This window comes from Tiliqua scincoides, chromosome 3, assembly GCF_035046505.1.
Source record: "Tiliqua scincoides isolate rTilSci1 chromosome 3, rTilSci1.hap2, whole genome shotgun sequence".
Taxonomy (NCBI): Eukaryota; Metazoa; Chordata; class Lepidosauria; order Squamata; family Scincidae; genus Tiliqua; species Tiliqua scincoides.
The window spans coordinates 213,308,929-213,453,107 of NC_089823.1; the positions used below are offsets into that span (position 1 = coordinate 213,308,929).

At 43.8% G+C, this 144,179-nt stretch overlaps 1 protein-coding gene, 1 long non-coding RNA gene and 2 pseudogenes across 3 annotated transcripts; 3 read left to right on the plus strand and 1 right to left on the minus strand.

The window, feature by feature from the left end:
• Positions 1-15,621: 15,621 nt before the first annotated feature.
• LOC136643923 (uncharacterized) lies at positions 15,622-44,175 on the minus strand. Its single transcript, XR_010794070.1, has 3 exons — positions 44,079-44,175; positions 20,782-20,850; positions 15,622-15,800 (listed from the first exon to the last, which is right to left on the minus strand). It is a non-coding gene; the product is annotated as an uncharacterized lncRNA (long non-coding RNA).
• Positions 43,673-109,231, plus strand: AGTR1 (angiotensin II receptor type 1). 2 transcript variants are annotated; one of them, XM_066619348.1, is made up of 3 exons: positions 43,673-44,112; positions 100,023-101,182; positions 103,200-109,231. In XM_066619348.1, the coding sequence occupies exon 2, from the start codon at positions 100,072-100,074 to the stop codon at positions 101,146-101,148; it is 1,077 nt and encodes a 358-aa protein (XP_066475445.1). In that variant the 5' UTR covers positions 43,673-44,112; positions 100,023-100,071; the 3' UTR covers positions 101,149-101,182; positions 103,200-109,231. The 2 variants fall into 2 exon arrangements, with proteins under 2 accessions (XP_066475445.1, XP_066475444.1); XM_066619347.1 differs by having other exon boundaries at positions 100,023-109,231.
• An 18,111-nt stretch (positions 109,232-127,342) lies between these two features.
• LOC136646425 (5S ribosomal RNA) lies at positions 127,343-127,463 on the plus strand (annotated as a pseudogene).
• Positions 127,464-132,535: 5,072 nt separating this feature from the next.
• Positions 132,536-132,649, plus strand: LOC136646214 (5S ribosomal RNA; annotated as a pseudogene).
• The last annotated feature ends 11,530 nt before the right edge of the window (positions 132,650-144,179 follow it).

Genomic DNA, 144,179 nt, shown 5'->3' on the forward strand with positions numbered 1-144,179 from the left:
TTGTTACCTTACCTTGGGACTGCATTGCAGCTGGAAAATTGCTGGAAAATTGGATAGGATTGGACCCTAAATAAGCCCTGCTTCCAATTAAACTATCTTTCTTCCTCCTCCTCAGCCTTGTGTAGTAAATAAAAATGTTCACATTTCAATGCATCAACACAGCAATTCTCAACCACTGTGCTGTGGTTGCACATTGGTGTGCAGTAAATGGTCCACAGGTGTACCTCTGGCGATTGGGGGAGCATCATTTATTAGTAGGGCCATTTTGGGAGTTTGAGGGAGGGCAGAACCAGTGTCATTCTTCAGTCAGCTGTTGTTCAGATCTGTGTAAGCTTGTGCTAATGCATTATGTTTGTTATTTCTTTACCTCAGTGGTTCTTACACATTTAGCACAGGACCCACTTTTTAGAATGAGAATCCATCAGGACCCACTGGAAGTGATGTCATGACCAGAAGTGACATCATCAAGCAGGAACATTTTTAACAACCCTAGGCTGCAGTCCTACCCATACTTACCCAGGAGTAAGTCCCATTGACTATCACTGTTAAAAGAACATAGTAGCTTGTTAAAAGTACAGGTCTGTAACATTTCCCCAAATGTAGTCACATACCATGGTAACATCAAGTCTAATATATTAGAAATAAAATATTGAAATGAATGGGGACCCACCTGAAATTGGCTCGCAACCCACCTAGTGAGTCCCAACCCACAGTTTGAGACACATTGCTATACCTTAACACTCTTTTTTTTTTTAATGATAAAACATATCCTTAAAAACAGATGGTGTGCCTTGTCAGTGTACTGTGAGATGATAAAGGTTGAAAATGGCTGCATTAACATGTTGCATTAATTTAGCAAATGACTGCTTTTCTGGTTAATGAAGATTAACCAGATAAATCAGAATTTCCCCCTTCTTGTTGTCCCTCTTTTTCCTTATTTGCCCCAAGCAACATAACACCTGGGTGTTGAATTATCTACCCATAGGCCATTTTCATCTATCAAAGAACTAAATTCAGGTTCTCTGGTAGTAAATAACTCTGTTATTCTAAGAAGAAAAAGACTAGATTGATGTTTCATGTCTGCAGCAGTCTAAAGGTTCTTCTAGAGATCTGGTAACAATAGCAGGTTTGAATGAAACTTATTGATGACATTAATGATGCATGACATTAGCAGCTTTCCATATGTGTTGCCTCAGATGCATCCTCGGCATCACCTGGCAGGACAAAGTTCCAAACAACACAGTCCTGGAACGAGCTGGAATCCCTAGCATGTATGCACTGCTGAAACAGAGACTCCTGTGTTGGCTCGGTCATGTCGTGAGAATGGATGATGGCCGGATCCCAAAGGATCTCCTCTATGGTGAACTTGTGCAAGGAAAGTGCCCTACAGGTAGACCATAGCTGTGATACAAGGACATCTGCAAGAGGGATCTGAAGGCGTTAGGAGTGGCCCTCAACAGGTGGGAAACCCTGGCCTCTGAGCGGCCCACTTGGAGGCAGGCTGTGCAGCATGGCCTTTCCCAGTTTGAAGAGACACTTGGCCAACAGTCTGAGGCTAAGAGGCAAAGAAGGAAGGCCCATAGCCAGGGAGACAGACCAGGGACAGACTGCACTTGCTCCCGGTGTGGAAGGGATTGTCACGCCCGAATCGGCCTTTTTAGCCACACTAGACGCTGTTCCAGAACCACCATTCAGAGCACGTTACCATAGTCTTTCGAGACTGAAGGTTGCCAACAGTTGTTGACATTAGCAGCATCAAACAGCAAATTATCATAATAGTTTCTGGCATTTCACACTATCTAGTCAAGTGTGAAACTCAGAGGAAGGAATTATGTCATCAGTTCCATGGCAGCAAACAACAGATTTCCAAAGAAAGGCTCTTGTCTGGCAGCCTTTATGCTTATTTTATATATGCGACACACATATACACATGTATGTGCTGCTGGGTGCCTGCCAGGAAACCATGACCCAGGCCAATAATGTGGTTTTGGAGCTAGACTAATGGTAGGAGACTTCAGATCTCATAGGCCATGAAGAAGGCCAGACATTTGATTTCTAACTGACTGCTTCCATCATTTCTCAGCCTTATGCTCTTCTCTCCCACTTCCTTTCCCTGAATGCAACTAAAAGCCATTGTGCCAGTCTGGACTGGACAGCTATCCTTTGTGTGCCACCTTGCAACACATCCCATCTCCTTGGAAAGCAGCTTCAGCCTTCCATAGGAGGCTGCGGGGGTGGGGGGGTGGCAACAGGTGGCAAATTCACCATCCCCTCACCTGAGCCTGCTGACATCTGAGGCTGATGCAAAACACATCAGTTTGCTTCATGACTGTGTTGGCAGTGTGACTACCCAAGAAATACTACTGATGATGTCAACAATACTTATAATAATACTTCAGTGCCAGTTCTATGAGCTTTTACTGTTCTCTATGTTACATATTGTATTTATATTGTGTTTGTATCCTCTTTGGAAAAATGATCTGGTCTATAGTTTACATTACACATATTCATGGTACTGGCTCCTGAACTGAGACCCCCATCTTTATCCATCTAAACTATTCCACTGACCTTTAATGCTTATGGGAGATGAAAAAGGAAGTTGTCCATCATCTCTCTGTAACTCAGAGATTCCTTTAACAGTAAAGAAAGAAAAATGTCAACTATTTTTTCAAATATAAAAAATAACTTCCAACGTTAAGAACATATTTCCTATTCTTTGTGGGAAATGTAATTATAGGTGATGCATTAACCTTGGTTTATTTCCATTTACTATTTATCGTTAAAAACAGTTTTATATTTTTGTTCCTGCCAACTGAAAATTTTGAGCAAAAGTTCTCCTCTTGAAAAGAAGATAACCTGCTATGGTAGGGATGTCAAACTTGTTTCATACAGAGGGCCAAAGTTAGCATTCATGGCACCTGCTGAGAGCCAGAAGTGACATCATTAAGCAGAAAGTGACATTATTAAGCAGATGAAGGCCAGAAATAAGCACTTTGTTTTCGCACAGAAACTCATTAGCTGCAAATGACTGACGAGAAAATGTGCAAATCTTGTTCATATTTTCAAGACATGAGAGAGCCCAATTATCATGGAGGCTGGATAAACTGCTTCCAGGGGTCGCATTCGGCCCATGGGCCTTATGTTTGACACCCCTGTGCTACGGCATATTAGTTTCCCTATTTCTAGAAACAGATTTTTTTTCTTTCCTTTGAAACAAATATCAGGATATTATGGCTGTTTACTTTGTATACTGTACTTCTGTTTAGCTCTTTAATTATCTAATGATCTGTGATCACAATTCCCATGCAAGTTGACAACCCTAGCTATCCATGGTAGCAGGAGCCGAGTATAAGTTTCTGAAATGAGGAAGCAAAAACATGGGATGGAATGGGAGCTGCAAGAGGGTTAAAGGGTTATTTAATCAGAGGGAACATATGGTGGGGCTGCTGAAACTACATTCCCAACAGCCTCTTCACTGTGATCCAGGAAAACTAGTCTTCCTCCCTGAGTGGAGGACCCTAGGAAAAGAAGGGAAATGCAGAGAATGACTGACGAAGAGGACTGCAGCCTGGGAATGAGTCTGCAAGGAAGACTCAGAATTGGAGTAGTTATTATTGGCACACTGAAACTAAAAGGAGCTTTGGTGCTGTTGCACAAATTGTTCTAGGAGAGAAGGCCTTTGTATACTGCTGAGATGAGCCTGAGCAAGCAGACTACCAAACCAACAGCCACAGATACCTGGTTCCTTGCATTGTGCCTTAAAGAATGCAGTTCCAAAGTAGCTGTGAGCCTTCTGTTTTACCTGTCCTAATAACTACCCGTTGCCTATCAGACATGTGTCATTGTGTGACAGCAGGAAACCACTAGGGTTAATACAGAGATTGTGCTGAAAATGGAATACCTACAGCACTTGTAATCAATCCACCAGGCTATACAGGTTTATATTCTTATGACATGTGTAAAGGAAAGACGAAGAAGAAAGAGGCCCTAGTCTGCTAGGATACTTTAAAGCAATGAAGGCTGCAATCCTATTCTTACTTTCCTGGGAGTAAGTTCCATTGAATTTAATGGATTTACTTCTAAACAGACATAGCTAGGCTTGCTCTGGAAGTCAATGAAGAGGGAAGACCAGAAAGGTAAATTTTCAAATCTGCTGCACAGGAAGCGATCCAGTCAGGTTCAATTTGCACACAAGTCTCATCCAGACCTATCCAGATCTTCCTCCATAGCTAGATGTATTCAGCTGTATTACAGTCCAAAGGAGACTGTGGAATGGGCAAAACTGAGATTGTTATGATCAGAGAAACTGTGACATGCAAGGCATAATATCAAGAAGCAAACAAAAAAAGCATATAGTCAAAATTGGAGGGTATAGCTGCTCACGTTCAAAGGGTGGATGATGGCAGTCATCATCACTATTTGTCTACAGTGTCAGCTTGGGAAACAACCCATTTAAACAAGAAAAGTGTTTCCACAGAGACAGAATCCGCTCTCTCATTTTCTGAAGTAATTGACTAGGACATGTGTTTGAAGAAGTACATTAAAGACTTGTTGTGTCTGGAAGGGCTGACATCTAGGAATTAAGCTATTAGTTACTTCCTTCTCCTTCTACCCAAGAAGCTCAGTCATGCCACTGTGTCAGGAACCGTTTAGTGGTGTTATCCTCAAGAGTATGCAAGAAGGAAACACAAAACAGAACAATAACCACCCTGCTGTTCTATATTCAATGTTTTTATATATGATTAATTAAAGGTCTCGCGCCGACCTTGTTTGGGATTTTCTTCACTGTCCTGCTGAAGCAGGCCTTTGGAACTGCAACAGAAGGCATCTATCTCCAGACCAGATCAGACGGAAAGCTCTTCAACCTCTCCAGATGGAAAGCAAAGTCCAAAGTCCAGCTGAAATGTCTGCATGACTTCCTCTTTGCAGCTGTCACCGCCCACTCTGCCAAAGATCTCCAGCAGCTCATCAACTGTTTTAGCAAGGCCTGCCAAGACTATGGACTGACAATCAGCCTGAAGAAAACACAGGTCATGGTACAGGATGTAGATTAACCTCCCTGCATTGCAATCTCTGCGCATGAGCTGGAGGATGTCCATGACTTTGTGTACCTTGGCTCAATGATCTCTGACACTCTTTCTCTGGATACCAAGCTTAACAAACACATCGGTAAAGCAGCTACCACATTTTCCAGACTCACAAAGAGAGCCTGGTCCAACAAGAAGCTGACGGAACATACCAAGATCCAGGTCTACAGAGCTTGCGTCTTGAGTACACTTCTGTACTCATGGACTCTTCGCTCACAACAGGAGAAGCTGAACGCTTTCCACATGCGATGGGAAACCTTGGTCTCTGAGCGTTCTGCTTGGAGGCAGGCTGGCAGCATGGCCTTTCCCAGTTTGAAGAGACACTTTGCCAACAGACTGAGGGAAAGAAGGAAGGCCCGTAGCCAGGGAGACAGACCAGGGATACACTATACTTGCTCCCAGTGTGGAAGGGATTGTCACTCCCGAATCGGCCATTTCAGCCACACTAGACGCTGTGCCAGAACCACCATTCAGAACGCGATACCACAGTCTTTCGAGATTGAAGGTTGCCAACAATGCTGTAAAAACTGGTAACTCCCTTTTGCAATTTTAATGCAGCTCTGTTCAGAAGGAACAGCTTGCAGCAGTTACAAAGCTGTTTACATCCTCATTACCCCGAGGTAGCTCTAGGCTCCAGAAATTAAGCTTCTGTTCACCTTTGCTTATGCTTTTCCAATCCCAGGAAAGCTACAAGGCTGCATGCATTCCCAGGCAGCTATAACTGGGAATTGGAGGCTAGGCTCCAGTTTATCTTTCCCAGCAAAATTGCCCCTACTGAATAAAGCATCACAGTAGCATCATCTTTTATTATTCTGAATATGTTCATAGGCTGCTGCAGATCAAAAGATGCTGAATGCAACTTTGAATTGATCACCATCCTTTTTGGTTGGCAAAAAAGGCAACCCTGGCTACTTAGGCAACTTGACAACAAGTTAATGATTTTTAATACAAGTGTTTAGACGTACTATGGATTGTAAAGTAGTGGTACTCTAGGAGTGATATTCTCCTTTCGCTCTGGAAGGAGTGCCTCTTCTAAAATGGTGCCCACTGGGACGTATAAGAGTCCCAAGAGTCTTTGATCTAAAATCAAAGAAAGTACAATTCTTTCTTCAAAATGACTTTTGCAGTCCTATATAGACGGATGCCTTTGTACTCAATCCATTAAAACTTATGTAATCAATTGAGATAGATTTATGTCTTTCCTAATTAAGTTCAGATGCATATAAAACAATAAAAATGAAATTAATGAAGTCCAGCTAATAGTGAAACTCTACTTAATTTTGCTTATCCACAATCACTCAAAATTGTACATAATTTCTGCAAGATGCTCTCGCTCTGATTTGGGCATATCTCCAGAGAAGGGAATTTGGCCCAGTTGCAGTGCAACCACGACAAACATTGGTCAGTTGGATACAACCACATGCAATACACTTCTTCCGTTTGGTCAGTGTACTAACATGATGGTTTTGAGAAGCCACTGACAATTTCTCTGATCAATTGATATCTCTTAACAATCATTGTCAATGGTTTTAGAAATTATGTCATAATGAGTAATAGTCATTAGCAACCTTCTCTCCTGTTAAAAGCTGGGCAGCACAAATTATCTTTGCATAAATTATCAGGCAGTGATATAGCAGCGCCAGCACAGCCAATGTTGCTTCCTGCACAGGAATTTTGGCTGCCAGAGGTCACCTGGTGGTAAGGGAACATTTGTCCCCTTGCCCCAGGATAAATCCCAGGAGCCTCAATGAGTCAACTCAGGTCTGTACAAGCTCAATCACTGATGTCAGTCCACATTGCCCTGTGTCAGCGGATCAGGTCTGGGATACAGTGTGCGCCAGCACTGCCGATACCACCTCCCCCCTGGGACCAACCCATCCATTCCTCCTCCCATCACTGCCTTCCCCTCACTTTGTTCCACCCTTCCCCCTCCATTCCTTCTCCAGGGCATGCTGCTCCTTCTGCCAGAGTACATGGGCACATGGTCTTCACACCAGCAGCAACAACTGCTTTACAGCATTTTTGCCCTGGCAAGCACCAGTGAAGCATGCACTGTGTCAGCACACAGACCGGTCAGGATTGTGCCAAGAGTTTTCCAATTACAGCTGATTTTAGGTTGTATAACATGTTGCCCCCTAAATGTCTCACTGTGCGTAAACCATTTTCAAGAACTTGCATGCCATTATGTAGACAAATAGCATGGATTTAAAAAAAATAAAGGCACAGGTCTATTATATGTATATATTAAACGCTATCAACTGACAGTCCCATTTTGACTAAACTATAACAGGACTCTACATGGTAACTACAGCAGACAGTCATGCTTGCATTGCCAGTATTTATTCAGCAAGGGCTTGACTTGCTCATGAAAACCACATTTACTGTGTTACTATAGCACAGGGTACATTTCTATCACTAAATGCCTCATCAAATGTGCAGCATCAACAATCATTTTAAACCCAGTATGATTCATTCTCTTTGTGCCATGTAAACTTCCTTTCCTTTAATTTGCAGATGGAAATGTGATGTCACAATGTCACAAGGCGGCACTTTGGAAATGAGAGCAAACATTGTAAAGTGTAAATAAATGTAGCAAAAGATGGCAAAAGCTCCTGCATGCCTAATGGTTGCTTGGAAGTAAAAAAGTATGTGTGTGTGTAACTGTAAATACACTATTTTATCCTCAGAGATTCATGTGAAACCTCCTATCCACACCCAAGAAACACTGCAGTGTTTGCCTGATGAACTCACACAATGATCTCCACTCACCTGTGGTCTGCTAAGAAAGGCCACAGGAAAATGCCTTCCTAAAAAAGAACAAGGCACTGTGTGCATGCAATACTACATGGATAGGATCTTCCTGTTTGCTTGGCATCATATCTAAATCAAGCCTAATAATATCCCCCATTCGCAACAGCAGGAGGAGCATCCCATCACTGCAATAGGTCCAGTGCCTTTGCAGAAGGTACGCAGGACACGCCATGGCTGGGCAGGTCTGAGCCACCACCACAAAGTGGCAGTAGCTCCAGAGCCATGCTGCTGTGGACCACAGGTGCATCAGCCTTGGTAAGACTGTGGCAGGGGTGTGTCATGAGCAGACCAACAAGAGAGGGCTGTATCTTGACAGCATTGGCTAGCGCAAGGATCCAACCCCCTCTTTTTTGACTGGTCCTTCCCTTTTTACTCTTCTTGGACTTATATCCACTGTATAGCTGGCATAGTTCCAAGAAGATTCATAGGCCATCAAGAGGCCAACAGAGCAGCAAGGGAAAAATGTTTTTCCTTTCAACTCCCAGGTCTCCTAATCCACTTAACCACAGCATGCACAGTGAGCATCTCCATGGCCCACGGCAGGGGATATGATTGGGCTCTAAGTCTTGTTGTTTCAGACATTTTCTATACAAGAAGTCTTCTCCAACTTACAGACTATAAAGGGTTAACAAACTTAACCAATTTGATATAATGGCCTTGATTTAAGAAGTGGAAGGAAAAGCAGGTTTGGACACTAGGATGTTATATGCAGGGATAAATAAAAGTATAGGTGGTAAAGGATTCCCTTCAATGTCAGGATGGAAAAACTGTATACCTTTGCTACCAAGATTCCGAGCTATACCAAGAGGGAGATTCACCCTCTCCCTCCCCTCTCCTCTCCCTACCCTGGAACACTCCCATCCAATCTTACCTATACCAAAGGGGCCACTTGGAGCCACTGGCACACATACCACTCTTAGGCCATTTGTGGTAGTCTTCTGGAAACACACAAGGGTGCCCAGCTTTTGCAGCACTACTTGCACTACTTGCAACCAGAGCATGAGTTCCAGCAGTACAAGGCACAGATAGAATTGGGCCATAAGCAAATCAACACAATCAACACAATCATTCAAGCACTGGGAAACAATAGCACAAAGGCGCTATTATTCAAGCACTGTCTGAAACATAATCTGGAGCACAAAGTAACAGGAGGCTCTGATCTCAAACAAGCTGCTACTTGAGGGGAAACACTGCTGCCCAATCACCATTATAAACACACCCGTTGGCATTTATAAATGAGGGAGCAGCCTCTAAGGCCTCTAAAGTTTGAGAACCACTGCTGTAGCTTAATCCAGCCCTGGTTTCAGGATGGGTTCAAACACCCTGGTTTTACCCATTGCTTGGTAAAATATATACTATACCTGTGGTAGTTGGCTTGGTTGTTTCAGCAACTGCACTCAAGATCAACAGCCTGAAAGGAACCAGCAGAAACCCAAGACTGGTAGTGCAATCTGGATCCAGTGTTTCATATGGAATAGTCAATGTCCTGATACAGTACTGTTAAAAAGTAATTAGAGTCTCTACTGAGTTATTTCCAGAATGCATTTTCGGCCACAAGCCAAACTTGGACTACATTCCAACCCACCCCCATCCACTGTGGCTTTAAATTACTAAATAATTCCTATTTAGTGGATTAAAGTCATCCTTCAGGGGTTTTGTTTGTTTGTGTCATTCTTCTAAGAGCAATGTTTCAGGGTAAAACAGAGATTTTAAAAAAATTGCAAATTCCCATATTGGTCAGAAAACAGCAGTGGTTCAGTTGGACAGAAATAGCCAGGGTATATGTGAATAAGCACTAAACCACTTTTGAAGTTCCACCTGAATCAGAATAGCTGATTAGGCTTTGGCTTTGATCCTCAGGGCATCCCACTCTTAAGCCAGGAATTCTCTCCAGCTTGTTTTTTTCTCCAAATGTCAAGGAAAACTCATTCAGTGGTTGTCTTCCTGGCTACCTGTTAACGAAGCAAAAGATATTAACAGAAGCACCAGCGTTAGTTTCCCGGGATTATTCATACTAGAGGTCACTTATAAATGAATTAAAGAATACAGCAAATTATGAAGGGCTGATGCGTCTGTTTTGCTTTGCCTTTCTTTCCACTAATGAGGCATAATCTAATAGCCAACTCCACCCTCACAAAAGTCTAATCCATTTAAGAACTAACTGTCATATTAATAATACTTTGGGAAAAAATGCATTATCGTTCAATTTTGCAAACACACACAAGTACAAACATTTGTTACCTAGGTATAAAAGTTCAGATACTGGTTGCTTTTGCACTCGTGCACACACACACACACTTCACTACCCTTCACATTTTCTGCCCAGTGTGGGGTCTGAGTAAACACTTTTCCCAGAGCTAATTTGCATGCAGCTTCTGGAGGATCTGGCTACAGTATATCCATTATTTCATAAGAAAACATTTGATTAACACCACAAAACATAATGTACAGCACATGTCCCATGCTGAAGTGCTTGGAAAACATGAAAGAAATACCTGTCAATATATGCTGTAGTGTTCGCTGGAATCGTTGCACACAAATGGAGTACCTACAGATAAGCATGTCATTTTCTGATATGCTTAGCTTTAAAACAACAAAAAGGATCAATATGCTAGTCCAGTGATTTTCAACTGGAAAATCCACAAGTGGTCTCAAGGTGTGCCACGGGAGTGTCATTTATTAGAACAGCCACTGGAAGCATGGTGCATCTTGTCAATTGTCAAAAAACCAATGGTGTGCCTTGACTATTTTTTATTATTATTATTTATTTGATTTATACTCCGCCTTTCTCCCCAAAGAGCACCCAAGACAACTAACAATCAATACATTAAAATACAAGATAATATTTTAGCACCTTATCAGTGTGCCATGAGATGAAAAAAATGGAAAATCTCTGTTCTAGCCCTTACAGTGTCAAATATTTTGAAAATGGATTGGCCAAGAACATTTCCAAAGCAGATCTTTGGGCCACTTTTTAAAATCATCTGCCATGAACAAGATGAGAGCTCCTAATATCTTAGTATATTTCACTATTTATTTACCACTTTTTCTAAAACTCAAAGTGGTGTACAACAGAAAATAAACATACAAAAGAGGTTTCGACTTAACATTTTAGAGCAGGGGTGCCCAAACCCTAGCCCTGGAACCACTTGCAGCCCTCGAGGACTTCCAATGTGGCCCTCAGAGAGCCCCCAGTCTCCAATGAACCTCTGGCTCTCCAGAGATTTGTTGGAGCCCACACTGGCCCGATGCAACTGCTCTCAGTGCAAGGGCAACTGTTTGATCTCTTGAATGAGCTGTGGGATGAGAGCTCCCTCCATTGCTTGCTGTTTCACATCTGTGATGTAGTAGTGGCAGCAAAGGAAAGGCCAGCCTTGCTTTGTGCAATGACTTTTATAGGCCTTGAGCTATTGCAAGACCTTCATTCATTCATATAAGTTCATCTCTAATATTTTATGTAATAAATTTATGTAAATTTATTCAAATTTTAAATGTAAATTAATTCTTTTTTTCCCCAGCCCCTGACACAGTGGCAGAGAGACAGTGTGCCCCTCCTGCAAAAAACTTTGGACACCCCTGTTTTAGAGTAATAATTTTAATTATTGATATAATTAATATTAAACATCAATATTTTAACATTTACTGTTTTAACTGCTGATGGACAGGACATTCAATTTTGGGTTTTAAAAAAAATCATTTTCCCAAAGCAAGTTCTACTTGACTGGCTAAATGCATGCAAATAACTCTCCTACAAATCATAAACAATGTTTGCACTGGCCTGGTTTGCACTTGAATAAATCAGGAACTGCAGGTGCTCAAAATCCAGGAATTGATGAAAATGCAGATTGGTTACAATAATGTTTTCCTCTCTTTGCCCAGCCCTTCTCTGTATCATCTGATTCACCCCAAGGGGAGTAGGTGCTTTCATTTTTTACCTACACTCAGGACCCCTGGAGTGAAGATAGCTGGGGAAAAAGGGAGCAGATTAGAGCGGAGCTGAATCATGTTTTCGCCTCTCCACTCCTGCTATTGCTCTGCTCACTCAGGGCTTGTGATAATACAGCTCCACTTTGGAGCCTGGATTCATGGTTGAGGAGAGAAAATGAACCCTTCAAAGAGTACAACCCTTTGATGCGTCATGAGGACTGAGTGGAGAAGGAAACCCTGCTCAGACCCACTTTTTCGTTTTCCCAGCCTTATCCATTTGTTCCTCAGGGGCAAGCTGTAGAAGAGTTCTGCTGGATCCAACCAAGGATCTGGATCAAGCTCTGTCTAATTCAGCATTTTGTACTGGCTGTGTTCTTCCTCTCCAACCTGCAACTATGCCAGTTAACAGATTTTCACCATGATACAAGAAGTTTCCAATGTTCTAGGAAACAGACCCTAGAAAGGCTGAGCCCAACTTGTCATTGCTTGGAGAATGGGGAGAAAATTTTCAAGGTTTACCTAGGTGAGCAGAGGTGTACCTAGGGGGTCCTTGGTGCAAGTGACTCTAAGCAGCATGGCTAGGGGTTTCTCACTTTTCTGCAACGCTGCTTTATTCCCACCAACAGCCCCACCTTCATCTCCTGGATGGATTGCTTGGTTGTCCTGGGGGTTTTCTTGTTCAGCCCTTGCTCAGCTCTACCTAGAGACTACTTTGGTTTTCTCAGAACACTTTACTAGTATACTCCAGCTCTTCCCAAAGTTTCTGGGACTGTGACGCCCTCAGAACAGGAAGTAAGTGGCAGTGGCATCATGCAATGACATCACCAGTGACTCATTTCCAGGTTCGGAGATTGTTGCAAGCTTCCAAAGAGCAGTAAGAGGGCCAGGAGAGCTTTATGCAGTGCACAGTTTTCTGCCCACCCCTGCTGAGCTTCCTGGCATTACTTAAGGCTCATGCCTCAGGCTCCCTGCCAGGGCGGCCTGCAACACCCCAACATTGCCCTCCAGTTACTTTGCTATGTCTAGTTATAGATCCGTGAGAGCTTAGATCTTGTCTTTGTACCTGCCACGTGCAGGATCTAAACAGCAAGGAAGAGAATGTATAGGGTCTTAAGCTATTTCTTGAAAATGCATCTGTTACCTGTCTTTTGACTCTTGAGCTTAATTTTCTCCTACTTGTTTAGCCTGTGACCATGATGTCCTCCTCTGTTCCTGTTCCATTACCTAATTGCCTAGCTGTGACTCTTTTCCTGATCAGAAAGACATTTTTTTAACATTACATTATCCATATGTTGGTCACCTTTGCAACCCAGTGCCAGAGGTTCTAGCATGAATGTAAATGGAAGGATCACCTATAGACAACAGATTACACATTTTTATTTTTATTTTTAATAAGCATTTTGGGTTTTCCAGAAAGTATATTATTTACAGTGAACTCTAAAATTTAATTTGGAGAAGAGGGAAGAGAGGCTGAGGTCAAAAAGAGTTGGCCTAATTACTGTAAGCAATGTTTTTGCTATGTTTACAAAACAGCTTGCAAACAGTGGTGGGTCTCAATACATTACAGCTGTGAGAAGCAAAAAAACATGATGTAATATTAATAAAGCAGTTTGCGTTTTTTTTTAAAGTATTTCCAAGGAATGGATCTGTAACTCAGGAAAGCTGTCTGGAGCATGGGAGAAAGGACCCACTCACACTGTATCTTTTGATAAGAAAAAAACGCCAAAGGTATACATACATTTATCTTAAAATTTGTGACAACGAGACTCGGTCATAATTTGCTTTAACTTCTGTATTACTTTCTTCTGATGTTCTTCATCTTTCTGACTGAATAAATCTCCATCATCTGCCCTAATGACTCTTGTGGGTCTCTTAGTTCTTCCATGCTTCCTTTCCTATCCATCATCTCCCATCCCCAATCCAACTTTCTCCTTCCAGCCAAAGCAACCTTCCTTCTTTTGGTTCATGGACTCTTCCCTGCCCAAGCTCTTTGTGCTTCTCCTCACCTCAGTTAAGGGGGGGGGGGGGGTGGTCAATCCTGGCAAGGAAAGCCTCCATCACAGTGGCCTGCCTCTCCAGGCAGGTGGTCAGTATTCATGCCCCCCACTACTCTGGCCAGCCTCCCACTGTACTGCAGCCCACCAGCCTGGAGGAGTATGAGAGCTTGGTCCTGGTTGCCTTTTCCAGTCACACGTCCCACGCCTGGAACAAGGATTAGCATGATGAGTTTCCCACTCATCTCCCAGTTCCAGTCCCCGAGGAGCTCCTGGGAGTTCTGAATTGCTACTTCTGTCTGGTCCTCAGGTGCCACATCCTTTCTGAAGCAGACACCCGAGTCCTCTGCAAAGAAAAAATTGCTTTGAATAACTGACTATAAAGTCCCTGACTTTGTCTTGTTTGCTGCCAAGGGTGAGAAAGGCATCTCTCCCTTAGCTGTTAGCTGTTTGGTGGCGCTTGCCAGACACCCAAAAGGCCATCCATCATCATACTATTCTAAGATCAACATTTTAAAAAGAAAAAAAGTGGAAAGAAAATGGCTTTTTTCCATTCATCATCTCTGAAGACGCGTTTCTAAAAACATGCTCATTGTTTTAGCAATGGTAAAAACTGCCCTTCATTCAAAGGGAGACGATCTAATGGTGTTGAATAATATGTCATTTCACTCACAGAACTGTTAAATTAAAATGCCACTGAGAGCTTATTTTCTATTGTTTACCCTCAAGCCCTTGACTTACACTGCACATTCAAAAGTAATTGGCAAAGACATCTCCTTCAGGCTGAACAATAGAATTTGAACAAGTTTGGGAGTGAGGGTGCCTGCATTTAATAACACTTTATGAGTAAAAATGAAACATACCCAAAGCTGCCAAATTCTGCCTGACATCAGTGCTATGTGTTCCTCCAGGTACTCACCTTCTATGAGTACTGTTAATTTCTATAAACAAGTTATGATACAATTGCCACAGTCACATATAAACATACTAGAACTTTGTATCACATGGTGGTGCAGTGGACAGTGGACTCAGGATCACGGCCCCCTTCTAGGAGAAAGCATAGCTTAGTGCCTTGGGCTGCCAAGTCAGAAGGACCCCCAACTCTGTGGTTTGGGAGGCAGGTCCTTGTGACATCATAAAGCAGGGCATGGTGATGTCACATAGATACACATTATTGACTTACCAATGGACTTTTTACTGATCCATTGACTGGAGCCCCACCACAGAGGGATAGGAACAAGGAAATAGAACCCATGAGAAAAAGTTTAACATTTTCAGAGGAACCAGTAGCATAGTCGGGAAGGGGGCAAAACAGTAAGAAGTGTAGGTGCCAGAATGACCCATGTAAGCAGCTCCTCCCACTGGCTGCCAGAGACATTTCGGGCAGCAACAGCAATGTGCAGGAGATGCCATGTGGTTCGGTGAATGCCTTCATGTTGCCATCACTGCCCGAAATGGCTCTGATAGTGAATGGGAAGGGCCACTTACACAGCACATTCCAGGAACTGCACTACTTACCATTCTCCCTCTCTAGCTACAGTACTGAGAGGAACATTCCCTTTTTTTCCCCTCAGACTGATGAGTGATTGGTTGGTAACCTTCAATCTCGAAAGACTATGGTATAAGCCTACAGCACCTGGTATTCCCAAGCGGTCTCCCATCCAAGTACTAACCAGGCCTGACCCTGCTTAGCTTCCAAGATCAGATGAGATCAGGCATGTGCAGGGATGAGTGAAATAACTTCTTAAAGCATGGTTTTAAAATATTATTGCAGCAAATTACATTACTGCAGAACTCCAGCTGCATCATCCCATCTCCTCCTCATCCTCCCGCTGTCCTTTCAGGGATGTTCTTCCAGGAAATGGAGTAGCAGGCCGGCAGGCCACGTGTTGAATGAAAGGGGCGGGATTCAGGCTAAAGCTGCTTCCTATGTCCCAAACCACACAGAACCACACATTTCGAAAAGACACTGTAGCAGGACCTGTGAATAAAAATATGTAGCTCATCTTCAGTGACTCACTGTAGGAAATACTTTAAACAAGACAACATACTAATCAAAACAATGACCACCAACCAAGAATAGAAAAGCATCCCAAGATCTTACTGTGCTTTACCAAAGTTATAAAACGTGAAGAATTTTGGGCAAAACTTGTTTCAGCTATGAACGCAAAATTTATCTGTGACTGTCCGATTTTTTTAACTTATGTTGTTGGCCTAGCTGATACTCCTCTATCTATGACTTAAGGCTTTTGCAAGAAACTCCTACCTCATAACTGAAAGCTGTAGAGAGAGGCGGGACCAATGGAGCCATTCTCCACCATATCCTATCTTCCTTGTCAGGCTGCAAAGCCTGACATGGAGGCTCTTATGTCTGTGCTGGCAAAATAACCTGCATAGACTTGAGAAGCCCCATTGTAGGGTCTGGGCTTTCCCCGGGGGAAGGGGACAAAAATCTCCTTCCCCCAGGGAGACCTCCAGTGGCCTTGGCATTGCTGCTGGATACAGCAGTAGCCATTTTGGCGCCACCGCACCAACATGTCACCCCCATTGCGGACCTCCTCCCATGCAGTGTGCGGGACAACACCTCAGGTGGTTGGCATGGCAATGCCCCATTGCCCTGCCCCGCTGGTTTTTTGGAGATAACTTTTGATAGAATGAATAGCAATATTTCTGTTTGTTTCATTGCATTCTGCATTAAATTACCCATCAAAATGATATTAACATGATGGCATTATTAAAAAATATCAAGATTTTAAAACATTTTAACCAAGTAGTCATGACAACCCCCCTGTCTGCATCATCCAGTGTGGCCCTCATCCTGCAACTCCCTTAGCAACACCACTGTATAATTATGTTCTTACATGTTTTAAACCAACCCCCCAATGTTTTAAACCATGTTTTAACATGTTTTAAACATGTTAATTATGTTTACATAAGAACAATTATGTTCTTACATGTTTTAAACCAACCCCCCCCCCAAATTAGGAGTAATGCATGAAGGCGTCAACACCATTCAGCAAGCCACTGCAGCTTCTGTTAAAATATTCTGGTTCCACCCAGATTATTAGGGTCCTTCTGGTGAATTTGCCTGAGATTGGGAGGTGGGGGGGGATTTCCTGCACCTCTAAACATGTTTAATTTTGTTCAAGCCTTCTACAAAGTCTGTGTGGCCCTGCCTAGTAAGTATCTAAATACCATGTCCATATAAATAAGATATAGATTGGGGAGGTTTGGATAATTGGGGATTTATGTGCTCTTTAAAAGTGCAAGGAAGACCAAAATAATTGCTTTCGCCCTCATGGGCTCTGCATTAAGGTAACTGACTAAAGGCATCTTTAGCTGAAAATATCTAAATCAATTATTTCCTAGTATAGCCTGCCTCAAAGGGATCATTTTAATTAGGGTACCAGCATTAGTGGAGATTGCAGATTTATTTCAAGTGAACTTTCTCACTTTACAAATCCCTTTTGGATATTATGCTTATTTTGCATTCTCATTCTTCCTTCCAATTTGTGTTTTTGATATGAAAATGTACAGTATTCAACACTGATTACAGCATGTATAATTCGCCCACAATGTCAAACTTAATGAAGGACATCTGTTGAAAATGTTTAAGTACATTAATTGTGTTTGCCACGAGGACTATACATATTCATTCAAAACCATTTCAAGGCTGTTCTCTACACAGAATGAAGGATTGTGAAGATCTAAAGTTAACTGACACAAACATATAATATTTGGTTTGAACAAAAAGTAATGCACTTAAATAAAGAGCAAATAATACTATCTGTTGGGGAAGAAGCCAACAGAGAGTCCAAGATGACGAGCAGCACATGGACAGGTCACTCTTATTGTACAATGAAGTCATCCTTACTATATTATGAGGTTATTCTTGGATATTACTTAGGTCAGTATTTCATAAGGGATAGCACTTTTGTGTAGCATGCTCCTTTCTTAGCATCCGCTAAACAGGCAGGAGTTGTGGTCTGGAAAAAAAACGTCCTGATGACTACCAGAAGCTAAGTAAGTTCAATCCTGAGTCATTGATAAACTGTTGTGACCTTCAGTGGCAGAGAGGAGGTCACTGTTAAGCTGTTACTTGCCATGGTGGAATAGCAGTTTGGAATGTGGAGAATCTTGGCGAGAGGAAGGATAACACCTGGAAAATCTCTTGCTGATGTGATTTGTGTGGCTTGCCTGTGGAAGGCTCTGAGTGTTCCTTCAGTGTTCCTGTCCACTGAAGGATAACAGCTGCTGGAGTTTGAAGGGTTCTATATACACACATATATAACAACATTGTAAGACCCTTACTGGCCTTTACAAAAAAAGGAAAGGGATAGCAACAGAATCCCGATCACCCAATTAAAGAGGTGTTCGGAGTTTGTTTTGCCTGGCCGGGACACGAGAGTCCAGCCCCTCCCCAAGGGGGAGGTGATGGGGGCGGGGTCTGGCAGCTACAACGGACCTTTGAAAGGGGACAAGACCCAGCCCTCTTCCTCCTTGTGCACGTGGGCACCACGGGAATACCCGCCCGCCCTAGAGGCAGTCTGAGTTTAACTGGTCACCATTTGGGGCCGGGTAGGAATTTTTTGCTGCCTGCCAAGATTGGCCGAGGGCAGGCAGTTTTTTCGCCTACCCCAGACTGTTATGGGCCTGGGGGTTACATTCCCCCGTTTGCAAGCTGCCATTGGTCACTTTAAGAGGGCAGGTGGTGCGGGTTAGGAGGCGTGAATGGGACTCTGGCATGCACCTTCAGGTGGCATAGGCAGGGCAGAACCCTATTTCAGTCCTCAGGGGCTTGGCGGCACGAGGACGTAGACGGGGCCCTGGCCGGGACCGCGGGGCACACCTCAGAGGCTCAGCAGCTCGAGGGGTGCAGTCTGCGGTCCAGCTGCCTTCCCCTTAAGGGATAGACATGGATGAGACGCGCTGTCCCAGCAGCGGGGCGCGACTTGGAGTCGGGTGCATGCCCGCCTGGGGGCAGAGGTTTCTGGTACCGCCCAGAGGTCCCTCCCCGCACCACAGGGGCTTTTGCTGCCTCGGATGCTGCAGGTCTCAGCCTCTGCTTCTCTTGGTAGCATGAAATAAAGTTGCCCTTTCTCCCATATCTGTTGTCTCGAGTGTTCATTGGGCAGTGCGGAAACAAAACTAAGGAATTCTGCAGGCCCAAAGTTCAAAATATGGGCAACACTTGTTCCAGGAGCTCAGAATCACAATGCAGAATAATGGTACTACTGATCTTCTCTTGCTAGACACAGGTCAGCCTGAATCCAAACGGTACTTGAATTAGGCACAAATTTTGCTACCCTTCCATCACTACCTTTCATGCACAGTTTAGCCATGATCAGACAGAAGGATCAGCAGACCCCAGAATTTCAGGATGTGATGCAAAAGGAAGTACCATTTCAATAATTGATAGATGTTACCAATCATCCCTCTCCTCTGTGGCAAAAGTAGAAGGAGAGAAGAGTAGACAAATGACACACCCAGGACAGAATGTAATACTGTGTTGGTACTCCAAAGCTACACAACTTGCAGCATAGTCCCCAAGACTGGGCTTGGCAACCACATTAATTGGGTGTATTGTTGACAATACATGTAAGTTGGACATACAGTTACCTCCATGTGATTTTTATGCTTCCAAGAAAGGACATAATGGTGTTTAAGTATTTGCCATCTTTCTATAAACTATAACCAAGGTAAGTAACTTAGGTAAAAAATAGTCAACTAACAATAAAACAGCATTGCTATCATTACGTAAAAGAAGCACTCAAAGGTCAAGCACAGCAGCAGATAGACTTAATTTGAAAGCAGTATCCAGAGTAGACCCATTGTAATAAAACAGGCATCAGATACCAAACAATGGTGAGGCCATTTGGACTACTCCTGGGAGGCTAGTCCAAATTATAAATGAACTGCCTTCATCATTATGCTTGGGAAAATTCAAATTAGGGATTCAGTATTGCTTCAGAGCTGGCTTAAAAACAGAATACAGAACAGACCACACTGTACTAGCAAAGTTGCAGGGGAACCAAGGCTCCTTGCATAAAAGAAAGATGGTGCTCCTGCGCTTATGTGCTCCTGCCACTGATGGGGTCTAATCTTGGCCTGACTGACTCTTGATACGTAAGAGGGGCTGCTCACTGGCCACCAATAAGAGCCAGCTGATAGATCCCCTCTCCTCAGACACTGAGGGAGTTTCTGAGGTTACTGCAAGAGAGAGGTTGTAGGAGTCTAGAAGGGACCAGGTAATCATATGAAAATAGAAAACCACACTGAGAACCCAATCCTATCCCCCACGATGCTATAGCATGCAGCTGCACCAGAAAGGTACATGCCGCATGCTATTGTGGGGAAGGTGACCTGAAGGCAAGTGGAAAGCAAGAAATATTTTTACTTACCTCCATATAAGCCTACAGGCCACCTATAGGTTTCCTCAGACATATGCCAGCCATTTGGTGGCATACGTCCAAGGAGAGAAAAGGGATGGAGAGGTTTAGGAAAGAGGGAATAAGATCTGGCATATGTATTGGCCTCCAGATTCACTCCCTCTCTACCCAAACATGCCCCATCACTCCCTCTCCCCACCCACCAACTGCCTCCTGCGCTGACCTACCTGCCCTAGAGGAGGTTTCTTGCAATGGCAATGTGCACTACTTTGCAGTAGTGGCTCAAAAATGGCTACTGGCAGCATGCCCCGTGTGTCACCCGAGGCCTCTGCTACTGTCCCACCTCTATAAATAAGTTGATATATTTGGGCTGTGAAACTTTCATTTTTCATACCGCAAATATTGCTAACACCTGCCTCAAAGGTCTTTTAACAGCACAATAAAACATTCACAAAGACACTGCCACTGGATAGTTAATCCAGAATTGCTTTCTGGCAGCCCCTTGCCACATTTACTGAAATAAAAGCAAAGGATCCATTTTAGTTCAGCAACTAGCCATTCAGTAATATGTACCCTCAAACTGCTGCCCTGCTATGCATCTGTGGGACTCAGAATGTTCATTCTCCTGTGTCCAGTCAGTATCTGGATATGAGGGGTGACATATGCCATGAAGATCCAAAGGAAACCAACATGGAAAGCTGGATTAGAAATCTGTACACGATCTGCTCCAAGACACATATTCTTATGTGCAGTCATTGCACTTGGTGCTTCCTTAGTAATCTTGCTTGAACTAGGCTCAAGTAGGTACTTCTCCCACTTTGCTTCTAAAATATTGGTATGTGGCTAATGTCAAGGTAGATGAAGCCTACAGTTCCCCACTTGGGCCTGATAAAATCACAACGGCCCTGATACGAGCAGCCTCTGCTCTGCAGCAACTGCCCCTCTCACTGTGATACAGCACAGAGATTACAAGGTAAGACTTTTGCCCAGAGGAGAAATATATATTTTATAATCATTTCATCGTATAAAACAGAATAGTTTAATTTCATTTTGCCTTCCAAATCCAGTGGTTATGTTTGTCACTACTAGGTATCTGGCATCTGAAAACCATAATTACAGTGCAGGATCAGTTAATAGAGCTATTTGTTAATATCCAGAAGCCAGAAGTGTTTAACTGTTTCTTTCAGAAGGCTTTCTTCAGGCAGAAGTTCTTCCCCCAAATAGGGGTATATGTGCATATATCAGGACATTCAGATGTCATAAGAACATAAGAACATAAGAACAGCCCCGCTGGATCAGGCCATAGGCCCATCTAGTCCAGCTTCCTGTATCTCACAGCGGCCCACCAAATGCCCCAGGGAGCACACCAGATAACAAGAGACCTCATCCTGGTGCCCTCCCTTGCATCAAATGGCTGTGGAAGAATGTGCCAGGCAGGTCATTGTTGGCCAACATGAAAGAAAAAAATCATCCAATATTGAATCCAAAATTCAATATCATGACTTTTGACTTCCCATAAATTAAAATCAAACCTCAGATGTCTGTTGGCAATGTGTAACCACCTGTTTGGTTTCCTTAAATAACTTTGGGACATGGACCTTTTGGGACATGGCTGTTTAAATTTTATTGACAAGGAATTTGTTGCCATGCAAGCTAACACAATACAGTTTAACATTGGCTCTGGCAGCACAAATCTATGTGTGTCTACTTAGAAGTAGAAGTGGGCAGGAGGTCTGGTCTAGAGGGTAGAGCCTCCGTCTGCCTGAAGATAACATCCACAAGGTCGCCAGTTCGAGGCCACCGGCACTGTGCGACCTTGAAGCAGCTGACAAGCTGAAGCCGAGCTATTCCATCTGCTCTGAGCGTGGGAGGATGGAGGCCAGAATGTGAAGCCAGATCGGAATGAAACACCTGAATGTGGTGGTTCTTGAAAGAAAGAACCTTCTTTCAAAAATTGTAAAAATCCCTATTTAATAAGGGATTTAAATAAAGCCTGCCTATGTAAACCGCCTTGAATAAAGTCTTGAATAAAGACCAAGAAAGGCGGTATATAAATACCTGTTATTATTATTATTATTATTATTATTATAAGTAAATCGTACTGGTTCAATGGAGCTTACTCCCAGGTAAGAATACACAGCAGTGATTCTCAAACGTTTTAGCACCAGGACTCACTTTTTAGAGTGACACTCTATCAGAATCCACCAGAAGTGACGTCATTTCCAGGTTGATGACATCATCAAGCAGGACAATTTTAACACCTCCCATACAACAGAATCAAATCAATAAATTAAGTCAAGAACCCTCCTAACCCTTCCAAGCAGTTGTTGATCTATTTAAAAAAAATTCCCCAAACATTCCAAAGGCTGCAGACCTATCCATATTTACCTGGGAGTAAGCCCCACTGACTGTTATTGTTAAAGCATATACATAGTCGCCAACAGGCAACAGCCAAAAGTACAAATCTGTAACATTTCCCCAGATTCAGTCACATACCATGGTACTATCAAAGCTATTAAAAATAAAATGCACATTGAGTGGGGAGCCACCTAAAACTGGCCCACAACCCACCTAGTGGGTCCTGACCCACAGTTTGAGAAACACTGGTAGAGTATATGTTTTAGATTTTTGAGCCCTTTTATGATAGGTAGCAATTTAAATATTTTCTTGGTCTGCAAACCACTTTGTAAACTTTTTTGTTGAAAAGCAGTATATAAATCTTGTTGTTGTTGATAATATAGCTTTGCAGCCTAAATTCACGAACTGCTGCTGTTTTGTGGTCAACTTGGAAAAGACAGCTACTCCATCAATTTCAGAACAGTGTAGCAAAATACAAAATATTGCTGTTACCATTAAATTAGCCAACTACAGAACAATGTATAATGGACAACAGAGAAATTGACTTTATTTGCTACATTCTGGAATGATTTATTTCAGGACAACATCTGGTCCTACGTGTGGGTTTTTTTTCCTGTGTTATAATGATTCTTTAAGTGTTATCTGAATCATTTATGGGTATATTTATTCTATGTATATTTCAGTAATTTTCTTAAAGAGCAGCTTGTGTATACTTTAACTGCAGAGTAAACCCATCAAGCTGGGCTAAGCAATCATTTCCATGAGAACTGTTATGACACTAATATTACAGGGGTAGAATGGGGAGGGGGAGACGGGGACTGAATTATTATGCAGCTTTCAGAGAAGCAGCCCAATCTACCAAGAACCAGCAACCACTCATTTGTTTTATACTGCTTTCTGCATGTAATGTGCCCAGAATTCAACAGGAAGCATTTGGCACCATGCTCTACACTTAGGATAATGATCACACAAGAGTAAGACATCTGTCCATATCAAACTGCCAGCATGGAGAGGGATTTCCATGATGTCAAAATCAGCTTGCATCTCAGACTGAGAAGAGCCAATCAGCCTAGAAGCAAGAAGCATTTATTTTGCACCTTTCATCCCATTTCTAGTGAAGAGTTGTCAAAAGTTTCTCAGTTCTGACCTTAAAAATACTATAGCATAAAGATGCCCTATCATTAACACTTTCAGTACTGCAATGATGCACGATGAATCAGACATGTTCTTTTTCCTTTGGAACCACTGCCTCAGTTTTTCTCCCCCTCCCCCACAATGGCTGTGAAGGGGATGGGGAGGGGCTACTTGCATGCCACAGTGAGGCTCTCTGCAAAATTTAGTGCTTTGCTCCCTACACCCCCTCTAGCTATGCCACCAACTCCAGCTATATTTAAGTTTTTATTTGATATGCTGCTTTTTGCACTTCAGGCCCCAGGCCTTCAGCAGAACAGAAGTTCCACTGTTGCAAATGGCCATACGGCAGCATGTACAATGCCACGCCAGCAGCAGTTTTAAAGCTGCCACAGCAAATGCCAACAGTGTCAGCAGCACACTACCATGGCCAGCTACTCCCAGGAGTGCAGGTTAATCAGTGTAGGAGACACACAGTGGAAAGAATAGGGCACGGAGGGGAGGAATGGAGAGGTGGCTGGGTGGGGAGGGGGAATGGAAAGAGGCAGATCAGGAGAAGGAAGGGTGGGTCCTGCCAGCAGTGCCTTGTGCAGGATCCTATCCCCATCTCTTCTCTCTCCCTTACTTTCCTCAGACTTACATCTGCAAAATAGCTGGCACAGATCTGAGAATACTCAGGGGGGAGAGCAGAGGCTTACCACAAGGTAAAGGAATGAAATTTCCCCTAAATGAAAGAAGTCTTTCCTTTGCAGAATGTATTGTACACCCCATTAGAGTAGCTGTATTAACACTGGGAAAGTCAGGATTAGCCTGTAAATGTAACATTAAAGAATAAAATTGAAAACAATTATGCTCATAATTCTGAACTCAGGTGCAAAGATCTTACAACTGCTTTTTCAGTGCATCCAAAGCAATGCCTTCCTATTGAAAAAAAACAACAAAACATTAATATTCTGAATCGAGGCCCCCAGCCTCTTTTGGCATACCCAAGCCAGCCCAGCCATGAGGCAGATTGAAGCAGTTGCTTTGAACAGTGGCCTGAAGGTGGCAGAGAACTGATGAGGGGTGCCCTGCACCCCACATCACCAGCTGTTGCTCTCTGACCCCTGACACAACCAGCCACTTCACCCTGCACTTTGATCCTCTTGTTACTTACTGAGAGGGAATGAAGGGGTTGGACGATTGGGAAAGCAGCATCCACCTCTTCTCCCTACACATCTGCATTCCCCAGCATTTATGGTGGCAGCACTGGAGGAAGGAGGAGGCAGAGCAATTCTACTCTGACTGCTCCTTTTCAGGAGATCTGTCTTGAGCAGGTGAGCAAAAATAAAGCAGAGGCGGAGCAACCCCTCCCACACTCCCTTTACCTTTAGCTGCTCCACCTGCTGCTTCTCACCTTGTATGCCCTCAAGTGCATAGGATGGCTAGAGCATGCTGAGCTCTCTGTATGCACCATCCGCCCAGTATTTGAAGAAGCAGCTGGGCAGGAACCAGCAGACAACTGAACTTAAAGTACGAAAGGCATGACATAGTGCTCCCCTCCCCACTGCTTCTTTCTCCTTTCCTTGCCCAGTCCGCTTTAAACAATCAGGCAGGCAAGCAGGAGACAGTGGAAGAGGTGATGCTCAGGCTGAAACAAAGACAGGGAGCATCCTCAATCTGAATATATGGTCATTCTCCTCTTAAGGGGCAACATGCCCATATAGACTACTGTCATTTCACTCTTATTGGTAGCATAAATGACTATGGGCCCAATCTTATCCAACTTTCCAGCTCTGGTGTACTCACAATGCAACCCCATGGTAAAGGAACACATGTTCCCACTCCTTGAGAAGGCCCCAGTGACTGCCCCTCCACTACAGGATGCAGCACGCACCCCACTGCACCAGAACTGGAAAATTGGATAGGACTGGGCCCTGTGTGAGCACATCACAAACTGCCTTCCCTGTCCAGTGTCCTTTAAAATAGGAAGAAAATTAAAAGAAAAATAACAAAAATAAAGATTTTCCCTTCACTTTTGAATATATGCTATAGTAAGCCCAAACTTTCCCATGCGCCAGTACATAACAAATTATTTTTGAAGATACGCTTTGTAGCTTCTCTAATGAGAAGCTTATCACTTTCCTGGAATGGATTTACTTCAGGACACAAAGTTCTAAGCCCTCCACTGCACTTAAATATGACAGACTGCACAGAAACGTTTCATAAAAGCACAAACATAACTAGCTTCCCATCATTTTCTTTTTGTTCGCTGCATTCACTTCAACATGCATGTAATTAGTGGTTAATAACAGAACCGGCTGTATGTAATGAACCAAATGTCATTCTAGATGGACGAAAAGCATTTAAACTGAGCAACTTAAAATTTGTAGTGGTTGCTTTGTGTCTCAGGCCAAACCAAATGCGCAGCTATTCCTTGGGAAAATACATCTGTGAGTCACATCCATGAGGCATGCCCATGAGTTTCAGCCGAAATGGGATTTGCGACCACACGTTCACTACAATCCAGAACTTTCTTTGCGGCAAGTACCACATAAGTACTATACTTATGTACCACATTAAGTATTGCTTCCTAACACGCACTTATTCCATGGAAAATGCCCTTTGCCACATGAGTATCTATAAGTGTATTGCGGTAACTGTAATTGTATTGCAGGAACTTGGAAGCTTCTGTCAGACTAATAGCAGTGCTATTTCCATACTCATGGTTCCCTACCACTGTTCCCTACCACTGTAGCCTGCCACTGTAGTTCAGTTGCTGTCCAAAACCAGAATCACAGAATGCTGTCCCCAGTCACCCCCCTTGGGGTTACCCTTTGGGGTCTCCCCTTGGTGTCTGAAGGCAGCCTCCCCACTTCTCCAGTGGCCTTCTAAGACCTCTGGAGGGCCTTTAGAGGTCGCTTTTGGTTTTCATCATGATGTTTAATGACCTCCAGAAACCTCAGAAGGCCTCCGCAGGGCTGGAGGAGACTGCACACAGCTGCTCCGACTTTCAGAAAGCTTCCAGATGGCGGCTGAATGCAGTAGGGGGGTGGATGGTGGCAGAGGGTGCCTAGAGATGCTGGCCCTGGAGATGTGGTGTTCTGGGGCATTTGCCCCCCTTGAACCACCCCAGGTATGCCAGTGCTGTGCTTCGTGTTACCTGTGCTTTGTGCCTGCCACTATCACCACATTTTTACATTTTCTTTGTAAATATTCAGTCAGTGATACAAATGACAACTGCATATTTAAAAAAATGTTGGCTTCTGTAGGAGGTATGGCAAGAGGAAAAAGAGGAAGCAGAGAGGAAAGAGGACACCTGGATGCATCCTCCACCTGCTGTAATTTCTTACCCCCATTCCATTCTAATCTATGTATCAGTAACAACTCATCAATGTTAAAGCATTTGTGAGGATCCCACTAACTTCATTCCTACTTCAATAGTAGGTTTACCTCTAATTCAGTGAATAATCCTCCAGAAACATTCCCTCAAATTGGTTCAGGAGGAGTGTATACATAGATGAACAAAAGAGATTTCCCATTTGGTTTTAAGTCCCAAAGGAAGTTACTATATATGTAAGGAAGCATATCCATAAGCTATGTGTAACCAGCAGCAGGACAGAGTTTGCTGAAGGGTAGGATACCTCTGAAATTTCTAAGGGAATCATTAATATGGCTCTCCAGTGCAAGAGAAGAATCAGGGTTCCCTGCAAATTTCTAAAGCATTTTGTAAGCATCTATTTATTTCATGTATTTATCAGCTTTCTCACAGGTCAAAAGACAACATGTTTTCATGGCCACTAAAGAAACCATAGTCACAACCCAAAGACAGTTGAATATGAATCTTGTTCACACTGGTGGCAACTGTTATGCCTGTAAAGATATGACTTGGCTATGAAATCATGATTCATTGCTCTTATAGTGCAGTGGTTCTCAAACTTTTAGCACTGGGACCCACTTTTTAGAATGAGAAACTGTCAGGACTCACAGGAAGTGATGTCATGACTGGAAGTGACAGGAAAATTTCTAACAATCCTAGGCTGCAATCCTACCCACACTTATCCAGGAGTAAGTCCCATTTATTATCATTGTTAAAAGCATATCTGTAGTAGCCTGTTCAAAGTACAGATCTGTCACATGTCCTCAAATGCAGTCACAGACCACGGTAGCATCAAATCTAAAATATTAAAAATAAAATATTGAAATGAATGGGGACCCACCTGAAATTGGTTTGCGACTCACCTAGTGGATCCCGACCCACAGTTTGAGAAACACTGTATAGTGTGATTCAGTCATACCTGTGATCAGTGTACGCTACATGCAAATACAGCATCATGGATTTCATAATAAACCCAATAGTACACTATTTCTTTACAGCAGGGGTGCAATTGCCAATATCAGGCATGTCTGCACATAAAGTAAAGACATATGAGGCCAAGCTGGATGATAATCACATCATCAGTAAGCATATGGGAGCCCCAAGAATGGGGTGCATGTACCCACAGAATTGGACAGGAAAGCACAATTGCTACCAGCTGTGTGAATCAGTCCTTGGTCCATTGAAATCAACAGAACTTATATACATAACTGAACATATTGAAGACCTATTGACTTCAATCACATCTAGGTATGCCTATCTTTTGGCAGATTGATAGTTCAATCTTAGGCATGTCTGCTTGGAAAAATGGCCCATTATAGTCAGTGGGATTTATTCCTAGATAAATGTGGATAGGATTGCAGCCAAACAGCCTCATCTTATGCATGAATACTCAGAAGTGTCCCATTAGAGACAGTGGGGCTTACTCTCAGAAAAGGGTGGATAGGATTGGGCTGAAAGTTCCTTAATAGCAGCTGCATAACTGCAAGCAGTCAATATGTTTATGTGCCAATTTACACTGTACATTTTCAGACTATTCTGCGGTTCTCTAATATTTAGTCAAAAAAGAAGAAAACGTTTTGTTTTTTGGGGGTTGCCTTTGGAAGAAATAGTTACACAATGTAATACTAATAAATCTCACACAGTTGCTATTTTAAAAAATATTTGTTTTTAAAGATGTTCTTCTGCCTCTTTCTCATATTTCATTTTAATGTGTCTTTCCAAGAATTTCACATGACTCAGAATGAGGAAATATGAATCCTCATGCTTCTTCATTTTGCTCTTATTTTCTTCCAGAGTAAAACATGAAGCCTCAAGCTGAAGGTTGGACTAGATAATGCATCAGGTCCATTCAGTATTCCTTCATAGCCCCACTCCCTCCCTCAAGAGCCCAGTGACAGGCACGCACTCAGCTCTGTCTTGCCAGCTGTGGTTGGAAACCGATCTATAACTCAAAGTGGATTAAAGAACTAGATGACCCATCACACATCTCTTGTTCCAAAAGAAAACGAAAAACAAAGAAGGATGAAATGATGAATAAAGGCCTAACCAAACTCCAGCAGCCATTTTTGTCACAGAAGTGACAAAAGTGATTGGGGCAGAGAAGGAATGAGAAAGAAGAGAGATCACCCGCATATTGCTTTTCTGCTCCACAGCCACATTTCTGTGCCCTCTCCCCTGAGTTCCAAAGCTTCGTTCGGTATAGTAAATAGACATTTAGTACCCCTGCTTAGCTTATGCAAGAACCAGCCATTACCAGAAATGGGAGGTATATGTAAATCTCCTAAATCCCCATCCATTCCTTGCTCTACCCTGGTGAAAGTTATCTGGGCTCACTATAATTTTAGAATCTCAGTTCCCAGAATCTCAGTTCCAAAAACTAAATGTGGAACCTCAGTTCATATAATTTAGGGCGCAATCCTAACCAACTTTCCAGCACCGAGGTAAGGGCAATGCAACTCCAAGGTAAGGGAACAAACATTCCCTTACCTTGAGGAGGCCTCCGTGACTGCCCCCCAACTGCAGGATGCAGCACATGCCCCACTGGTACAGCTATGCCAGTGCTGGAAAGTTGGTTAGGATTGTGCCCTGAATTTATATTGTTGTTGTTGTAGTTAACAGTATTTATACTGTTCAACTGCAATGTCACATTAATCATAATATGCATTATCTATTGCTGAACGAAAAAGATATATTAGCTGCTGGTATTCAGTGGCATATAACCTCTAAGCTGGGCAATTCCATTTTGTTGTCTTTGCCATTGACAACCTCTCCATGAATTTATCTACTCAAGCCTTCAAAATCAGTGCCCGCCACCATGTGGCATAGAGTTCCATGAACACACTGTGTTTTGAATGACCAATCCTTCCTTCATGCAGTCTTGATTCTAGTGCCCATTTCTTGCATTAGATTGCCCTAAAAACTAGTATGATGCAAGAGGAAGAAAAAAAGAGCTTTTTATCCACATTCTCCATACCATGCTTATTTTTGCAAATCTCCCTAATCATGCCTCCCTCCTTGGCAATTTTGTCTAAAACTAATAAGGCCCAAATGTTTTAGGATTTTCTGTAGGGATCTTCATGATTATTTTGGTTTCCCTTTTCTGCTACTTTTCTAGCTCTGTGATATCCTTCAGTGTGACAAGGAAAGAAAAGTGTGAGCCAGATATGTAAGGAATGCTCTCTCCATGAGAAGAGTTCAGCAATGGAAAATATTATCAAGGGAAACTGTGGATTTAGCAGCACTTTATGGCTGCAGTTATTTCAGCTGAGAAAAAGCAATGCAATGGTTTGTACTGTACTTTGTTTTCTATTGAAAATGCCTTTTTTTCTCTTGTACAGTTGTACATATCTCAACTTATCTCATGCATTTAACCTCACTGATGCTGAGATGATATTTTGTACTTTTTATCTGCACCATACGTAGGTTAATTATGAAATAATATACTACAAGGAATTAAATCCAAATAATTGTGAGCTGAAGGAGGAAAGAAAGTACGTTTAGAATTTCAGCCTAAGTCAGTGGTTCCCAACCTCCTTTCCCTTTAAGACAGGGTTGGGACCAGACGGAAGACCCATAAGCGACAGTGCCCGTCACTTTCGCCATCACTGACAAATACCCAACAATTAATTAATACCAAATAATTAAGAAGCCCAGTTAAAACCCCTTTGCTATCTCCCTTTAGTCAGTAGCAGGGAGAACCCAAAAGTGATGGGCACCATTGCTTAAGGGCTCCACCAGTTCTCCACCCCACCCCCCTTAAAGGAAAAAGATTTTTTGAATAAGGTACCTGGGGGGCTGTGACCCCCAGGTTGGGGACTGCTGGCCTAAGTGAAAGGATGAGAGGGTTACCTCCTCCTCACTGTCTCCTAATCTCATTTCTTCAAAGGAAGCTAATGGGGAAAACAGATCCTCTCCACCAGCCTTGTTTTGAAGAAGTAGCACTGCAAAAGGATCGTGATTGCTGCCACCTCCTCCTCAGATGCCAGTGCTTATTCCAAGTTCAGGCAGGAAGGATCATAATCACCACTGCCTCCTTAACCCCTTCTCTGCTGGTGCCTCTTCAAAGCTGTCTGGGCAGGGCGAATCCTGTGATCTCCCAGATCCTCCCACCGGGCCAGTTCTAAAAAAGTCATAGGTTGAGAAGAAGATGGCAGTGATGTACACGCAGACGAAAAGGGGGAACAGAACGTGGGTATCACTTATCTTCAGCTGGACCTGTTTATGTCATTCAGTTTTTGCTTATTATAACATTATTACCGAACGTTTTCCAGCCACAAGTAAGCACAAAGTCACATTGGTTTCAATGGGAGAAATGGAAGTTTGTACTTGCCTACTGAATCCAATGGGACCTAGTAGTACTGTACTTTGAGTATAACCCTGTTTGTTGTATATGCCACTGAAATACACTGGAAGGGGAAATATGTGGATGGAAATTTCTGCACAGATTCTGAACATGTGAACAGCCATGGAAGCAGCAAGAACCTTGCTCTTTGGTTACATGTAAAGAGGGCCCTGTGGATATATTCAAAGAGATAATCAACATTAAAAACATATCTTCATGTTATTGCTTCTCAAAAGGGATGTAAGGCCTATTGGGCACAATCCTAACCAGGTCTACTCAGAAGTAAGTCCTATTTTGTTCAATGGGGTTTACTCTCAGGAAAGTGTGGTTAGGATTGCAGCCATTGTTTCCAAAAATCTGTAAGCAGAGCCCTTGCATTGTCTTCAATGGATGCTGAACATATTCATTTAATTTTAAATATCCCCTATGACTAGTGAGGAAAAAATGTAGTATAACAAGTTAATTTTCATCTGATGTCGTATTCTGAACCTGGGCTGTAAGCACTTTCAATATCAGACAGAAAAAAAGACATGTTAATCTAAATAAATTTGGTGCAGGCACTGAGGGCCCAATCCTATTCAATTTTCCAGCATCAATGCAGCCACAATCCAGTCCACAGTTAAGAGAACAAATGTTCCCTTAGTTTGAGGAGGCCTCCAGGACTGCTCCACAACCACAAAATGCAGTGTGCAACCCATTGGCATGGCTGCATCTGCACTGGAAAGTTGGACAGGATTGAGCCCTGAGACTTCACTGCTAGAGATTAGTCTAGCTTCCCTTGACAGAATGACTGTTACTATTTTTTCCTGCCCTTCCTCCAAGGGTCCATATATTGTCCCCCTTTTTGATTTAAAATAATTTTATTCTGCTTGTACATTTATCTTCATATCAACTCTGCAGTTGAGTCTGAAAGATGGTGACTGGCCAAAGTTTCTCTGAAAGCAGTGGGGCTGAACAGGAGTTTGAAATCAGAAGAATTTGATGCTCCTTGCTGCAAATCAGTGACTTTCAACTGGTTTGGCACATTGGCACATGGCACAAAGGTCCACAGGTGTGGAGTGGGAGTTTGGAGCACAACAGATGAAAATCACTGGAAAACTCTTCCAAATTCAGCACCTCTGTTCTAGGGCAAATGTCTAAGGACGGGCAATTTGTTACTATAGACCAGCGATTTTCAACCTTTTTCATCTCACAGCACACTGACTTGGCACTAAAATTGTCAAGGAACAAGACCAGTTTTTTTGACTATTAGCAAGGCACACCATGCTGCCGGCAAGGGGCTCATAACCCCCAATAGCTCTACTAATAAATCATGCTCCTCCAAACTCCCATGGCATACCTGTGGACCATTCACAGAATGTCATTGTGCCACGGCACAGTGGTTGAAAATCACTGCTATAGACAGTTGCCCTAGAAAGAGAGCTGCTCTTCTGGAAGAGTCTTCTGGAAGCTGGAAGTGACATGACAAGAGGTGAAGACCGTAGAGGTCAGTGTACCATGAGAAGTCATTGAAAATTGCTGCTCTAATTCCAGTATTCTAGCCAATGCGCAATACTAATTCTCAAGTGACAACAGCTAGCCAAGCAGTTTTACAGTTTGAAAATAAAGAAAGACTAGTGGATATATATAAATGTTGTCCATCATCATCCAATCTGTTATACCTTAAGAACATAAGAACATAAGAACAGCCCCACTGGATCAGGCCATAGGCCCATCTAGTCCAGCTTCCTGTATCTCACAGCGGCCCACCAAATGCCCCAGGGAGCACACCAGATAACAAGAGACCTCATCCTGGTGCTCTCCCCTACATCTGGCATTCTGACTTAACCCATTCCTAAAATCAGGAGGTTGCGCATACACATCATGGCTTGTACCCCATAATGGATTTTTCCTCCAGAAACTCGTCCAATCCCCTTTTAAAGGCGTCTAGGCTAGACGCCAGCACCACATCCTGTGGCAAGGAGTTCCACAGACTGACCACGCGCTGAGTAAAGAAATATTTTCTTTTGTCTGTCCTAACCCGCCCAACACTCAATTTTAGTGGATGTCCCCTGGTTCTGGTATTATGTGAGAGTGTAAAGAGCATCTCCCTATCCACTCTGTCCATCCCCTGCATAATTTTGTATGTCTCAATCATGTCCCCCCTCAAGCGTCTCTTTTCTAGGCTGAAGAGGCCCAAACGCCGTAGCCTTTCCTCATAAGGAAGGTGCCCCAGCCCCGTAATCATCTTAGTCGCTCTCTTTTGCACCTTTTCCATTTCCACTATGTCTTTTTTGAGATGCGGTGACCAGAACTGGACACAATACTCCAGGTGTGGCCTTACCATAGATTTGTACAACGGCATTATAATACTAGCCGTTTTGTTCTCAATACCCTTCCTAATGATCCCAAGCATAGAATTGGCCTTCTTCACTGCCGCCGCACATTGGGTCGACACTTTCATCGACCTGTCCACCACCACCCCAAGATCTCTCTCCTGATCTGTCACAGACAGCTCAGAACCCATCAGCCTATATCTAAAGTTTTGATTTTTTGCCCCAATGTGCATGACTTTACACTTACTGACATTGAAGCGCATCTGCCATTTTGCTGCCCATTCTGCCAGTCTGGAGAGATCCTTCTGGAGCTCCTCACAATCACTTCTGGTCTTTACCACTCGGAAAAGTTTGGTGTCATCTGCAAACTTAGCCACTTCACTGCTCAACCCTGTCTCCAGGTCATTTATGAAGAGGTTGAAAAGCACCGGTCCCAGGACAGATCCTTGGGGCACACCGCTTTTCACCTCTCTCCATTGTGAAAATTGCCCATTGACACCCACTCTCTGCTTCCTGGCCTCCAACCAGTTCTCAATCCAGGAGAGGACCTGTCCTCTAATTCCCTGACTGTGGAGTTTTTTCAGTAGCCTTTGGTGAGGGACCGTGTCAAACGCCTTCTGAAAGTCCAGATATATAATGTCCACGGGTTCTCCCGCATCCACATGCCTGTTGACCTTTTCAAAGAATTCTATAAGGTTCGTGAGGCAAGACTTACCCTTACAGAAGCCATGCTGACTCTCCCTCAGCAAGGCCTGTTCGTCTATGTGTTTTGAGATCCTATCTTTGATGAGGCATTCCACCATCTTACCCGGTATAGATGTTAGGCTGACCGGCCTATAGTTTCCTGGGTCCCCCCTCTTTCCCTTTTTAAAAATAGGCGTGACATTTGCTATCCTCCAATCTTCTGGTACCGTGGCCGTTTTGAGGGACAAGTTGCATACCTTAGTCAAGAGATCTGCAACTTCATTCTTCAATTCCTTAATAACCCTTGGGTGGATGCCATCAGGGCCCGGTGACTTATTGATCTTTAATTTATCAATGAGGTCTGAAACATCTTCTCTTTTAACCTCTATCTGACTTAACTCCTCAGTTAGGAGGGGCCGTTCGGGCAGCGGTATCTGCCCGAGGTCTTCTGCCGTGAAGACAGATGCAAAGAACTCATTTAATTTCTCTGCCATCTCTAAGTCTCCTTTTATCTCCCCTTTCCCTCCCTCACCATCCAGAGGGCCAACCGCTTCTCTGGCGGGTTTCCTGCTTCTAACATATTTGAAGAAGCTTTTATTATTCCCCTTAATGTTGCCGGCCATGCGTTCCTCATAGTCTCGCTTGGCCTCCCCTATCACCTTCTTACATTTCTTTTGCCACAGTTTATGTTCCTTTTTATTCTCTTCATTAGGGCAAGACTTCCATTTACGGAAGGAAGCTTCCTTGCCCTTCACAGCCTCTCTAACTTGGCTGGTTAGCCATGCGGGCACTCTCCTGGATTTAGTGGAACCCTTCTTTCTTTGCGGTATACACCTCTGCTGGGCCTCTATTACTGTTGTTTTAAGCAGCCTCCATGCACTCTGGAGAGATTGGACTCTTTTTACCCTCCCTTTCAACCTCCTTCTAACCAGCCTCCTCATTTGAGGGAAGTCCGCCCGTCGGAAGTCAAGGGTTTTTGTTAGAGATTTGCCTGGTATTCTTCCCCCAACGTGCACGTCAAAACGGATCGCAGCATGATCACTGTTCCCCAATGGCTCAGTAACGTTTACATCTCTAACCAGGTCCTGCGTACCGCACAAAATTAAATCCAGAGTCACCTGTCCTCTGGTGGGCTCCGTGACTAGCTGATCTAAGCCACAGTCATTTAGCACGTCAAGAAATCCGGTTTCCTTATCGTGACCAGAACACAAATTGACCCAGTCAATATGAGGATAATTGAAGTCCCCCATGATTACAACCCTGTCCTTCCTTGTCACCTCCCTGATCTGTTTCCTCATTTCAAGGTCCCCATCAGATTTCTGGTCTGGAGGACGATAGCACACCCCCAGTATTACATCGCTGCTCAAGCCTGGTAATTTAACCCACAGAGATTCTACGGTGGAGTCGGACCCACCTTCAATCTCTACTTTGCTGGATTCTATCCCTTCCTTAACATAAAGGGCCACCCCACCTCCAACACGCCCCTGCCTGTCCCTCCTGTAGAGTTTATAGCCCGGGATTGCGGTATCCCACTGATTCTCCGCATTCCACCAGGTTTCCGTTATGCCCACTATGTCAATATTTTCCCTTGTCACCAGACATTCCAGTTCTCCCACCTTTGCTCGTAGACTTCGGGCATTCGCATAAAAGCATTTATACACGGAATGCCCCAGGATGGGCTGCTTATTCGCTCCTTTGTCCCCGCATCCTCTCATTGTGCCAAACCGTCTATCACATCCCATCTCCCTACCTTTCCCAATTTCTTCTCCTACCCTGCCTTTGTCTTGTTGTTCTCTAACCTCCCCATCCTCATCCCATAGGGATGAGGAGTCCCGAACCGGATGCCCCTCGGCTCCTGTCGGCCTTCCCCCAGGGATCAGTTTAAAAGCTGCTCTGCCACCTTTTTAATGTTATGCGCCAGCAGTCTGGTTCCATTCTGGTTCAAATGGAGCCCGTCCCTCTTGTACAGGCCCCGCTTGTCCCAAAACGTTCCCCAGTGCCTAACGAATCTAAACCCCTCCTCCCTACACCACCGTCTCATCCACGCATTGAGACCCCTGATCTCCGCCTGCCTAGCTGACCCTGCGCGTGGAACCTTCAAGAAAAACTTTACATATTGTTGAATATTGTTATATAAGAGAGTATTTAGGGTCATTTAAACATAAGCAGGAAGTCGTTGTTGAAAATCTATGTTCATGATTAGTGGTGTTCCAATGAGCTGTTTGATTGACAAAAGATAATGGAACATAGGTAGAATGACACTAACTCCATTTGCTCCAAAAGTATTACATCCGGGATTAATTTAGCTCACTATTGTTTAGAGACCATGGATGTCCTGTTTAATTCAGAGTCAACAGGAAAATAACAGAGTGAACCAGACCAACCACAGTGAGGTACAAGGAAACAATTAGGACAATCATCCCCATCTCAAGATGTGCTAAAATAAAGGTTGGAGAAATTATCAACAACTTGAGTTAATACCAATACTGGGAAAAATACTCCAAGTAATGAATAGAAAACTGATCAGGGAAAAAATAGAAGGGAACATACAGTGCTAATTAACTGAAAATAGCAAAAAATTTACTTGAAAGAGGACAGGTAATGCAAATATAGGATGTGATCCATTCAAAGGCAAAGGCATCACTGGGCATTATTTGTTCCAATGTGAGGAGCTGTAGATTCTCATCTGACCAAGGGGTCTGTTGCCATCTGTCCCTCAGTCTCTGATGGGCTGGGAAGGAGGAGAAGAGGTAGGAGGCAGAGAACAAAGGGAAATAGGGTAACAGTCCACAAGGAGTATGATGGTAGAGATTGGATAGGCCATGGCAGAAGAAAGAAAATTACAGAACAAGCCTAACCATGGCTACTTAGAAGTAAGGCCCATTGAGCTCAATGGGACTTACTCCCAAGTAAAGGTATGTAGGACTGCAGCCTTTGTCACAGATGGACTATTCCTTCTAGTCCTTCCTCCAGCCAAGGAATCACCAGTATCTGTTAGAGCAGTCCCTGTGGTCTGAAGCTGCTGTTGCTGCTGAATGCCAGATTGGTTAAAAATAAAATCAATACTATCACTCCTGAGCAACTTTTGCCTTGTAGAGCAAAGTTGACTTCCTGGCTCTCCAGGAAGTCACACACAATGGAATGCCTAGACCAGGGGTGTCCAAAGTTTTTGGCAAGAGGGCCACATCAGCTTTCTGACACTGTGTTGGGGGCCGGGGGGGGGGAGGAAGAATTAATTTACATTTCAAATTTGAATAAATTTACATAAGTTTACATAAATGAATATATTAAAGATGAACTTATATGAATGAATGAAAGTCTTGCGATAGCTCAAAGCCTATAAAAGGCCTTGCACAAAGCAAGGCTGACCTTTCCTTTGCTGCCACTACTGCATCACAGACGTGAAACAGCAAGCAGTGGAGGGAGCTCATGCGAGAGGTCATGCAAGAGGTCAAACAGCTCATGCGAGAGGTCAAACAGTCACCCTCACGCTGAGATCAGTTGTGTCGGGCCAGAGCGGGCTCCAACAAATCTCTGGAGGGCCAGAGACTGATTAGATAACATAAGATAACATAAGAACAGCCCCACTGGATCAGGCCATAGGCCCATCTAGTCCAGCTTCCTGTATCTCACAGCGGCCCACCAAATGCCCCAGGGAGCACACCAGATAACAAGAGACCTCATCCTGGTGCCCTCCCTTGCATCAGGCATTCTGACATAACCCATTTCTAAAATCAGGAGGTTGCGCATACACATCATGGCTTGTACCCCATAATGGATTTTTCCTCCAGAAACTTGTCCAATCCCCTTTTAAAGGCGTCTAGGCTAGACGCCAGCACCACATCCTGTGGCAAGGAGTTCCACAGACCGACCACGCGCTGAGTAAAGAAATATTTTCTTTTGTCTGTCCTAACCCGCCCAACACTCAATTTTAGTGGATGTCCCCTGGTTCTGGTATTATGTGAGAGTGTAAAGAGCATCTCCCTATCCACTCTGTCCATTCCCTGCATAATTTTGTATGTCTCAATCATGTCCCCCCTCAAGCGTCTCTTTTCTAGGCTGAAGAGGCCCAAACGCCGTAGCCTTTCCTCATAAGGAAGGTGCCCCAGCCCCGTAATCATCTTAGTCGCTCTCTTTTGCACCTTTTCCATTTCCACTATGTCTTTTTTGAGATGCGGCGACCAGAACTGGACACAATACTCCAGGTGTGGCCTTACCATCGATTTGTACAACGGCTTATAATACTAGCCGTTTTGTTCTCAATACCCTTCCTAATGATCCCAAGCATAGAATTGGCCTTCTTCACTGCCGCCGCACATTGGGTCGACACTTTCATCGACCTGTCCACCACCACCCCAAGATCTCTCTCCTGATCTGTCACAGACAGCTCAGAACCCATCAGCCTATATCTAAAGTTTTGATTTTTTGCCCCAATGTGCATGACTTTACACTTACTGACATTGAAGCGCATCTGCCATTTTGCTGCCCATTCTGCCAGTCTGGAGAGATCCTTCTGGAGCTCCTCACAATCACTTCTGGTCTTCACCACTCGGAAAAGTTTGGTGTCGTCTGCAAACTTAGCCACTTCACTGCTCAACCCTGTCTCCAGGTCATTTATGAAGAGGTTGAAAAGCACCGGTCCCAGGACAGATCCTTGGGGGACACCGCTTTTCACCTCTCTCCATTGTGAAAATTGCCCATTGACACCCACTCTCTGGGATTGGAGTCTGCCACTAGACGCCTTTAAAAGGGGATTGGACGAGTTTCTGGAGGAAAAATCCATTATGGGGTACAAGCCATGATGTGTATGCGCAACCTCCTGATTTTAGAAATGGGTTAAGTCAGATTGGAGTCTGGGGGCTCCCTGAGGGTCACATTGAGAGGCCTCGAGGGCCGCAAGTGGCCCCAGGGTCAGGGTTTGGGCACCCCTGGCCTAGACAGATGTCTAGAATGATGGTGGAATAAACTCACAATGAACCCAACTGTGTATCACTAGATTCTAGGGCCAGTGATGGCACAGAAGAAGCCTGCCACAATTGCATCTCAGAGTATCAACCAGCAGACCTGTTCTAAGCTGTCCCAGGGCCAATTACATCTTGGTTCCCATGGTGAAGTTGGACAACTTGGTGGCCCTTGTGGACCTTTTTGCTAGACACTGTATGGAAAAATATTGCTCACATTGGTCATAACTTAAACTTTGATTTTACAGTTTCAGAATTCTAGGTGTGGAATTCCCTCCTTCCTAAAGTAAGGCTGCCCCCCTTGCTACATGTATTCCAGCCATGTTGAAAGACCCTACTTTTTTGCTCTGCCTTCTGTGTTATTTTTGTGACTTCTCCAACCCTGAATGTTTTGTTGAGTTGAGCGATCACTGTTCTTTTGATATTGTTTGTTTTAATCTATCTATCTACCTATCTATCTATCTAAAGAACTTTCATCCTGCCTTTCCCATGCGGAAGCAAATGCACAAGGTGGCTTACAAAATTCCATAATAAAATTTACAATGTATACAAACAGTGAATAAAATCATTAATAAATACAATAAAATCATGGGGGGCCAACTATTTGGCAACTAAAAAAAATTACTTGAAGGAGGACTGAGGAAGGCAGCAGAACCAAAACTTTATTTCAAAGGCACAGAGGGCTAGCATAAACTCATCACCCAAATAGCAGACGAAACAGAAATGTTTTAAGCCCTGTCACACCACCGTGATTGCGTCTTTTCAGAGGGGAAAGGTGGGGTGCAAATATGTATATAAATGAATTAAGCCATTCCTGCCCACCATTGCATATATGCAACAGGGGTCAAATGTGTAACCTGTGAGCTGGGCAGAAATGGGTTAATCTTTCCAGATATGAAGATCGTGATGGCACCCTTCTTGTTCTTTCTCAGCCCTCTCACCCTGTTCAGATGCACTGAACATCTTTTTTTTTCAGAATGAGAATGCTGATCAGGCAAACAGGCCCCAAGGAAAAAGAATGTTGACATTCCTACCTCATTCCACTGATATCTCTAACACAAAGTTCAACCACATCTGCTGCTCTGGATAACTACTTCCACTTTAATAAATACAAATTATTCTGTTGTCTGGCTCGTTAATCACAAAAGGATGGGGCTTCCAAAACTGACACATTTTCAACAGAGAGGCGTCTTTGTGGATTGCACAACTCAGCTCTGATAGCAACAGGATTTGTTTCATGTTAGATACAAAATACTACATTGGCATCATGTTGTGTACATGTCCAAAATCCACTACTGAGTAAATCATCATGTACAAGAAATGCATCATGTGTGAAGCAACCCTTTGTGTAATCCGTCTTTCCAGGACACCAAAGTGTCAAACACTTTCCTTGTAACCAAAACACAAAAATGCAAGGTCTGCAGCACAGCCGCGTGATGTACATTTTGCTTATATGCAAGGAGCTCATTCACTTCTAGTCCTATGATATTTCTTCGGAGAGATTCCAAAGTGCATTTGAATTTCTGAGTTAGGAAACAGATGTGTGAATGCCTGCTGCCAAACTGTCCCCCACTGAATTTACATGAACAGCTGCTGAACAACATATGTTCCTGTAGCTGCAGCGTTAACACAGAACTGCAGAGGTGTTGTACTTGCCTTGATTTAATAGTGCATGTCCATTTCCACCACCATCATTCTTTTAATGCAGGTACAGGTTAAAGATAAGAAACCTTATATACTGGGTAGGGCTACAATACTAGGCACACACACTTAGGAGGAAGCTCTGTGAAATGCAGGAACACTTTATTCCAAGTAAACACCAGCTTAAGAATTGGTCTGCATGAAGTGAGATGTGAGCCAAGAAGGTCCCAGTGAAAGATCTCTTGCTATAAACGTCCTAACCAATATTCCAGCACTGACCTAGCCTCAATGCAGGCCCAAGGAAGGGTAACAAACATGCCCTTACCTTGAGAAGGCCACCCTCCTTGACTACTTCCCACTGCAGGATGCAGTGCACACCACATTGGCACAGCTATGTCAGTGCTGGAAAGTTGGTTAAGATTGCACCCTTAGGGCACAATCCTAACCAGGTCTACTCAGAAATAAGTCCTATTTTGTTCAATGGGGCTTACTCTCAGGAAACTGTGGTTAGGATTGCAGCCACTGTTTCTCAACTGCAGTCATGAGATTAAATGAACCGTTCTCTGGTCTGACAGAGTTGTTGTCAAGATTGCTGTGCTAATCTAAGTAGAGCATTCTGAATGCCCAAGCCATGCCATGCAAGTGGTGGTGACAATGGCGGGGATGATGAATAGACCTTTTGCCTCTATGTTTCCCACTATGATTGCCACAAAAATATGCAATGGACTGGTTTGAATGTCTGATGTGCCCCACTCACCCAAAATGTGAGACATGAGTTTGTATGTTGTCCCTTTCCTCTCCTGGCACATCATCCCACAGGCTTATAATTATGTGGGGAGGGGGAATTCATCCAAACTGTGCTTTACCCCCAATTTCAGTCACGTGGGAGGGGTAGTTAGGATGACCCACCCCCTCACAAACAGTAATGCAGCTACAAGAGATATGTCAGGAAGGCAGAGGGTCACAGCTCATGCTGCATGATGTGTGGCTGCTCAGATGTGTTATCCCAGGGGTGCTCAAACTTTCAACTTTAGGGACCCTGGACCTTTAAAATTGTATAGGAGCGATAATTTCAGCAGGTGCAGCTTGTCATCTGTGGGATGACAAGTTGCACCTGCTGAAATTCTCTCTTCTATACACTTGTTAAAGGTCCAGCATCCCTAAAGTTGAAAGTTTGAGCACCCCTGTGTTATCCAAAGCAGCCCCACCATCCAAATCCATTGTTTGTTTTATTTGACAACTATGAAAATGCCTGTTATTATTTTGGATTTAGCATGTGTGTGGAGTGAGGGCTGGCATTGCAAAGACCCGTGGAGGTGGTGTTACACGCACCTGTAGCCTTATGCAGATATTTGCTCCAGCATCTGGTAGTCTGGGGTACACTGCCTTGGAGTCTGAAGGTTCACGACTTAAACAATTCTATACCACTTAACATTGCGCCCTTGGGTACAAATACTGCCTGGCAGAAAAATGATGTGCCCAGCACATCAGGAGAAACATCCATGTTGGAATCCCCCACCCCCTTCTCTCACTGTCTGTCGTTTCCCAAACCCTAAAAATGGCATTCCTGATACCATGTGGTGTATATTTTTACTTATACTGTGTAGGCTGAAAGGGGAAACGGGCCAAACTGCGATCCTTTTTCCACTTTCCTCGCACTGCAGTAGTTCCCAAACTGTGGGTCAGGGCCCACTGGTGGATCGTAACCTGATTTTTGATGGGACACCAAAGGGTGATGGAAAGATTAGATAACTAATTGCCTCAAGCGCTGAAGCTATTCAAACTTTAGATACTGTAGCTGCTAATTACCCTACTAAGAGCTCAGCTCCTGCAGTTTGCAAGATAGTCGCTAAGGGCCCTGCAAGGAGTTGAGCTCCTGCAGTTTGCAAGCAGGTGTAAATCTAGGGAGATAAATGTTTGTAGGTCTTTATTTCTGACTATTACTTAAAAATAAATAAAACATTTCTTTCTAGATCTCCTTTTTCAAAGTCCAGTAAACCTAGGTGGGTCCCTATAGAATGTTGTTTTAAAAAGTGGGTCCTGGTGTTTAAAAGTTTGGGAACCACTGACATACTGTGCTTGGAGAAGTGTTGGTTGTGCCTGGGGAACAAGGGCACTCTCTTGAGATGCTGAGCAGGGACTGTTGGACTTCTGTGTGAGTGTGAACAAATCTCTGGCTTCTCTCTGTCCTCTTCCTATGTGTCACTCAAGGAGCAGCCTAAGTTCATCATCTTCCCTCAATTGCGGCTTGAAAGATGACGCAAGCAGATGCCCACCTAAGTGCAGGACACTTTGCAGAGAGCACTCTTGGGTCTTAAAATAATGGATCTGATCCCTCTTCTTCTCCCCCCCCCCCCAAATATTCAGGATGCAAAGGACAAGCAGTTCTCTGATTCAGACGAGGGTGATCGGAAGCAAACAGCACTGAGACTTCAATCCCAACACCAAGAAGTCCCCCTGAGCTGACTGATGTCCATCCCCCCGCAGCTGTAAGGGACACAAGCTCCAGGCTCCAAGCGGGAGACAGAAGCGTATCAATCAGCAGCGATTTGATTACAGAAGCTTGGCGCTGGGTGAAGGGGGGGGATGATGTGTTGACTCATGTGCTGGGAGGGGAAATGGGGCGGGGGGGGAGAGGTGGCCAGAAGGGGTCTCCCAGGAGGGAGTGGGGCGGGTGGAGTCAGTGGATGGGAAGCAAAGCGCGCAGCCAGCAGCCTCCCTAGCTATAAATCCAAGGTGGGAAGCCAGAAGGATCCGAGCCGAGGACAGCCGGTGGCAACTCGCCCCAGGGGCTGGGTCGAGTCAAGGGGGCTGCTGCGGCCTCGATTCCCCTTCGGGCAGCGCACAGGACGGCGAGGAGCTCGCTTTGCCCGGGGTGGGGAGAGTTTTTCCCCGTGCAATCGATGCCACTGCCCAGCCCAGCCGAGACACAGAGAGAGAAGGGAAGCCCGCGAGCAGCTGCGTGGCAGATCGCCTCCCTGCGCGAGCCCTCCGTGGGCTGCCTTCGAAGTTTCCCCTCTGCGTGTAAGTTTCCGCGATCTCCAGCGCGCCTCCCGGAGCTGCTTCATCACTCCGCTCACCTGGCTTTTCTCCCGCGCCCATCCCTGGGGCCAGGTAAGATCACTGCTGCCTTTGGATTCCTTGAAAACCTTTGCCATGCTGACAAGAGTCCTTCCTTCCCCTCCAGTGATTGAAAAGTTTCTGCTAGAGCCACCCTGGCGCCTTCATATCTACTTCCCATAAACTTTGGGAAAAGTAGGGGGCAGAACCTTATTGAGTACTTCACAGAACTGATCTGTTGCATTCTTGCAATTTTCCTGGCTTCCAGCACAATCCTAAGCATGTCTACTCAGAAGTAAATCCCACTGCACTCACTGGGGCTTACTCCCAAGACAGTATGTATAGGATTGCAGCCTTAGTGAAAATGTCAATTTCGTGGAGGGCTATGATGTTCCTTAGAACAGTGTTTCTCAAACGGTGGGTCGGGACCCACTAGGTGAGTCGCAAGCCCATTTCAGGTGGGTCCCCATTCATTTCAATATTTTATTTTTAATCTATTAGACTTAATGCTACCATGGTCTGTGACTGCATTTGACAGATGTGACAGATCTGTACTTTGAGCAGGCTACTCTGTATATGCTTTAAACAATTATAGGAAACAGGACTTACTCTTCTTCTTCTTCTTACCACACTTCTAAGTGTGGGTAGGATTGCAGCCTAGGAGTGTTAAAAATTTTCCTGCTTGATGCTGTCACTTCCGGTCATGACATCACTTCTGGTGGATTCTCATTCTAAAAAGTGGGTCCCAGTGCTTAACTCATGAGAACCACTGCCTTAGAAAATCTTCATAGGATTGCAGCCTAGGGGCCCAATCCTAGCCAATTTTCCAGTGCCAGTGCAGCTGTACCAATGGGGCACCACCCTGTGGTGGTGGAGGGACAGTCACAGAGGCCTCCTCAAGGTATGGAAACATTTGTTCTCTTACCTTGGGGCTGCTCCAGTGCTGGAAAGTTGGATAGGATTGGGCCCTAAGGCTGCAATCCTATCCACACTTACCAGAGAGTAAGCCCCATTGACTATAATGGGGCTTACTTCTGAGTAAGGCTTGAGTTCTTAGCATAGGCTTCTTAGCTGGGCCATTTTGGCGCCTGTCTTAGATGTGAATAGAGGCATATTTGAACATGAGAACAATCCAATCACACGAATAAAGTCATTTCTGCCCAATGTTGCATATACGCAACAGGAACCAAATGTGTACACCTGCAGGCCAGGCAAAAATGGGTTAATTAAGATCAACTGATTTTAACTGGAAAAAAAGAAAGTTGAACATATGCTTGACTCTCCCACTGAAATCCAGACTCAAAAGTATTGAACTTTGCTTAGATCATGTGCTATTTTTTAGAATGTATTGATTGATAAATAATAATGATATAATAACATTTTTATTTTGATCATTTCTTAAATTTTATTATCATTTTGAGCTGTCTCAGATGCTCATAGCTTGTTCCGTAACACGCTTCAGTGAGGGCACAAGAGTGGAAAGTAGATGTGTGGTTTTTTTTCCAGAGTGTAACATGGAGTTTGTATAAGGAATGTGTACTTTGTTTGTGCAGCGTGGAAAGCAGAGTCTCCTTCATCTTGGCCAAAGCAATAGTTTAACTGCCAGAGACCCCAAAGGAGACAGCTTTGTTGTTCCAAGGCCAGCAGCTCCTTGAAGCAATGCCACAGATTTATGCGTGTGCGGGAGATAGTGCACTCATGCTCATGGCCATATCACGTGAATGCTCTCATATTTCTTGTCAACAGGTCTGGGGTATGGAAACACTTAGCAAAAGTGTCAGGCCCATTAGACTGGCAGATTTATGACAACTGTTAATGGAACAAGCCAATCTCAGCCATGAAGTTGACTTGAAAAGTCAGTAAATAGAAACACTGGTGCTGTTTTCACAACATCCAGAATAACGGTCCTGTTAGGGTTGTATCTAGTCTAAACTTCTTTCCAGTTTTCTTAAATGTCATCTCGCTTAAAGGGTAACTATGAAGGTCACCAATCTGTATGAGTTTAAGCAGCCATAATTCTGTGCTAAATTCTGGCCAAAGGCTACAATCCTGTACACTGTATGGCTGCCAAAATTCAGTGGCCAAACTGTGTTAGATTGAAGCCACATATGCCAAAAGGGTTCTGGTTAGGAAAGAGTGTTCCCCCCTCCCCGTCTATGATCTTGGCTGGCAACCTTCAGTCTCGAAAAACTATGGTATAAGCCTACAGTACCCAGTATTCCCAGGAGGTCTCCCATCCAAGTACTAACCAGGCCTGACCCTGCTTAGCTTCCAAGATCAGACAAGATTGGGAATGTGCAGGGTTTCCCCAAAACCTTCCACTGGGCATCATCCCATCAGTGGCATAACTGGAAACCAGTTTTGGCCAACCTATGATCCACGGCAATCACATTTTTTTCTGCAAACCTCCATGGACATGGTTGCTTTCTCAGCTCTCAGGCTTGGATGTCAAATGCCAAATCTGAGGTCAGGAAGGAATATAAAAGCAGACCTGGATCAGGCTAAAGGCCCATCTAGTCTAGCATCCTGTTTCCCACAGTGGCTCACCAGCTGCTTCTGGGAAGCTCACAAGCAGGGGAAAAAAAACCTCATACTTTTCTTCCCCTATTGCTCCCTTGCAACTGGGAGTTAGAGTTTTACTGCCACTGAATTCAGAGGTAAAGCATAGACATCATGGCTATCAACCATCTATAGATCTATCCTCCATGAATGCGTCCAAACCCCTTTTAGCTATAAAAACTATTAGCCATCTTGTGGCAACAAATTCCACAGACTAAGGATGAGTTATGTGAAGAAGTACCTCCTTTTGTCCATTGTAAATGTATCACCAATTAGTTTAATCTGGTAATCCGGGTTATAGTCTCAATTGTTTTTAGCTGTCACTTTTTGAAGTTTAAAAGCCCACAGTGCTATAGCTGCTCATTAGAAAGAAGATGCTACACACCTCTGATCATTCTGGTTGTCCTCTTTTGCACATTTTCCAGCTCTACCTTCTGGATTTGTAGTGACCGGAACTGTACATAATATTTCAAATGTGGTTACATCATATAGACACACATTGAGTTGGTGTTTGAGCTAGCCACCAAGACCTCAAGATCTCCTTCCCACTTAAATCAGGCCCCATTAGTGTGTATGTGAAACTGAGATTTTTTTTTTCTCACATGTGCCTCACATTTCACTTATTTATATTCACACACATGTGCCGTTTGGTTTCCCAGTCACCCAGGTTGGAGAGGTCCTTTGGAGTCCCTCACAATCTATTTTAATTTTTATCGCTCTGAATAGCTTGATGCCATCTGCAAATTTGACTGCCTCCCTGCTTTCCCTTATTCCAGATCATTTATGAACAAGTTTAAGAGCACCAGTCCCAAGACAGATCTCTGGGGAACTCTACTGCTTATCCCCCCCCCCACCTCCCACTGTGAAAATTGCCCTTTATTTCTATTCTGACCTTCCCGTATTTTAAACAGATAACAATCCATAAAAGGACATGACTTCTTGTTCCATGACTGCTAAGTCTACTTAACTGCCTTTGGTGAGGTAGTTGCATAATTTTGTAAGAAGACCAGCAATTTCATATCTGAGTTCCTTAGGACCTCTTGGGTGGATGCCACTCATACCACGTGATTTTTTTAAACTTTTAATTTGTCAAAATGCTCTAGAACCTCATTTCTTGTCATTTCTATTTGATTGAGTTCTTTAGACACCCTCCCTGACACAATCAGTTCAGGCACAAGTAGCTGCCCTACATCCAGTGGCGTAGTTAGAGGGGATGCAAAACACTAAGTTTTCCATGGTGCTTCACTTGCAGCGTGCAAGAGAACCCTCCTCCTTCCCTTCCAAGCCATTCTGGTGTCTCCTCCGTTTTGTTCTAGTGCTCTGGAATGGCTCTGAAGGGGAGGGGCCACTTGCACACCACAGTGAGGCACTGTGCAAAACTTAGTGTTTTGCACCCCCTGTAGCTATGCTACTGCCTACATCTTCCTATTTGAAAAGAGATGCAAATAATTCATTCATCTTCTCTGTGATGTCCATATCCCCTTAAAGCTTCACTGTCATTGCTTGTTATCTAATGATCCAACCACCTCCCTGGCAACCAATCAACCATCCATCTCCCTGGCAAATGTCTGGTTCTTGATGTATAGTTTTTATTGTCTCGATGTTTTCAGCCATGGGCTCCCCATATTTTTTCTCCAGACTAGAAAGGGTTTAATACCTTCCCCATAACCTGCAGCTTGGCTTACTGTGGCTTGGTTTACTTATGTTGCCTGAAGTTGTTTGTTCTACAGGCAGTTTACTACTGAAGAGCCTAAATATGAGGAGGGGAGGGCAATGATAGACTTGTATCTCCTCTGTGGTTCTGATAGATATAAATTGGTTTATGTTGGAGGGAAGGCTAATCTGTAAATGGTCCTAACTTGCAAAGTTTTCAAGGACTTTGCACTCCTTATAACCTAGAAAATCTTCAACTTCAGATTCAATCACAGATTAATGTAGAAAATAAATAGGATCCCAGAGCATATAAAGAAGGAGCTAATTCTCATGTTAATCTTGCAGCATGACTGCTGCTTCTGCAAGTCCAGTCCCTTGAAATATTTGAGGTCACATGATTACTCCCTATTTCAAGTATTTACCAAAGTAAGATAAGAATCAGCCCTGAATCACTGCAATGCTATTGTAAAATCTAACTTCTGTCTCAGGATGTAAGCATGGACTTTGGCTTGAGTAAAACAGCTGTAATAATCACTGGCTGGTCTGTAATGTGAATGAAAAAACATGAACAAGAAGTCAACTGATATTCATCTGCCTCAACACTTAATCCAACATTAGTAAGGTGGTGCCAGCACAGCAGTAGATTATGTTCTGTGACCTTTCATATGGAATCACAAGAAGATGACATTTTAAAAAGAAGAAGAAAAGAGAGAATGTCTGCAAAGAAATGGAGGAAATTCAAAAATACAGAAACTGTGATGTTGATCACTCCCTATATTTCAGATGTCTGTGTGTAAACATCTCAGGGGTCTGAACTGGGATAGATTAGGAGAGAACAATGATAGAGATCTTATACCATTGCAGAATAGTAGCCTCCCCCAAATGTCAAAACTGATGCCCAAATCAGGGAACACAGACAGCAGCGAAAAGTCAGGGTGCACGTCTGCTCTAAGTCTTCTTGAGTGAAATGGGACTGTCAAGTGAGTTTAGGATTGCAGCCTAACAGCCCAATCCTGAGCTGCCCAGGGCACCCAGGCTCGGCAGCACCGAGAACAGCTGCCGCCGGATCCTGCGCCTCCCAAGCTACCGCGGGAGGCGCCTCAGGAGAAGGGGACATACAAAGAGACACACAAAATTATGAGACATTTGAGAAATTTGACATTTGAGACACAGAAAATTATGCATGGGAAGGATAAAGTGGATAGAGAGATGCTCTTTACACTCTCACATAACACCAGAACCTGGGGACACCCACTAAAATTGAGTGTTGGGAGGGTTACGACAGACAAAAGAAAATATTTCTTTACTCAGCATGTGGTCAGTCTATGGAACTCCTTGCCGCAGGATGTGGTGACGGCATCTGACCTGGCTGCCTTTAAAAGAGGATTGGACAAGTTTCTGGAGGAAAAATCCATTACGGGTTACAAACCATGATGTGTATGTGCAACCTCCTGATTTCAGAAATGGGCTAAGTCAGATGCAAGGGAGGGCACAAGGATGCAGGTCTCTTGTTATCAGGTGTGCTCCCTGGGGCATTTGGTGAGCCGCTGTGAGATACAGGAAGCTGAACTAGATAGGCCTATGGCCTGATCCAGTGGGGCTGTTCTTATGTTCTAATGGGATTACATGAACGTCCTGGATCCTGCGGAGCAGAGCTCCATGGACCCGCCTCCCTCCCTCCCCAGCACACCTCCAGCCCACCCCCGGCACGCCTCCCCCTCCCCCTCTCCACCCCCTGCCGGCCCCCTCCCCAGAACGCCTCCTCCCCAACCCCGTCCCCGCCCCTGCCTACCATGCCGCAGCTCTGCGGTCCAGGAGACCATCGAGCTGCGGAAGCTGGGCAACCACCCCGCGCTAGCCCAGCACCGGCCAGCGCTGGGCTAGCACTGGCAGGAGACCAGCAGTGAGGCTGGCAAACGTGCCTTATGACACATTTGCGACAGTGCTCAATAGCACGGAGCCATGCCGCCGAGCACAGGATTGGGCTCTAAGGCTATAATCCTACACAAATTCATCTGAAAATACTACAAACACAGTAGGACTTGCTTTTGTGTAAACATACGTCGATTAGCACACCTTTAAAATTTATTTAGGATTCTTTTTAAAAAATCCATTTCATTTCATTCGTTTTAGCAACCTATCTGTGCCCATGAGTGTGCACACACAACATATAGGGGCTGCCTGTAGGACAAGTGGGCAAAGGTGGGTTAAAACTATTGTAACTCACTCCAGTACCTGGGATGAAATAAGCAAGTTCTTTAACAGCCCAATCCTATCTTGGGCTGGCCCAGAACAAGCAGTGGTGCTGATGCAACCTCTGCTGCATGCTGTGGGGCCAGCCAGGGACCAGGTAGCAATGGAGAGGTAAGTAAAACACTGTTTACTTGCCCACTCTGCCACTACCTTATCCCCAATGGGACTACTCAGATCTGTGCCAGCTCTTTATACGCCAGCATATATCTGAGTGGTTTTAAGGAGACTGGGCTGTGGGAATAGGATATCAGCACCACCACAGGTGGCAATAGTCACCCCAAGCCCACCCTCAATATGCTCCTGGCCAGCCCTGATCCCCTCCTTCATCCATGCTCAGAATGTCCTGAAATACTGATTTACCTGGTCCAGCAGGGGCTTTGAGGGTCGTTGACAGCATCCCTTTGTGCTGGTGGCCCTGGCAATTGGCCATTACAGTGATTTCCATGTTAGTAGCCCCGGCCTTGCACTGATAAAGTGCAAGTTCCATCAATGCAAGGCTCAGATAGGATTGGTTCATAGTAATATCTTAAATAATATAGCATATAAAGAGTATAATATGTTTCAAAGTAGAAATAAGTGACAGGAAATGAAAACACTCTTACGAAGAAATCTTTGGTATAGGGGTGTGGCAATGAGGGTGGTGTTATGACAGATGTCTGCATTTTAAAATCAACCACTACATCACTAGGTGTAAGAGTCACGACAGAATCAGTGTGACTCACCTTGGAACAGCGCCTTTCAATCTGTATTTGCTTTTGCCAAACCCCATAAAATTTTATGGAAATGATGACAATCCAAAGGGGTTTGTAGTCACGCTACTACAAAAAATGACAAACATCTGGCTAAAAGATAATCACTTCTACTGTTTTCAAATTATATCTTATAATAAAACACAAGAAGGATGCTAAATTAGTAACTGCCCTGTGTGTCGTGGTATAGCAATGTAAAGTCATTTTTTGAAGATATAAATTTAGAGCTATAATGATAAAAGTCAATACTTGAGCCAGAAGCTCCATGCAATGAATCAGACATGTTCTGATTTAACAAAGTCAGTAGCTTATAAGAAAGTGTGGCAAAACTATTTTATTTTTCACTTTTTTATGCCACCCTTCCTCCAAGGAGCTCAGGGTGGTGTACAAGTTTCCTCCCCTCCTCTTGTCCTCACAACATCCATGTGAAATAGGATAGTGACTGGCTCAAGGAAGCTTTGTGGCTGAACAAGGATTTGAACCCAACTCTTCCAGCCTTGACGAGCTGCGGGTCACACAGATCATAATGGCAAGTAGCATATTTTTGTCCTAAATCCAGAGTGATTATTGTGTCGTAACTCAGTTTGAGCTTTCTTCTTGTTTAAGTAAGAAGATGGTGGTAGTCTATCAAACTCTTAAGAAAACAGTTCTCTGTGGTTGCAACAATGCATTTGGGCTTGCAACTGATAAGTTGATAGGATTTTGGCTAGGTAGGTAGAATTACAACCAAGGTGTTTAGATCAGGGATCAGTACTGTGAAGACTAGTAGGAACTCCTTCATTTTGAATAGAACCCTGAGATGCACTAAGCAGAACCCAGTGCAAAATAGTAGCCAGGAGGGGTTTTTGAGCCATTGATATGCTGAATGCCATGAGCTGTTGGTATCTGCATAAAGTACAAATCTACATCTGAGTTACTACTTTTTTAGTTCATCACAGCCAAGGGCTGAGTCTCCAGGAAAGAGAGGTATCGCTCCCAAAGATAAACACTTATTTTGACAATAGCAACCATCCTTAAACTTATTTTAAATTCTCATTCATTTACCCATTCAAGGCATGAATTGCATGCATGAGTGAGTTGAAGGAAGGAAAAGAGCCCTTGCAGAATCACAGTCTCTTGACTCACCATTCTTTTATAGCAGGGTAATGGATCAGGTTAATAATAGCAGGGTTGTTATTGTAAACTCCGGTATGCCAGCAGATGGAGTGCAGAGTTCCTTACAGACAAATACAGTGGCCTGTTAATGACATGAGATAATGAGCCAGAGTGTAGCCATACCATACTGAAGTTCTTTGCCAAAGTAGATATGAATTGTTGATTCAGGATGCCAGCTTGGAGACAACCATCTCAAATCTTCGAAGAACAGTTCTGTTTGTCTCTGCCCTTCAAGTTGCCTTATTAGGCTTTAGTGTTAAACCTTAGTCAGTCTTGGTACCATAGGCTCTCTTACAGATTGATCCCCACCCCAGGGGTGGCCCATCCATTAGACAAGGTGATGCAGGTTGCATCAGCAGGAGATGGGGGGGATAAGGGCAGTGGACATGGGTGCCCTTCACTCCAAGTCTGCTGCCACTCCCACCCCCTTTGACCCACTATGGACACAAGGTGCACTCATCCACCTGCTAAAAGAGGATCATCTGTCTCCTAACTTTGCTCCTGGTGCAGTTTTTTCAAACATGGGAATACAGGACTTCCACTTTTTTACACAGGAACTGTGTGACTGAAGTAGCTTCTTCATTTGTGCAGTCTGTTTAAATCAAACTGAGAGTCCCATACTTTTCACAATTGAGGCCCAATTCTATCCTTTCCTCTCCTCCACCTGCCTTCTACATGTCCTAGGAAGAGCAAGAGTGATATGAATCAATCTCATGCGATGGTTGTCCTTAATGCATCATTACAATAAAAGCAAGAACACTGACAGTCAGTGGCATCGCTATTGGGTACAGGTGGGGGGGGGACGTGGGCCTCACTGAGTTACACGCTCAGGGGGGTGACCCCACAACTAACTATCAAAATTCTTAAAATCTTGATATTTGAATATCATGTTACGTAAATCAATGCGTAATTTCATGCAGAATGAAATGAAACAAACCCCATTGAAATATCCCTATTCTGTCAAAAGTTACAGCCAAAAAATCAGTGGGGGCGGGGCAATGGTGCATCACCATGGCCACTGTCAGGGGTGTTGCACACCCACTGCATGGGAGGAAGTCCATCATGGGGGTGACGCACTGGCCTCCTGCACTGATTGATGTAAACCCTCGTGACTCTACTGCTGACAGTCCCAGCACACTGGCTTCTATCTGTGCAGATACGTAGTCAATGATCCTGGAAAGGGCGAATTTCTAATTATGCACTACCATTTCCTGCAGCTTTTCTGAGAGCTACCCTACTATAAACTTAATGCTTGCCATTCAGTGAGAATGAAATTGCTGTAATTTGAAGACAACTGTTCATAGAATAAAAAGTTCCTAGAATTAAACTTTCTGTGCGCTCCAAATTAATGGTCAAGTAAGATGCAGAATGATTCAGAGGATATCAGTTATTGAAGCACCTGTGTTGGTAGAGGGCTTAATTTGTATTGGGGGTTCCCACATCCATTATGCATTATAGTACTGCATCAATTTTTTGCCTTCTAACATAAATACGCATATTGACAAAATGCATCTTGAGAACGCAAAAGGATGGCAATGTATTTTTGGATGCCCTTTGAAAATACTATGTTTGACTGCAATTGGTGGCCAGACAGACAGTAGCAGAGCAGTGGCGTCGCTAGGGGGGTACGGATGGTGCTGGCTACACCAGGTGATGCACATGGGGGGGTGACACAACAGCTGGCCAAAATTATTAAAATCTTGGTATTTTCAAATAATAGCATTATGGGCAATCCAAATAATAGGATTATGGGCAATCCAAATAATAGCATTATGGGCAATCCAAATAATACCATTATGGGCAATCCAAACCATCGCTGGAGCAGGCAAGCCAGGAGGCTTGTGCTGTATCCAACGCAGGTTTGTTGGCTGCAGAGGCTCAGCCACGGGCAAGGGGAAGCTCTTTCCCTTAAGGGCTGCGCGCCCCTGTGGGTCTCCTCGGACCTGCGCCACCTCCGGAGGTGGTGCAAGTCCGAGGAGAGCAGAGCGGCACAAAGTCGCTCCACACTCTCTTGGGACGGGGGTTGGGATCTGGCATAACTGCCGGGTCCCAGCCCCACCCCCTGGCCTGCCCCCGCCCTCCCCCCGCTGCCTCCCCATCCCCCCACGCCTACCTTTACTGCTTGGGTCAGCACGAGAGCGCCAACACAAGTGGCGGCGCGGGAGCCATGGTGGAGGCTTCTGCCTGCCTCTGCACATGTAAATGTAAATGTGCCAACGCTGCTCCCAGCGACTGAGGCACAAACATGCTTTACGGCACATTTGCGGTCCTTCTATGCTGGCCCAAGAGACTTGGGCCAGCATAAGGGGCGCTTTGGATTGCGCCCTAAGTTATATACCAGTGGTTCTCACACATTTAGCATCAGGATCCACTTTTTAGAATGTGAGAATCTGTCGGGACCCACCAGAAGTGATGTCATGGCTGGAAGTGACATCATCAAGCAGGAAAATTTTGAACAATCCTAGGCTGCAATCCTACCCACACTTACCCAGGAATGTCCCATTTACTATCATTGTTAAAAGAATATACATAGGCTTGTTAAAAGTACAGGTCTGTAACATTTCCCCAAAAGCAGTCACATCCCATGGGAGCATCAAGTCTAATATATTAAAAAAATAAAATATTGAAATGAATGGGGACCCACCTGAAATTGGTTTGCGACCCACCTAGTGGGTCCCGACCCACAGTTTGAGAAGCAATATACCATTTAATATGCAATTTCATACAGAATGCAATGGAACAAGCCGCCTTGAAATATCTCTATTCTAACAAAGGATATAACTAAAACAAACAAATGGGTGTGGGACAATGGTGCATCACCATGCCCACCGCCGAGGGCGTTGTCCCATCCACTGCATGGGAGGAGGTCCATCATGGGGGTGAAGCACTGGTCTCCCGCACCGAGTGGCGCAAACCCTAGTAATGCCACTGGAGCAGAGGATATATAAACCATTTAATAATGCCTATGTGATGATATGCACAAGTGAAAGATTCAGACTAAATAGGATCAGATGATGACAGATCTACCATGAGGTCTTGTGGACAGAGGAATGTAAGAAGAGCCTTGCTGGGTCAGATCTCTAATTTCGCGCAGTGGTCAATAACATGCTTCTGGGAAGTCAGACTTAGTTTAGGGGGCAATAAGTAGAATGCCCCAGACACTGCTTTACACAGGAAGGGAGCCACATAAAACACTGACAAACTGAACTGTTGAGGAAGAAGCTTCAGCCCATAGTCTGATCCTGGTTGCCCACATACACACACTCTTTGATTATTTGATCAGGGAGAAAAATTCCCATTGGTGCTAATGGGAATTTCTTTGGTCCTGTTTAAGTAACAGTTATAAATGGATTTGTATTCATTCAATTTACAATATACATCTATAAAGCTATGGCAGGCCCAAATTGAACTGGGACTATGGCAAAGTGACAAAGCCCCCATTCCTAGCCAAGGTCCCAATCTGAACCAGGAGTCCCGAGTATACTATATAACAAGCACTCTGCTGCATAGTACATACTTAGAGTAATGTTTAGTAGATCATTGACTATGCAAAAAAGCAGAGCAGCACATACTCAGTGAAACAACTGAACTATCCTGCAACTGCAGGAGGACTGCCTGACCATTGTTCAGGAAGCTGATAGAGAAATCATGTCTCATTTTCCATGTCGGGGAAAGTGTACTTCCAGTTTAAATCCAGCTTTGCTTCATGTATCAAAAGTTAGGAAACGTTGACTCAGATTAATTAGCCACTGAGACATAGAGATGTGGGGGAGGAAAGGTCCATCTCTAGGATTCCGGTTCAATAAATGAAACAGCCCTAAGTGCTTGAGAGGATTAATGTGGCTGCAAATGAATCATCCGTAAAATGATTTACCGATTAGCCAGTCAGGTGTAACCTTAGAGATGACAAAGAGCTTTTATCCAGGTAGCAGGAAGAAGGGAAATCGGTCCACTACAAATGGGAAATAGTGGACAAGCTGTCTTTGCAGGAAGCTTTGCCACCCTTACGGACGTAAGGAACCCCAACAAATGTCTGAGGAACCTCCTGGGAACATAGTTTAAAACCCACTCTTTGTATGACAGTGCAAAGAAGTTTGTTGTTCATTAATCAGATAGTTGAATATTCCAAGCCCAACTTCCAAGTGATATATAAAGAATGCTAATGACAATTATGTTTAGCAACCATTCCAGAGAAGATGTGCTCACTTCATTTAAAAAAAAAAAAAGAGCAACATATTGAACACATAATTTTATAAGAATATTGTGATTTACAGATCCTAAAATACACATATTGCTATAAACAACCCATTGATAGTAAGGGGCTGATGATCTCTAAACCACCTGTGGTGACTGATGTCCTTCATACATCACCTGTGGTGACTGGTATTCAGATATCTGAATAATCCCCTCACCCCCGAGTTGTCTGTAGAGAACTCATGGGGCGGGGACAAGGAGTTGCAACACACCAGATCTGGAAAGCCTTTTTTTTCTTTTTATGATAAGTTCTCTGTAAAGAACTCAGCAAATAGAATGAGACGTTTCTCACTTTGGGCTCTGGTGCTTGTAACAAAGCATTCTCTCTTCCTTTGTGCCAGAGATTAGGGGTGATGGTAAACCAAAAATAATATCTACCTATTGAGCCAAGCCACAGTTAAGCCAAGCCACAATTTGTGGTTAAAACGTCTGAGCCAATGAAACAAACCACAATTCAACATACAGAAAGAAAAGAATAATACATTATTGAGAAAAGAATGTCAAAATATCTCATTCAACTTGATGTATCCAAAAAATCCACAGCAGCCTCTGCACATATACATTTTATTCACAAGAACTTTCTATGAGTGCAGGTCAGTCCTTGAAACTGTTATTCAATTCACTTATAAATATTATGGGAAAAGTTATTTAAACTCTGCACAAATTCACTAGTCATCAGTTATTCACATATAATTTGTTGTTCATCACACACAAACTCATTATCTTCTATTTTCATTTGTCGTTTGCCATTACTCATTCACTGTATTAATATTTAAGCAAACTACAGCTCCAAAGTGCATGATACAACCATGCTACTGGAACTTCAAAATAACAAATTGCAAAGACCTTAATTACCAATGGCAAATTATGAATTAAGCAAATTAGTCAATGTAAGCTGAAGTTGTTTTGGATTCTTAATGGATGAGCATTAAGCATTCAGTATTCATCAAGGTAATGAATTCACTAATTTGGTTTGACAAGTTCCAGAGTGGTAGCAATGTTAGTTTACCTGGGAAAGAAATAATAATCAGAAAGTCTTGTAGCGCCAATGGGCCAAGGATTGGCTAAGGGCCCAATCCTATCCAATTTTCCAGCACCGATGCAGCTGCAATGCAGTCCCAAGGTAAACTAACAAATGCTTCCATTCCTTGAGGAGGCCTCTCTGACTGTCTACCCACCACAGGATGCAATGCATGCCCCACTGGCACGATTGCAGCAGCACTGGAAAATTGGATAGGATAGGGCCCCAAGTCAGCACTGGCCAAAGGCCCAAACCCATCAGAGACGCACGTGCCTGAGCCTGACTTTGAACCCTCATTATTGATGGTAGTGGTAGCATCCAGTGTACCATCAGGGGGGCTGATGGAAAATGCCATGGGGTGCAGCTCAGGGCTTTTTCTCAGCCCCCCAGTAACCTGGCACCAGCAATTTATGAAGATTTGTGATCTGGTTATTCAGTGAGTTTTATTTTACTAGAATTCAAAAGCCCATGGCTAAGGGTTTTTTTTTTGGGGGGGGGGGAGTAGGGTAACAAAGGCACATGGGAAGGGAGGACTATAGGAAAAAATGTATTTCCCCCCCCCATAGGAAAACAGAATGAAAGGAAAGGGCTAAACAGTCCCCCAGCACCCAAGCCATTTGGCATGCAAAACACAGTCAACCATTTAAAAAAGGGGGGAGGAATCAAGTATCGTGATAGATCCTATCACTAAGAGGGTGGCACCCTGAGGTTAACCTTTGACACCACCTGCCTGAGGAAAAAAAGATAAAATCAGGCAAAATGCAAGCATTTCTGGCAAATTGGCAAACCTACCTGTGGCTTGACCCTAACAGATACATTCTTATGCTACAATAAGTCTGCTCTACAGGGGTGTGAAAAAAACCTCTCTGAGGTTTTTTGCTAATCCAGTCTGTTCATCTCTAAAAGCAGCATTTATTCAACTTTAATAGCTGCCAAGACAATTTTGCAGCAGTAAAGTAAGTTTAATATTTGATTTGTTTCTCTTCGCTGGATATTTTTACATTCATGTCGTGGTTCAGAAGCAAGTTATACCACAGTTCTTGCAAAGAGGCATTTTGAGACTCCATTCCATATGTGCCTCACAAGTTAATAACACACCTGTGCCCCATCCTCAGAAAGCAGGTGGCACTTGAGTTCCACTGAAATCAAAAGGGCAGGTTTTCAGTTACGACTACTTTGTTCCATTAATTTTAGTTGTACTGAAGCACAACTAATTTTTTTCTGAATTTTCTGTCTGAAGTTTTTTTAAAGTCTGGACAGCATAATTCCATTAACTGTATGGGGAATAAGTTGGTTTTGATTCCAATGACACCGAATTAGGGCCCAATCCTATGTTGCCCAGATGTTGTTCAGTACAGCGGCACAGACACGGCCACTGCTATATCCTGCAGGGCTACAGCAGCATCTGGAGGTCTCCTCAGGGTAAGGAAATATCAGTTCCCTTTCCCCGTGTAGAGCTCCAGTAGCCCCAATGGGTCTACTCAGAGCTGTGCTCACTATTTAGTAGACGCAAAACTGAGGAGATCCATGTCGGGCTCCAAGGATCATGAGGAGGGATAAGATCTGGAGGCAGCTTTCTTGCATCCTCGCCCCCTCTTGGTCCCAATCTGCCCTCTGGCCCACCCTCCCTCCACTGTTTCACCCCCTCTCCGCCTTTCTTCTGCCCAGAAAATGCCTCCCTGCCACGTGTCGGGGAACTTATCATCCACCGCTGTTGCTGTTCCTTCCAGCAGTGGGGAAGCTTTATGGCACGTTTGTCCAGACCAGGGGTGTCCAACGTTTTTGGCAGGAGAGCCACATCGTCTCTCTGACACTGTGTTGGGGGCCGGGGGGAAAAATAATTAATTTACATTTAAAATTTGAATCAATTTATACAAGTTTACATAAATGAATATACAGTGGTGCCTCGCATAACGAAATTAATCCATTCCGCGAGTCCTTTCGTTATGCGAGTTTTTCGCTTTGCGAAGCGCGTTTTCCCATAGGAATGCATTGAAATTTAATTAATGCGTTCCTATGGGCAAGAAAAGTCAGAACAAAGTCAAATTTGGTTTACAAAGTGTTTATTAAGTGCTCTTTAAAGGCATACATACTGTACAGAGGATTTCAAAAATGGGGGGGATGCTGAATGGGGAGCTTGAAGGCTGTAATCCTGTGCACACTTTCCTGGGAGTAAGCACAATGGGACTTACTTCTGAGGAGACAGGCACAGGATTGTGCTCTAAGCTGGGGAGGACAGAGCAGCTGCACTCAATTGCTTGCTTTTGCCGTGATCATGGGGGGAAACATGAAGGAAATGGGGCAGTGAGAGGGTGAATGAGCGATGGGGGGATGCTGAGTGGGGAGTTTGAAGGCTGTAATCCTGTGCAAACTACCCTGGAAGCAAGCACAATGGGACTTACTTACATAAAGATCCTCCCCTTACTAGGGTGGACGGGATCATAAACTGACAAGAAGATCCTCCCGTTATTAGGGTGAACGGGATCATAAACTGGCATGAAGATCCCCCCCTTAAGTCAAACCAAAACAAAACAAAACAAAATTCGTCTTGCGAAGCACGGGTCATAAAAATTCATTGTGCGAGTTACCAAACTTCGCAAAACACTTTCGTTCTGCAAGTTTTTCGCTGCGCGGGGCATTCGTTATGCGAGGTACCACTGTATTGAAGATGAACTTATATGAAGAATGAAGGTCTTGCTATAGCTCAAGACCTATAAAAGGTCTTGCACAAAGCAAGGCTGGCCTTTCCTTTGCTGCTGCTACTGCATCACAGACGTGAAACAGCAAGCAGTGGAGGGAGCCCTCAACCCACAGCTCATGCGAGAGGTCAAACAGTCACCCTCATGCTGAGAGCAGTTGCGTCAGGCCAGTGTGGGGTCCAACAAATCTTCAGAGGGCCAGAGGCTCATTGGAGACTGGGGGCTCCCTGAGGGCCACATTGAAAGGCCTCAAGGGCCGCAAGTGGCCCCAGGGCCGGGGTTTGGGCACCCCTGGTCCAGACTGTGCGCGAGCAAGCAGTGCTGCCCGGGCTCAGGATCGGGCTGCCCATTAGCTGTACAAGAGGATACTTTGCCATTCATTTCAATGCAAACTTGAATGTCTAAATCCTGAATTGCAAGCCATTTTGAGTAAAATCGGGTCCTTGGAATAAATAGTGTGCATTTTCAAGTGCTTGTCTTTTCATTCTTGATTTTTTCCCCCAATGCTTTGGTCATTCTCTATACCTTTGTCTTTTGGCTTTTTCTGTAGCTTTATAGTTTATCAACCTAGTTCAGCAACAAGTTTGATTCTCCCCGTGGCCATTTGTCAGCAAGTACAATTCTGTTTCTCCCAGAGTACCCTTTGCACAAAGCTATGTTATTATGTAGTGCTGGCCTCAGTTGCAACTGGGTTAAAAAAAAAATGTTGGCCACCACTGGGATCTGCCATTGGCCTTCCCGACTGCTGCTGTGATTAATGCTCCATGAGATAAGAGTGTCATTCAGAGGAGCATTCTTGGGAAAACAAAATGGCAGCTGACAGCAGGTTGCTACCAGGAGCATCAACTTGTCACTGCACCAGTAAGCCCCTCCCCCTTGCATTTTGTTGCATTTCATCAGTACCTGTGAATGGGGGCTTCCCCTGGGGGAAGTACTTGTGAATGGTACTTCCCCTGGGGGCTGGGGATAAGAATAGGCCCTCAGTTTGGCTGTACTTGTCGTAAGAGGCGACTAAACAGCCACTGGGTAGATGGGACTCGTTAGCCTGGGAAGGCAGCTCATCTGACAGAAGGAAAACTCTGATCTCAAACCTCCACTGCCTTGTGGCTACATCCAGTTATGGAAAAGGCTTCAGGAGTCAACCTCGAGGCAAAATCCGGAGCCCGAGTCCCTGAGGCAGTTCGTGGCTGAACACAGTCACGTTCTGGCAACTCCTGCGACGCTGCTGGAACCAACCATACTGGCTTCTGCCTTTCCATTGGACCATTTCAGCGACGTGGAGAGGGAGGATTTGCTGCATGGGTAACAGTCTATCCTCCATATCTACCTTACCCAGGCTTCGCGCACTGGAGAGGACACTGTTCCAGAACCACTATTCAGAGTGCGATACCATAGTCTTCCGAGACTGAAGGATACCAACTGACTGACTGACTGTGAATGGGGGAACAAAACGGAGGCAATCATTTCACTCAGCTGTACTGTGGAGGCAATCATTTCACTCAGCAGTACTGTTACCATTCCCTCTTCACCATAAACCCTTGTATCTTGCCACATAACTATGCCACTATCTTGTCCTCTTTTTTACTTTTTAGCTTCCTTCTATGACTATAATGAGAGAGTCATTAACAAGCCTCCATGCTGATTCTTTGTCTCTTAATCATCTACCTTTTTGCCTCAGGCTGTTTCTAACATCCTTATTTTTTTTGTCATCTCCTTTTTTGAAGTGTTATTTTTTCGTAAGGTCCCCCCAATGGTGAGGCTGTCTAATGTAATTACATTAAGGTCATAGTTTCCAAGAGCCAGGAAAGGACCATGAGTTCCAAATATTGCTGAAAACAGAGCTGAGAGACTGCTAAGAGTTTTTAATTTCAGAAAAATGGAAGACTAGCCATTACTGCTTCATTGTTTCAGTAGCCCTGAAATCTATCTAAGAGCTAGTGAGGCTCATCAAATTATGACCGCATAACCCTTCTTGCACTCCATTTTATGATGGCTATAAACTGCAGAATTTAACATCCAGCCAGATTAAGAGTTCTGGAGAACTTGAAGCCTTGCCCACTACTTTGTGATTTTTCACTTTGCCCTAATAAAGGTGCTACCCTACTTTGATGTGTGAACTTTATTTTCTGAGGGATCAACACAGCTACACATCATGAAGCAACTCCAGTTATTCAGGATCAACTAAAAACCATTAGGGAGGGGAGATACTGGCTGCAGTGCTGTGCACACTTACCTGTTTGTAAGTTTCATTGTGCATAGTGGAACTTATCTCTGAGTAAACATGCACAAAATTGCGCTGACAGAGACAGAACTAAGCATCATGTTGCCAGTGGTGATTTTAAAATAATCTGATGACCAGCTCTGTGAATCAGAAAATTCTGGTTTTGTAATTTCAAAAGGTATCAACAGATAAGACTATTAGCTCTACTTCCTTGTGCCAATCCTGTCCTGAAACCATATTATAATCTATGTAATTTGCCCAGTTGAAGATGCACAAATTACAACAAAAAGCCTGACAGATCTTTAACTGATTTGTGAATGTGCTGCTGTAATCTGAATGCTCCTTAGCTTTGTAAACATGCCTGATATGTATGAGAGAGAGAGAGAGAGAGAGAGAGAGAGATGAAGTGTAGCTGTGTTGTTGCTCACTCTTAAGTATGTGTTACTTCTGAGGGGCAGCCTAGTCCTACCTAACTCTCATGCAATTGTATCTGCTGCATCCTGCAGGGGAGTTTTTGCCTCCTTGGAGTAAGGGAAGATTCATTCCCTTACCCCAGGGTAAGCCCATGCCAGGCCACTGAATCTACTCAGACCTGCACCAGCTATGTTGCTGGTGCAAGTACATGTAGACCAGTGAAGACAGATCTAGCCTGGGGAGCAGCTCAAGATCCAGCAGACACTGCTATCCTATGTATGCTTACTGAGATGCAAGTTGTACTATATTTTGTGGGCTTGATTCCAAAAAATATATAAACAGGATTGTGGTCTTAGACACATAAGGATGGTTAAATTGCTTAGTCAGGGATGACAGATTTCTGTATTCTCAGGAGTCAGACTATTCTCCAGATAAGAGTCAGGGGCCAGAAGTGTATAACAATTATAATTACAATTAGTCTCCATAATAAAGCTGGAGTCACCAAGCATAAAAAATTTCACAGTAATGAATGACATGTACTCAAGCATAGCTGGAGTGCTACATGCGGAATCTGAAATAGAAATATCATATTAAAAATGTGAAAACTCTCTACTTTTTATGTGTTCATTTTATTTTTATTTGTGCTCTCCCTCCATGGAGCTCAAGGCAGCAGTCATGGTTCTCCCCATCCCCTTAACCCAGCAATTTTCAAACTCTCTAGGAGAGTTTGCAGCGCTGTAAGTTCTCGCGGGGGTGGGGGGGAGGCAGAGGGGGCAGGGGTGAGGCAGCAATATGATCCCCAGGAGGGATCCCCATTCAGGAGGGTTGCAGGGACTGCGATGCACTCACCGGTCCCTGTAGCATCCTCCTCCCCAGCTGCAGAGATCCCTAGTGCGATTGCTGCACTTTCACTTCTAATGAGCTGGGGAGCCCTGCAGGTGCTCACACAGGGCTCCCCACACCCCGAGGAGGCTGCTGCAGGGACTGGTGAGTGCATCCCAGTCCCTGCAGCCCCCCGGGAGTGGCGCGACCCTGGGGATCGCATCACTGCCTCCTCCCTGCCTCTCTCCTGCCCCCACCCTTTAAGGGGAAAGAGGCCAGGGCCTTCAGGCTGGGGCGTCGCAACGCCCCAGTTTGGAAACCACTGCCTTAACCTCACAACAAACCTATGAGACAGACTTTGTCATGAGATAGTAACAGACCTCAGTTCACCCAGTGGGTTGAAGCCAGAGCTCTGTGATTTAAGTCAAAGGCTCTAGCTGTTTTACCACACTGGCTCTTATATACCAAACTGTGAAAATAGGTGTAAATGTATATAATTCAGAAGCCAGAGGGGGCCAAACTGAATTTTCATTATGATCATGTCAGCTAACAGTAGTTTGTATAGCCCTCAATACCTGAGGGGGGCAGGGGGCAGTGCTCCTGGGCAGCACACCTGGAGGGAGGTGCCCACACCGCCATCCGCTGCCTGCCTCGCAGCCATCTTGAGCAGTTTGCACCACTGCAAGTGGCCACCTGCTTTTTTCACTTTTTTTTTTTTTTAAACAACAGAAGCTGGCAGCCACTGGCTACTTTCACTTTGGAAAAAAATGGTGGCAGTTCGGAGCAGTGCACAACTGCTCTGAGCATTCCAGAGGTAATTACAGTGACATCATTGTGTCACCACAATTACTTCCAGCTTGGGGGCAGTGGCATTTGCATTCCTGGCCCAGGGCGGCAGAAGAGCCAGGAACACGACTGGCTCTCATGACTAGCGGAAGCAGAATAAACAGTGCAAAATGGTCAAATATAGCAGGGCTGGCGATATCATGATAGTGACTGAACCACTCCCTTCAGGCAGCAGGCTAGGGGAGGTAGCAAACTAGAGAGCACCCTCCACCTTCCTCAGCCTGCCACCTGCCCAACGAGCTGCCTGGAGGAAGATTGTGCCCCACTCACCTCCTCTTCTGCCAGAAATTCTTCAAAACAGGCCAGCATGGGGGACATTTTTTCCCATGATCCCCTTTGCATTGGTCAGTTTTGAAGCTGCACCAGGAGAGAGGAGACACTGCTTGGATGATGCCCATGCCGGCAAAGAACACAAAAGTGACCAAATCGGGTCACCTTAGGCAAGGCTTGCACTTCAGCCAGGTTTGATAAACAGGCAAAATTCCCTTCTTTCAGGATATCAACCATGTTTGTAAATGATGACACAATTATCTCAAAAGCGTTTTAGTGCAGTATCTTTACTTACTTTATAGGACATTTGAGTCACAGTAAAGTACTAATTATCTCCAAATTATAGCTCATAAGCAGCGTCAGAGAGCTGCCCTTCACTCATAAATCACCATTTACACTAGGCAGCTCTGGTGTCCAGCCCCCCTACCAGCAAATACAGCTTTGCTGTGCTCCCATCAGCTTGTGTGACAGGGCAGGGGCTTTGGGATCCAAAGTTAATATACACAAAAGCAGTTTGCCAAATTCAGTGGGAATTACTGTCCAATAAGAGGGTTTAAACTTGCAGATTAAGTACTGTATACAGTATTTCACTTCTTGAGACTCATATTCTTTTTTATGATCTATAGCTGTGTTTCTCAACCAGTGGTATGGATACCACCAGTGGTACTTGAGGTGATGTCTGGTGGTACGCATGGGAGCCCCAGACACCTGCCACCCAGCAGCAAGATAAGCGACATGATTTAATAAACAGTGGTAGGAGGCTTGGCTTGCTGGGCAGAGCTCCAAAGCATTCGTTTTGTGCACTCAGAAAAGCCCACCCTGAGCCTCCTACTGGTGTTTGTCATGTCACATCTAGCCTCCCAACCAAGAAATAACTGGCGATGACATCATCACCAGTTACTTTTGGTGGTACTTCCAATATGTGCTCCATGCGAAATGGTACCACGGGTGACACAAACATTGAGAAACACTGTTCTCTAGTAAAGGCTCCTTGATAGGGAAAGTGAAATATAGCATGGTAAGATAAAGGTAAAGGTTTCCCCTGCACAGGTTTCCTCTGCACAGCCATGTATGATTCTAGGGGGCGGTGCTCATCTCCGTTTCTAAGCCAAGGGAGCTAGTGTTGTCCGAAGACATCTTCCGAGGTCACATGGCTGGTGCACAGAACTCTGTTACCGTCCCACCGAAATGGTACCTGTTTATCTACTTGCATTTACATGCTTTCAAACTGCTAGGTTGACCTGAGTTATATTAATAAGTCCCCTTAAGGACAATCCAACTTCCAGACTCCCCCTTCCCTGTTTTCTCTTAGACTGGAAGAACCTTGCTGTAGGCCTACAGTTAAGACTCGGGGGGGGGGGGGGTTGCATACAAATTTGTTGCATTTTCCAGGATGGGAAAATATAGTGCGGCTTGACTTGAGTCCAGTCGTCAAGTCACCACCCCAGTAACTTGAAAACAAGTCATAAAGGGGGCACTTTCCAAGTCACTGAGTCACCCTTTAGAGACTCAACTTGATTTGAGTCGTCGTCCCCCCGCATTTTATAAAGCCCACCGTGGGGAAAAACAGGGCTGCTGCCAGGGAGTGTGTGTCTGAGTTCTCTTTACTTACTCCCCTGCTGTCCCCACCCATCTGTAAACAGGGCGGGAGGGGCGGGAGGGACTGTAAGAGAACTGGGTCAGAAGTGGCAAGAAGGAAGAGGGTCACCAACAGCAGCTGGGAGGCTTCCCAGGGCAACCGGATCCTTTGTAGCCCTTCTCATAAGTAGTTCCACTGCAGCCAGTCATGCAATCAAAATTCCTCCACCCAAGTAACAACGGAGCGGCTCACAGCAGCCATGCAGTGAAAAGTGTGATCACTATGAACTGCCTCCCCCCCCCATCCCTACCTCCTCTCCCTCCCTGGGCTTCTACAGCCAATCATAAGACTAGAACCCCTGCTTGGCTTCTCCTCCTGCTCTCTCTCAGCCAATGAAAATATCAGAATGCCCATACTTTGTCAGCTAATCATCTATGTCTTCCTTCCTATTAGAGATGGGAAAAGAGAGCTCTATCCTGTCTCCCCTCCATTCATTGAAAACATTAACTCTTTCCTGTCTCCCAGAACTTTCCTGCTGCTCGCCCAGTCAGAATTATGGCCCCACAAGGTTTTTCACGCCACAAAAACAGTAAGGAAGCACACGCAGACACAGGGAGACTCGTCAGCATGCATGAGGATAAGTGCCGAGTCAGGGGGGGCCTGACTCAATTCTTTTTCAGAGTCTTCCACATGAGCGACTCACGAGTCACCAAGTCGTCCAAAATCACGCATTTTTGCCAACCCTGATATTTCCAACACTTCTTAGGACCTGATTAAGTAAGCAAGTCCCAACAAACCACACGATTCATATGGCATTAATATATTGGTAGTATTTCTTACACATCTGTTAGGTAAAGATACAAAGGAAGACTGAGTGCTTCGAAGGGTAAATCTGAAGATACATTCAAATTTCCCCAAGATTTATCTTCCTGAAGCAGTTATGTTTAGCTAATTTATTTACAGTATTCAACATTGGAAATGAAATTCCCTTCTGCGACTTCATGGATTTTTTTTATTTGGATAACAAAATTAAGGTTTGCATGGACTTGATACTAGTTTATCTACTTACTGTACTTTCACTAGAATTGCATGCAATTCATTTTCACATAAATAAAATCAGAAAAGAATCTGCCTTTATACTTGAGCTTTTCTCTCCCACTGGCTTTTGTGTGGGAGTTTCTGATGAAGGAAGATTGTTACATCTTTGCCAACAAAGGGAAGTGGATTAGGCTGATATATTTTATCAGTACAATTGCAAAACAAGTAGGTTTATGAGGTGCTTCTTTAGCCAACAATGATTAGAGTTTTTAAAAAATGGCAAATTGTATGATAACTTTTTCTTCCTTATTAGAAGGAGTTCTGCAGGGGGAAGCACCTTCTACAGGAGGAATCAAACCTTGGGATACAATCCAGCATTTACTACACTCATGAGGATTAAATTGAATTTAAAACTACCCTGAAAGGAAAAGAAATCCCCAGAAAACTCAAGAGAGAGGAAAATCCAGTTTGGCTAGAGGACTAGGGCCCAATCCTATCCAACTTTCCAGTGCCAGTGTAGCTGCAATGCAGCCCTGAGGCAATGGAACAAATGTTCCTTTATCTTGTGGAGGCCTCCATAACTACCTTTCCACCACAGGATGCAGTGTACATCCAATTGGCACAGCTACACTAGGGCTTTGGATAAGATTTGTCCCTAGAACACATAGTTTTGTTTTGTTTTTTCTCCAGAGTGCTGAGAGATCCACAGTGTTGTTCTAGTTATCTAACTTTCCAGTTTATAGTCATCCCAGATCATCAACACATGCTTGTCTCTCTTGCTGCTCACTAACAGAGACCAGTGCAGGAACAGGCTGACTTCTCTTAACTGTACAAAAGGCTTCCATGGCTGACAATGCAGGAGTAATCAGAGACTCTTTGACATTTCAAATGGTCCTGGTTGCTCACTATAGGAACTCAGGAACAGCCCATATAGATAATCCAAATAGAAATTGCCTCTTGTTTCCATTTTCTAGGAAATACAGTTCTTTCCTGAGGAGTTCTTTTTCCTGTCTTGTTTCAGGTTCTCACAGGTCCTGTTCTGAAAGAAACTGTAGAGAAACACATGACTTTGCTCTCTCCCTACTTTAGCCACTTGTGCTCTTACTGATGAGGATCACTTAAGAACATAAGAACAGCCCCACTGGATCAGGCCATAGGCCCATCTAGTCCAGGTTCCTGTATCTCACAGCGGCCCACCAAATGCCCCAGGGAGCACACCAGATAACAAGAGACCTCATCCTGGTGCTCTCCCCTACATCTGGCATTCTGACTTAACCCATTCCTAAAATCAGGAGGTTGCGCATACACATCATGGCTTGTACCCCATAATGGATTTTTCCTCCAGAAACTCATCCAATCCCCTTTTAAAGGCGTCTAGGCTAGACGCCAGCACCACATCCTGTGGCAAGGAATTCCACAGACCGACCACGCGCTGAGTAAAGAAATATTTTCTTTTGTCTGTCCTAACCCGCCCAACACTCAATTTTAGTGGATGTCCCCTGGTTCTGGTATTATGTGAGAGTGTAAAGAGCATCTCCCTATCCACTCTGTCCATCCCCTGCATAATTTTGTATGTCTCAATCATGTCCCCCCTCAAGCGTCTCTTTTCTAGGCTGAAGAGGCCCAAACGCCGTAGCCTTTCCTCATAAGAAAGGTGCCCCAGCCCCGTAATCATCTTAGTCGCTCTCTTTTGCACCTTTTCCATTTCCACTATGTCTTTTTTGAGATGCGGCGACCAGAACTGGACACAATACTCCAGGTGTGGCCTTACCATAGATTTGTACAACGGCATTATAATACTAGCTGTTTTGTTCTCAATACCCTTCCTAATGATCCCAAGCATAGAATTGGCCTTCTTCACTGCCGCCGCACATTGGGTCGACACTTTCATCGACCTGTCCACCACCACCCCAAGATCTCTCTCCTGATCTGTCACAGACAGTTCAGAACCCATCAGCCTATATCTAAAGTTTTGATTTTTTGCCCCAATGTGCATGACTTTACACTTACTGACATTGAAGCGCATCTGCCATTTTGCTGCCCATTCTGCCAGTCTGGAGAGATCCTTCTGGAGCTCCTCACAATCACTTCTGGTCTTCACCACTCGGAAAAGTTTGGTGTCGTCTGCAAACTTAGCCACTTCACTGCTCAACCCTGTCTCCAGGTCATTTATGAAGAGGTTGAAAAGCACCGGTCCCAGGACAGATCCTTGGGGCACATCGCTTTTCACCTCTCTCCATTGTGAAAATTGCCCATTGACACCCACTCTCTGCTTCCTGGCCTCCAACCAGTTCTCAATCCACGAGAGGACCTGTCCTCTAATTCCCTGACTGTGGAGTTTTTTCAGTAGCCTTTGGTGAGGGACCGTGTCAAACGCCTTCTGAAAGTCCAGATATAGAATGTCCACGGGTTCTCCCGCATCCACATGCCTGTTGACCTTTTCAAAGAATTCTATAAGGTTGGTGAGGCAAGACTTACCCTTACAGAAGCCATGCTGACTCTCCCTCAGCAAGGCCTGTTCGTCTATGTGTTTTGAGATCCTATCTTTGATGAGGCATTCCACCATCTTACCCGGTATAGATGTTAGGCTGACCGGCCTATAGTTTCCCGGGTCCCCCCTCTTTCCCTTTTTAAAAATAGGCGTGACATTTGCTATCCTCCAATCTTCTGGCACCGTGGCCGTTTTGAGGGACAAGTTGCATACCTTAGTCAAGAGATCTGCAACTTCATTCTTCAATTCCTTAATAACCCTTGGGTGTATGCCATCAGGGCCCGGTGACTTATTGATCTTTAATTTATCAATGAGGTCTGAAACATCTTCTCTTTTAACCTCTATCTGACTTAACTCCTCGGTCAGGAGGGGCCGTTCGGGCAGCGGTATCTGCCCGAGGTCTTCTGCCGTGAAGACAGATGCAAAGAACTCATTTAATTTCTCTGCCATCTCTAAGTCTCCTTTTATCTCCCCTTTCCCTCCCTCACCATCCAGAGGGCCAACCGCTTCTCTGGCGGGTTTCCTGCTTCTAACATATTTGAAGAAGCTTTTATTATTCCCCTTAATGTTGCTGGCCATGCGTTCCTCATAGTCTCGCTTGGCCTCCCCTATCACCTTCTTACATTTCTTTTGCCACAGTTTATGTTCCTTTTTATTCTCTTCATTAGGGCAAGACTTCCATTTACGGAAGGAAGCTTCCTTGCCCTTCACAGCCTCTCTAACTTGGCTGGTTAGCCATGCGGGCACTCTCCTGGATTTAGTGGAACCCTTCTTTCTTTGCGGTATACACCTCTGCTGGGCCTCTATTACTGTTGTTTTAAGCAGCCTCCATGCACTCTGGAGAGACTGGACTCTTTTTACCCTCTCTTTCAACCTCCTTCTAACCAGCCTCCTCATTTGAGGGAAGTCCGCCCGTCGGAAGTCAAGGGTTTTTGTTAGAGATTTGCCTGGTATTCTTCCCCCAACGTGCACATCAAAACGGATCGCAGCATGATCACTGTTCCCCAATGGCTCAGTAACATTTACATCTCTAACCAGGTCCTGCGTACCGCGCAAAATTAAATCCAGAGTCACCTGTCCTCTAGTGGGCTCCGTGACTAGCTGATCTAAGCCACAGTCATTTAGCACGTCAAGAAATCCGGTTTCCTTATCGTGACCAGAACACAAATTGACCCAGTCAATATGAGGATAATTGAAGTCCCCCATGATTACAACCCTGTCCTTCCTTGTCACCTCCCTGATCTGTTTCCTCATTTCAAGGTCCCCATCAGATTTCTGGTCTGGAGGACGATAGCACACCCCCAGTATTACATCGCTGCACAAGCCTGGTAATTTAACCCACAGAGATTCTACGGTGGAGTCGGACCCACCTTCAATCTCTACTTTGCTGGATTCTATCCCTTCCTTAACATAAACTTGTCCTTCCTCAGCCTTCCTCATAAGGCTATTCCTGCCCTTAAGGCCTGTATAATGTTTTAATCCAGCCCAAGTAGTAAGTATTTCCCTCAAAGAAGCAGAACTCCAAATGTTTTGTTCCCTGAGAAGTTGGAATGTTTTCGAATACACGTAGAGCCTCATTATTTGAGAGGGTTCCGTTCCGTCTAATTATTAAGTGATGTTGACCAGCCCTTTGCAACTCTTCTGTAATCATTTGCAACCATTTAACTCTTTCAGAGATCTTTATTGTGAGAGAATGCTAAGATGCCTTTTCCATCCATCTTTCATCATGCTAAGACTCAGCACAACCTCACGTGGAGTGCATAAGACTTCAGTTCAAACTTAATAGCCTTGATACGCTTTATGATTCAGCATGAGATATGACATTTTCCTTAATCATTGACTCATCTGCAGATAACAAATGCTGAGGGTGATAAAAATTCCCCAGCATGGGAGACAGGAGATAAATGGATTTTATAAAAACAATCCATTAGAATAGCACATTTTGCTAGTTTATGGGAATAGAAATTTGTATAGTAGTAGACTAGCACCACACACACACACACACACACACACACACACAGAGGGAGAGAGAGAAAGAACAATTTTGCACTTAAATCAAACATGTCAGTAGTGTTCCCAGATGCGGGGGCACAGCCATTTTTTTGCATGTACCTCTACATGTCATGAAAGCAGCCCCTCCCCCTTGCCATCAGAGCCATTCTGGGAAGCAAGAGCAATACAGAGGAGACACCTCGACATTGCTCTCACCACTTGGAGTGGCGCTGAAGGCAAGGGAGAGAGGCTGCTTGCAAGGCACATTGAGGCTCCTGCAAAATTTATCACTGTGGCCCCCTCTGGAAACACTACTAAAACAAGTAGGGCCAAATCCTAACCCACTTTCCAGCACTGGCATAGCAGTGCCAATGGGATGTGTGCTGCATCCTGCAGTTCGGTGGCACTCACAGAGGCCTCCTCAAAGTAAGGGAATGTTTGTTTCCAACACTGCCATTATGTCAGTGCTGGAAAGTGGGTTAGGATTATGCTTGTAATGGTGCAGTCAGGCAGCACAAGACTATGCGTGTCTACTCAGAAGTAAGCCTTGAGAAGAAACATTCAGTTCAATAGAACTCATTCCCATCTATTATGTAAGGATTGCAGCCTTAGGGCACAATCCCGAGGGGCTCTTAGGCCAGCGCAAGGCCCAGGAGGGTCACAAACATGCCAAAAGGCATGTTTGCGCCTCCTTGTGAGTCGACAAGGCCAGCACGTGGAGAGTGGGAGGCGGATCCCAACCCCCGTTCCCGGGGAGTTAAGGCGGTTTCAAGCTGCTCCGCTCTCTTCAGACTTGTGCCACCTCAGGAGGTGGCGCATGTCCAAGGAGACCCATTGGGGCTAGGGTGCCTTACCCAGAGGTAAGGGGAAAAGTTTCTCCTTACTTCTGGCTGAGCCACTTTGGGTCCCTATCCTGTGCTGTATATAGCGTAAGCCTCTTGGCTTGCCTGTTCCGACGCAGGGTAGGATTGCGCACTTAAGAGTTTACACTGTATTGTCCCACCATGTCCATGAAATAATTTGTGCGAAGCATGTGAAATTCCACAGCACATCTTATTCAGAATTATAACCAGAGCATTGTCATGAGCTTTTCCATGCTTCACTGAAATTAGTTATGACACTGAGAATGGGTGTTGAAATTCAAATCAAGATGCTTCAAAACCATGCCAGTCAGTACAACAGCTTTCTTGAGATCTTCTGGACAGCACCTTCATCATGAGAATGCCTTCTAACTTCCTGCTCTTTTCAGTGGTACTTGAGTAATAATGTTTACTGTAAGCAAAACAAACAAAAAAACTCCCAAAATTGTCTAGCACCATTCTTCAGTGAACAAAGATATTTCCAGCACATACCCAGACACCAATATAATGTGGGCACTCTACGCTCTTATCAAGAGGTTTGACTGTCAAAATAAACCTTGGAAAACATGAAGGGCACAGTCAGCTTGTTGCAATCTGGTATGCTATGTTTTGCATTGATTTTATTGGCTGCAGTCAAAATGCCCTATACTGGCAGACCAAGCACTTCAAACAATTAGCGTATTGTTGTTAGCAACCTCACAAAAATATGTCTTGCAATTTATGGTAGAATTTGGCAATGTATAAACAGAACGCAGTACAACTGTGCTCAATTCCATTCTCCAACAAGCCATTTTGAACTTCCATCATAGCCAAGCTGTACCAGTTCGCCATGCATTTTATTTACTTTTCAATGCCAGAGGTTTACACTGTCATCGCAACTTATCTCTTCAGCTATGAAATGGTGATTTTTCCCAGGCTACCCACTGAGCTTCATGACTCTACATAGATTTGAAACTGGCGTATCTAGCTTAGTACTTGGGGGTTTACACTTCGAACAGATTCTGTGTTGGCTGTCAAATATGGACATAGTCCTAGACATTCATTCTTCATGTGTCATCCTGGTGCTGTGTGATGTCAGTGGGGTTTGGTGTTTTTTCTATTCTGCCCTCTTTCCTGTCTGTTTCTTTCTCTTCATTCCTCCAATCATTTTCACTTTTCCTTTCCTCTCATGTCTTTTTCTTCCTCTTTAGTTTGAAACTATTGGAGAGGTGCTTACTGATTAGGGATGGGGGGGGGGTGCTATACGATTTTTTTGTGTGGAAAAGAGAATTAACCCTGTGGGGAAAAGAGATAAACCGTGATCTAGATTGTAAGCCATTTGAGATAGGGATTTGGCTTGTCTTGTAAAGTGACATTATGCAGAGAGTACTACTTGTATTGGCAACCTTCAGTCTCGAAAGACTATGGTATCGCGCTCTGAAAGGTGGTTCTGGCACAGCGTCTAGTGTGGCTGAAAAGGCCAATCCGGGAGTGACAATCCCTTCCACACCGGGAGCAATTGCAGACTGTCCCTGGTCTGTCTCCCTGGCTATGGGCCTTCCTTCTTTGCCTCTTAGCCTCAGACTGTTGGCCAAGTGTCTCTTCAAACTGGGAAAGGCCATGCTGCACAGCCTGCCTCCAAGCAGGCCACTCAGAGGCCAGGGTTTCCCATTTGTTGAGGTCTATCCCTAAGGCCTTCAGATCCCTCTTGCAGATGTCCTTGTATCGCAGCTGTGGTCTACCCGTAGGGCGCTTTCCTTGCACGAGTTCTCCATAGAGGAGATCCTTTGGGATCCGGCCATCATCCATTCTCACGACATGACTGAGCCAACGCAGGCGTCTCTGTTTCAGCAGCGCATACATGCTAGGGATTCCAGCACGTTCCAGGACTGTGTTGTTTGGAACTTTGTCCTGCCAGGTGATGCCGAGAATGCGCCGGAGGCAGCGCATGTGGAAAGCGTTCAGTTTCCTTTCCTGTTGTGAGCGGAGAGTCCATGACTCGCTGCAGTACAGAAGTGTACTCAGGACGCAAGCTCTGTAGACCTGGATCTTGGTATGTTCTGTCAGCTTCTTGTTGGACCAGACTCTCTTTGTAGAGAGTACTACATACATAATATAATGTAGGGCTCAATCCTATCCAACTCTCCAGTGCTGGTGCAGTCAAGCTAATGGGGCATGTGCTGCATTCTGTGGTGGTGGGGAATGTTTGTTCCCTTGCTCTGGGTTGCATTATGGCTGCATCAGCGCTGGAAAGTTGTATAGGATTGGGCCCGTAGTAATAGAGTTTGAAGTTCTAGAGCAGATGATGACACTGACATTTTTACCTCAGAATTGGCCATCACTGGAGCCTTTTATATAAGACAATGGGAAGAGCCTAGTATATGTTATTAGAGCTGGATAGATGTTGCAAACTACTTTTCTCTTTCTTATGTCTTAAGAAACCATCTGCCTGCATGTCATATAATGAATCAAGAAAACATACATATAAAGCTGCCTAGTACCAAGTCAGACCATACATTGGTCCATCCAGGTCGGTATTTCTACACTGACTGGCAGAGGCTTTCTAGGGTTTCAGGCTGAGGGCTTTCCCAGCCTTTGCTGGAAATACTGGAGACTGAACTTGAGGCCTTCTGCTTGCAAAACATGTGCCCTGCCAATGCCACCAAAGTCTGGCCAATAAACCAGAAGCAGTGTGTTCTGTTACCCTGCAGATGCCTGATCTTGTCTGATCTTGGAAGCTAAGCAGGGTCAGGCTTGGTTAGTACTTAGATGGGAGACTGCCTGGGAATACTGGGTGCTGTAGGCTTATACCATAGTCTTTTGAGACTGAAGGTTGCCAACCATTTGTGTTCAACATAAAAAAGATGTGAAATTGATAAGAAAACCTAGGTCTGGTGCCATCTTGAAGAGCTGATGCTATCATTAATGCTGCTGAACACAGGGAGACAACCAGACCTCTCTGTATTGGCCTGGGGAGCTACAAAGGAAGAAGAACCACAGAAGGTAGCCATTTTTTTCAATATTGCACTGTAGGAAGCCCTGACTGTGCATAATAGGTTGAGCTTTCAGAAACTTTCTATGATACATTGTTTTGAAAGGCGCTGCGTTCCAAACACAATTGAATACTACTAAAGTTATAAGCTGTCTAGGAGACAAATAACAGATATGTGTAACTGAACTCAGGTTACTGAGTGATACCTGCAGTTATAGAAAGCTGACAGAGACTGAGATTAGAGACAAAACTGTATTTGGTGTCAGACACCATGCTCAGAACAAGATTAAGCGGAATTCCTGAACTTCTCTTCGAAAACACCTCCAGGATCTGCCAAGCCTCTGAAGTAACAAGTGGCAAATTGCAAAAGCAGGAGGAGATGCCAGAGGATGCAAGTAAACAATGCAGTGTGGGCACAACAGAAAGCAGAGAGTTCTGAAAGGAGAAAGATCAGCGAAGTGGAAAAAGGTGTCCAAGAACAAAGCATCTCATCAGTTGTGGAGCCAGCAGTCTGGTATGCAGAATATGGAAAGTTACACAACAAATACCATCCCATTTGAATGAAGTTGCCCAAACATTAAGGAAGATAAGGAACAGGGCTGGGGGAGGGTGGGATGGAATAGTGATGGGGGCAGGGGTGGTTGGATCCAGAGGTGGTAGGATTGGCGGCGCCGGCACAAACTGTATCCAAAACCCCTTCCCGGGCCTGATCTGCTTGCTCGGATCAACACTTACTTGTGCCAGCCATATCACTGGTGCAGTTGACCCATTGCCAGGTCTGAGTTGGTCTGAGTTGACCCATTGCCAGGGTGACCAGACATCCTCTTTTTCCAGAATGTGTTCTCTTTTTTTAGCTTCATGTCCTGGAAAAGAAATGTCCTCCTTTTCCCTGTGAGTGGCCGCTGCAGGCAACACATAACCTTCTTATAATAAATAAATCATGAGTAATATAGTTTTAGATTTAATAAGAAATATAGTATTTAAATTAACCACATGGAATCAATATACGAGTGTTTTTAGCTTTTATTTTGGCAAGTTCTACATTTTTCTTGGATGTCCTACATTTTGAGGTGCCTTCTTTTGTGGTTTTGACATCTGGCCACTCTGCCTGTTGTGGCTCCTGGGGCTTACCCCATGGCAAGGGGTCAAATGTTCAGTCATCCCAAGGTACCTCCAGTACCCAAAAATCCCCTGTAGGATGCAGTGTAACCTGTGCTATCACTGCTGCATTACCACATGGGGATTTACAATGGATTGGGCTATTAGCCTTACCTCTCCCATATATATTCCCATATGTGTTATATGATTGATTCATCATTGGAGGCCCTGCTGCACTTACTCTTGCTATCCAAGGTATAACAAGCTTCTACTAAGAGCAGAAACTTCCCAGTGGTGGTACTGACATTTTGGCCTACTCTTCTGCTGAAGGTCCATTGGGCCCCTAAGTTGTACTCCTTAAAATGCTGGATTGGCATTCTGCAGTGGCTGGGTTGTGCGATTTGGGACGTAGCAGCTATTCAGAGGTTATTGTTGTGAGTTACTGCAAGCTGGCTGATGGGTGTTGTATTGCCTAATTATTTCTTTTATTTTTTGTTCAGTATTTTGCAGTTTTGACCGGTTTTTATGACTACATACATTTTTAATGTATAGGTTGTGTCTTCAGGTATCTTCCTGCTCACAAAAAAGGGCATGTCTGTGTACTAGCATGAGGTTCTTGAGCACAGAAATCTAAACAGAATCCTAGCTTGACTTTTGCTTATGTGACACATTGCACAAGATGTCACACATAAAATTGTCAAAATCTTGTTGTTGTGCAATGTTTTCCACAAAACCAATAGTGTTTGTTGCTGTTGGCCACCTTGGATTGATGATAAGAAAGACAGGATATAATTTTTTAAAAAATTAAAAAAAGTGAAAGGAAATCTTGATTACAGATTTTGCATCATATCAGTAGTCCTGGTGAGTACTGTGCAACTGGGCATTCTTGAACATTTGGTTGAGAGTTTACCATGAGATCGTAAGTAACACTTCAAGGCAGTGTTTATGTCAGTTTCAAGTCTATCCACTTAAGATTGTATCATAAAATTGTATTCCCCCTTCTAATCTTGCCACAGTATTCTGTATGACCCAGCAGAGCAACACATAATTGTAAAAGAATCACCCCAAGCCCTATTTGCATTGTTTAACACGTCTGTGTCCAAGAGACATTGCACAATTTTGGGGTGGGACAGTACTATTATACATTGATGCAGTTTCACGACATGTTCCACATCATGATTCTAATTAGCAGAAAGAAATTTCCACTCATGGCTTGACATATGTACGGCATTGCTCAACATGAAGAAAAACAGAGGTGGGGATGGACTGGGTTGTCTAATTCTAATTCTTTTTTCTAATTCTAATTTTTCTAATTCTTACGTGTGACATAATTTCCACATATGAAACTACTACACTGCAGCTTTACTTTAAAATAGTGTCGGAAACTTGGCATGTTGACGTTCTTAATGATACACAGAGGCATAATTAAATTTTATTATTGATTGTAATTGTAACAAGATGTCAATTCCCCAACATTTCTGTAGTAAAGCAAATGTTCACTCCTGGCTAGTCCTGCATTGGAAGAAAGAACTCTGGTGAATCACCAGAAGTAGGGTAGGAAGGATGGTGAACTGCTACATAATCAGTAGCTTTCCCTCTCTGAGTCACAGGCTGCTGGCAGTTTTTTACTTACTTTTGTTTCAAGGTTCACCCTTGCATTGTCATCCAGTGCATTAAATTGCCACACATCATCCTGAGCCAAGTCCATGCTCATCTCTCATCGGTCTGCATATAAGGCAAGGGACCTGAAGTAGGACTAATTCCAGCATTGACATTTCTTAGGAATTCTCTTGAAACAATAGCCATAAGAAGTGGAAGTCATTCTTTTCTATTTGACAGCAAAGACGGTAGTGCAGTCCTTCAAGGGGCTTCTGGGATAAGGGTCACAGGGCATCAGTTTCCATACCCAGTCTTGCTTGGCCCTGACCCAAAGGTTGAGTGCAGAGGCCTGTATATAAACTATGTTTAACTCAAGAGTTCCTATGACCCTGATTATGGGAGTCATTAGTATAGCCAGCAATTGTTCATATTGAACTGGTACTCTAGGTGTGTTCTCCGTATGTGTACTACTTCCTACCGTGTACTGGACTGGCCTCTAATATGAACAATATTTTCTTGAAACATTTGTTCTTCAGTTGATAAACTGCAAACTCTTTTTCTTGTTTCCTAGTTAATACCTGATCTTATGATATTACTAGCTTCTATTACAGTCAGTTAGACTTTATGATTTTTATGCAGTTAGATTTTTATGACAGTTAGATTTTTATGACATACTGTCAAGGTGCACTAGAGTGTAAGCAGCCATTGCATGATCCGGACTGGAAAGTAACTCATCCAGCAGCCAGGTAGTCAAAAGAGGATTAAAATGGAAAGTCAGGAACAGAATAAAAGTGGGAAGATAATGGAGCTTCATCCAGCTTCAGGGCTGGCATGCCCAGGAGACAAGATGAAGTAGCAGCTTCCAGTGGGACTAAAAGCCACCAGTCTACTGTTACCCTGCACATGCCTGATCTTGTCTGATCTTAGAAGCTAAGCACGGTCAGGCCTGGTTAGTACTTGGATGGAAGACTGCTTCGGAATACTTGGTGCTGTAGGCTTATACCATAGTCTTTTGAGACTGAAGGTTGCCAACCATTTTTTTTACTCTTCTATTTTCAAAAAAAAAGGGGGGGGAAACCTTTTTTTGGAAGTGGGGTGATGCTTCTTCTAGCTGGTATGCTCCAGCCCAGCTCAGCTGCTCTATTTCAGCAGTTCCCAAACTGTGCATTGCTATACCCTGGGACATTGGGAGGCACTTGCCAGGGCATTGCAGGATGACAACCACCCAGCAGGGAGGCCATGCTGCACTGCTCTAAACAGTGGTTGGAGGCTCAGCATGGCAGGAAGAGCTCCAGCATGCAAAAACCACACACTGGGAAAAGCCTGCCCACACTGGCCCTCTTACCTTTATTTGTATGGGCCTCCGAACCCAGAAATAACTGGTGATGACTGTGGCACTGAAACTTTTATGATATGTTTTCATGGTAGCAGAGGAGTATATTTTTTGGAGATTAAGAAGATCTCTCAAAATGCCAGTTAAGGCATCTTACCTTCCTATGCCCCACACTTGGACACGACATGCCCCCTTGGACCTACTTGGATTTATGTCAGCAAAATTGCCGGCAAGATCTGTGTAGGTCCATTGGGGACCATGTGGAATAGGTAAGTATAAAAGTAATTATCTACCTCTCCACTACTCCCTGGTCTCTGGCCAGTACAACTGAATACTCTGGGCCAGACCTGAATAGGGTTGTAGGGTATTGCCTGGTTCTAGTTAGTGTTCACACTGAGAAGGAAGAGAAAATATAAGATCTGTCTCAGAAATTCCTTATATGGTGACATAGTCCTGGCTCACACCTTAATATTCCTCAATTGATCACTGAAATATCAATTAATGAGTTGCAGGAGTGAATTAGCCATCACACATCTAACAGCACATATAAGACTTCCTATCACCTGACATCACACAATGCTCATTAGTGGTGTCAGTTTACAAATTAAGCTGCGTGTGACCAAATAAAAAGCAGTCAAGGGATGACCATGCATGTATGAACCAGCCCCTAGTCAGACCTGGACTGATTTTGTTGTAGTGTAATTGTGATGTCCTAAAATTTTAAGAAAACAGGGCATCATTCTGTTTCTGGCTTTAAAAGGAAGTGATTTATTTTTCAGCCTGAATTTATTATGTCCCATTGCAGTCCATCCATCTGAGGCCCAAGATGGACCAGAGTCAGTTTGCTCTAGTATCATGAATAGCCCTTTAAAGTGACAGCCTCCCCAAGAAACAAATAGTAGTAGAAATACCAGTTCATTCCTCGTTGACTCGCTCAGTTACTCCTCTTAATGTAGTATTTCTCCCCATGTAGAATACAGAGTACGCATAAAAATTTGTCCAAGTGCCCTCAACTCATATGAAAAAATTAAATTCTGTATTTTTCCCTACTTGTAATCTTTATATAGAAATATTTTCTAGTGCAAAAAGGTTAAAGGGTCAGTTAAAGAAAATTCCTTACTGCCTTCCACTTCTAAAGATGGACAAAAGTGTCATCACCCATCACTGGAACAGGGAGTACTTCTCTGCTGTTTATGTCAAATAATGATTTCACTTGCCAGCATTTCAGGAAATCCACATTTCCTTCTCTCACCATCATTTTCTCATTAGAAACTGGGGAAGTGTCCATATTTGAGTTTCAAGTCCTTCCACATGCTTTTTCCCAGAGTCTGGTTACACCCAGTTAGTTCTTACACCCCAGATGTGTGATTCCCTCCATTTTTCTATTGCTCTGTCCAAAATATTCCTGTTTTTACTGGCTCTGGGGGAAAGCCTCTTGGTTCATACCCCATCATTTTTGTTTCTGAGTACAAATCCCCTAACTGCACAAGTATGTATTGGCAAGTACAACATATGTCCCATATTTAATATAAATATGGGATGTGATGATGAAAAGTAAGAAGAACCCATTTATTACTGGTTGTCTGGCATGAAGTAACAATACTCATTTATGGGCCTTTTTGTTCCTCTGCGCACAGGTTGGGCACTCTTCCAGTCTCTGTAACAATAATGAACTCTGTTTTAATAATGCTTTTCTCAACACTGGAAATTTTCCTCTGAGTCGAAGGGGTAGGCATGGGAAGAGCCCAAAAGAAGAAAAACCCTGAAGCAATGTCTACTTATTCTTATTGAAGAACTGCCAAACCTGGCCTAGAAACAAAGAGTTAGGAGAGCCAACAGCGCTACAATGTTGGGAATCAATGTGGGAGATTTTGTTCTTGCAAGAATACAGTAAAGAAGTAGGTTTAGAGAATAATCTGAAAGTGCCTGCCGCAATTGCGCTGCAAAAATAAGCAGAACCAAGCTGACCAGTGTAGGAATGGGAGACCACCTGGGACACTGGAAGCCCCAGGTGCACCGCTCTGAGCTCCTTGGAGTAAGAGTCAGAGACTAATGGGGGGAAAAAAACACTCTCATATGCTGACTTGAGCTAGTATAGAAATTATCATTAACAAAAAACAGTAGTGGAGTATGTATGTATGAATCTTTATCATAAGAAATCAAGTGAATTCGTGTAAATCCAGTTAATAATGATGGTTATAGTATTAGCATCTGGAACTGATGAGCAAGAAATGCAATACAACCATTGGCCCCAACCTAGAGATGATTTTGATGTTTCTCTTAACGATGCCAGTAGAAAGTGGGTTAAACTGAAACATGTATCTCTATGGGTTAAACTGAAACATGCATCAGAGTGACCAAATATGAGTAGTTGCATCAATTCCCAAGCAACTTCACAGGTTCTAAGTGTTATACAGTCACATAATATTCTGATCTTACCAAGAGTCATGATTTCTCTTTGATCATTTTTGTACATGCAAAGGGTGATACAAAGTCAGCACATTTTATCTTGAGGATCCCATGACCTGGAGATGTGGGTTGTACACTGGAAAACCAAACCAAAAATAAACGTTTAAAAAGATGAATCTCCCCTAAAGACAAAAACACCCATCATTATTAAGAACTGGCACCACTTAAGAACATATACATAGAGTCAAATTACAGTCACCTTCTCCCACATAAGTCTGTCCATACTTTCAGATAATCATCAGAGAAGCTCTTCCAAGTCCCTTCACCTTCTGAAGTTAAGCAAGTGGTTATTGGAGAGAGGCCTTCTCAATTGGGCACACATTGCACATGGAATGTTCTACCCAGGGAGTCTCACCTGGCACTTGATTCCTGGAAGGGGGCATTCCTGGAGGGAGGCTTTGCTTTGCTATGAAAGCTTTGCTTACCCTAGGGCAGTGGTTCTCAAACTTCCTGGAAGATTTACTCCCGGGGTAAGTCTTTGCAGGGGCAACAAAGCGATCCCCAGGATCAAACCGGAAGTGGAATTTCCAGTTTCGTTGTGCTTGCAACTTTCACTGTTTAGAAGCCGTGGGGAGCCCTGCAAGCGCTCCGCGGAGCTCCCCACACCCCCTGGACCCTGGGAGCACATATGTTTTCTTAAAAAATAGCATCCCCTCCTCCCACAGGGACACGATCCTGGGAATCACTTTGCTGCTTTCCCCCTATCCCCACCCCTTAAAGGGAACGGGGCATCATTACACGAGCTGGTGGGTCACGACCCACCAGTTTGAAAATCAGTGCCCTACGGGAAGTGAGCAAATGTTCCCTTGCCCCAAGGAGGCCTCCCAAGGCCAAAATTCCCCTGCGGGATTCAGCGGATGCCACAATGATGTCTCTGCATCATTGTGCAGGGAGTTGGGTAGGATTGGGTTGCCAGTCATGTAGCTTTCTGCAGGTTTAACATCTGAGTTTTTGTACACTCATTTTATATATAACATTATAAATATTTTATTTTATATAGCATATTGTATTTTTTAACATCTTATGTTGATGGAGGCCCTGTAAGTTTTTAGAACAGAAGGGCAATATATAAGTTTTTGTTTAAATAAATAGCAGTAACAGTAATCAGTAATCATGTAATACATGTAAACAGTAACAGCAATCATGTCTACTCAGAAGTAAGCCTCATTGTGTTCAGTGGGGCTTACTCCTAGGAAGGTTTGTATAGGATTGCAGCCTAACATAGCTTTCTGAGTGGGTGGAGAAAAATTCTGCTGTAAAATAAAAAACATAAATAATTTTATAGCTGTAATATAAATAACAAGCGCTGGGTGTTAAAATGCATACAAAATAATACCTATGTGACCACATTATTCATTTGTAGCATTAAATCTTCCTAAACATAGCACTTTCCCTACTGCAGAAATTTACATTTTTGAAAAATTGGACTCAGGATGTTTATAGATTACAGGCTCTATGTGGCTGTGGAGCAACAGATGTCAGAATCACAGGCCATGATTTACTCGGGCAGGATATTGGGTTAAATGTCAGCAAATCAAGAATATACTAAAATAACAGCAATTAGAGGAGGAAGCGATCTGTTATGTTCTTTATCTGCCCCTGGGATTAAAGTTTCTCCTCCCTATTATCCTCTATGCTATTATTAGGTTGGCACTATGAAAAAATTATTGGAAAACACAAATATTAACACTGAGCAATGATTATTCACATTTTTTCACGTTAAAATAATCTGTTTGCCTATCTTTTTTTTTAAACATATGAAATACAGACCTCTAGTGGCCAAACCCACATAGTTGAAAAGAATTATATTTTGGACCAAATGAGGATTTCATTATGGTTAACGGAATTACCCGCATTCTGTACTGAGGTTACACTCAAAAGAAAAATGCGAATATAATTTGAAATGCCTTTATTATCTCTGTGTTGTATATTCCAGCTTTCAGCAGATTTTGCCCTCACAGAGAATGCAAAACAACCCTCCATCACAGGTTACAAGCCATCATGACTATATGCAAGCTCTGAGTCTTAGAAGTAGCTACCTCTGAATGCCAGGTGCACGGGAGTGATAGAATACAGGTATTGTGATGTCTTGACTGTTCCCTGAAGCATCTGGTGAGCTACTGTGAGCTACAGGAACTGAAGGGGCCCTTGGCCTGCTCCAGTAGGGGTCTTCTTATTTTCTCATGTTAATAATAAAGTTAGAAGCCAGGATTCAAAGCATGGCAAACAGGGTTTTCTATGCACTTGGAGGAAATTCTCCTTTCCCCTCCTGGCAGCAGCCTCCTGCAGAATAAGTTCCACAGCAATCAAAATCCTTCAGAGCAGCACCCTAGAAGATAGGAGTTACCACTGGAAGTAAACACTGCAAAGCATGTATATACACAGAAGCATAGGGGCCTCTTTGAATCTCAACCAGAATTAATCAGGGCAGTGACATAGCAAGCAGGAGCTGGGGGGTGGCCCACATGGATGGCCCACCCATGTGCTAGGCCTAAAGGGGGTGCCACAAAGTGTGAGTGCGCATGTCCAGGAAGCAACTAGAGCATGTGCACACTCACAGCGCTGAAGTGAATTACTGACATTGCCCAGCCCAGTTAGTGCGCACTGACAGTGGCTGGGGTGGTGTCCATTTCAAACAGTATTGTTTCTTCTGTCTAGCAGCAGGTGTTTAGGACCACAGGCAAGTTCCTTTCCAGTCTGGTGATCTGAAATTATATCATTGTAACTGGAGGTGGCAGGGATTGAAGCACCATCAGAAGCCCTGCATACTATGGGCAGGTGGGGGATTGGATTGGACTGAAAAAAACTGTACATACAACCTGGAGCTGTCCATAAGCAAAGCATGCGCTCAGTGTCCTTTAAAAAAATAGACTTCTACACCTCCTTGTATGTAGTTTTTTTCAGCCCAATCCGACCCCCCACCTGCCCATAGCATGCAGTGCTTCTGATGGAGTGCATACTGCATACTGTGGTGAGGAGATGACCAGATGGCCTGGGAGAGAAGTAAACATCCAGTGGATGTCCTTGGAATTACACTAGCAGGCATAACTCCAAGGAAAATCAGGGGGCATGTCAGACCAGAATAAGAGCGATAGGATGCACTGGCGTTTCTAGAGGGGGGGCGTTGAACTAAGTTTTGCAGAGAGCCTCCCTGCAGCGTGCAAGCGGCTCCTCTCCCTTCCCTCGGGAGCCATTCGCCTCCATTTAGCCTCACCGCAGCGTGCAAGCGGCTCCTCGCCTCCCCTTTGGAGCCATGTGGGTGGGGGAGGCGAAATAGAGGCAAATGGCTCCAGAGGGGAGGGGGAGGAGCTGCTTGCACGCTGCAGGGAGGCTCTCTGCAAAACTTAGTGCGCCGCCCCCCTCTAGCGACACCAGTGATAGGATCTTGATATGTGTAATTGCCACGCCTGCTCCGTTCCTCACTCCTCCCCCAAACCACCCCTACTGCCACCTTACCTGTTCTGACAGGGCATCAAGGAGCCTCTGTCATATGGGTGGGACCTCAGGCTGTTTGTGCCGACAGCCCCAGTGTGCACAACAGCAGCACAGTTTTCACGCTGCCAGATTGTGACTCAACAGTGGAGGATCACAAGAGAGACCACCATAACAGGGTGACCAGATACCGTGGAGAACAGAGTGCCTATACCTTTAACCACTGTATAGAATAGGACATTTTGGTAGGTGCCGCTCAACATGGAAGGGTTTAAAAAGCTACTCCTGCTAAAAAGCTACTCCTGCCCAAACTCCCTCTTCTATACAATGGTTAAAGGTATAGGCACAATGTACTCCATTGTATCTGGTCACCCTGCACCCCAGATAGGATTTGAACCTTAGTTTTGAGGGGGGGGGGCGGAAATGAGGAAATGAAATTGGCTCACTCTTCATCCTGTAGTGCCCCAATAGGCAGACATCCAGCATAGATTTGATAAACTCCTCAGAGCCTCTATTGATCAGGGGGAGCTTGAGTACTCATTGGTAGAGCCAGTATGGGAAGAAAGGCCACCTGCCTTTGCTCTGGAGGCTCCATTATGCAAATATGTAAAACCAGTTATATGAAAAAATGTTAACATATTACATTGGCTGCTTGTAAAGCAAAAAGATAGGAAAATCTGAGAATATGAAATCACTGAGTTGTATTTAGATGGCGCTCAGCTGAAAATGGTGGTCACAGCATATACAGGTTAGTATCCAAAGGACTTTAGTTGTGACTAATCCCAAGCCTATCCAGATTAATGGTACTTAAGTTCATCACAACTGCTTTTTCTCATTGAATTTAATAGTGCTTAGTCACAACTTAGGGTGCAATCCTAACCCACTTTCCAGCACCAACATAAGGGCAATGCAGCTCTGAGTTAAGGGAACAAACATTCCCTTACTTTGAGGAGGCCTCCGTGAGTGCCAACTATCTGCAGGATGCAGCGCACATCCCGTTGATACCACTATGCCAGTGTTGGAAAGTTGATTAAGATTTAGGCCTTAATTTCTTTGGATACAACCTATTGTGTTTTAATAAGCTGACCTGGAAAATGTAGTTTTCTGAAGGGCTATGAAGGTAACAGTGTCCCTTGAGAAAACTATGTTTCCAAGGTCTACCTGTACCTACCACACTGTATAACAGTGGAGGGGGGAGGAACTTGAGCATTGTGCATGAGGAGGAGGAGGGGTTTGTGGGGTTGGGTAGGTTGTGAGTAGAACAATTTAATTCTTCACTGACTCAAATTAAAGTTCAAGCTAAAGGAGAACTATGGGTCACAATGCTTCCCATATATGTGAAACTAGCATTGCAAACCCCCAAGAGTCATATTCCAGAGTTGGGAAATTAGGGTTTTTATGACACAGCTAATTATCAGGTTCATGAGAACACTCTTCCCAACTAGTTGGCAGTGGTCTTTACATGCAGGAAATGAGGATGACCTTAGGATCATATAAGCTAAAGGAAAAAATTAAAAATTAATATTTGTGGCAGGAAGCAACACGACTCCACAATGTTACTGCAACCAACAATGAAAGAGAACTGCAGAACTAAAATCAGAACCATATTAGTTTTTCAGCTGCAAGAGTTAAAAGAGATCTTCATGAAAAGGGCCTTTAATGGATAAAAGATCTCTGGGTAATGGAGAGAATAGGCATTTTATCCTTAGAATAAAATGTAACGTTCCAAAATAGTGCTAAGCCTCATTTCCTTTGGGCTCAGTTTTTGCCTCAACAGTAGTGATTGGGCAGCACACATACCCTTTATGCCTTGATCCTACTTTTGTCATAGCTCCTTACGGCTGTTTACAGGCACTGTTCTAATGCAGCTCCAGCAGCCTCTCTGTTTAATTCCTCCTTGATTGGTCCCAGCTAGTCAGCTACAGGACATGACATAATCACAACTCTAGGTAGCCAATCAGAATTTGCTACTGTCAAACGAAACCAGTTAGCGTGAGGTTGGTGATTCTTTTGCTGGTCACATGAAGCGCTCTAGACAGGGATCACTCTCTCAATCAAATAGTTTTCAGCCCTTTCACAATGTTAGTTGAAAACATTCAGAAAGGCCTAATAAACATTTTCATCAGGGCCTAGGAGAAGGGGATAAAGGGGGTAATTTGTACCCAGGCCCAGGATCAGAAAGGGGACCCAGGAACCAAAGAAGGGGGCCCAGAAATTTCCTAGGATCTTACATTTTCTAATCTCACCCAGGCCCACGTGGGATGCTGGGTACATTATCCTGGGTACATGGTGGCAACTACTGTCACAGCCATACCCACCAGGCCCAGGAATGCATGCATTCCTTAACGGTGTCACATCTGGGAGGAAACTGACGTGCTACAATAGTTCTTTGGCTTGTGGATCTACTAACCATGAAGGAGCATAGAGGAGCTCAGGGTCATAGCTGTGGGACTGCAGCTGCTGCACAAGTCAGTTTTGGTGTACACAGGACACTTTCCATTCTAGTGTGAGCCTAAATACAATGATACTAATGTCCTGCAATGATTTTCTATATGTGAAAGATTTTAGAGAGACTTAGGAGTGTGTTTGGTTTTCTGTATCTAGATGCCAACACCAGGCAGGCAGACAGACCTGACCTCTGCATTGGGAAAACTGGTAGACCTGGTTCCAAGGCTATTCTGGCTGTTGCCACTTTCCCTTTGCCTGTTTTGCCCCCATTCTGCCCACCCCCACTGCCACCCCCCACTTTGTTTCACCCCCTGCCTCTTTGGGAAGTGACCCAAAAGAAACTTTGTACCCCCAGATAAAATTTCTCTCAGAGGCCCTGGTTTTCATGACTTACCCTCCCTCAATTTCAGCCGGTAGCATGTCCATATGTTTTCATTCTCTTTTAAGGAAGACCCACATTCAAATCTATGCTGTACTACAGGGTGACCCAAAAAAAAACCAGAACCCATAAAAATTTTATTAAATCCTGCAAAGGTCCAGTAAATTTCAAGAAACTTACTGGACTCAAACTTATTGAGTTTGAGGAAGATTATTGTTCCAATATTTCATGCACAAAGTCGACTTGTATACCCTGAAAGAAAAAAGAAGAAAAATTAAAATTAACAGTTTTATTCAAAGATTTGTGGGTTCTGTTTTTTGGGGGTCACCCTGTATAAGGAACTGTTCCAGCCATATAAAGCCCCACAAATAGTTATGGGCCCAATCCTATCCAAGTTTCCAGTGCCAGTGCAGCCTCAATGCAGCCCCGAGGAAATGGATCAAACATTCCCTTATCTGGAGGAGGCTTTCGTGATTGCCCCCCAACCACAGGATGCAGTGCATGCCCCCTTGGCACGGATGCACCAAGTGCTGGAAAGTCAGATAAGATTTGGCCCTTAGTCTTTATTCCACTTATAAGAGCACAATAATATAATAGTAAGCTCTGCCCACTTGCTATCTACAGCGTCCTTGTTGAAAGGCAAAGGCTTCAAGTGTATGTCAGCTTGAAATCTGGCATGTGGCCCCTGGTTCCCTGATTACTGTTTATGACATTCTCACAGGAAGCTGTAGACACCGATATCTCATCTTACTTTTCATTCAGCAAAGCACTGTTTACCTAGCGGAGGCCCAGCGCCCTTCTCTGTTCTCTCAGGCAGTTTAATTAGAAGGCAGGATCGTCCAACATAGGAAATGAGTAGAGTACTAAATAATAGTTGGTGGAGCAGTCTGAAGCCGCGCATTCTCATCACTGACTTATTATAATCATTGTAATTAAAAAAAAAAATAAAAGGTCAAACAGGACAGTCATGTACAACAGGGATTAGCAGCTCCCTAGATAATTTGTTGAAAAGCTGATCCTCCAATCCCCACCCCCACACCGTTTGTAAGTTGCTTGAACTTGTGCCGACTGATAAATGCTACTGTGCCTTGCCAGTCTCAAAGAGGTCAATCTGCCACCATTATATTGCTGCCAGGGTTCCAGTTGGCATTGTGCGCCTATGGAATTAAGCTGCACCACTCCATCGCCTTAGTCAAAGGCACAAGAGCAGAGAAGAAACAGTTGGGTGTCTATAATTGTAATATTTATCATAGATTTTCCCCATTGAAAGTTGAGTCATTTGCTCAGAATACCAACTCAGGAAATTAAACAAAGACAATCTGCTGCTCCTCGACTCTTCAGTTTCTAAGGACAGGTTCAGCAAAAATTAGCGTAACTCCCACAAACGTATCACCCTATATGTTCCCAACTTAAGAACAGCCTTATACTAAGGGGGACCATTAGTCCATCTAGTTTAGTACAGTATTGTGACACTGACTGGTAGCCAGTACATCCCCCACACACATCATCCCCTCGCCCCCCAAAATAAACCAACCCCACAAGATCTAGCCTATGGGTTCAGGGGCCCAATCCTATCCAATTTTCCACACTGATATAGCCATGCCAATGGGGCATGCACTGCATCCTGCAGTGGGGAGGCAGTCATGGAGCCCTCCTCAAGGTAAAGTAACACCAGGAAGCAGGTTGTGTCTTGTTATCTTGTGTGCTCCCTGAAGCATTTGGTGGGCTACAGTGAGATACAGGAAACTAGACCAGATGGACCTTTGACCTGATCCAGCAGGGCTCTTCTTATGTTCTTAACATTTGTTCCCTTACTTTAGGGTTGCATTGCATGGAAAGTGGGATAGGCTAACTTACTTTTAGCCTGGTCCTACAGCTAGTAGGCTCAGAAAATTTACAGCCACATAAATTTACTAATGCTAAACTATTGGCTCAATTGTTTAAAATTCCCTTGAAGTGAATTTAAGTGGGAGGCTGCTTTAAGTGGGTATCTTTAGAGCCAGTCTGTTCAGGTTGTGCAGTGTTGTTTGAAACCCTGACTGACAGCAGTTGCATGTTGCATATAGGAAACCCTAAATGATGGTTGCTCTCCATCAGGGCACACTCTTCAACTGCACAGTGCAAAGGTTTGTACAGGAGTCATAGATTTCGGGAAAAACAAAACAAAATATTTCCCATGGGATTCAAAGCCAAGATAGGAAGATAAAAAAGAGAGGAAAATTTGTTCTTATCTTGAGAATATTCCTCCATGGGCCATTGATTTGTCTCTTTTAGCCAGTCAACAAAATGGGGAGGATGGGAACTGGGAACAAAGTCTGTTCAAGAAAAACTCAAATAGATAACTAGTGTTCTTTCTCAATTATTATATGGGAAATTAAATATCAGGCGCTTTTTTTTATGTTAGTTTCCTGATAACACAGGCCTACAAAATTGAGGGTCAGAAAAGTTTTTCCCAAACTTTATGGTGGTTTGATATGAATTTGAGGTGCCGATTCCAAAAATGGCATCCATTTTGCCCTATCACGTCTAGTTTTGGAGATATAGTATAGCCTCTTTAGTGAATGGTTCAAGCAGCTTCCTCATGAGGAAGGCATGGTGTAGGCTTCCTCATGAGGAAGCTGCTTGAACCATTCACTAAAGAGGTTATGCCTTGTCTCCAAAACTAGACGTGATAGGGCAAAATGGATGCCATTTTTGGAATCAGCAACCCAAATATATCCAGGAATTGGTGTAACATTTAAGGATGCAAAATGCGTGTTGGCTTGTGTAATAATTCGCTTCTGGGTGATTGTCAAAACATAAAGTACTTGGGAGTGACACATTGCATTACTTGTCCTTTTCTGAAGTTACTGAACATTAGAAAAGAGACTCATTATAGACATGCTATGTGCATGTTCACAGATCAATGAAAAACAGAACACTCCCTCATTGTTTTAACGGGGCCAGACTCCATCCCAAATGTGTTGTGGTCAGCATTATTTGATTATGCTGGATAATCTCCCAGTGCAACTGATGTCCAGAATGCAGTTTGTGATTATCTGATAGGTTTTGAAGAAAGAGTGCTCCTCCAACTGAAATATTGTTCATGCTTTGCCTAGAAGAATTTCACGCTTTCTCTAGATTAGTGATGACATAAATGAAGTGCATTGCAAATGATGGGGAAATCTCTGCGGCAGAGTTTTGATACCCACCTATACCCGCCTATAAGTCAATTCCTCAGATAAGTTGAGGGCAGGTTTGAGCCTACAACCATGGAATTTTCTATGACCCTCGGATAAGTCAGGGGTTAAACTTAGGGAGGTGTCTGACTATAGTTTGATTTTACCCAAGGCCAGATCCTGAAAAATAACCTACCACTAATTGTTACCTAAGAACTGTAGTCTCTAATTTATTAAAAACATAGTAAAAGATCATAAGATACATTTTTATTCTTTTTAAATTCTAGTCTTCACCACCTTTTTATAAACACTATCAGAGTAAGTGCACTGTAAACAACATTCCAGTAAAACAGTGGTTCCTAACCTGGTATTCTTGTACTCCCAGGGACACTCAACAGGACCTTTAGAGGTACTTGAAAAAGAATGGAATAATGGCAGAAAAAGGCAGGTCGTGCTCCAGAATGCCTTGCAAGGACCAGCAAGGCAGGAAGAGAGGTAGCTAGTTGACTGTGAAAGCCCCACAATAGTTAGTTTTTGGTCATCAATTCATGTATGAACCAGTGATTGAAAACCAGCACAGTAAAAAAGCTGAAACATAATATGGAAAGTTATCAATCACCCAGAATTTCTCAGCACACTTCTGGTACAAAACAGTGCAAAGGCAGAGTCTTCAGTTCTTCTAACAGATGAAAAGAGAAAATATGTGATGAATACATGAAGTCTGTCTGGGTTTTCATAGAGAGGAGATGAGGGCTTGTATTATTACAAACATTTTGCTAATATGAAGGGTACAATTTATGGAAATGGGGTGCCAAGGGGTATGCAAGTGAAAAAGGTTGTGAACCACTGCAGGAGATCCATGAATCAAATCCACCTTTAAGGTGTCTAGTGTGTTAAGCCAGAAGCTCTACATACAACATACAACCCATAACACATAACTGGGAGTGTGCAATTCAATTCACAGCAGAGAGATGCAACTGCATATATTTGCAACCCTTTTTACTCAGAAGTAGACCATGGGTGTTATTCTTAAATAATGGTGCACTGAATTGTAGCCTGGGACTTTGTTTCAAATGAAAAGGAGGATCCCATCCTGGTGTTTAAAAAAACAGATCTGTTTTGCAAGCATTTGCAAAAGGGAATGAAGGAAAGAGAATAAAAGGTTAACTTTGGCTGGAATTTCCCAGTTGCTGTAGAAAGAAATGATCTCTTCGTGCCTGCCTGCTGCTTGAGAAAGAAAGAAAGAAACTTTTCAGAGTTGAAAGGCTCTGCCCTCTGATTGACCCGGAGATAAGGCGAAGTGATAATTTGAGCTTGATTACTTGGCAAAAATTTTACGTATTATAGGCGAGTATCTACGGTAAGTCTTCATGTTTCCTAGCAAAAAGGGGTAATTTAGTGCAAGGCATGGGTATGTTCAGAGCTGCCATGCTCCATCCCACCAGTGGTAGCTGCCATCTTGATTTTCCACTTCGGAAATAATGTGTTTCTGCTTCAGTTCTTAAGCTTTTTAGTTGCTTTCAGATTTTCATACCAGAGCAATAGCTGTGAATCTTCGGGCAAGCACATTTCACTGGTGCTACCTTTTGAAGAATTAGAAGAACCCTTAACTATTTAAAAAATCCAATTTGGATCTTAGTGATGCTTCCTTACCACAGTTTAAACATTAGGCTACTTGCCATTTATGCCTTGAAGTAAAACAGAAGCTCAAAAAAAAAAAAATCTGACAAGGTCACACAGGTGATAAGGTACAAATATAACCCACTGATACCGTACCGTGAGAAAGCTAAACACCTGTTACTTTCCAGAAATCTATGATAACAAATAATATTGTATCTTCTGAGGTCGGTATATTGCCTTCATTCTTAAAGCATGAATATTTGGCTTAGAAAAGCTATGTTTAACTTTAAAAAAAATTAGTAAAAACGACTAACAGCCCACTCCTAAGGGCTGCTGGCGCCATGAGGTAGAGTGGTGCCAAAATGGCCATCATTGTATTCTTCTGGGCCAGAGTAGCCACCAGAGTCTCCTTGGGGTAAGGGAACATTGGTTGGCACCAATAGGTTTCCTTGGATCTGTGTCCGCTCTTTAGAGGATGCAGAACTGAGGAGGCCCATATCATACAGCATGGGAGGAGCATGGGAGGAGCATGGGAGCATACAGCATGGGAGGAGGAGAGGATTTGGCGACAGACTCTGCTGCCATCTCCACCCATCAGGGCCTGATCCTCCTGCCGGCCTTCCCTCGTTCTGCCCATTTCTTCCCCCTCCCTGCCTTCCCCCTCCCCCTCCCCCCACTCTGAAAACCCTCCCCACCCCCTGGCAGGGATACCCATTACACTGCACTCCTGAGGTGCATCCTTCTGGTGCTGAAGCTCATTGCTGACTGGCACTGGCCTCTCTATTGGTGCTGGATGTCTCCTGCCTGTGAGAAAGTGCCTTACAGCACTTTTATGATACCCTCGGCGGGTGGTGGAGCTGGAGCGTCAACAGTACACCCATTAGGATCAGGCTGTAGGGTTTTTTCCTAAGACATTTGGTATCAACTGAAATGTCTAAACCAATGGTTCCCAAATTTTTTTGACTGATGGCTCCCTTGACCTACTGGGCCACTGGCCGTGGTTCTCATTTGGGCTACAATCCTATACGCTGTATAGGGCGGAGGGTTTTATGCAAGGATTTCATGGCTCCCCTGGCTCACTAGGAACCACTGCTCTAAACTGTAATTTACAGTCAGGTTTCCTGGGGGGAGGGGGTACAATTGTACTTCTTGAAAAAAGTTTGGTATTTAGATATTTCAGTCTTTGTGTAATTCCTGTGAAAATGAATTATGTTTAACCAATAAAAAGAGTATTTTGTAGCACTGGCCTTCTACCAAACTAGGACTTTGCTATAATCTCGAATATTTTGCAGCTATTTTGGAGTGAGCACTGTCTTCTTCCAGATGGAACTCTATGACTGGTCATTTACAAACTAGTTGGCCCAAGAATCAAGTCATAGTCAGGTTGCCAGTTGGCCAGATGAAAAAACAGTTTGGTTACTTTTATTGCTTTCAGGTAAGATGCCAAAAAAAGAAAAAAGGCAAAGCAAGTTTGTTTTGAACTCATCATGTTTTGGGTTTTTTTTAAAGCTGTAGTCCTTACGTAAATAAACAGCTGTTGAGCTGGGCTCTGCCCCAACACCCATAAAAAACAGCTGGGCTCCATCCTCAGAACTGCCAAAAACTTTTAGACTCCATGCCTACTTTCCTCAGAAGGTTTGCTGTGGGTTCTGCCCCTTGATTCAGAGCAGTTCTCTTACATAGACCCCACCACTTTTATTTCAAGAATTGGCAACTAAGAGTGCAGCTGAGAAAGTATCAGCAGTCTTGGCCTACAGAGAATGTCACTAACCCATAAAAATCAAGTGATCATGAAGGAAGCGCCAAGAACATGTTAGAATGGAAGACCACATGCCGAGAGCCGATACTCAAGCTGTGCAGATGGGCAAGAAAGAATGGGTTAGCGGCATACGAATACCTGCCAACCAGGGAGGGAATGGTCCAGATGAAAACCTAGCAAGGTGTTTCAGGATCTATGGATGTCTGCTCAAAATATCTGACAAGTTGCCCAGACCATAATACTGGATAGGAATATGTGGTAACTCACATAGTCTTTGCTTTGTACTCCCCATTCCATGTGCCTTAGAAGTACTTGTCCTTTCTTTCTCCATGAGATATGGCATCTGTAGGGAATGCATATAGAAGAGGCAAGATCGCAATTCATGGACCAATCTACATGTGCTCAGTAGATCTTATATAGAGATCCTATTCACTAACAGTTTGTGTGTATACACATACAGACTATTTACTTGTAGGCTCTGTATATACAATCTGAATCTGCAGAAAGCAGAACGTTGATTCTGTATACATGTTCTGTTAGCTGTGTGTAGGTTGGGTGGGAACCAGAGTGAAAAAGGTTGTATGTCAATGTATAATACAACAGGTTCAAATTTAACAAAGGAATAACTAGCTACTTCTATGATACAGATCACAAAGTATACAACTTTTGGCAATTTCCTTATAATTAATAGGAAAATACGTTGCCCATTAATTTTGATTCGTATTCATTTTAATCCAAGTGACTTAGCATATCCAAAGTTGATTTAAGAATAAAGCCAACATGCTTGCTAATCATACACAAATTAGTATTTGGCAAGAGAGATATATGAGTTCTGATAGGAACGTTTCTACATGCCAAGAGGTTTGGTTTTCATTAATAGTTAGTACATGATCCAAGACGACCTTTTAAGTGATTCACTAAAAACACATTGAATCCAGTTGTTTGTCTTTGGTTACTTAAGGGCAGCCAAAACATATCCTACGAAAGAAAGATATTCAGAAACTTACAATCTCTATCCATAATGTACAGAAACAATAAAAACCTGGTACCTAGCTGTCATACTATTTTTAGCGTTTAGACTGATAAGATTATGCAATGGAAAGAACAACATGACATTTACTTAAAGTGATGTGATAGCCAGGATTTTAAGGACAGTCATTTGCTCCAGTAGAGTCCAAGAAAATTGAATTTCACTTGCAAACAAGTAGTAGCATTTTTAGAATATTAAATGTATGTCCAAGAGCTACATCACAGTCTTGAAATTCTATGGTATAAATTGAATTTCATAATTAATCTAGTTAAATACACATCAAGTCCATCCCAATCCACCTGACTTGTGTAGTTAAGAAGACCCAGCCGCTTGTGGTGGTAGGCAGGCTGTGCTGAATGACTTGTCATTCTTTGTGACAGCTATAAAGGGCCTTACGCCGCAAGAATGTTTGCTCCAGTAATGTAAGGCCCTAATAGGACTGGGACCTAAGTTGCTGGAAACTTACAGCCCAATCCTACTTAACTCCCCATGCGGCAATGCAGCAGCACCAAAGTGGCAGCCACTGAATCCTGTGGGGGTGTTTCAGCACCTGGAGACTTCTTGGAGTCAGGACGCAGTGCAGTCTGGAGTTGACACTGCCCAGAACATCTGTGAGTCAGTGACTTCTGATCTCCAGAGTGTGCAGAAGAACTGGTGCAAGTTCTCAGGGAAAGGGGACTATGTCTGAAAGGGAGTTGTCAGCATGTCATAAGGCCATGTTTGGCTATACATACAAATCAAGCACATAGAAACAAAGGAATTTAACCAAAGAAGCTGAAGGACTCCAGTCACAGCTCCAATTTTTCAAAACAAACAAAAGTCTTTCTAAAGGCAAAGCATAACCTGGGTAGATGAACAAAAACTGCAGGCTGTACATTGATATGGTCAATTTATGTCATTTTAGAAATCAAATGTTTCTTTCATAACTAATAATATTGTATATATGAGTCCGTTGTTCATATATTAGGGAGGGGGATATTGTTGCAAGTTTATATCCAGCCCAGAGAAATTACACTGAGGCATGTTTGATTGATCATGCTTTCTCTCCATGGAAAATCCTCATACTGGAAAGTCACCACCTAAACCCTGGAAAATTCCCCCCAAATGTTTGGTACTCCCCATAAACCTGATCAGAAAGTTCTCCTTCAGTTTCAGATTGAAAAAGGGGCAACAAAAATGGAAGAGGGATTTTCAATCTGGGACTCATTCTCACATCATAGTCACCCTTCTTTCACTGGTAGACATGGTTTACTTTTGTGATAGATGTAATGTGTGAACCAGGAGATTGACTTCAGCATGGCAATTTCAACCATTCTTGGAATAGCAAAAGGCATCCTCTTGATTATGGAAGTTTCTTGAACATGGACATGTTCACCCATGGACATTTTGCTCATGCAGTTAAGCCTCTCCTGTGAATGACAAATGCATCTGATAAAAAGTAATTTGACAACTGACCCCCCCCCCTTATCTGTGAGAGTAATTTCCATTTACTGTGTGAGGGGTGTGTGTGTGTGTTTGTGTGTAGATATTCAATACCCCAATTCAAATAACTTTAACTGCAATGTCTTCCTGTAACAGTAAAATATCACTACAAAATGAACTAGAACCAATGGTGTCACTAGGCGGTGTAAGGTGTGTGGGCTGCACTGGGTGACACACTCAGAGAGGGTGAAACCACTAGTAACCAAAACTGTGAAAATCTTGGTATTTTCAAATAATACAATCATGTTATATATCCTTTGATGTGTAATTTAATGCAGAATGCAATGAAACAAACCACACTGAAATATCTGTATTCTACAAAAAGTTATGGCCAAATAACCAGAAAATACAATTGCCTTATGCAACAAAAACTGGTTTTTCTTAACTCAAAATTGACTAGCAAGACTGATTATTCCAAGAGCCAATGAAGTGTTATTATAACAGCAGGAACCAATAAGATGTTAGCATAAGTCGGCTCTCATTTCTGTGTCTCAGTGGTAATACAGGCATGCCCCCTTAACCGCAGGGGTTCTGTTCTGGAACCCACCCCACCATGGTTACCTGAAACTGCGGATACAGGCAAATGCCTGTCCCCATGGTCCAGGGGCCACCTCCCTCTCCAGAGCCAAGGAGAGCTCTGCTCCCCTTGCCTCCGGAGGGGGTTTGCATGGGGGTGTGTAAGCTAGGGTGCCAGGAACCAATCCACAGATAAGTGAATCTGCAGATATAGGATCAGTGAATATGGGTACCCCCATACTAGAACTCTTATTCAGTTTTATGAGTGTCATTGAGTTGGCCATTGTCTTTTTGTTGGTTACTGATTTGTTGGGTGACCTGTACTGTTATATATTAAAATAAACAAATAAAGTTGATGGGGGTTGCACCAACCACTGTATTTATGTTCTGCATATGATGTTGTAATTTATTCTGTATGGTCTGGTACAGAAGGAGGTCCATCATGGGGTTGATGCAGTGAGCTCTCATACCTGGTAATGCAAACCCTAATGATGCCTCTGACTAGAACTGATATGTGATACATTACATCCTAGTCTCATTGGTTATTTTCATACAGCTAAGATTTGACTGCAGATTTTCCTGGATATATAGCATTCTAATGAATGGAAATGGTAGATCTCTTTCTCTAGTGCAGTGATTTTCAACCTTTTTCATCTCATGGCACACTGACAAAGCACTAAAATGGTCATGGCACACCACCAAGTTTTTGACAATTGACGAGGCACACCATACTGCCACTGGGGGCTCACATCTCCCATTGGCCTGATTAATAAATGACCTCCCCCCAAATTCCTGTGGCACACCTGTGGACCACTCACGGCACACCAGTGTGCCACGGCAGAGTGGTTGAAAATGGCTGCTCTAGTGTATGTCTAGGTTAGCAACAAGCCTAAGCCTGTAGTGCTGTCTCAAAATGGGTATGTTCACAAATATGGAACTTCCAGCACAATCCTATGCATGTCTACTCAGAAGTAAGGCTCACTGAGTTCAGTTGGACTTACTAACAGGTAAGTGTGTATAGGATTGCAGCCTCAATGAATTTAACTGATCTTCCTTAGGGCCCAAATGTAATTCTTCAGGAATATCAACATTATGCTTTTCCTTCTTGATGAATGTTACGTGCAACCAATCAAGGCCAGCTCCTGTGTTCAGGAGGCTCCAAGCAAACTACCCTCCATGGTTCCCTCCTGCATGAATGGGGCCCAAGAGAGTCCTTCTCCACCACACAAAGGCTACTGGCAAACAGGTGGTCTCAGGAATCACCAGTGGACCCTCAGCAGCTGCCCAACTGTGTCAACTCCAATGCTGGCCCTGCAACCAGTTAGTCTGCTTTCAATTTCTCACTTGTTGACTGACACTAATGGCTAAATTTGTCCTTTTCATTATCTCCATCCTGTTTCTTTTCCACTTCTGAAGAAAACCATTCAGAGTGAAGTCATTCTGTCCTCACATGTCGCTTTCTGAGTTTGTTTTCCAACGCAGTTCTTGTCCACGTCACAATGCTGGAATTCCTGCCAAAGGAAACCTAGTGCTAGGTGATGTGTCTGGTCCATAAGTCAGTCATCAGTGGAGAAATAGTTGGATCAAAAACAGCAGAGTCCTGTAGCACTTTAAAGAATTCCACATTGTTTCAGCACAAGCTTTTGTGAATGCCAGTCCATGTTATCAAATGATAGTTGAATCAAAATGTTTTAAACATCTGCCCTATTTGGTGTTAAGTAACTGTGAATGAATGTTCTGGAACATTAAATATATTGGCTAAACAAAAGTAACAATCTTGTTTTTCTCCCCCAGATGATCCTGGGATCAAGTTTCTAAATAGGCTCCAACTAAGCTGATCAAAATGATCCGAAATACCTCCACAGAAGAAACAATTAAAAGCATCAAAGTTGATTGTTTTAAGTCGGGCAGACACAACTTCATATTCATTATGGTTCCGACAGTTTACACCATCATCTTCATCGTAGGCATATTTGGAAACAGCTTGGTAGTAGTTGTCATTTACTGCTACATGAAGTTGAAAACTGTGGCAAGTATCTTTCTGTTGAACTTAGCCGTGGCTGATTTGTGTTTCCTAGTGACTCTGCCACTGTGGGCAGCCTACACAGCCATGCAATACCATTGGCCTTTCGGCAACTATTTATGTAAGTTAGCTTCAGCTGCCTTAACCTTCAACTTGTATGCTAGTGTGTTTCTACTAACATGCCTTAGCATTGACCGCTACTTGGCAATCGTGCATCCAATGAAGGCCCGGCTTCGGCGCACTATGCTTGTTGCCCGGATAACTTGTATCAATATCTGGCTGTTAGCCGCTCTTGCCAGTTTGCCTGTCATTATTCACCGTAGCGTATTCTTCATTGAAAAAGAGAACGTGACGGTATGCGCTTTCCGATACGAGATCCCCAACAGCACAGCAATCTCAGTGGAATTGGGCTTATCCAAAAACTTGCTGGGATTCTTGATCCCTTTCATCATCATTCTAACAAGCTACACATTAATCTGGAAGACCCTGAAAAAAGCTTACCAGATTCAGAAGAACAAGACCAGAGGAGATGATACTTTTAGGATGATAGTTGCCATAGTACTTTTCTTCTTCTTTTGTTGGATTCCGCACCAAATATTCACTTTTCTGGATGTACTGATTCAGCTTGGCGTGATTGACAATTGTTCTATCATTGACATCGTGGATACCGGGATGCCTTTCACAATCTGCTTTGCTTACTTTAACAACTGTCTGAATCCCTTATTTTATGGCTTCTTTGGGAAAAACTTTAGAAAATACTTCCTTCAGTTTCTAAAATATATCCCTCCAAATGTCACACATGCTAATCTATCAACGAAAATGAGCTCGCTTTCCTACCGACCTTCAGACAACATAATGCTATCTGCCAAAAAAACTGGGACCTTGGAGGTCGAGTGACGGCTTTGCAGCACATGTTTCCTGTAACCCGTTGGTAAGAGTGGTGATGCTTGTTCAGAATCCCAACTAACTACCACAGCTTAAAATGTTAAATCATCTGAGACATTATCCTGTGAAAATTGAGCAATGGTCTTCCATTTCATATTGTGAAGGAGATCATTGGTAGTTTTTTGCAAACATGAATGAAAGTACGTAGACCAAGATGTTCATTACCATCCAGCCTTTTAGTTCTCAAGTTTGAGAGAAAAAAAGTGTATAGTTCACCTGGGAGGACTTCAAAATGTGCTAGTAAGAAAGATCAAATTGCATATTTTGTTGTATTGATACTATGAGATCTGCTTTGTACAAGCAATTCTAACCTAAACTTTCACAGGCTTACACACAGGAGTTATATAATAGACTTTTCTTGAGTCACGAAAGGAGAGTAAAACTTTTTCGAGAATGTGAATGCTTTGTATTGCATATTACTTGATTGTAATGAAAATCTACCTATACTGCATTTATGTATATACACACAAAGTTCATTCCTATGTCAATAGGAAAGTTAAGGCTGTCAGAATTGGACCTGCATACACTTTTTGTAGTATTATAAGTTTAAAAGAAAGCAAAAGTATATATATATATAAACTTCTATTTATGTCAAGTAAACATAAATTTCCAGAGTATATTTCTGTAAGACATGCAACTAAACATGACAAATTCAGAATATATCATTGCTTTACATGTTGTTGTTTTTTAAAAAAAAATGTTTCTATAAATATTTTTCTTGATTTCTACAGAGCCATGCAGTCTTGGTAAAATATGTATGTGGAAATTTCAGATGAAAGTGTCTATTTACTCTGATATAATTTTTATTTTCCTTCTGGAGTAAATAAGCATTTGTGAGCGCAATCCTAACCCACTTTCCAGCACTGGCAGAGCTGTGTCGGAGGGGCATGCGCTGCATCCTGCAGTTGGGGGGCAGTCATAGGGGCCTCCTCAAGGTAAGGCAATGATTGTTCCCTTACCTCGAAGTTGCATTACCCTTATGTCGGTGCTGGAAAGTGGGTTAGGATTGCACCCTGTGTGTATTTAAGGCAGTCATCCCACATAATAATATGGGATCTTTGCAAGCACAGATAATTGGTTTAGAGGAACGGGAGATCTAGATTCAGTTTTCACATATATGATTGGTGTAGTTAAGATCTACCATGCCAGCCATTGTTAGGGGCTATAGATGCTAACCCAAGCCAATGTAAGGCACGAAGCACATTATCCTGACGAATGAGCTCCTTTTATATATTTCTGCATTTATGGGGCCATTCTAGGAAGTGGATCTATATGTGGAAATCTGTAACATGAAAATCATCCCTGTGGTGATACCAACCAGAGCAGGATGCCAGTCGTCTCTGCAATCAACTCTCAGTAGACTCTTAGTTGGCTTATGCTGTTGCCTTTCTATATTGTTCTTCCTCCAAATTGTTCAGAGGTCCTTGCATATGGTCCCCAAATGATCTTCTGTCAGGTTAGACTCACACAGTAAGAACCACTTTGTTGGTTCTCACACAACCACCTCTCACAAGCTGACAGAGACCTTATTGCCTCAACCACTGAACTACTCCTGGGCAGATCCTCTTTTATTCTTTATTAAGTTATCGAGCAGTCAGCAAGGAGGTGCTACAGATTTAGGCTAAGTACATAATATAACCACAGAAAGATCTGGACCTCTTCATTTTAGCCAATAGCAAAAATGTGAGCATGTCTTCACCAGTGAATTTTCATTCCTTTTCTTTGAATAGAAAGCATTAGCAGCCTGCATAGTCAGCCCTTAATACTGGACCCAATCCTTAATGTGTACTTATTTTTAACTCTTAAAATTGGTTACCATAATATATTTTGGATGAACATTAGGCTAATGCTATCATTACATGGCTTCTCCTCCATCCTCATAGAGTCATTTTTGTTTTAAATCTGATTTGGCCCACATTTATCAGGTTTACTGAAAGATCTTTCTCTCACTTTCGTTTGCTTTTTCTCCTATTTTATACATGTGCTGTCTGTTTTTGCAAAAGGTGAAAACCACAAGGCAAGAGACTACAAGATGATGTGCCTGTGTCAGTTCTACAGATCAAAAATGGAGATTGCACTATGATGTCAGGAATTTTTACCCTTGGCTTTGCTAGCAATACAAAGAACTACAGTGTGGAATGATGTCGCAGAACTGTAAATATTATCCAAAACTACTAAAATCAGATGGATTTCTTTTACTGACTGCAAATGACATCTGGTTTGCTTAATTCCACCAGCAACTGTTAAAACTCCCAAAGCTCTTCATCAGTGATCACAAAACACATAGTGTACTTTGAATTGTTTAAAATATGTTAACTAGACATTTGGGTGCAATCCAATGCATATCATCACAGAGTCCCACTGTTAATTATTCAAAAACAGTCAAACAGTGAGCCCTTGCTCACACTGAATGTCAGAAATGGTTCTTGGAAAGGTCACCAGCAGAGCAAGATGGGAAAATCTATAACTTGTTGCTTCATCTCATAATTAGAGATACATGGCCTTGGAACATGGAGGTCACATTTAGCTATCAGAACTGATATCACAACTGATGGCAACTTATTTCAGTGAGACCAGAGTTTAGGTTACTAAATTTCATCGTACGGTTGTGGTCTGCCACATGGTAAGCTGATCAGCAACTCTATGATCACAACAGATGCTGAGAAAAAGGCAGCTGTAATCACCAAGAATGGCAGCTGTGCAGTCACACACAGAATCATATGAAGAAGTTCAATAAAGTGAATAGGATTTGCAGCCCAATCCTATCATCGGACTGTGCTACCGAAACTCGATTTCCAGCAGCACAGCCAAATTTACAGCATTGCAAAATGCAACACTATTATGTACTGCTGGTCTGCTGCCAGAAATGGCAAGTAGTGTCAGCCATGCGGCAACAGCCCTCTGGGATTACCTGGCTCTGGTGAGTCAGTGGCAGAGGCAGGCCAGGTGTGGAGAAGGGGAGGAACAGGGCATCCCAGGTGAGGAGCTGGAGAGGTGGGGAGGGGTTGGAGGGGGTGGATCCAGCAGCAGTCTTATCTAGTCTTATAATAGATCTTATCTCCTCTTTCATAAACCTCCCCTCCCCCTTTCCCTTCTTGGATGTACACCACCAAAATTCAAGTGGATCCATAGTCAGTCTGGGGGCTTCCTTGGTGGTAAGTAAAAATGTTTTTACTTACCTCCAGTTTACCTTCATGTTGCCCCCTTCATAGATACAGCATGCATCTTTTTGGTGTGGCTGTATGCTATAGCATGCCAGCAAATAGGATTGGGCCTTAGACATTCTCCAGCTTGTACCCATTGCCTACTATCTGAGTACATGCTCATAATCAGTGGCATAGCTAGAGAGAGCATAGCAAAGCACTAAGTTTTGCAGGGAGCCTCACCACAGTGTGCAAGCAGCCCCTCCCCCTCAAAGTCATTCCTCACCACCCGGAATGGCTCTGAAGGGGAGGGAGAGAGGCTCCCCTTCAGTGCAAAGCACTCCCTCTAGCAATGTCACTACTCAGAATTACTTTGAGATTTCTTCCTGAATAAAGGCTATTTTGGATCAGGATACTTTGTTTTGTCTCATTTACAGAGCACTTTTTTCTCTTTAAAGGGAAGTAATACACCAATACAATATACATTATACATTTGTTTATATAGCTTATACCTGCATTTCAAAGTTCTTACATTAATGGATAGCTGACCTGCCAAATGGGAAAACATACAGATCAGAATAATCCAAGAATGTAGTTCCCTCATAATTGCTACCCATGTACAAAGAATGTTTTTCTTTTCTGCTGGCAGAATTCTTTTTCAGTGTTGGCTTATGGAAGTTGTAAATAAGGTATTTATTTCTATTTATTACATGATAAAGTGTTTTAGAATTCAAGCTTCATTTTTCCCCACCTTGAATTTAATACTCCTTATCATAAACACAAATATATTATGCATAAATATATTTAAATTTCCACAAATAGACTAAATTTTTTTTTTAAGTTAGTACTTCTAGGTGGCACCTGGAACACAATGCCCAAAATATTATTATTTTTATTAATATTGTGATAGGTTTCCCATAGAAAGTTGTTTTTTTTAAAGTAATACAGCTGGTAATCTGACTGCTGAAGATGTATACGAGATTTCCACTGAATTTACTTTTTCTTTAATAGTTGCATCTAAATGTACTGTATATAGGAATTATAGGTATTAAATACAGTGGACCTTTGCTTTATGATGATAATCCTTTCTGGAGACACAATTGTATTCATTGTGAAAGTATTGTAACATGAACCCAATCACACATTGTTTTTTGCTAATTCATTGCAAAACCTTGGAAGTTGAAGCCTCTATCACAGAGTTAAACTATTTCCCTCTCTAAAGGGTGATTTTATAGAAGGGCCTACTGTGCTCCTTAAGAGTCCATGGTTATTGAATTATGCAATGTTGTAATTATAAAACACAAGATACAAGACTAAACTGTATCCTTCAAAACGCACAATCACGATGTAAAAAATACTGCTATTGTCTGAGGCACTACCTATAAGGCTTGCGTTTGCATTGTCCATATCCTTTCCTCCAGACACTTAGCCATGATGTCAAAAATGCTGCTACTGGCTAAGATACTATCAAACGCTTGCATTCGCATCGCTGATTGGCTTGTCTATCACCCATGAGGTCCTGCTGGCAGCAATTGTGAGCCCATTGTAGAGTGAATAACTTATTGTATAGTAAAGCTTGTTTTATTATGGATAATCCATTGTAAAGTGATTTGATTGCAAAGTGAACCCATTGTAAAGCAGGGGTCCACTGGTATACCCAAACTTGTGTGTTTGATACATGTGACATAGCATAAAATGAAAGACTTTTAAAAAATATTTTGTGCTTGTTATATTTAATGCTAAAACATTTCCAAATGTTTAACATGTACATAATGTTAAAACACTTACCACAAAAACTGCCTATAATACAGATTCTATATCTAACAAAGCTGTGAAGTACATCGTCCATATTTTTCATTGTTTCTTGGGAGGATTAGTCAGAATTCTTATGCCTGCTTTATGTACACAGTGCATCATTTTCAAGTTTAAACCCAAATCCCATAGTGCTTGCTGAAACATACTGATGTTTGTGATCATCTAAAAATCCTTGAGAATCCAACAAAGAAGGGTTAATAATAATAGTAATAATAACAGTATTTATGTACCGCTTTTCAACAAAAAGTTCACAAAGCGGTTTACAGAAAAATCAAATAACTCTGTTTACACTCCAGTTCATACATGAAAGTTCTTAGTCTGCAAGTTTACTCAATCATTTAAGTAGAGGGGGCAACTGAAATACATTCCCTGTACTAAAATAACACAGAAAACTGTTGTGGGGGAAGGAGCTCAGTGTGATATTGGAGCTTCAATACATATAAGAGCTCATGGATTAGGATGTAATGGTACAAAGTCTCATTGGTCCCCCACTGTTGTCAGATTTGTTGCCATTATTATGATTTGTTGCATTATGATGTTGAGCATTGTCACCATCAACTGGAGAGTGCACAAACAGATTAGAATTGGAATTAGAATTAATAAATTTCACACACAATGTCCTTACACATCCATATGGGGCATATTACCCATGTACATAACATCCCAAGCACATGGGCCAAAATTGTGCATTTTATTTCCTCAATAAAATCCAGCAATTGAGTATACAATTTTGACCTATGTGCTTTGATTTGTATGCCTGATTCCGATATTTGGAAGTATGGAGATGTCAGAGGTGGGCAGGTACAACAGGCAGGAAGGGAGGGCAGATATAGGGGCCAAATCAGGAAAAGAATAATCCAATCCAGCCCTTATTTTGACTCTAGCAGTGTTTCTCAAACTGTGGGTCGGGACCCACTAGGTGTGTCGCAAGCCAATTTCAGGTGGGCCCCCATTTATTTCAATATTTTATTTTTAATATATTACACTTGATACTACCATGGTATGTGACTGCACTTGGAGAATGCATTTGTTATAGACCTGTACTTTTAACAGGCTACTATGTATATGCTTTTAACAATGATAGTAAATGGGACTTACTCCTGGGTAAGTGTGGGTAGGATTGCAGCCTAGGATTGTTAAAAATTTTCCTGCTCAATGATGTCACTTCTGATCATGACATCACTTCTGGTGGGTCCTGACAGATTCTCCTTCTAAAAAGTGGGTGCTAGTATTTGAGAATCAGTGCTCTAAAGCAAACTATTGACATTGACTGCTTCATATATTCTTCTACGCATTTGATTGAAAGACAGTGAACAATAATACTAGAATTTGCGCCATTGTAGCAATTACTTTCAGGATCAACAAAGCGAGTTAGGGCAAGTTCCTTGTCATACATGTACATATATAATCAGCAACATAAATCAAATGTTAAATGCCTTCTATTGTGCACTCTGCACATGTAATTTTGTAGATTATATAGCATGTTTGCTGTTTTATAAGAACTACTATTGTACAGTATCCATTGTGACATATTTAGTGGGCCTACTTGCATCTTCTATACCAGATAAATACTGTTCATTAAAAAAATGTCTGTCAACTTTTCATAACAAATTTAAAATATTTCTCTCTTCCTGGAAACAGTGGGTCGTACTAAAGTTATCATTAAAAGCTAAGAAATGCAACATGGAGAGAGAGAGAGCTCAAATGAAAATTCACATCCAATACTGACTGCAGTAGCAGGTGACACTGAAGGCCCAGATGGTATAGGCTGAGTCTCGAAATTTTCTGGGAATGGAACCCTTGTACTCACATGAATGGCAAAAATTGCACGAAAGCAAATCAATTTAAAAAACAACGACCTTTTGCTCAGCGATTTAAAAACAGCCTCGCTGACCTTTTGCAATGCACACAGAGGCAACAGTCTCTCACCAGGCACTTAGAAAGGCTTCACTTCGAGGCAGTGACCCCTCCCTCTCCCAAGAGCCCAGCTCAGGGAAAGAATAGAGGAGGTGATAATGGCTTACATTCATTCACCTGCACAGGGGAAAGGGAGAGATCACTTGCCTGGTTGTAAGTGCCTGGAGAGAGAATGATTAATGGATTGTCAGCCAGTTGCCCTCTCCTGCATTAATGAGGCTATTGTTAAACTTCTTTTTTCCTTTGATTTAAAGGTTCCTTCTAATCGTGTTGAGATAAAACTATGGGTGAATAATCTGTGGATAATTAGGTTATACCTGTATTCGTGTTCACTAAACCCAGATTTACAGTGCACTCCTATGCACACCTACTCAGACATGTCCCATTGTGTTCAATTGAGCTTTCAGTAAGGTACATGTGAATGGGATTGCAATATCTTATACAGGCATCCCCCGCTCATTTGACAGATTAGGGACCAGAGCAGTGGTGAAAAGCTGAAACAGTTGAAAAGTGGAATCTGTTTTTTTTTTTAGTTGACAAATGATACTTCCAATACTTCTATTAGCTAGCAAATTGCAAATGCCTTTTTTATCTTGCAAATTCCTGCTGCCACAGGATTTCTGCAAATGAACTCTCATTAACACCTTCAGGAATAGGAATAGTCCCAGAACTAAAATTAGCAAATTCTCTCTCTCTCTTTCTCTCTCTCTCTTTCTCTCTCTCTCTCTCACACACACACACACACACACACACACACAAATAGTTTGAATCACCATGTCATGTGCAAATCAACATGGGGAAGGGCAATTTTAGCCTTTAGAACAGCAGAGTACAGTTGAAAGAGCAGCACATGCATTGAATGAATGACTTCCAGGTATAACTGAAATGTGTTGAAAGAGCTGATTGTCAAAAAACAAGTTGTCAGAAAGCCAGAGATACCTGTACACATTTACCTTAGGCACATTTTGATACTGGCTAGATCAAACTATGAGTTCCTTTATAGGTGAAGAGTCTGAGCCACTGCAGTATGCAATGCCACACTAAACACTCGAAATGTAGAGCTGATGTCTGATTAAACAAATCTTCATTGTAAATTGATGAATATATTGATTAAATCTGCATAAAGTTGTATATGAATAAAACAATTGCTTTGAAAAAAATGCATTCATTTGCTTTTAAATGGCACACACAGGTGACATAACAGGCATTATCCTGAAAGAGGCATCCCTTACAGTATGCAAAGGACTGTCTTGTTTAAAATGGAGCCTGCCACATGCAGCAATTGTAGGTAAATGTGAGCGCAATCCTAGCTGGCACTTATACCAGCTTAAAGAACTTGTGCTAACTTCATGCTGTCACAAACATACCTTAAGGCACATTTGCACCACCTTTGGAGATAAGGAGGCCAACACAATGACACCTGCCGGCCTCCCTGTGCCAGATCCATTCCTGGGAAGAGTTGGGTTGGGAAGGGTAGAACGGGTGTGTTTCAGGGTGGGTGAGCGGACAGACCAGGCCTGTGGGAGGAGGCGTGGGACTGGCCTTCGGCACTTAGGCTGGATCCTAACTCCCCTTCCGAGCAGCCCAGCATTACACCAGGCTGCTTGGATTTGCACCAGCAATTTCACTGGCGCAGATCCAAGCAGCCCCATCGGGGTGGCTACTGTGCAACACAGAGTAATGGGAATTCAGTACTCTTACTCCAAGTTGTGCAGCAGCCACCTCCTACGCTGCGCTAGATACAGTGCAGGCCAGCTGGCCTGCCTGTTCCAGCACAGGTTAGGACCGAGCTGTAAATTAAACAATCATTTATTAATTTTGTAATCTGCCCAGTGGATTCCCCATAGTGGCTGCTCCCCATGGCTCCTGAGAATCCACTCCTTGGGGGTCAGGGAATCCTTTTGAACAGGATGGGATACTGCTGCAGGAAAGGAGTTTGGCAAAATCCCTTTTGCAGACAAGTGCCTTTCTTTTTCACATAAGCAGATTAGGCTACAACTCCATGTTTTCAATATTTTGCCACAGACTGGACAATCTAGAAAAAAGTTCTCCTGGTCAGGAGGCAGTAAGTCAGCCTGTCCTAGACAGAGTTGCAGATTCCCTGAAGGATCAAGTTCACAGTTTGGGGGTACTTATGAATGTTCCAGCAATGGCTGAGGTCCAGGGTACTTTTGCCCACCTGTGTCTGGTGTGCCAACTGCTTCCATTTCCATCTCAGACAGACCTGGTTACAGCGATCCTAGCCTTAGTTCACCTCTCATTTAGAGCATGCTCTACATGGGATTGCTCTTGAAGACCCTCCAGAAACTTCAGCTGGTACAAATGGCAGTCAAATACAACTGCGGTTGTGGGTGAATGCTAAGATTCTGCTATGCCTTTGCTGCGACCACCACTTCGTTTCTGGTGCAATTCAAGGTGCGTATTAAGACTTTTAAAGCCCTAAGCAGATTGAGACCAAGGTATTGTAAGGACCGCCTTCCTCTATATGAGCCTACCCTGGTAAGATTATCAAAAGAGACTCCCTAGCAGGTCTCACTGCTATCTGAGGATGTATGTCCATAGCTGCCCCTTGCCCCTCCCCTCAGGGTGGCAAGGGCAGCTGCAAGAAGATACAACTGACAGAAGACTTACTCTACCTTGAGAAGAACCCCTGGGAGCGCTGACGGTACTGGCAAAGGTGATTTATTTTGGTCAAGTATTTGACATTCATTCGGACCCAGTTACATCACTGGGCCCCGAGCCCCTCAAGTAAGCTTTGTTCACAGTTCAGAAGTCCATAATTCACCCGATTCTGCTGGCCAAGGAATCAGCCCGAGATGTGGGGAGTGGGGTTCCAAGGCTGAAAAGGTACGGGTCAGTAGGAACTGCAGTAACACCACCCCAGGTGTGGAGGGTGTGACTCAGGCCCTTTGTCCACTTCATGATTGGTGGAAGGAAGGTGGGCCGGTCTAGTACCCTTGTGCCCTGCCCCTATAGCCCTGCAGCTAGGTTCTTCTGGAGTGACCCTGCACCCTCAGTCAGGAGCACCTTTTGCCCCCCAACCAGCTCCCAGCATCTGCCAGGGCGCCCTGCTTCTGGTCCAAGTGCTTGGGCTGTTCTTCCCCCCCCCCAGGGGGGGGCTGGTGGCTGGAATTGCCCCTGTGGGGCATACCCCCTGATCCCCTGTAGAGATGGAGGCCCCTCCCCTGACTGATAGGCAACTCCAGCCCCTCCAAGGCAAGGCTCAGGCAAGGACCAGGCCAGGGGTTCACTAAGGCTCTCCCCAGGAGCCCCAGCCCCAGCAAGAACCTCTCCCTCTGGCTGCTGGGCTCCTTATGAACCCAGCAGCCTGCCCTGAGGGCTTCACCTCTTCTGGCCCTGTTATCAGCCACAAGTGGCAAGAGCTGTCAGCTCCTACTTCCTGCCTCAGGGCTGAATCCTGGCAGTACCTATCCCCTACACTTGTGCACTTGGCTGACAGGTGGGAAAGCACCTGTGGGAATGCACCTGGGGCAACAGGTGGGAATGCACAAGAAGGTTTAATCTCACTAATGCTCTCCTATTTATGGAATTCCCTTCCTCATGAGGTGCAGCTGGTGCCCTTTAGGCCAGTGTTCTGAAGAAAGTTTTTAAATATTTCAGCAGCCCTTTTGCAGCCTCTTTGCTTCTATTAATGCCCTATTTGCCTGTCTTTGCTGTTTCAAGCCTTCTTTTTTTAAATTGTTGTTTTGCTGTTGCTTTGTTTCTTAAACTCTTATGTTTGACAATTGGGTTTTGATAGCTGGAGAAAGGCAGGAGATACATCTTTTGATAGCTGGGGGAAGGCAGGGGACACATCTGCAAAGCAAACAAATAAATAAAAGGCCCATGAGAAATTTTGGTGGCATGGAGACACAAAGGCAAGTCATGCCTATGGAGAAGCACTACAGATGAATCGGGTCCCCCTGTGTAGCAGCCATCACTGGAAGGCCAACTGCACGCAGTCTTCATATGGTGGTCATTTCAGGTGATCCACATCTACAAGATTCTACCTTGGGGCTTTTTTTCTGTCTGTCTTCTCTATCACATTTCCCTAATTCTATATATTTTTGGCTCAGTTTTAACAAAATTTAGGAACAAAAAGTCAGCTGAGATTTTCTTTCAGTCTTTTTTCGTTTCCCCAAGCCATTAAAAATCAGCAGATATTTCCTGTTTATACTGAATTCTCCCTAATTAAATAGAACGAGGCCATTCACATTTCCATAGAACTCCAACTGTACATTAAAGCCCCTTTGGATTATAGCCCTAGAGAACCAGAACCAAAATATTAACTGAGGCTGAACAAATTGTAAATATTCCTAAAAGGGAATATTTAAGTTACGTGAGTTGACTTTTTCCTATATAACAGCTACTGTAAGTGATCTCAACTGAATAATGTTCCTTTTCATTATTTTTACAGTGGAGGGTATAGCAATATTTCATTTTTCCAGCTCCTACAAGGTAATGTCAAGCAGGTTGACATTAATGCCAACAGTCTCCATTACTGATCTACAGGCTGAGTGAGAATTTCCTTGCTTACACAATACACTTCAGTGATGTGGTATTTGCATAACTTCATAGTTTTTATGTGAGTTGTGAATGTATACAAGTAAATATTGCTTATCTTGAAACTAAGCAAGCCTTCTCAAGGGAACTCTTGTTATTACTTCTTTATGTCACAAGGGACGGTGATATCATTCATGTTATCTACAGATCTACACAGCATTATTGGGCATCTGCCTTAGATATCTTTACACCAGATGTATAAGGCAAACACCACCACCACCACCCCCTGCACTGGACTAGAACTGCTTTCCTTTTCATTCCCTACAGAGAGAGATCCATGTGTCCACCAGCAGCCTGCCTGCACTTCCAACAACATATCATAGGCATGGAAAGGAGTCTGTCTCAGCTGTGCTGAGTATATTTCATAAAGGAAATATACTACATATACATTGCATGTACATGTACTACTCTATCTACTTGGAGGAATTTGAGACTGATCCCAAAGAACCTGCACATGCAACACATGCATAGTACTACATTGACAGTCCACTCCCTTTTTCAGTGAGCAATCTCATTTTGAATTTAAAAACATGGGGGGGGGGCCATACCTGCAGTTTCCATATCCATGGATTCACTTATCGGTGGATTGGGTTTGCAGCACCCCCGCAGCCCTCCCACTCACCTCCGGAGGGTCCTTTGAGCCCAACAGTTTAAAAAATGCTACTTTCAGTATCTCCGTGACACCAGAAGTGACTTTTTAATGTCTTATAAGGCATTGGGAGGCCTGGGGAAGCCCCAGAGGGCTCCCCTTGTCTCTGGAGGGTGGGGGAGGTATTCCCTTGTATCTGTAGTTCACTGAAACTACACGTAATGTAATCACTGTAATGAACGGATCCCCCATGAATACCGGGGCTCGCCTGTAATGTCACTGATGGCACACAATGGCAGTTCTGAATAGCATGCATGGGACCAAAATCCTGTACACATTTGTCTGGAAACAGGGCCCATTGAACTAACTGGGGCATAAGTCTTAGCAGACATGCATAGGAGCGCACTGTGAGAATGTTACTTGAGAATGACCAAATATGTCATCAGATTAGAGAATAGTAGGTTTCACTGTTGATTTCTTCCAGTTCTTTTGTTAAGTCCCAGCATGTACTTTATTTCTTCACTTCTTTATGCAGGACATGGCGGGGTTGTAAACGCTATTCTTGAAATGTTCCCATCTGTTGGATGCATTTGCGTCGGCCAGGCCTGGAAGAGATTCCTCAAGCGCTCATGCAAATTCCTCTACTTTTCTCTGATCCCGGGTCTTGCTGGTATCAATGCGAGGTCTTCCTTATGGTCTTATGCACATGGTTTTTACCACTGTGCCAATTTATCCTCACATAGTCCAATTCTATTGAAATTCCCCCATGCTGATGCAGAGGGACCAGAGCAGTTTGTGCTGTATTCTATAGGGGAATTTTGCGGTCTGGAGGTCTTCTCAAAGTAAGGAGGAACAATGACCCAGGGAAAGTCCCAGCTGTGACAATGGGTTTCCTCAGACCTGCACCTGCTAAATCACTGGTGCAAGTCAGTGAATTCACGTTAGCAGATGTTGCCTGTGAAAAGAAATTGGATATGGCATGCATCAGCACCACCAACCCTGCCCCTTCCGGAACTTGATCTGCCCCTCACCTCCCCTCCCTCCCCTCCCCCTGCCATATCACACACTTCCTCTACCCCTCTGCTGCTTGGTGTGGAGCTTCCCAGCTCCAGCATAAGTTGGAGGTCTGCACTGCAGCCGGCACAATGGTGCAGGCCTTCCCACTGGTGCCACTAACTCCTACGGTGTTACAAAGCATTTTACAGCTCTTTTGCAACATTCTGTGCTGGTGGAACACGCACTCCACCGGCGCAAGGAGACCATAAGATTGTGCCATCAGTACTCTAGTCTCTTTCTTATAGCAGACCTGTTGGGTGTTCTTCCTCAAGGTTGCAAAAGATGGGATGATGGGAGTGGTCTCCAGACAGAGCCGCTGTTGACATACCGAATAGATTGGCTAAAAGTACCTTTCGCCATGGTCAGCCTTACAGGTTCAGGAGCAGCAACTTGTCCAAGAACATGGAGTCCCAAGCTGAATATGAGCTCAACAACCCCTTAATTCCTCAGGCCTTTTTGACTTGAGGAGAATTCATAACCCCCATCCCCACAAGCACAGATGTCGGCTATAGGTTTCTGTTGGTCACAGAGAGATGTGAGGAGCCACTTTATCCCAAACACAGAGGGGAAGAAAACAGAATATACTGAAAACTTTTTTATTGGCACTTAAGCATATTTTTCCCTGATTGAAGCAGAATTCATGAGACAATTACAAGTCCATGACAAAGCCTGCTAATGATTAGTCTTCAAGAACTGCTGTTGTTTTCTGACAGTTCAGAAGCTGTTTTTGTTTATTTCAGGAACAGGAAGCATCAAATCTTTTATGGACTATCCAAACTGAGAAGACAGAATAGTGGCTGCTAATTATCCATTGCCATCATTTCACTAAATCTCCCACTGTAGAACAGAAGACTTACGTAACCATTTAGAATTCTAATTAATTCTTGTCAGCAAGGAAGGCTTCTTTGAAGTAATAACATGCACTTTACTACTTGGCGCTAGTATTATGTCACACAAAGGTGGCAAACATATAACCGAATTACAGGGGAAAGATTATAAGGGGCAGCAGATGTGAAACGGTTTTATTAACGAAAGCCAAAAAAAAAAAATTATGACATAAAGAAAAATGTGTAGGAGAACTGGGTTCAGTGGCATTTATGTGGCATTTATGTGGCATTTATGTGGCATTTATGTGGCATTTCAGTGGCATTTAAAGAGTCTGCTTTATATTAACTCTTGCCATTTTAAGTTTTCAAGGCTTCTGAAAATTGTGATGCGAAATCATTTTTTATTCTAGAAGTGACTGGATTTTAGATTTTAGAGGGAGAAGTTCATATTATTTGTTCTGGAAGTGGCATAGCTAAGGGGGTACTGGGCATAGCAATTGCACCAAGCAACAAGCTTTAGAGTACAACAACCTGAGATTGACACCAGTGGCCAAAATTTTGGTATTTTTGAATAATATCATCATGTTATATACCATTCGATGCGAGATTAATGTAGAATGCAATGAAACAAAGCACGTCAAAATATCTCCATTCTATCAGAAGTTATAGCCAATTAACCAGAAAATAAAAACACAACTGCACTATGTAAAAAAACTGGATTTTCTTAACTCAGAATTGACCAATGAAACTTGATTGTTCTGCGAGCCAATTAGGTGTTGTTATGATACAGCAGGGAACCAATAAGGGGTTAATATGGGGGGAGCTAGGGGTGAGGTGGCAGAGCAAGTGGGTGGCGAGCTGCTGGGGGGAGGAAACAGGTTTTCCCCCATTTTCACTTTTTTAAAAGCCTGGTGTGACATCATTTCCAGGGCATCATTTTGAGCTCAGCACCAGGCTACATGATCATTAGCTACGCCTCTGTGTCCCAGTATGGTAAAGACTCCAACCCTATTGTGGCCTTATGCAGCCAGAACTCATGTTTCCAAGTGGAGGGTGGAATCAGGCCCAGAAGGAATGCAGGATCAGCAGCACTGGTGCACATTGTATCCTACCCCCCTTTCCCAGGCCTGATCCACCAACACCGAACACTTGGATTTGTGCTGGCGAATTAGCTCGCGAATGTCCAAATAGACCCAACTTAGCAGAAGAGCAGGAATGACAATAGAAAAGTCAGGCCTCCTTTTTCCAGCACCACCCTAGTTCTAATAGCAGAAAGCCAGAGTCATTGCCAAAACAAGTGTCATGCAATCATACCCTTAAGGTGCTATCATTAAGGGCACAATCCTAACCCCTTATGTCAGTGCTTTCCAGCCCACCATGTGAAGCTTCCTGCAGTTGGGTGGTACTCACAGAGTCCTCCTCAAAGTAAGGGAAAGTTTGTTCCCTTACCTCAGAGCTGCATTGTCCTTCTGTCAGTGCTGGAAAGCACTGACATAAGGAGTTAGGATTGTGCCCTAAGATGATTATTAAAATCAATGGGAGATTTGTCACTGGATATAATGGGACATGGATGGCATCTGTAATTTGATGGACTCATTCCTGCATACAATATCATCGCATTCGATGAAAAAAACATAGCAAGTTTTTAATGCCATCTTTTTAAGCTTCTTGATAAGGGGTTGCCATCTCACAGCAAAGTCACAGCTGCAAAATGAGAATGGACATGCGGGTTGCTCCAGCCCCACAGAACTCATATAGAGAAAATTATGGATTTTGAGAGTTTCATTGTCTCTGTGCTATGCTATATTCATAAGACAATGACACTGAAACATGAGTGGAAGAGACTCATCTCAGTTGAAACTGGAGGCATGCAAAATAATATGGATTATATGGACCAGGGCAGCATTTGAAAACTGAGCTTTCTTAAAGGTGTATGATCATGTAACGAGAAAGCTAGCATAAGTTATAAACAAGGTTGTGCATGTAAATCGTTCTACCTCCTTGAACTATAAACAACCAATGTATTCCAAAACAAAACAGTGATGCATATACCAAGAAAGGTGTGTTAGCACAGATACAACTTTGCACTGTAATTGCAGATCTTGTTTACATCTTGCCTGGATGCCAAGCAAAATTTATCAAATGTTAGATCAAGCAAATCTAACATTTAGCAGGAACAGAAACTTCCATTCTATGTCATTTTAATAAATGTGGTTTCCCCGACGTGAGCAATACAGTTGCATACCTGGTGAGAAACTGTGCATGGACTGCCTGCCTGGAGCTGCCTGCTTGGTTCTCAGTGCCAGATTGGGAACAACACCTGGTTCAGGTATTGGGAGTGAAGTGAAAGCACCATCCTTCCAGTTGGGCCATGAGCTATGGAAACACAGATGCCACAGTCAGGGGAGAGAATCCATTAGGCAAGGTGTTGGTGATGCTGACTGCATCAGTGCAGATTGCAGGAGGGCGAGAAGGTGGTGGATTTGGGGTTCCCTTCACCCTGAGTCTGCCATCACTGCCTCCCTCTAGCTCACTGCAGATGTGATTTGTGTTGATGCACTTGGTGGTCACCTTAATTTCCATGCCGTAGAAGCAGTCAGGCTTTTGTATAGGCTCTGATGTTATGCTGGCCTTACAAATTAGACTCCATGCAGCCACACTTTGCCTTAGTCTTTCAGTTCAGGATTGATCTAAAGAGGGATGTTTTGAGGCAGAAATTCAACAGGTGAAGCTTTCCCAACCACTTGCTAGAGATATCTGATTATTGCCTTGTGCATCTCTGCAAGGCTCGAAAATAATATTTTTAAGGATTGTATAGAATTATTAAATTCTAGACCCCTTGCATACCCTGGTCAATTTAGTCCAGTCAATTGGAGTCAATTGTTTACAATTGTTCACTGTCATCAGGCGTGTGTGTGTGCACACACACAAATACACATATCCAGGGCTTTTTTTCTAATGGAACGCAGGGGGGACGGAGTTCCGGCACCTTTTTCCAGGGGCCCCTCCCCTTTGAAGGCATTCCAGGAGGGGGGGAGCAAAATAGAGGCATTCACTGGGTGGGTGCTGGGGGGTGCAGGGTGTGCGGGCACCTGGCCCCTGCCTGACTGCACAACGACCCCCTCCTGCCCCCATCTCCAAGCTCTCGCCTGAGCCCAGCCCGCCTCCCCTCCCCCTGCGCTCTGCTTCCCCGCGCAGCTTCCAGGCCGGTGGAGGGCGCGGGGGACACACACTGACACCGAGGAGGAGGACAGACAGACAGACAGACAGACAGACAGACAGACAGCCAGGGAGACGGGCTGCGGTACCCACGAATGCCCAGGTACTGGCTTGGCGGAGGAGGAGGGGAAGGAAGCTAGCTGGTGCAGCCCCCGTGCCAATCTGCAGCACGAGCCTAGGCGTGTCTACTCTGTCTCATTGTACTCAGTGGGGCTTGCCCCTGGGAAAGGGTGCATAGCCTTGTAGCCTGAGAACCCAAGCATGTATACTCAGAAGTAAGTTCCATTGTGTTCAATGGGGCTTACTCCCGGGAAACTGTCATAGCCTTGCAGCCTGAGTAGACAGGCAGAGGAAAGGCTCTGAGGCTGCAGTCCTCTCCACACTTTCCTGGGAGGAAGCCCCACTGTCTCTAGTGGGACTGACTTCTGAGTAGACAGGCACAGGAGGGGCTCTGAGGCTGCAGTCCTCTCCACACTTTCCTGGGAGGAAGCCCCACTGCCTCTAATGGGACTGACTTCTGAGTAGACAGGCACAGGAGGGGCTCTGAGGCTGCCATCCTATCCACAGTAAGCCCCATTCATTAAAGTGGACTTCTGAGTAGACATGCATAGGATTGGGCTCTTAGGCTGCAATCCTAGGCACTTTCCTGGGAGTAAGCTCCACTGACTAGAACGAGACTTACTTCAGAGTAGACATACCTAGGATTGGGCTCTTAATCCTGGCAGAGATATATATCTACACCTGTTTTCACATGCTAAAGGCAGGTGAAAAGGGATTCTACGTGTGTACAACGTGCTGTCCAGCCTTGCCAGAGATCCTCCTCGTCCTTCCCCCACAAGCATGCCCTCCACCAGCCAGCGTTTGCAGCTCCTCTCCAGCAATGCACAGCAGCTGCTCAGGGCAGCAGAGAACATGCAATTGCATGCCAAGTGCCTTCCCAAAGACACAGAGTATTCTGATACCTGAATTAAACCATATTTAATCGCTTGTTTGCAAACGTAGCTGTTTCTGTGTGCACCTAAGGACCCCTCTCCTGTAAGAATTCCTTTTTTGTTCTTACTCCCACAGTTGCTTAGAGTAATTTTATTACATGGAACTCATGTAAGCCATTTTTCAGAATCCATTCACTGCTTCCTCTCCTCGAAGTAGTGCCACACTACATACTACACGCTACAAGTGCACCTGTACAGTATTTTTCCCCATGTGTAGAAAAAATAGCTAGGGGGAAGGGGATGTGGAGATTGACAACCCAATCCTATGCATGTCTACTCAGAAGTAAGTTCATCTTTAGGGGGGAAGCACATAAAAAATATTTTATTTCTCCAATTAAAAATGGCTTAAAAATAAATAAATAAATAAATAAAAAGATTAACAAGTTGTGGGTTCCTGCACCTTTTTATTTACAAAGAAAGCACTGCACATATCTGCCTAATTAGAATAGCATTTCATGTATCTGATGGTGTGGATATTTTTGCCCACTTTTTTTAGAACATCAAGTAATCTTACATATCAGAAGTGCTGTTCTTGCTTACAGCCTCAACTTGAGCAAGTATGCCAAAGGAAATCCCATGGAGTTCAAGTGGCTAGTAACCAGGACTGTACCTCTGTTCTCTGAGACAAATCAAAAACTATGAGTCAGGAAAAAGGCTTTTTGTGTGAATAAAGCAAAGCCAGATGTTCTGGTACAAGAACACAGGATTCAAACAGTTGCACAGCCGCCGGTCTCTGGAGGAACATCTGTTTTACTTGTGTTTATGAAAGATCTCATCTTTGGACATGAGGAGCCAAACTCTGCTCTCACTTTCATGGATGCAACCTCAACGAACTGGGATTTGAACATGTGCAACTTAGATCACAGTCTGGCGAAATAGTGATTCTATCCGTAGGCCATCAGTCACAACTTGTGAGCCATTTCGGGCGCAATCCTAACCCCTTATGTCAGTGCTTTCCAGCACTGGCATAGCGGTGCCAATGGGACATGTGCTGCATCCTGCAGTTGAGTGTCACTCATGGAGGCCGCCTCAAAGTAAGGGAGTGTTTGTTCCCTTACCTAAGAGCTGCTTTGCCCTTGTGTCAGCCCTTATGTCAGGGGTTAGGATTGTGCCCTCAATCTCATAAATTCATGGTCACACTCAGCTTTACAGCCCAGTGGTATGACTGGCTCTGCAGAAATGACAAATTGAGAGAATCAGCTGCAGGGGCCCTCACAAAAGTGCAGCTTTAGAAATCACAGTATCATGTCACTGCAGCAAAACACCACAGTTACTACACCTCAATGTGCAGCAAAACCGAAATGGTACAATGGTGCAATCACAAAACATGAGTATTCGTTAAAATAAATGCATGTGTATTTGGGTTTATTCTCTAAACAGAGCCCTAGATCAGTAGTTCCCAAACACTCCAGAGAGTTTGGGTTGCTGTAAGTCCTTGCAGAGGAGGGAAGGGGGTGGCGCAGGTGTGCCTGCAATCTCACCAGCACTGGGGACATTGGGTCTAATTTTAGACTTACCAAGGCCCATAGATGCCCTCTGGAGGTTGGGGGAAGCCTGTGGGGCCCTTGGCAAACCTCCCTGCACCTTAGAATTGTTGAAAAATGCTCACATGACCCACTTCTGGTTTTTGTCACAAAACCGCCTTATATATAAGACATTTTAAAACGTCACATCTGGTTTTACGAAAAAATTGGAAGTCGCTTTTTTTTGCTGTACAAGTCATTCAGAGCCTAGCAGAGGCAGTGGCCAGATCCGCATGGCCTCTGCTAGACTCAGAAGACCCTCCAGAGGCAAGAGGAGCAGAGCTCCCCTTGCCTCCAGAAGGGCTTGTGCAAAGGGGCATCTGTGGCGGGGCCTGCAAACCCAATCTGTGGATGAGTGAAACCATGGATACAGAATCCGCAGAAACGGGGTCCCCCTGTACATCTAAAATAAATATACATATATTGGAACACAAACGTCTGGGATGCAAAAAATTAGGTGCAAATGTTCAGGGGCACCAGTGACCTGGACACATTTGGTCAGGACACAGTTGTTTAGGACACAATGATCCTGTCACTCCATTAAGCAAATGAACCTCTCCTGAAGTGAATGAGGATGCTCTTGCCAGTCAGGGAGTTCCCAATCACCAGAATGTCTTGCCATTGTTCTTCCAAAACTCAGTTGTGAAAACTTAACAGTTGAAAGCAACCTTGTTGTTCCTTAATATTATTTTTGACTTCCACAGAGAGAGAGAGAGAGAGAGAGAGAGAGAGAGAGCTATTTGAAGTCTTAGGAAAAGGAGCTGATGTAGGTCAAAGTACACTTGTTCCTACTCCTTATTCCAGGGAAAAGTGGAATTCTAGCTGCCAAAAGTCAGCATAGGGGACCGTACGGGAATATACAGCAAGATTCATCCCTATAGATTTAAATACAAAATCAGACCATTTTAACTGCTGAGTAAATGACCTGTACTTTGCTTCTCCTTTTCTAGGGTGAAAAATGCAGCATTTGGAAAACAAGCAAAAGAAAATGTTAGAGAGAAGAGAGGAAGTCACTCTTCCCTTGGAACACCAAGGATATAGCTTCATTCTCCTCAGTCAAATGTCACTTGGCATTTGTGGTAGCAGAAGGAAGTATTCAATTGCAAAGACATTATTTAAGACATGGTTTGGATAAAAAGAACATGAGGATGAACCACTAAGCAAACAAACCCCTATCTCTATATGTTGGTCACAGAGCAAGCAAACATTTTAATTTGCAATATTCTACTTGTTTGTCCACACATTACACATGGTAGAATGTCTGTTGGTCAATCATGTGTGGCAGACCCCACCCCACTATACACATTGTACACACACCCAACCCATTGTCTGTACAGACTCACACAGACATACAACTCAGTCCTAAATTATGCTGGTGCAGCAGGGCCACCTGGCCTCCACTGTATCCAATGCAGCTTCAGAGGTTCCTCTGGGTAAGGGGATTTTTTTCCCCTTACACCAAGTAATGCACCAGCCTGTTCAATGGGGCTACTCATAAGTTAGGATTTCACTCATAGTTACAGATTGTACAACATGTAAGTTGTGAATGAGGCACCTCTTCCGCTCTGCACATTCAGCAAACATTCAATATTTGCATAGCACTGGAACTTTCCAAAACATATTCACCACCCTCCAGTAAGGGCAATCTCCATGCTGGATTTAGTTCTGCCTGTGCAAAAGGCCTTGTGAGGTAAAACTCACTGAGTTGTAGTCTGGTGGTAGAACATCAGTTTGGCATGTAAAAGTTTCCAGGTTCAATCCCTGATATCTTCAAGGTTGGGTACAGAAGTGTTCTGATCTGAAACTCTGAAAAGTCACTCTGGAAAAACTCTGGAAAGTTGGTCAACGTTGGCAATACTGAACTAGAAGTATCAGTGGCCTGATTTGGTATAAGGCAGCTTCCAGTGTTCAATTCTGTGTATTATAATTGGGAGCCATTTCTTTCTAGAAATTTCTTTCTTTCTAGAAAGAAATGGCTCCCCACTATAGAAAGAGCATCTCTTTCTGTTCTGTACATACATTCATAACTGATGGTTGCACCTTACCTTCGACAGCACCAGTCTCTGTTAGCAGGAGCACAGGAGAAGAAGAAACTAAACCTAACACTCCCTTTCCCTGGACTAATAGTCAGCAACTGTCAAGACACCAACTATCTGTTTGATGACTGGAAGCCGACTCCATCCTCTGCATCCTCCGTCTCCTCTGCAACAGCTGTTAGTCATCTACCACAATATGTTTCTACTACAGTGTGCTTGAAACAGCTGGATCAACTTGGAGCCAGTTTGGAATGCCATGTTTAGAGAGAGAGGAAATGGCCTGTAACATTTTTGCCACGATGCATCTCGCTTGGTGATATCCCACCCTTCCATTATTAATATACTTGTTATTTTTTAATCAGTATTTTTTAGTCAGTTGAGTAGTGTTTATTATTGCACAGCCTTTTTTCCCCAGTGTTGTTGTTTGGGAACACTCAAAGATCCTGTTAACCTTCTAAACATTGTGTGCACTTGTAGTTCCAAACCTAGAAAGGTAATTAAATGTTTGTTATCTTTAATTCAGTTTCATCACAATCACCGCCACCTTATCCCACAATCCTGCAGGAGGCTACGGTGAACGAACCAGAGACAAGGTTCAGTTCTCTTTCAGAACAACCAGATGAAGACATGAAAACAATGAATCATTCCTAAATGGAAGGCAGCAAGCCAGTGAAATGTTAGTGGTAGACTTATGAATAAAACACAAATATTTATTCCACAGAAGGAACGATCTTATCATCTGATCTATTTCACTTACAGCCCAATCCTAACCTGCCCTGGAGGAGGCAGGCCGGCGGGCCTGTCCCACAACCAAGGCAAGGTTGGGCCTTAAATCGGTGCAGCTCAGGGCAAGGGGAATCGCTTCTCCTTATCCCGTGTCATGCTGAAGCAGCCCCAATGGGGCCACACAGATCTGTGCCACCTAAAGAGCGGATGGAAAAAGAACAGCCTGAGGGGAATATCGAGCCCTGGAGGGGTCAGGGACAGTGGCAGTCTCTGCCACCATATCCTATGCCCCCTCCCAAGCCTGGAGGCCCTACACAGGCCTCCTTGGTTTTGTGCCAGCAAAATAGCTGGCACAGTTCCAAGGAGACCCACTAGGGCTACCAGAGCTTTACACGCAGTAAGGAAACAAACGTAATCTTACCCCAAGGAGACTCCTGCAGCTGCCCCAGGCCCACAGGATACAGCAGTGACCATTTTGCGCTGCTGCTACTGTGGGCACTGGGGCAGCATAGGATTGAGTTGCCCAGGAGCAAACATGGAACCATGGCGGTGGTAGGAATTTTAGCACTTTGCCCCAGCCCCAGCTTCAATCCAAATCATCCCCCCCCCACACACACACACACACATACACACAATATGCTATTTTTATTGTAAGGACAGACTTGCACTGAAAGTCAATAGGAGGTTTTTTCCCTCAATGAAAATTGCATGGGAGCCTGGACTTGTATCAGAATGTAACCATGGCAAAGCGCTAGAGTCCCTGTCTGCAGTTTAGGGTTTTAGACCACTAGCATGGCATGTACAAAAACAAAACCCAAGGCCACACATTACCTATAATGTCTAGTTTGGCCATTTGCCAAAATACATGTGTGTATTCCCTTTCTCCAAGAGGCGAGCTCATTTTAAGGAACTTCAGCTCCAAAGACCTGGATTGTCAGCTTTGTTTTTTAATTATATCCATCAAACTCCCTCTAAACACCTCCTACTGCCATTCATTTTCTTGTTATTATTTCATACTTACTCTCCCCTGTCTGCCTAACCATCTCTTATCAGGAATTTTTTTAATGATAAAGTTCATTTATGATAGCCACTTTATTTGTGTGCCTTGAGGGGACTGGGAGAAGGCCAGCCAACCTGGTTTAGAAGTAGTTTGCATTCAGTTCTGACAATCAAAAGTGGAGAGCACATCTAACAGAATGCTGCTGCGTGAGAGTCTGCTGGAGAGCATGGCAGTGCCCTTTTGTATCATCTTCATTAGGTACCAGTGTGCATCCAGGCTCAATTCAAAGTGTTGATTCTAACTTTGAAAGGCCTTAATGATGTGGGACAAGGATACTTAGGGCCCAATCCTGGCCCAGTGCGTATACGGCACCCATTGAGGAGGGAGTGCTGGTTCCTGGGCCCGCACCAGTCAGGTACCGTCTCAGTGCTGGCAGAAAGAGGACATGACACCGTCGGGGTAAGTACAACCGCCAAGAGGGGATGCAGCCTCTGGGGGTGAGGGGAAGTTAGGATTGCGCTGCCCGACATAGAGCTATGAAGCAGTTGAACTGAATCTCTGTAGAGTTCTTTCACTACCTCAGATAAGACCGGACATAATTTTCTACTTTCAACACTAATGAGCAGCTTGCATCTACCTGTGTTCTATTACCACCTTGCCTAGTTAGGACTGGGCCATAAGAGTATTTATAATGACTTGCTTACCTATATAACAAACTAATGGATCACATTGAAACTATATGAAACTTTATGATGAAAACTCTTCATGAATTACTGTGATTCATTTCAGGCCCAGAGCTCTGATCTGATCAACCTAAGCAGGTCTCTGTCTGTCCTCTGAATGGTTGATAGCCTGGAAACCTACACGCACATTGTGAGTTCCACTGGAGACAGGTGGGATATAAAATACGTAACAGAGACACTGGTCAGAGCCACCAAGAAGCTGCCCTGCTCCTATTCATTGCAATGAGACTTCAAGACTTGAGCAAGATTTCCCCATAGATTGCACCTAAAGTCTTGCATTTATTTATTTACAATATTTATGCTTCACCCTATTGCCAAAACACCGAACCATCCCACACGCTTTCACTTCCATTCAGTATAACGCAGAATAATTACATTACAAGGTTAATTCTTATAGTGTCATTTACGATGCAGTCCCCAGCAGGCAGGGACCAACAAAGCACAGCGCATGGTGGAAAAGGCTCAACTGGGACCAGACCAAGCTTTTCAGGGCTGTGAGCTCATCTGAAAGTTAATAAAATGTTCATTTATAACTAGCCTCCTCCTTTCAAGAAGAGAACACAATAAGTGTGTCTCCTTTAAAAAGAGGAACTCCCTCTCTCTAGCACAGATTGCCCTAATACTGTACTTGAGCTAGCTGGAATACTTCCCCCAAACAAAAGGTCTGTTTCAAGTTGAAGGTAACTCCCTTACTTTAAACTTTATCATGCTGAATGATCACAGACAACAGATAGAGAAGAAGGAAACGGTCATGATTTACATCATTGGTGAAGGCCAACTTACATGAACAGCAAAAACAGAACTGTAAATTACTGTGAACCAGATGTAGGAACCAGAAGCAGAACCAATAAGAAAAAGCAATCTTTCTCCACCTTTCTTCTCTGGTCTGAGCTCAGTTGCATTGCTACTGTGTGGGGTGCTCTCTAGCTTGGTTCCCTAGGTCTCTCTAAGATGCTTGTTGACAAGGGAGCTTTGAAAAGGCAAACTGGAACCCTCCCATTTTGGAAAGCTATTCACAGGACCAGCTGAAGGGGAGAAGTTTTTAGCATGCCATGATTTGGCTTAGCGAAGTCCAGCTTGCTTCCAACAGATAAGCCGTGCATTCATTCAATAAACAGGTTTTGCTTTGGCTGCAGAGCCTTGATGATATTCTGCAGAGAGTAGAGTCCTTTTAATATATAATTGTGCCTGTATAATTGGGAAAATAAGTTTTCACAAAGGTGAACATATGTACAGTGAATTCATTATGATACAATGTGCCAGGCCTAACTGCCTGTGCACCCTCCACTTCCAGTGTCAGGCACCAATGCCATGCCTGGAATTTTATGTGTCTACCCAGCATGAAGGTGGGGGTCAGGCAGGCGTTTGATGCATGAGATACACGCACCACTGAAATAATAACCAGTGCAGTTATTATTGCTCCATAGCAGCAGGCATTTTATTTCCAACACTATAGGGAAAGTAGTACCATGAGAATTGCAATGTTGAAAGTGTCCCCCTGCCATTTCTCCTAGCAGCTCTAACAAGCTACAATCTGGAGCAGTTCCAACTCAGTTTTTGTGCAGGATTAAAACTCAACTCCGTACAAGATAGACGTGGTCAGGCAGCAGTGAAAGAGTCTAGTAGGCCTCACTCAAAATACTTGTTTGCTTTCCAAGTACAATAAAACCATACTTTTAGTCTGAATACATATTTGTTTTTAACTAAGTCGTGAAGAATCTTAAAGTTGTCGTCTCTTTTTCCTAGTTCTGTTCCTGTGTCACAGTAGCCTGCCATAGAAGATAAGGAGGGGACTTGATGTTCCATCTTTTGAACATCAAGCTATTGTTAAAGGCACCAACAGCCCAATCCACCATAACTTCCCGAGCAGTGATGCAGTGGTATCAAAGTAGCACCCGCTGCAATCCACGGAGGATTGTTGGTTTCCAGAGAGCTCAGGGTAGTGGAACATTTGGCCCAAGGTAAGCCCCTGCCAGTCCACTTAGTCTTCTTGGACCCACACCAGCAATATTGTACCCTGCACATGCCCGATCCCATCTGATCTCGGAAGCTAAGCAGGGTCAGGCCTGGTTAGCACTCGGATGGGAGACCGCCTGGGAATACCAGATGCTGTAGGCTTATACCATAGTCTTTCAAGACTGAAGGTTGCCAACCAAGTCTCCTGGAACAAGTGTTCTGGCTGGAACAGGAGCTGGATCTGGGTCAGGAGACCCAACAAAACTGCCCCCTTCCCAGTCCCAATCCAGGCTCCTCACTGCCCTGTCACCACCCCTTTCCACCCCCTGCCTTGGTCTCACCCCTTTCATGGACTTATTTGGCACAGTGAGCATCAGAGTCTGTTAGAGCATAGAATCAGCTGCTCACTGCTTGGCTCTTGCAGCTTTTGTGACACCTGGAAAGCATCCAGCACTGCCAGAACACTTGTCCCAGTGGATCTCGGTTCCTTTAGGACAGCAATTTTCAACCTTTTTCATCTCGTGGCACACTGAGGAAGCACTACAATTGTCAAGGCACACCATCAGTTTTTGACAACAGACAAGACACACTGCACTGCTGATGGGGAGCTCACATTCTCTCAATGGCCCTACTAATAAATGGGCCTCCCCCAAACTCCCACTGCATATCTGTGGATTATTTGCAGCACACCAATAACTGGCTGAAAATCTCTGCTTTAGGAAAATAAGGTCTTGGAAAAAAGTGGGGCACACACTCCTCAAATGGCCTGGACATGCTCATCCATTGCTCTAAGATTGGCAGTTAGGGGCAACTCAAGGGATTCAGAGGCTCCCTGCTTACCTCTGCTCTAGATATTTCACCACCATGGCTCTCAGAAGTGTCTAAAAAAACAACAAAACATTTTTTTTACAATGGTGGGGAACAGCTTTTGTAAAGACAGACAGAAACACAGACCATGAGATGGCCTTGAATTAAACAGGCCCTTAAAACAACCCCAAGGCTTTGGGTAGTGTTAGCATGGTTGTAAATGTAATGTATGTGTGATTTATTTTCCATGAAAAGACTGGAGATAGTTACTAGCAATGTGGCAATAAATTGTACCAGATGCTAGGTATGTTTTAACAGCATTTCTCATCCATGAAAGGGTCTCTTATTTTTATTTGGCACTTTCAGATTTTCTGTGCATCCAGGAAAGGGAGAAAGAGGGAAGCCTGACATGACATGCCCTCTGCCATTGCAATCACTTGTGATTTCTCAGAAATATTTTGACTGTTGTGATGCACTATGGCTCCAGAGAGACATGAGCAAAGACGCTTCCTTTCCCAGAAGGAATGCTCTGGAAACTGTTCCAGCCACAGCCAAACAGAATGAATTTGTTCAGGTGTTGAATATAACATTCTCACCTTTGATGATTTCCAGGGCAGATCCCTCTTACTCATAAGAAAGCAGCAGACATTAAGGGTGCAGTCCTAACCAACTTTCCAGCACCAAAGTAAGGGCAATGTAAGGTAAAGGAACAAACATTGCCTTATCTTGAGAAGGCCTCCGTGACTGTCCCCCAACTGCAGGATGCAGCACATGCCTCACAGCATAGCTACGCCAGTGCTGAAAAGTTAGTTAGGATTGTGCCCTAGGTCTCCGAGTCTGTGCAATACAGCCCTTAATTTGTTAACACTTCTATTCCTGCGGTAGGTTGTGAGGTCAATGCACTGAGAGCCCTCATTCTCCAGCCAAAGTAGCACACAGTGGTCTGACAAAGAAGACCTTCTCAGTAGACTATATTTTCCAGCTTATTTCCCCCAAATGAAGGAAAATATTGCTTAAGCGAAAAACATCATGTGACATTCTTGCCATATGGTAAGAAGTGAAGACACGGCTTTCCCCCAGAAGTGGATCCACCTGTCGACTTCAGCCTGGGACTCCACCTGTCGACTTCACCTGTCGACTTGCCCTGAGAGCTCAGGCTGTAGTTCTCCTATGGAACAATTCAAATGTTTCTTTGCTAGCTGTGATGATCCTACATTTGCCTCACAAGCTACTGCTATTCTACCATCCCCCGTCCTCATTTTGGGAGACCCTGAAATCACCTATGTCATGCATATTTTTTGGGTCAGTTTGGACAATGTCTCTAATTCTGAAGTAGCCACATGTATTAATTTTTGTGCACACTCACTGCACTGTGTGTCCTCTTTTGCTTTTGCTTCCCCTGCTTGTTCCCTAATATCTCCTGGATCACAGGATAGGCCATTTGGAGGAACCACCTCTTACATGCACTGCTAAACCATCTCTTAAAGTAAGTGTGGTAGCACTGTAAGGAGAGCAACATGCAATGATTTAGGAGCAAAGCAAAAAGATGTCCAGGCTGTCTGTGTGCTGTGAACATATATGTCAATTAATGCATGTCAATTAATGCCCTTTTGGGACAGGGAGCCATTAGATATTTGATTTTCTCTGTAAACCGCTTTGTGAACTTTTTGTTGAAAAGCGGTATATAAATACTGTTGTTGTTGTTGTTGCATGGGACCAGTTCAGGATAGTTCAGAAAGAAGTTCTTCTGCATAGCTTACATTTGTTTTGGAGACAGGCCTGATTTGTGGGAAATTCCTTCCTTGAAGTAGGGTTGTCAGCCCTTCGGCATTGAGCCTGGAGTCTCCAGGAAACCGTGTCAATATCCAGATGACCACCAAAAGCAATCCTGAGCATTTTAACAAGAATTTCCATCATGTTTGGGAAAAAATGTCCAGGAATAGTCGCTGTCAGAGCTGGCAGCCCTACATCAGACCTCCCTTAAGACTTGTAGACTTTCCACATGATCTATCCAGTTTATATGTTTCTGTTATTTCAACATTATTGACGTTGGGGGAAGTGAGTTCCACAATTAGGGAATTGCAAGACATGAATAGACCCAGAGATGGATTCTCAGTGGCTGCTGTAGAAACTCCCTACCCTTTGGAGTTGATCACGACAGCATCTTAACATCCTACAAAAGTAACAGAAGACTTTATTAGGGCTGGCATTTAGTAATGGAGTTTAGTACTGCCAAGCAGTGGGTTTAAATACTGGTCTTTTTTTTTTACAACTTTACTGATTTTAACCTGAGCATTTTATTTATGGTTAACTTCAGCATTTTATTATAAATAAACTGAACATCTGGGGATTTAGCAGGCTATACAGAAAAAGAAATCTACCTCATTCAGTGTTGACAATTTGACCCTAAGGGTGAGCAAACTATCCATAGAGCCTTCCTAAAGATAATATTGAAAAGGAAGGAACGTCTCCATCCACGCCCAATCACAGCACAGCAGATGCCTTAGCACCGCCCTCCATGGGGGTGTTGGTGCACAATGGCATATCATTGTAAAGCATGTCAGATAACAGAAGGTGTCTCCATGAAGCCACTGAAAGACTACCTTGGTTCCCCTAGCACTGAGGCTGGAAAAAAAATAATAAAGCCTTTGATTTGAATTAACAGGATGCAGTATTAATAATATATAAGTGGAGAGAAGGTCTCCCCTCAGCGTGGCACATATGGTTGAGGGAAGACTCAGCAGCACACTGTCTCTTCAAAGGATTCTCAGAGGTCTCTCGAGTGCATTCAGGAGCGATGCCTTGCAAAACTAAGTCAGTGCTTATCAACAACTGACAACTGAGCTGAATACGGCTGCAGTCCTATGCATGCTTCCCTGGGAGTAAGTTCCACCAAAGTCAATGGAACTTACTTCTGAGTAGGCATGCATAGGCTGGCACTATTAGGAGCCTGCTTCAAGTAAACATGGAACAGGAGATTGTGGCACAAGGCAAGACTGTGATACATCCAGAGGAATTTTCCCCAAACCTCTGAGAGCTAAAAAGGCACCTTCTTTTTCTGAACTTTTCTGGAGTTAGACACACTTTGTGCTTGAAGAGATTTCCTTACAGGGCCAAACTACACCCTATGCCCTCCTCCTCCTATTGGAACTGCACCCTCTGGCTTCCTTCCCCTACTTCCTAAAGGGGAGCGTTGACTCCAAGCCCTCACCATCTCATCCCTCTAGCCAGCCACCTCATCACAGGTTCCAGATAGGTTTTAAATCCCCAGCTGTAAAAACCTCACTAGGGTTTGTGTCATCTGGTGCAAGGGCTCATTGTGTCATTCCCATGATGGATCTCCTCCTGTACAAGATCATACAGAATAAATTACAATATTACACACAGACTAAATACAGAGGCATCACTAGGGTTGGTACACCCCCTTCCCATTAACTTTAATTTTTTTAATATATAACAATACAGGTCACCCAAGAAATCAATAACCAACGAAAAACCAGTGGCAAACTTTTACTTTTACTTACTTACTTACTTACTGCCCAATCCTGAGCTGCCTGGGGTGCAGGGCACCGAAAATAGCTGTCACTGCATCCTACATGCTCTGGGCAGCCACCACCTCTTCCTCAGGAGAAAGGGACTTTTGTCCCCTTCCCCCAGGTAAAGAGAATAGCCCTGCAATGAAAACTGCAAGCTTTCAGTAGAAAAAAAAAATCAACTTTTTGTTATATAAGAAGTTGTGTTTTTCCTTTCTGGTTGTTTGGCCATAACATTTCATGAAATACAGATATTTCAACACAGTTTGTTTCATTGCGTTCTGCATTAAACTACACATCAAATGATATATGACATGGATGGTATTATTCAAAAATAACAAGATTTTCACAATTCTGGCCAGTGGTAGTGTCACCCCCTCTCCGAGTGCGTCACCCAATGCGGTCTTCACCCCCACATACCCTAGCAATGCCACTGCCCAGTTGCAGGTTGTGCATACTCCCTCCACCAGCCCCCCTCCCAGATCTCAGCAGCTGGAGTCCTGGTGGCCATAGCAACCCATACACCAAAGACTTTTGCATGGAGCTGGTCAGAGTGTCCCAGAGCTTCTCCCCTTGTTTCCTGTCGCAGGCACAGCAAAGCAAACAACCAAAGTAGCTGCTCTCCAGGGCTAAAGAGCTGAGCCAAGGAGCTGCATTAGACATGAAGATTCTGAACAGAGGGGTTCGCAAAGGCTTTGTGCAAGCCAAATATGGCGGCCGGGCAGGTTCGTGTTGCTGCTCGAGGCTGCGCAATTGCAGGGCTGCTTACTCTGGACCAGTGCACTCAAAGGCATTACTGTATTCTAACTGAGAAGAAAGATGTCACTGGTGTCAGTGGGAACTTTCTACCCAGCGCAAAAGAGCAACCACAAAAGGGAATCCAATTTGAACTGGGCCAAATGTTACCCCGTACATGCCCGATCTCATCTGATCTCGGAAGCTAAGCAGGGTCAGGCCTGGTTAGTACTTGGATGGGAGACCACCGGGGAATACCGGGTGCTGTAGGCTTATACCATAGTCTTTCGAGACTGAAGGTTGCCAACCATCATCAAATGTTAAATCTTCTCCCCTCCCATGGTCCTAAGTCAGATACTCCCTTCCTCCCTACAGCTCCTGGTTCATATGGAAAAATGAAGCACATTAGCATTACCCTGCTAAGTGGTCAAAGAGGCACTTTTTGAAATGGTGCTCCTCATGTATATAGTAGGGGGAGAGCAACAGCCCCCCAGGACAGTTTCTTCTCTAGTGGCAGTTTGCTGGTGTTTCTTCCGTGTTGTTTTTAGACTGTGAGTCCCTTTGGGACAGGCAGCCATTAATTATTTCATTTTCTCTGTAAACTGCTTTGTTAACTTTTTTTGTTGAAAAGTAGTATATAAGTATTCCTAATAAGAAGAATAATATCATTGGAGCCCTTGGAGCAGTGCCTAGAAGTCTGAAGAAACACCTCAACATTCTTGGCCTTGAGCAAATTACACCAGCACCATTCCAGAAAACAATGTTGTTTGGAACAGCAAGTTATCTCTGTGATTCCCAGGATCTTGGTTAGATCCCAAATTCCAGAATATAACAAGCCCAGCATAGGCTGTAATGAAATATAATAATGGGACCAAGTACATTAGGACTGTAGCATTTAATTTGGCCCTTAAGAGTATGTAATATGGCAACTGGCAGCCTTCTCTGACAATAATGAATTCTGCCACTCTCTGCATTAGGAATGATTAACTCATCTAATCATGCCTGTTGCCAAAATACGTATATTGGAATTAGCTCTTATCTCCACCCTTCTCCCAGAGGCTCTTTGGAAGGGAGGAAACAAGTATAAGAAAAACCATACTCCTCCACCGGAAAAACTTCACATTGTACAGCAAAGCAGCGAGTCACAAAGGAGTTTAAGCTAGAACCCTTGCCCTTGACACATTTGCTTTCTGTGAGCAGGAAGAGTTTGATATGAATGACCATTCAAATGTTCAACCCACCTTCACTCTGAGGTAGTAGGATCACGGGAGGTCTCTACCATGTCCCACTTCTGAATTTTGTGATATTACACCTAGTCTACACATGCAAGAGAATTAGGTGATAGACCCCTGAAGTGAAGTGGACTATACCACTTCAGATTGCAGATGGGAGGGTCTCATTTTAATGCTCTCTCACATGAAAATAACTGTGCAAGAAAAAAATCCTAGCACATCTGAAAGATGCTAGTACGACCTTCTCCCTGCTGAGCTAGTTTTCTACCTGCAGAGTCTCTCTCTCTCTCTCTCTCTCTCTCTCTCTCTCTCTCTGTAGTGGAGCATTTTAAAATTGTGATTCACCCACCTATGATTCAAAGTGGAGGATTCTATCACCTCAAATCCAGCTCATTCAGCTGTATGTGTATACAAGGTCTTTAGTAAGGAATAGTCCCGTGTTCTCTTATATCATGGGGGGGTGCACACATGCATGCTGTGGACAGGGGAAGGAGAAAACTGTGTACTAGAAAACCAGATTCTGCGGTACAGCCAGATATACATCTGATTGTACATATCATATGTCTGCTAGAAGTTGCTAATCTTTTCAATGTGGCCAATAGATGGGCTGCCAGTTGGGCAGTTACCAAATGGAAAGAGTAGATCATCTCCCCACATTTAATTTACTGTTTGATTATCTCTGTGCTGGTCTATTATCTTACATGGGTGGAATATTCATCTATTGCCGTTACGGGGGGGGGGGGGAGGCAAAAACATAAGCACATTTAGAGTACTTCACAAACATTCATCCATACAAAATGATGGATAAAAAATGAACCCCATCAGTGGGTCCCCATGCCACCAAATGATTCTGACCTAATCTTTGACAGAAAGGCGAGTGTCAAAGAATATTACAATATTTCATGCAGCTTGGCAGCTCCATAGTTATCAGTGGCTAATGATGCATTATAGATTTTTTTTTTCCAAAAATGCCCTCCAACTGCTTGAAAAAAGCTCAAAGAATTCCTTATAAGTGCATTCAAATATGAAAAATCTGACAGTCTTCTGTTTCTGAGTGTCTTCCTGCCGCTCAACAGGGAATGATGACATCTGCAATTTGTTTGATTACTTCTTTTGATCATTTATTTATTGCAAGTCCTGGGCTTGATCACTCTGCATCATTGTCTTTGCCATGTTTCGGAGCCTGTACGATTGTATCAGCTATTGTGAATTTCATCATCTTCACGTTAAAAGTTCTGAAGTCTCTGGTCTGCTATTTTGGCAGGTTCTCAGGATGGCTCCCGCAGTCATCCCGCTTTGCAGTGGCGGGCCCAAACAAGACAGCTGGGAAACCGCACTCACTCAGCACTACAAAATTAGGTCAAGATAATTGTAAATGTAGTTCTAGTTTGTTTTCTTTGGCAAGATGACTACCAAGGAATCTTCTTTTAATGATAACAATTTCACATTCAGTATAACCATTTTAATAAGTATCTTACTGCATTTTTGAACAGATAGCATACAGAGAACGCTCCTATGGCCCAACCCTATTCTCTCCCCCCCCCCCCGCGGTGGTGCAGCTATGCCAAAACAAGCACACTATATCCATCAGGGGCATCGAATTAGGAGGCTTTGGAAGGGAAAGGGGTTTAAGACCTGATCCAGAATTATCAGCACCAGCCCAGCATAGGCACTGAGCATCACAAATGTGCTGTAAAGCACGTTGCAATGCTTACCGCTGGCTCAGCATGGGCACTGGCTCAGCGTGAGCTTGCATTGAGCTAGCACCAGGTGGAGGAGTGATGGAAGCCACCTGGAGCTCCAAGCAAGCGCTGGGCAGCGGCGAGTACGTTGGGATGGGGGGAGGTGTTCTGGGGTGGGGGAAGAGACAGGGAGAAGGCATGGTGGGAGAGGGACAGGGGTGGGACCTGCCAGATCCATAACCCCATGTTTGGTCTCCTGGCCAACTCAGGACTGATTTGTGCCAGCTAAATAGCCAGTGCAGAGTCAAATAGCCCCACTGCGGGGCTTCTTACCTTACCCAGGGGGACAAATGTCCCCTTCCCCAAAGGAGCTGTTGGGAGCCACTGGTGGCTGCCCAGTGTCCATAGGATGCAGTGGCAACCATTTTGGCACTGCTACAGCCCTGGGCGTTGGGTAGCTCAGGACTGGACTACTAATCCCCTTACCACCTTGGAAAGCCTCCTGCTCTGCAGTAGGTCTCCTTGGATCTGCTCTAACCACCTCTTTAGCTAGCACAAGTCTGAGGAGAGAAAGGGGGTGGAGAAGCTCAAAAAAGAGGCGATAGGATCTGGCGTGCCTCATCACCACCAGAGCCATCCTCTCCCGGAGTGTCCCCATCACCCACCAATGCCTTACTTGCTCAAGCAGGTCCAGGGAGGTACACTAATGAATGGGGAGCACTTCCACATCTTGCAGCAGTGCTCAGAAAATGACCACCAATGGCCATCAAAACATGACAACCAAATTGTGATTAACATTCACCTCTAAACCATGGTTGGCAAACTCATCTCAGCCTGATTTTAAACGATGGTCAGGAGGTAATGAAGTAACCATAGGTTGATGATTTGGAATTACTGTAATCTATGATTAGGTAAAACCTGAAAGTGGTGGAAGGAGCCTGCAGGAGTGCTCCCAATAGCCAGGGGATGAGTTGTCATTGCATCTTTCTCTGCCAATGAGAAGAGAAAGAATATGAAAGAATCCATCAGGAATGGAAATAGAATTGTTTTCCAGCTCCTGCCTTATAGTCTATTAGCAACCCGTGAGATTTTCTGTTCTATTTCCACAGGTGAGCAACACTATACACAGATGATAAACAGTTTGCAAATAAAACAAGGCCAAGAGCATAATCAATCAATGAATGAGTGGGCTGGTTTCACAGTTTGATCAATCACAGATAAAGAACAGTAAATTATAAAAGCAGGCAAGAGAGTAATCTAGTGCCTTCTCATTCCAAATTAAAACAAAGATGTGGGTATTTTTCCTTCTTGTGGGTCTCTCGTCTGTCTTTGCCGAGGTCTCGGTGAACACATTTGATGGGTAAGAATATTCTTAGCTTGCATATTTTAGGACATTATATAGGACGTCTCTGAAAGAAATAATTTCTCTCTGCCATTTTTTTAAAGGGAGAAAGTGTTTCGTGTAACACCTCACCATGAAGAACAGATAGAAGTCTTTGATTACTTGGCCAGGGTCATGCAGGTAAATTGAACTAGCTGGAGGAGGGGAATGATACTAATTAGAAGTAATTTTCAGTCTGCAGCATATCACACTGCTTAATTGAAAGATTAGTTTTGTTTCTCTTTTGCCAAGGGATAGTTGGCTTAATGTGGAAAAGAGGCAACTGTTGCAACAGAGCTTGCTTACTTTGATTGGGAAAAACATTTTCCTAGTGTTTAGAAAACTTCGGGAAATGGAACCAATAGTATTGTTGTTGTACTGTATTTGTGACGTCTCCTTTTGCCTGACCTAAACTTAAGTGCTGCCCAAATTTTGCCCTCCTTTGAAATTCTTGATGGGCAGTAAGGACAGTTGAGCAATGGAACAGCTTGCCAAGGGAGGTGATGGATTATCCTCACTGGAGATCTTCAAGCAGGGGCTTGACGGACACTTGCTGGAGATGTTCTAGGAGGATTTCCTGCTATAAGCTGGGAGTTGGACTAGATGACCTTGTAGAACCCTTCCATCTCTGTGTTTCTATGATTCTCAGGCTGCCAAACTATGTACACTTATCAGGAAGTAGGACCTGTTGAACAAAGTTGAACTTACTTCTGTAAGCATGTATAGGACTTCCGTGCACATCAACTGAACCACACACTCCTAGGAGACTTGTTTACAGAACAAATCTGCGTGTTTTCTTTCATAATTTGACTGAATACAACACACCATACTAACAAAAGATGAACACATGGTAACAGGATTACAGTATGAAAGAAGCTCTGCTCAGTTAATCAGATCTTACTTACTTGAACTTTAGACTTATTTTCAACTCTTTTTTATCCCGTGTGTCATCTTCTTTTCCCTAAATGTTCTCGTCCATTCCAGATTTGTATTTTGTGGCCTTGATGTAGATATATTATGGCATGAGAAAAAACAACCAAAGATAGCAGATCTGTTTTCAATATTTGCGTATAGCTTTGATGTTGAGAAATAGCTGCAAAAGGGAGGGGGGAATGTTACAATCTGCACCATGATATGTGGCATCTTCAATGATATACAGATGTAGAGGGGGGTTTTAATTGACCATAGGCCATTGTCTCTCTCTCTCTCTCTCTCTCTCTCTCTCTCTCTCTCTCTCTCTCTCTCTCATGCCTGGCTCTGCTCTTGGTTACAACTCAAATGCTACATCCATTCAGATTAATGGAACTTACGCATTTGCTTCTTTGAAGTCAGGTGTTGTGCCAAATTCTCAGTGTATTTTACAATGAAGCTATCAAATTACTGTCCTTTTTAAGGAACATAGATCTGAAGATGGTAAAAAAAGACCCTTGTTTTCTGTCTGCATTCCGAGGGGTATTTTAGTTCACAAATATATATTTTTAAGCTCTTGTATTTCAAAACAAGGACTAGACAGGCAATGGTCACATCAGTCACATATTTTGTCACATATAAAATGTTCAGTCACATATTTTGATCTTTATCTGTGATGAAGAATGGAAGCAGCTTAAATGTATATCCCATTCACATCCAGCATCATTCCCATTATGCACTCCCATTCACACCAGCAATATTCACAACTGCAGCACATTATGGTGCAACCATGTCATATCTTGCAAGGAACAGAGTCTGCAGCAACTTCTTCCCATTGCCACATGACATTCTACTACCAGTATCACACCTGAAAAAGAACAGTTAGCAAAAACCATTGTGGTCATGCAGTTGTGCAGCTGCATGTGTGGCCAATGTGTCAGGCAAGTGGCAAATGCCACATGCTGAAAACATCATTCTTATAGGCCACAAAGAACAGGTAACCCATCTCTGTCTTAGGAAGCATTTGAAGTTGACATACTACCTGCACATGCCCGATCTCGTCTGATCTGGGAAGCTAAGCAGGGTCAGGCCTGGTTAGTACTTGGATGGGAGACCGCCTGGGAATACCGGGTGCTGTAGGCTTATACCATAGTCTTTCAAGACTGAAGGTTGCCAACCATAAAACTGGATTAGACGAGGGCAGCGTTTCTCAACATTTGTCCCCTTTCTTACCACCTTACAATGGTCCACCAATTGGAAGTACCACCAGAAGTAACTGGCAATGATGTCGTCGCTAGTTATTTCTGGATTGGGAGGCCAGGCGCAATGTGATAAACACCAGTAAGAGGCTTAAGGTGAATAGAAGGTCTTTTTTGAGCACACAAAAAGCATTCAGGAGCTCTGCCCACCCAGCCAAGCTTGCTTATGACATTGGACATCCTAGTGTTGCTTATGACATTGCATTGCTGTCTTGCAGCCAGGCAGCAGAAGTCTGGGAAAACTATGCATACCACCAGACATCACCTCAAGTACCTAGACAAGGGAGCAATCTAGATGTCTACCATTTGCTTGAGAGTCCCCACCATAAAGACACTTTAGTAGGATAATCAGAACAATTAAAGATCTCCATTCCAAGTCCTTATTGGGCTTAAGTGTCAGAATGGGCATTGTATCCACAGACCACAATTGGATACGGAGTTATGAATATTGAAAACCATTGCTTTTAATGGTCTTAAGTAGGCTATTCTATGTTCGCCTCAAAGTAAAGACTTAGAGGAATCCAGTAACTGGAGGGTCTCCTGCCCATGATAGGTCCAGATGATAAAACAGATAAAAGAGAGGCTTTGGGGGATAGAACACAATCTTACTGTGGGCGCAATCCTAACCCCTTATGTCAGTGCTTTCCAGCAATGGCATAGCGGTGCCAATGGGGTACGTGCTGCATCCTGCAGATGGGTGTCACTCACGGAGTCCTCCTCAAAGTAAGGGAATGTTTGTTCCCTTACCTCAGAGTTGCATTGCCCTTATGTCAGTGCTGGAAAGCACTGACATAAGGGGTTAGGATTGCACCCTGTATCCTTCCTCTTTCATTTTCCTTAATGGTATAATTTCACAGGTTTTCCTACCTGTTGAGGTCCACTCCTAAGGCCTTCAGATCTCTCTTGCAGATGTCCTTGTATCGTAGCTGTGGTCTACCTGTAGGGCACTTTCCTTGCACAAGTTCTCCATAGAGGAGATCCTTTGGGATCCGGCCATCATCCATTCTCACTTGCCCACTTGGAGGCAGGCTGTGCAGCATGGCCTTTCCCAGTTTGAAGAGACACTTGCCCAACAGACTGAGGCAAAGAGGCAAAGAAGGAAGGCCCATAGCCAGGGACACAGGCCAGGGAGACATACCAGGGACAGACTGCACTTGCTCCCAGTGTGGAAGGGATTGTCACTCCCGAATTGGCCTTTTCAGCCACACTAGACGCTGTTCCAGAACCACCATTCAGAGTGCGATACCATAGTCTTTTGAGACTGAAGGTTGCCAACTGAACTGAATAATTTCACAAGTGCATTGATTTTATCTGATTATTTTTAACAGATTCTAAAGCTGGTTCTCTGCCTTGATTCTATCTGTGACTATCTTTGAGGCCTCATAGCAAGAAAGTGAGAAATCAGCTAACATTTCTGAAGCATTCAATTTAAACTTAAGGACAGAAAGGAAAGAAGAAAAGGCATTCTGTGAGAACTTAAGGCTGTGCATCTACGTGCACCCCTATGGAAATAAATCCTGTTGAAAACAATTGGACTGAATTCGGAGTAAACATATATAGGATTGCACTGGATGGGGAAGATGTACCATTCAATTCAGTAGCATAGCATAGGACTGAATATGAGAGTCATCCTCTGTTATAATATGGGTAGCCTCCAGTGAAACAAGCCTCTAAGTCTATTCCTTCCTTCCTTCTTTTTTCAAATGTATATTCCACTCTTCTTCCAAGTTGCTCAGGATTCTCCCCAATGTTACCTTCTCAACAACTCTGTGAGATAGATAGAATGAGAGATAGTGACTAATCCAAGATCTCTCAGAAGCAGGGATTTGAACTCTAACCACTACACCACACTGTCCCTTTCTAGAGAACCTGGGCTTCTTCAATTTTAAGTTTTCCAAAGCTTTCCTTTGAATCTTCTACAAGAAATCTTTTGCTATCATGGCAACTGAATTGCACTGAAAGTACACAGTAAGCAGCATCCATTTAAGGAATGGTATGATACAAGGGCACGTAATGTAAAAAAGATAATACAGTATTAAATAAATAACACGAGGCCACAACAAAAACAAGGAAAGAGGTGCAGTTATTTTTAATCGTTAAGAAAAGACAGTTATATATGAGCTAAGGAGAGAATTTAAATTTGTCACAGTATATTTAGAGGATTGCCTCCCCTGTTTATAGGGTTATAATCCCAGAGGTAATAATATTTTGTTCACTGCTTAGATACCAAGGTGGCAGACACCTTTTAGAATTACTGCATGAAGAAACCGTTCCTGCAGGCCCATTCCTAGTTCAATTCAGAACAGTGAGCACCAGCTCATTGCCGACACACACTGTCACAAACATTTCATAGGGCACATTTGCAGGATTTAGCACTAGCCCAGCGCTGGTCAGAGGCCGGTGGTCCACTGCCCAGCACTCCATACTAAGTGCCAGGTAAGATGGTGTGTAGGGAGAGGCGTTCCAGGGCAGGGGGAGGGTGGGGAGAAGACGTGGTGGGGAGAACAGGGTGGGAGGGGCAGAGATGGTGGCAGGCCCTACTGCCATATCTTGACACCCCTCCCAGCCCAGGAGTCCTGACATGAGTCTCCTAGAATCTGTGCCTGTTCAAGAGCAGGCACCTATCTGAGGAGACATATCAGGGCTGCCTGAGGTTTACATGGTAGACCCCCTATGGCTTCCCAGTCCCACAGGATGCAGTGCTAGCCATTTTGGCACCACTGCAGCCCCGGGCACTGGGAAGGATAGAATTGGGCCCTCAGTTCACCCAAATGAAATAAAGCCTTTTATTCCCAACATGCAGCCCAATTCTGTGGGGCTGCACGTGCTGTCGCAAAGTCATTTATGACAGTGGGACGCTGTCTTTTCCAAGCAACTGCAAAATGGCGGTAGTATCAGAGAAGCACTGCCAAGGGTGGTGGACTGCAGGGAGTGTTTCATGGGTGAGGAGGGCAGAGGGAGTGCTGTTCAGTGGAAGGGGCTGGGTAGCGGCCAGTGGGGGTGGATCTCAGCTGCAAACCTGGACGCCAGATCCTATTCCCCCAATATTTGGTCCACTCTGCCTCCTTACACTCCTATGCTATAGAGCTGGCATAGCTTCAAGGAGATCAATAGATCATCAGGGAGGTCTATACAAAGATAAGGAAACAAAATTTCCCTGGAGAAGACTTCCTGATCATCACCTCCTCATAGCAAGCAGCAAACACCTCCATGGTGCTGCTGTATCAGCACTAGTGGCAGGGGACAGGACTGAGCTGTAAGAAAGTTTGTCTAATGCAGGCGTGCTCAATAGGTGGATCGCGATCTACCGGTAGATCGCGAGGCAAAATGAATAGATCGCGGAGTGCCGACCCCCCCCTTCAGGTGCCTCTGGGAGGAAACGCCAGGAGTAAGGCCCATTGTACTCAATGGGGCTTACTCCCAGGTAAGTGTGGCTAGGATTGCAGCCTCACAGCCTAATCCTAGGCATGTCTACTCAGGAGTAAGTCCTGTTATACTCAGTGGGGCTCAAGGTACACCAACATACATTGTACACATAAATGTTATATGTTATGATGGCGCGAACATTGTAAAAAAAACTCTGGTAGATCTCCGGGCCTTGCTGGGTTTCAAAGTAGCTCTTGAGCCAAAAAAGTGTGAGCACCCCTGGTCTAATGGATTTGTATGCTGACTCTTAGCCAACAATACTCCCAAAACAGCTTGCATAAAATCAGACAATGGGCAATCATTACAACAGAAAAGATAGGGCTATCCTGCTTCACTTGCATCTTTTCTCCTCCCTTGCAGAGTGGCTGGTGTTTCTGTGGCCATGGTGAGGGGCACAGGCCAAGCTTAAAGGGGCACCAGTAGGCATAAAGATAGGCAAATGTTACCATAGGGCGGGGGTGTCCAAAGTTTTTGGTGGGAGGGCCACATTGTCTCTCTGCCAGTGTCGGGGGCCAGGGGGAGGAATAATTAATTTACATTTAAAATCTGAATAAATTTACATAAGTTTACATAAATGAATATATTAAAGATGGAACTTATATGAATGAATGAAGGTCTTGAATTGCTCAAGGCCTATAAAAGGCCTTGCACAAAGCAAGGCTAGTTTTTCCTTTGCTGCCGCTACTGCATCACAGACGTGAAACAACAAGCAGTGGAGGGAACCCTCATCCACAGCTCATGCGAGACGTCAAACAGTTGCCCTCACGCTGAAAGCAGTTGCATCAGACCAGTGTGGGCTCCAACAAATCTCCAGAGGGCCAGAGGCTCGTTGGAGACTGGGGGCTCCCTGAGGGCCGCATTGAGAGGCCTTGAGGGCCGCAAGTGGCCCCAGGGTCGGGGTTTGGGCACCCCTGCCACAGGGTCATAAATTTGCAGGTCATTTCTCTTGAGCAACAGGGCTAACATGATCCCTTCAAAGCTGTTGCACACTGTGAGACGCTTCTGAAATCTGACCAAGTTGCACCTGTTCTCCTGTCACTGAAAGATTTAAGTCTTCTGACATATAAGCATTTGGATACTGCAAAGCCGACGAGATAAGACTTTGGAACAAATGCAGAGGTGGCCCTTGTTATGCCATTTGCACTAGACAATAGCATAGCTACGGACTTGAAGGGCTTAGCATAGTGAACAGCTGTCAGTACTCTACATACCATGCTATAAATCAGGGGTTAACTTTATTCAGGCTGCAACTCTGTGGTAAAGGTAACCCTATGATGTTTCAGAATACGGAGGCATGTCTGCCCAACCATCTTTGATTTAGGAGATGGTAGTGCCATTTCAGCACATAAGATTGCTGAAAGAGATGCTTCCACCCACAGAGGACTTTGTCAGGTCCAAATCAGATGTACTTTTAAGCCCATCATGTGTGATGATGAATGTAGCTTTTCTTTCACAGATAGAATCTGCAGATTGAGACAAACATGGAGGGGACTTAGGGTCCAATCCTATCTAATTTTCCAGCACTAGTGCAGCCATGCTAATTAGGTATGCACTGCACACAGTAGTAGGAGAGCAGTCATGGAGGTTTCCTCCAGGCAATTGACCATTTGTTCCCTTTCTTCAGGGCTGCATTGCAGCTGCACCAGCACTGGAAAGTTGGATAGAATTGGGCCCTTAATCCTTTGTCCTGCCATGTGCGCCAATGTTTTTTTCAAATAACAGCCTTGAATAGCCAGACTGGTTCTAAATGCTGAAGACTCTTTCTTTCTTTCTTTCTTTCTTTCTTTCTTTCTTTCTTTCTTTCTTTCTTTCTTTCTCAAGAACGTACATGTACTTCTTGAAATATCATTGTTTTGAGGGGGGAAAATAGGATTTCTCAGCTGAAAGAAGACAGTAAGAGCTGTAAGAGATTCT

Coding starts and splice junctions, on each gene's coding strand:
- AGTR1 (XM_066619347.1), top strand. CDS start 100,072: ATGATCCGAAATACCTCCACAGAAGAAACAATTAAAAGCATCAAAGTT.